The 144,179-nt window shown below is 25.9% G+C and overlaps 3 protein-coding genes across 5 annotated transcripts in view; 1 reads left to right on the forward strand and 2 right to left on the reverse strand.

The window, feature by feature from the left end:
- Window positions 1-33,900: 33,900 nt before the first annotated feature.
- Window positions 33,901-50,475, forward strand: LOC135930941 (uncharacterized). Its single transcript, XM_065467744.1, has 13 exons — window positions 33,901-33,919; window positions 34,783-34,983; window positions 35,204-35,615; window positions 38,507-39,728; window positions 40,277-40,513; window positions 41,216-41,343; window positions 43,677-43,801; window positions 45,762-45,916; window positions 46,042-46,330; window positions 46,768-47,061; window positions 49,165-49,286; window positions 49,822-50,003; window positions 50,290-50,475. Exons 1-13 carry the CDS (start codon window positions 33,901-33,903, stop codon window positions 50,405-50,407), a joined length of 3,504 nt encoding a protein of 1,167 aa, XP_065323816.1. The 3' UTR covers window positions 50,408-50,475.
- A 4,343-nt stretch (window positions 50,476-54,818) lies between these two features.
- LOC135931195 (uncharacterized) lies at window positions 54,819-111,954 on the reverse strand. Of its 3 annotated transcripts, XR_010572966.1 has the most exons (3): window positions 111,830-111,954; window positions 94,054-94,074; window positions 54,819-54,976 (listed from the first exon to the last, which is right to left on the reverse strand). XR_010572966.1 is itself a non-coding variant. In XM_065468138.1 (2 exons), the coding sequence occupies exon 2, from the start codon at window positions 64,234-64,236 to the stop codon at window positions 63,166-63,168; it is 1,071 nt and encodes a 356-aa protein (XP_065324210.1). In that variant the 5' UTR covers window positions 64,237-64,995; window positions 111,830-111,842; the 3' UTR covers window positions 62,720-63,165. The 3 variants fall into 3 exon arrangements, 1 of the variants encoding a protein (XP_065324210.1); XR_010572967.1 differs by lacking the exon at window positions 94,054-94,074 and having other exon boundaries at window positions 111,830-111,894; XM_065468138.1 differs by lacking the exons at window positions 54,819-54,976; window positions 94,054-94,074 and adding an exon at window positions 62,720-64,995 and having other exon boundaries at window positions 111,830-111,842.
- A 24,964-nt stretch (window positions 111,955-136,918) lies between these two features.
- The window catches only part of LOC135930942 (uncharacterized), a 9,040-nt gene continuing 1,779 nt past the window's right edge, over window positions 136,919-144,179 (reverse strand). Inside the window, exons 2-5 of the mRNA XM_065467745.1 lie at window positions 140,577-141,236; window positions 140,109-140,393; window positions 137,399-137,653; window positions 136,919-137,232 (exon numbers count right to left, since the gene is read on the reverse strand). Of these exons, the coding sequence (XP_065323817.1) occupies window positions 136,919-137,232; window positions 137,399-137,653; window positions 140,109-140,393; window positions 140,577-141,236 (1,514 nt within the window). The remainder of the gene's footprint in view (window positions 137,233-137,398; window positions 137,654-140,108; window positions 140,394-140,576; window positions 141,237-144,179) is intronic.

Raw genomic sequence — 144,179 nt, forward strand, 5'->3', positions numbered from 1 at the left:
TTACATTTAAACATAGGCACAAAACATTTTCGCTAATTAACACCTCATCTTTAACTGGTGTAATAGGTATATTTTCGATATTCCTAATAACCTGATTTAATTACAAGCTTTAAAAGATGAGAGCCATTACTTGTTTTCTTTTACAAAATTTTATTGTAACTAATATATCCACATCTATTGCATATATTACCCATACTTTTTAACTATATAGTTATTATATTTATCTTAAACAATTTTTCTTTGACATGAGGATTTCGTTATTTGGTCTTTGATTTTGTAATTCTTTTAAAATCAATTTTTAAAAATACGCTGTATTTTCTTGAACAATCGATGTAAGATATTTAAATTATATTATTCTCCCCAATACCTGTAAATTAAACACGATATCTAGAATATTCTTCTATATAATTGTAGGCTCCTTCATATTTATTTCTTTTTAGTAATACTTTTAATACATGTTAAATAAAACAACTTTAAAGTGACCTTTTTATAAGATTTTCTTTTATTAAAATTCATTAAATAAGACAAAATACTTTTAAATTTTGGTTCCCTAAATAAATTCTTATGTTAAACACATACATTATTTATATATATTTTTTTAATTGTGATTTATTATTTTGTTATATTTGAAGAGTTTCATTTTCTTTAATTAGACAATAAACATAATGAATTTTTAATTAACTTTATTGTTTTAGATTTCATCTCCCATTAAAGGGTTTTGTAAATTATTTCTTCTAAATAATGGAACCTCTTTATGCTTCTTTTGTATTCCTTAGCCTAAGTTAAGCTTTGGGCTTCCGATAGCACCTTCTACTTCGCCTGAATAATCATAAACTGTAATCCCGACACACAGTCATATTTAAACTCGATTTCACAAATGATTTTGACACAAAAGGACAATATTTTGTCCCTTTATGTTGTAAAAAACTAGAATAAAATTCAATTTACATCACATTCAAAACCGCATAAACATTCGCTATAAAAAATCTCGCTACACCATTAAAGTTTTGTTAAAGTTTGTTCAAGATAAAGTTTCGTTAAAATGTATTTTCTCGAGAGTGTTCGCTGTTCAGTTTTGCAGAAATAAATTTGCGGGTAAAAGGTTCGCGCTAATGTTTTCGCTAAATGTTTCGTGGAAAAAATTCTCGAAATTTTAGCAATATTATCCTTTTCTTTGCTGTACATGACATTCACGATGAAAGTTTCCGTAAAAAGTGTTTCGCGATAAAATTTTTGATATTAGGTTGCTTGTAGTCAAATTTATTTTATCACTTACCTATTTAAAGAAAATAAATTTTCATTAAGCAGAACATAGTTTAGAATTATAAAAGTTTGCTGAAAAAAAAACCTGGTCAAGTAAGTTTTTTTTGAATAATAATTTGAAAATCTCTGGAGTGTCACTATGAATAATTATATTATTCAGAGATTAAGGATAATAAACAGTGCCTAAGGTTTTAAACAAGTCTAATTTTTGATTTTCTTATTTGGAATGCTACCGTCAAAATTTACTCAACCATTTATATAGATATAAATATTAAACATAATCTGTAGTTTCTACCGTGGTTCTAACCATTAGCAACCTATTAAATATATTAAAAAATTTTTAAATTCATACACGAAACTCTTATAATAATTGCTGTTTTAATTTTTTATAATATTTATAGCAAGTGGCGTATCCAGGATTTCCCTATGGGGGGGTGGATTTTTTTTTTGGGGGGGGGGGAGCTTTGCTCTCAAACATTTTTTGGCTCTCCTACCTTCGGCCGGGTCATATCATAGAGCTATTTTTTTAAAATTATTCCTAATTCAATAATAATTATATTAATATTTTAACTTTTACTAATTCGCGCTTATGAATTTTTTAAAGAAGAAATTAAGGTTATATTTAACCCAATTTTTATTTTAAGTTAGGTATATTATAAATAAATTTTTTTAAAAAATATAAAATTGAAATAAAGTTTAGTGTCAATTTTTTTTATAAAATTGGCTTAAAAACTAGTTTCAACTTAAATTCTCATATAATATAAAGAGAATACAAAATTTTTTATTGATACTAATTATAGTGTGTATAAAATATTGACTAGAAAATTTTTTATAGAACAAGTTTTTAAAACTTATTATCAAATACAATATTATACAAAAAATTTATTAAATGCTAAAATTATAGTGCGATTTTTAATTTTCGTGGGAAATTTGCCAATTCATCAAGAATTTTTTTTGTCGTAGGAATTAAATCTCTGTGGATATTTAACAGAGCTAACCCATTTAGCCGAGAAGTAGTATTTTGTAAATAAGTTTTAAACCTTCTCAATTTGAAAAAGGTCCTTTCATTCGTATATGTTGTAATAGGCAAACATGCAAGAATATTAAATACCTTCAATATATTTGGAAATTAAGCCTTCTTATACCGATTGGGCGCATCAATAGCATGCTCAGGTAAAATAATAAACGTAGTAAATATTTATACCACAATTCGAATTCACTGATTAAATTGATTTTAGTATCAATATCATAGGAATAAAATTTTTCTAAATATTAAATTATACCAATAATGGCATCACATCAGAAAACGATTATCAAAGACTTGTTTTTTATCTAAAAACCGTACTTTAATTTACGATAAAAAAGTATCTAAGAATGGAATGAAATTGGATTTTTTATAAGATTTATTTTGATTCAACGTCTATATAAATATTATGAAATATTCAACTACATTCATTCTTCCTGTCCACATTTTCATCCAAATCGAAATTTGGTTTTTGTAACTACATAGTAGTGAACTATAGGAAAATAATTTATTAATGCAACTAGCAGTAAGGATAAACTCTGCTTGATATTGAAAATTTTTGATGGGGCAGGGGTGGTTATCTTAAAATAATATTAAGAAAAACAGTCAAATTTGCTATGGGGGGGGGGGTAAAATTTCCCCCTTTCGGCACCATTGGTTACGCGCCTGTAATATTATTTGTAAAATATTACTGATCATTTATACTTAATATTTAATATTAAAAAAATTCCCAGTCAAAGTACAAAGCCATAATAATTTTAAAAAAATTCTTTCAAGTCCAATGAATATAATAATTTTGGTAGTTGAGAACTGAAATAAAATATTTAAATAATCATAATGTTAAAATTACAATTAAAATCTGATTTTCATAGGCCTAGGTTTTTTGATCAGGCCGAGCCCAGGCCTGCAAAAAATTTTTTAAGCCAATGTATGACTCATAGATAATAATAAAAAAATTCTCGAGCATTCTAGCTCATAATATTTTTGAAAAATTTTCTCCAAGCCCAACCTATATAAATTTTATAAAAAAAATTTACCTAAGCCTGGCCAACCAATAGTAATTTTCAAATTTTTTTAGGCCAACCCATTATTACTGAGAATTAATACTATTTTTGAATAAAAATATATATAAATTAACTTTTACCTGAGTGTCATATAAATATTCTGTGTTAGATATTACACCTATGCCTATATAAATAAATTCCCAAGCCAGGTCCTCGCACTTGAGAAAATTTTCCCAAACTCGCCAAAATAATAATTTTAATAGTTGAGAACTGAAATAAAATATATATAAAAAGTCACAATGCATTTAAAAATACAATCAGAATATGAAAGTTGCATGGGCCTTGGTTTTTGATCAGGCCTGGCCATGTCTTCAAAATAATTTTTAGGCCAATTTCTAACCCATATTTATAATTAAAAAATTTACAGGAATCTAAGACTATTATAATTATGAAGATGTTTCTCAAGCCATGTCCAAGTCCATAATAATGGTGAAAAATATTTCTCCAGGAAAAACCAAAATAATTTATTTTTTCCTTGGATCCAGATGATGTAAGGGGTTTATAAGAATTAAATCGTCTAATATGTACCTATTTCTTTTGACATTTTATATGGAAAATTTTTCAAAATCATCAAATGAAGGGTAATCTGATTTACCTATCATTATACTGGTTAGCTCCTGGTATTTATATGAAATTCATGAATACATATTAAAGTACCATGCTGAAAATATGTTCATCTTAATTTAAATTATAAACAATCCACAACCCTCCAAATGATTTATTACTCAGTTACAAAATATAAAATTAAATTTAAGACATTTATTAAATTACTAAAGAAAAAATAAAAAGATATGTCTTAGTTAACAAATAATAGGAGGTTATCTTCAATCATAATAAAATAAGTAAAACAAGTTATGAATAACATACATTCTACAATCTACAAAATTTTCCTATCTTGTGAGGTGTTATTTAAAAATTTATATTTATTTGGGGTTATTCTAAAATTTTCCATTAATTTTATAAAATATGTTAAAGAAGTATATATTTAGTAATTTTATTAAGACGCGTACGCAGCGCTGGGGGGGGAGGCAAATTCTCCCCCCCCCCCCCCAAGCCAAAAAATGCAGATGCCGGATTATATTTTTCAAAAATATTATTGTTAATATTTGTTAATATTTATTCCTCTCTCATATATATATTTAATTACATTTATTTATCACATTCATCTACTAAGTTATTTTATCAATTAATTACGATTTCAAGTTTTCCTTGGGGCAATTTACCTATTATTTTCAAGTTTTAATAGCGTATTATTTATCTAAATTTCTAGTCAAATAATAATTATCTCTAAAACTCCTTGTCCAACAGGAAAAAAGAAATTGCAAGCCTCTCCAACGAGATTGAGTCTGCGCCATCAAGCAGTAACAGTTTTTATCCGATTATTAATGCTATTACTGAAATATCACAATGGCTTGAAAGAAATATTTCCTCAGAAGCAAGAAAATGACTGGAATACTTATTGCAAATTTTTTTTCTCATTAGAATGTATTATTTAATTATTCAACTATTTTATGAAAAACATGACATTTATTTGACAAATAGCCGATAGCATTTTATTAGAACTCAAGAAAATTAGAGCTAATATTGATGAAGAATTTCATATTTTATATGTTATTGTTGAGTCAAAAGCAGAGCATACTTGTTTAATATTTGTCCCCCTCGACTTGCAGCAGGCAACCTCATCGTCAAAACATTAATATAGGATCAGTAGAAGAGTATTATAAAACAAATGTTCCCTCTCTTAGATACATTTATAACCCAAATAAATAATTGGCTTTTAATTCATCATGCAGCACTTACAAATCCTCAGATATTACTTCCACAAAAGCCTTTCCAACCTTTTCAGATGGTGATAGAAAAAATAAATATTTGTTAGATTTTTATCATGAAGATGTTAAAATATCTTATAATGCGTTATTGGCTGAATAACTATGATTAAAAGAATAACTATGATTGATACAGTCCCAAAAAATGCTATGGATGCTTCGCATTATTTCAAATACATTTTAGATTATATTCCCAATGTATCAAAATGGTTATATATATTTTATCTATCAACTCTTTCCATTAGTGAACTAATGAGAGAACATTCTCTTTTTTAAGAAGAATAACAGAGCCCTGCAGAGGTACCATTTGCAGGGCATAGCCCAGATTTTTTAAAAAAATTTTTTTAGACCCAGACCGGCTTTTTTGAAAATAAAATTTTCAAACCCTGCCCGAATTTTTTAAAAATAAATTATATTTATTTTTGATTTTTAGAGCTAATAATGACGAATTCAAATATTATACAGCTCGGTCCGGATATTTATTTTGAAAAAAATTTTCAGGCCCAGCCCGGGTGTTTTTTTAAAAAATTTCGGGCCCGGCCCGGGTATGTTTAAAAAAATAAAATACGGTCCGGCTAGGTGGCCGGGCCGGCAAGTCTCTGAAAAACATACCTATGAAATACAACTTCTGAAAGTAGATTGAATAATTTGGATCTTTTGAATATTCATAGGCATTTAACGCCAAGCAAGGATAGATAATTGAAAAATTAGCTCTAAACATACAAAATACAATTATTCCTAAGAAAATTTTTGTGTATTAATTTATATTTCCAACATTTTAGTTTTTTATATTTTATATATTTTAAAGGCTCAAAAAATTAAAATTTCAATTTCGGGTCATTTAAGTGATTCATATCGTGGTTATATTCAATTTATATTTTATAATTCACATTTATTTTATAGTTTTTCAATGCCGGTTTATATAAATAATTTTTTTTAAGTCAGATTAATATAAAATTGTGTATTAGAAAAGTTATTAGTCCTAATAAATATATGCTTAGTATTTTTAATTAACAATAATATTTCTTAAAAAATTTTATTACCCCCCCCCCCCCCCTCCCAGACAAAATTTCTGCATACGCGCTTGAAGCGTTATTCATTGGTATTTGTAATTTATAATCTAAAAATTTATTCCTGCTAGATGAGAGTTTTGTGTTACAAAGGTGTGCTTTGTGCCTACCATTATTAAAAGCTCTTAAGGAAGGATCCATTCCATAATCTATTAAATATTTGAACTTCATACAACTATAAATCTTTCAATTAGGTAATTTTTATGCATTAGTAAATATTTGCATTTCTCTTATCTTTTCTGACACCCTAATATAATGTTATCAAATTCTAAATTATACATAAATTTAAGAATTAAAATAGTATTTAAATTAATCTATTATTTCTATTAAATTGGTACTTGATTCATTTAAAGTTCTACTGATCCCTAAATATTCAGGAATGTGTATAATATTAGGTGTGTGTTCAGTATTCAATTTTCTAACTCTAAAATAATTAAAAATTATTTATTAATATTAAAAATTTACTTTTATTCTGAAAGTGCCATCTGGATACCATTGCTTTGATATGTGAAGTGAATGAAATGGTAAGTGTATAAATGTTTAGTTTGTAAGGTGATTACTATTAGACCGATTAAGCTATATTCATTTTCATTGGACAAATATATTTTAAAAGAACACTATTGGCTAATTTGATTGACGTTTTTTGAGGATTATTATAATAGATATATATTGAGGTAATTAAAAAAAATTTATTTTGGTTTAATTTGTTATTCTTGTTGCGATTCTTACTTTCCATCCTTGACGACGCTTACGATTATTAGAAAAGGTGGATAGTCCAGTCTTAAAAATAAAACGCTTTGATGGACGAACGTTTTGACTTTCCTCTAATTCACTTACTTGCTTTTATGTTAATTTTTTTAAAATATCTTAATCTAAAATTTTTGTATAAATCCTTCATATAATCTAAAGTCTTATATTATATATATTTATATTTTTTTTTAAAAAAAAGATTGACTAACTCTAGTAATAACTGTGGGAAAAAATCCTTAATGCAAATCCCTTCCAAGCAGTTTCTGCTACTATTGACGGAATATTCCTCAAATAATTCTATTGGCTTAACTTAAAATTGTCTAAAAAATGAAGGGAAAACTGCTGAAAACTAAAATTTTAAATTTCTGTGATAATTTAAAGGCGTTTATAATTTTAATTTCGAAAAATATTTCTATTTCCTTTTTTTTGTGTTAAAAACAGAATATTCTTGTGAATATTATTTTGTAATTTATGATAAATATCCCATTTATAAAATAACGTTTTTAAAAAAAAAAATATTATTAATATAAACATCATAATATATATAATACTGTCATGGATACATTCATGCCCTAATTTTTATTATAACATTTTTGATATTTTTTTTTAAAAAAAAGAAGCCAATATATTAATTTATATAATAAATCAAACTGAATACCTGTAGAGTCTTAGATATATTATTAATTTACATACTGGGTTGATATTTAATGTTTTCTAAAAATTCGGATTGAACCGATTTAGTTGCATCGGGTCTAATTTTTCAAATCCGGCCCGAAATTTTTTATGAAAAATTAATCTACCCCATCCGATTCCCGAAAAGTCTGACACGAAATAAAAATAAAGCTTATTTGTAGGCCCTGCTCGAATTTATTTAAATATACGGTATTGTGCAGATTTAATTTAAAAACATTTCCATATTTTTTAAATTCGTTTGTAAATAAAATTATTTAACTTATATAATGAAATGAAAATTTAAATATAATATCATAATTAATTATAATTTTTATGGTTTCTTATTTGATTTTGAAATTGAAATATATTATTAATTTTGTAATTTATATTTTCATTTGTAATATAAACCTAAATCTTTAAAATGTCATCGCCTATGGATATCCAAATCGATAAAAGTGATTCAGACAATGATATTAATGAAATGGAAGATACCAGGGAAGAAATTGTTCTTAATAGCTATAATACAAATTTCCCATACCCTATACTTGAAAATTTTTAATAAATATAAAAACCAAAACTGGCTTCAAATTTATTTGTTTAAAATGTAAAAAAAATATTTCCACAAATTAATCCAGTTATAACCTCAAGAAACACCAAAAGGTAAATTGTCATTTTTACATTCTTATAGTAATTATTTTATAAGACTGCCAGTAAAGTTTTGTTCAAGTTGGTTCAAGAGTTTTGCTAAAATTAATTTTCTCGAGAGGGTTCGCTGTTCAGTTTTGCAGAAATTAACTGGCTGTAAAAGGTTGGCGATATTGTCTTCGTTGTATGTTTCGCAGAAAAAATTCTTGAAATTGGTTTTGCAATATTACCTTTGCTCAATTTCTTCGCGATACATGACATTCGTGATAACTACTTCGATAAAATGTGCTTCGCAATAAAGGATTTTTATACTGAGTTAGTTGCCTTAAAATCTTTTTTTTCATTACGTTAAATAGTTTATCATTATAAAAGTCTACTGGATGAAACCTGATTACTTAAGTTTTTTTAATTTAAAAATCTCTGGGGTGCTACTATGCTTCATTATATTATTCAAAGAATATGAATAATAAGCAGTACCTACGGTTTTAAACAAGTCGGATTTTTTATTTTCTTGTTTGAACTACTGTCAAAATTTGCCCACCCATTTATATATATATTAACTCTAACCTGTATTTCCAACCATCTTTTTAAGCATTATATACCTTCTAAAATAAATGCCAAATATTAAAAAATTCACACCCAAAACTCTTATAATGATTGTTGTATTTTTAATTTTTTATCATAATTATTGTATATATCTGAATTTACTATGAATGATACCAATAATATGAATAAAATCTATTACTCTTATTTTATTAATTACTTTTGGTAAAATTGGACCTAAAAACACTAGTGGAATATCTTTATTAAACAAATTTGTAAAAAGTATATAACATACTAAATATTCGTTTGTGATGCTAAACCCAAAATTTATTTTAAATTGAAAAAGAATGATGTAAATATTTATAAATCACAATTCTAGTAAATTAACCATAATAAATACCTTTATAATCTTGAATAAAAGTTATAATGATGATCCCGAATATTTAATATAATATCATAAATTCGAAAGAATGTAAATATTAATGAATCACAATTTTAGCAAATATAACCAATACCCTTATAATCTTGAATAAAAAAGTTATAATGATGATCCCGAATATTTAATATAATATCATATGTTCGAAAGAATGTAAATATTAATGAATCACAATTTTAGCAAATATAACCAATACCCTTATAATCTTGAATAAAAAAGTTATAAAGTGGATCCCATGATTTAATTACATCATATTTATGACAGTTTAAGATTTGAAAATAACAATTAATATATAATTTTATTGTTTCACGGTTTTTTTATTCTATTTTCTTTTTTTATTAATAAATAGATTAATTATAAAATGTATATACTATATAAAATAAATAGAGATAAGGATAAGATCACTTTCAAAGATGTGCGTGGTTTACACAGTTTATCTTTATTACACATCTATATTAATTTTTTTTACCTCCTAGTTCAACATCAGATATTAGTTAATCCTTACACTAATTTTAAAATTTGTAATTTATATCTAAAATGTTTAAAAATAATTTTCATCTTTCCTTTGTTTTTATAATGAGGTTAGGAAATGCCTCTATCATAAATCAAATATTTACAAAAAAAAACATCTAAGCTAATGTATTTTTTTTACATTATATGAAGTGGAAGAGGAAAATATCCTGATTTCTGATACATGATTTTTGATTTGCATTGATAGGAATAATTGGAATATATTCCACAAACATATAAAATGAGAATCCTTCAATAGTAGCAAAATTATAGACTTTTATCATATGTATGATGCACCTGTTAAGTATTTGCAAAAACAAAAATTACTCTAGTGTAGTAAAAAGGATCCCATAAATTTATTTTAATAAAACTCTCAACAGGATTGTATAACCTTCGACTTTCATTTATTACCGACCTCGTGGGTTAAACAATTCGTAATTTATTCTTAATTCTTTAACGAAAATTTTTAATCATATTATCAATGGGAAATTACCACATAAACTTGCGCCAATAATTTTTGGTGCTCGACTAATAGAACTTGAAAAAACTAAAAATCAAGTGCGCCCAATAGCAAATTTTCCACCAATGAACCATTTCAAAAATTATTTGTAATTAACTCAAATCTTCAACAACCTTAAGCTTAGCTCTTTACCAAGTTGGATTTGGAGTAAAAGGAGGGTGTGAAGCCGCAATCCATTGCAGTCGACTAGTTTTATCCTACCTCAAACCTGAAGTTTATATAGCATAAACATATCCAATGCCTTTAATTCAATTAATAAGAATAAAATGATCCATATTTTCTTGGAAACATTCCCTGAGGTATATTTCCTTACTCAGGTTTAATGATATATTATTAATTCTGCAGAAGGTCTCTAACAGGGTGATTTATTAGGACCACTACTTCTTTACTATACCATTAAACTCCTAATAAGTGATATTGCTCTCTCGTGCAATCTCAATCTACACGTTTGGTACCTTGACGATTGTACTATATCGGGGACCATTTTTTCAAACCAGAATGGTTTGGATATAATTAACAAACACTTTGAAGAAATTTATCCTTAAATAAAAAAAAATGCAAAATTTATCCTTCTCCACCTTCAACGACACCATATTAGATAACTTTAGATGGACACCCTTACAAAATTTCAATATATTAAGAGCCCTATTGGGAGGTAGAGGGAGTTTTTAATTTTTTAAATAATCACCTTCAATCATTATTCCCCAAACTATCGATCTTAAAAATTACCCATTCATCAAGCATATTTCATTCGCAAAAATACCCTTTTAATACCACAAATTGAGTATTGTTTAAAAACATCTGGTGCCTCTCTTAGAAATTCTTTAAAAAGAATACGAACTGATAGAGTTATTAAACATCAAACTCAAATCATGGCTTCAGGCAACTCTCTCTTGTAAATTCGGAGGGCTAGGCCTAAGATCGGCATTAAGTATAGTCCTTCTTTCCTTCATCTCATCAACCTTATCAGTAAAAAATATGACCTCGCAAATTATTACCATCGATAGAGATAATTTATTAGATGAAGCCTTACGTTGTTGGAATATTAATGTTTTACCAAACACAGCCCCGCCAGATTTAACTAAACAAAAAGATTGGGATAAAGGATTGGTATCTCGTTCTTTAGCTTACCTCAACTTGAACCATGATCATCAATATAAATCCTTCCTAAGAACACTTAATTTTAACAACGTTGGCCATGAATGGTTGTACTCATATCCCAGCATTTTAAATAACCAACTAATAGATAACGACTCGTTTCGTTATGCAATCAATTTACGCCTGGGCGTACCTTTCCCAAACCAATATACTTGCATTTGCAATCAATCGGGAGACGCATATGGGAAACACGCTGTCCACTTTATATAAAAAACAGGAGACGTGATAAAATAAATTCAATAATAGCTTTTCAGCCGACCTATTGTACAAGTTGTTGGTCCAGCCCAAAATACCCCCCTCCCACCCAGTTTTCTCTGCAAATATAACAAGAAAATGATCAGCAATCTCAATTTTCTTCTTGAAAATGTGGAAAGTAAATATTTTAGATATTATTTTCAGTTATAATGCAAATTAAAAAATGTGAGGTGATTTTCATGATATTATTATATTAAAACAAACTTAACAGTTAATTTTGCTATAAGCCATTCTTTAAACGAACCCACCCTGCCCCCCTTTCTTTTTGGAAGAACAACAGCGCTGCTTTTGATTATTCAGAGGGTTGTGATAGTCCAGCAATTCTGACCAAGCTCGACCTGAACTAAACATATATGCGTTTGTTGTTATGAAAGAAAGATATTCAAAGCACATTTTGTTATCAATACTTCAGTGTTGTAAACATTACCTGAAAATGATGTCGTTATTTTTTGATTGCTGTCCGAAAAATAAACCTAGTTTCCTCATATTTTTTATGTTACATTTTTCAAAATAAATATTTCTCTAGATATTATAGTATAAAAATTTATAAGGTAGAATAGTGTGATTTAAAATATAGTTTTTAATATATATTTAATATAATTTTTATAATAATTATATTTACAATATATTTTCTATTTTATTTTATTTTAAAAAATACCCAGCCTTTGTTATACTTAAGACTAACTCAATCGGTGCCTAGGATCCATGTGTGGTGTTATATTTAATATAAAAAAATATATAAAATTTTATTTACCATTTAAAAATTTCAGTTAATTTATGGCATCTTTATAAAATTATTCATCCTCAAGGTCTTTGTAAAAATATTAATTTTTTCATTTCTAATCAATTTAGTCAAATATAATTTTTCCAAAAATTGTTATCAATTAATTAGCTCAGCGTCGTCTAATTCATATTCAAATTTATAGTATAATACAAAAACAATATGTCAAAAAATATTTTATTTTTCACTGATAATTGAATACATAATATATTTAATGTTTTAAATTTTCAATAATTTCTATTATATTTTTATTGGGGTTAACATTTTTTGATATAAAAATTTAATTTTTCAAAATGATGATTTAATAATTTGAATTTCAGATACAATATTTATTGTATTATAGAAATATAAAAATAAGTGTTAAGAAGAGCTTCTTGTTAAATATACAAAGCACTAGAATAATAAATATCACATATTAAAAAATTAGTTTAGGTAGATTTACATTAAAATGTTTCTTAAACATAAATATCTTCAATGGAAGATTTTTTTTCTAATGTAATAAATCATCCTTATTATTTAATTAGCTTGTTTAAACCTTTAAATATTTTTATATTTCCCTTATAAATACTTTAAGAAAATTATACTTAATCATAATTGATAACACTATAAAATTATAATTTGTTATTACTGAGGCTTGCTTCCTTTTCTTCTTCTTATCTTCAGAAATGACAAATGAAAAATTGATTAAGCTAAGTCAATAAAAGATAATGAAATTTTATATTTAATTCGACCTTTGAAATAAATTTGGAGGTAAAATGTTATAATTATCCTTATCAAAAAGGATGAGTTCATAAAATAAACCGTAATTGATAAATAAATTCATAAAATTTTAACCGAGTTTAGTTTGGTCATAATATATTGGAGAAGGAGAATTTGAAGGGCTTTCAATTTTGCTAAACAAATTAGAATTGAAGAAATCTTATTAATCGACGATAAGAAGAGATAACAGAAAAGAAGTAAAGTGGAATAGGGTTAGTTCTTATAGTGTTTTTTTAGTTATCAAAGCTAAGAAGCTGATGCCTTGAGAGTTGCTGAGATTATAGCTATTATGAAATTAACATTATGCCTAAACTTCTCGAAAGGGGGGTAATGAAGAGAATGATAAACCAAAAAAGGAGGTCTGGAGTATATCATAGCTTAGTTAAAGATTGATAGAAAATCTTAAATATTTGTTAATTAATATGTATATAAAAAGTGAATAATTTCAAATCATCCAAGGTTAATACTTCATTTAAGAACTGAGTTTAAACAAAGTGATGCCCAAAATTCATCGGTGAGAGAATGGAAAAGAATAAAAATTAATGGGGAAAGCTTTTAAATGTTGATGTTAAACGAAATTACCTCTTCAAGAAACATATTTTTTTTAAGAATATATGCTTGCTATCGTATGAATTTACTTAAAAAATAAAGGGTTTAAACGTTTAGTAATAACGACTACAAGATGATTTTTGCAAAATCAAAAAATTTGATGAAAGAAAGGTCTGAATATACGGTTTAATATATTTTAGGTGTATTTCTTTCAATTTATTTTAGTCTCTAACTTTTGGATGCAATGGAAATTCGATTAGTTAATATTTTTTATTTTAGAGTTTAACAAAGTTTGAAATAAATTGATTTAAAATGAAATTATACATCTTTTTTAGTATCTTAAAAATAAGAAATGTACTAATTGTATAATTTTTATATTAATCAAAACTATTATAACATATTTTTAAACCATGTATTTATAATCATAAGTTATATATCAAGAATTATTCCATTTTTAATTAATTTAAAATAGAAAATATATGCGATTACTATTTAACGATCTAAGAAAATGGAGATTTTTATCCTGTGATTTATTTTCCGCTTATCATCTCTTATAGCTATTGTTCTGTGCATCCTCAAGAAGTAATAATTTAGATCTAATTTAAATAATAAATAAAATATTGGTCATGGAATAGCATAAATCCTGTGGAATATACATTTATATATCTTTCAGAAATACTGAGTAATATATGATAAGATTTTAACACCATTTGAACTGATGAGATTTTTTGTGTTACATTTCCTAGAAATAAATTGTCTATTCATAATTTTTTTTCTATCTCTTTTAGCTTTCACCTTATCTGATGGTAAGCTCCTTCAATATCTCTCTTCATTTTATGTTATTCATACTATCTCGTCTAACCTTCATATTGGCTCTAACATTATGGCCCCATTAAAGTTTTAGGCTTCTTCTTTTACGTTTACCCATCACTTCCAAACTCTCAATTTTATTTCCTATGTAGTTCATAGGTCTTCTCATTGTATTCTCATACCATCTAAGTCTGTTTACCATTATCTTAGTCTTAATGGGCACTACCTTTAAGCTTCCTAGTATTCTTGTACTTCGCACCTTATCCTTTTTTTTTTACTCCAGCAATCGTCCTCAGCTTTCTCATTTCAGTTTGTAGAATTCTCTCGTCTGATTCTTTGGTTGGCCATGTTTCCGAACTATATAGAATAGTTGGTTGTACTATGGAACTGTAAATTTTTCCCTTTAATTTGTGTGGGATTCTTTTATCAAAGAGCATTACAGATAAAGATCTCCCCTTTAAACACCCTTGATTAATTTTACTCTTTATCTCCTACTCTATTGTGCCGTTTGTTTGTATAGCGGAGCCCAAATATTTGCAGCTTTCAATTGCCGTCTCATTCATTTATATCAACTCTGTTTTATCTCCCCCTATCACCATATACTCCGTCTTTTCTCTAGTCCCTGCTTTCTAGGATATTTATCCAGCCCACTAATCTTCATTTCATCCTTGGATTCCGCAAGTATCACAATATCATTTGTAAATATTATATTCCACGGGACTGTTTGTGGTATAGACTTAGCTAATACATCATTACTGTTATGAAAAGAAGTGGGCTGAGAGCCGACTTTTGATGAACTCCCTCGGCTTTTGTGAAGCCTATTGAAGTACCAGTTGTGCTACAGAACATTGTTGTATGATACATATTATGTATTATTCTAATATATTTTTTTGAAACTTTTTTGTGGCGTAGCGCCCACCAGATAAGTTATCTTGGGATTCTATTGAGGGCCTTTTCGATCGAGAAAGACCATGTATAGCTTTTTGTTCTTTTCCCTGTATTTTTCACTTATTTGCCTAATTGCGTGGATAGTATCAATTGTTAATATTCCAGGCATTAAGTCAAACTGAGTCTCTCCTATTTCGATTATAACCATAGACAATGCATAAGAATAAAAATTATAATGGAGAGCTTTTAAATGTTCGTACTAAACGGAATACTCTCTTAAATTAAATCCAAATTTTATAAAGGATATATATACGTGCTATTGTATGAATTTATCCAAAAATATATTACTTGAAATGAATCTACAAGATCTTTGCAAGAAGAAGAAAGAAAGGCCTTAATTTACTGTTTAATATATTTTCGGGGTATTTCGTTAGATTTATTTCAATCTGTAACTTTTAAATTCAATTCAATTAAATATTTTTTTGTTTTTGAGTTTAACAAAGTTTGTAATAAATTGATTTAATTAAAGGAAATAAAATTACATATTTTTTTAATATCTTAAAAATAAGAAATATATTAATTGAATAATTTATATATTAATCAAAACTATCATAACATTGTCATCGCTGTGCGTATTTTGTAAATAATTATATATATATATTTATAAAGGCCAATCAAAAGTTTAACATTCTGTGATTGGTAGAAAAGAAAGAAAATTTTATTATTAAAAAATTCAACGCCAATTATTTTTTTTACAAAATTATTATTAATTTTTGAAAATTACTTTGGTAAATTTATATTTTTAAAATTATACTTTTTGAAAAGATTCTTTTTTTTATGTGAAAATTTTTTCCATTCTCTTATGAAAAAACGTTTTATGGATTATTAATTTCTTTTACATTTTAAAAAATTTTATCTTTGAAATAAAAACTTTTAAAATTGATTATTCTGGTTATAAATATTATATTATTCTATTTTTTGAAGAAAATAAAATATTTAAAATCCAATTAAAGTGTCAATTTTAAAGTATCCATAATCAGTAAAGAATTGAGTTAACTATATTTCAGAGGAAGTTCTAGGTCTTTGTTAGTAAGTATGAGTTTTTTTTTAAACATAATCTTAGACCATATATTTACAATCTTAAGTTATATTTTAAAAATTATTCTGTTCTTCTCTAGTTTAAAATATAAAAACTATGCGATCTCTTAATATTTATTCATCTAAGAAAATAGGGATTTTTATCCTGAGATTAATTTTCCGCTTACCATCTCATATAGCTGTTCACATGCTGTGTATCCTCAAGAAGTAATAATTTAAATCAATTTTATAAATTGGCAGAGTAAAACGCGTGTGGAATAAAATCCTTATCCATATCTTTTATAAATACTGAGCCATATATGATAAAATTTTTAAACATTTGAAATTTTTATATTTTTTTACGAAATACATTGTTTATTTATAATTTACAAAAATTTTAAATTAGACCATCTGATAGTTTAAATGTCATAGTTCTTTTATGCACTAGAATCAAATCATAAAATGTTAAACGAATATTAATTAAAATCAACCCACCAAAGATGGGAAAAAACAAAAGCTGAAAGTTACTCTAGGGAAAGGAAGAATTAATTTTACAGAATGGTGAATAATCTCTTAATAACCCTCTAAGGAGGTAATTAATTTTTTTTAGTATTATCAATGTTGTTTTTAGTGAAAAATTGCCTAGTTCGTTTATTCATCTTATTAAGTTAAATTCCGAGTTTATAAATATAATATATATAATAGTTATTTACTTAGATCCTTTACTATCATTACTAAGATTTGAAATATAAATTAAATTAAAAGTGAGAAAAATTGTGACTATAAAAATAGAAACTAAAATAACAAAAGGTCATCATCTCAAAATTCTTCATAAATTCGACCTTAAAAGGTTCATTAATGCATCGAAATCATTTCACATTTTTTTTCTAAAAAGGAGAAATATATAATCATATTTGAGTGGTCACTAAGGAGATCTCATCAATGTTTAAGACATTGTAAATAATTGCCTAGGTTATTGGTTACATAATACTAGCCAATGAGTTTTACGATTTTATAATTGCCTGATTTAATAATTCGAATTTTATATGTTTAAATAACTTAAAAAATTTTAAATTATTATATTTTTTTTCTATTGTAATAAAAATTTGCTTTCCTCAGTTGGGATAGTTATTAATTCCTAAATATAGCTTACATAAAATATTTACTCAAAACATTTTTATGCTATAATTGTGAACAAATGTAACTAAACTTTATCAAAAAATTATTCTTACATTTATTTTGTCATTTCATGTTTTATAAGATATGTATGTAATATTTTGAAATATAAATATTATTTAATGTTTCTGTTTTTTTAAATTATTTAAATAAACTATTTAAAATATTTAATAACTATATTTATTTGACTGGCAAAGATTTTGATAGGGTTGATAAATTTTTTCTGACAAACTTTATAGAAGTTCTTTAGGTCTATAGAAAGAAAGAAAGAAAGAAAGAAAGAAAGAAAGAAAGAAAGAAAGAAAGAAAGAAAGAAAGAAAGAAAGAAAGAAAGAAAGAAAGAAAGAAAGAAAGAAAGAATGTAGGCCTTTAAATAGACAAAGAACAAACTGAGATATTAAGTCAAAATTTACAAAATTGTTTTGTGCTAATTAATATTTAAAATTATACGGGATAAAGTCATATGATTCTTTTAATTTTACAGTAGGGGTAGGTGGGGGCTGGGGGTTTTTACGCGCCATCCTACCAAAACTTAGAGAAGTGGACTAATAATTTTAAATAAAATTATTTTTGATTATATATATGATATAAAAAAAATATTGCGATTGATGTGAATTTTACAATTTTGTTGAGTGACTTAAAACACTTACTATTACCATAGTATGTTAATTAGTATATTTGAAAGCAAGAAGATAAAAAATGATTTCCATCTTTAATTATCTTAAGTAAATTATATAAATATAAACTTTAAAATATCTAATATTGTTGATTTATTTCCTTTTTTTTATAAATATTTATTATTATATAACATATATAAAACTTGAAAAAGCGTGGGCCGGTAGAGATATTGTATAAATTATACATTATATTAAATCTTTATTTATATTTTATTAATTAATTTCACTTTTATAAAAATATATGTTTCTTTATCATATTTTAAAATTAAATATTAATGATCTTTAAATTGCATGTCAATAGTCTTTATATACAATTCTAAAGTCTATATGAGTATAAGGTAAAGTATGTTAAAATTAAAATAAATTTTAAAGTTAATAAAAATAAAACAAAATTTTAAAATTTTGAATATAATTTATATTAAAAGTTTATAAATTGCATTTAAGTTCGTCGTCAATTGATGTAAAATTATTTCCTAATTCAACTAAATATAATAAATAAATTAATACTTCCAATATTATAATAAATATATATAAGTTTTAATAAAAATCGATAATATTTTTATTAATTATTGTGCCTATATTCTATTTTATTTGAGATGAGGAAATTTACTACTCAATCTGTTAGAAATGGCAACCGATATTAAATAAATGATTTTTAAATTAATTTATATAACAATAAAATAAAGACTATTAAGATCAGGTTGTTGCGATAATCAAAGATTGATAACAGTTTGTGCATTTTTTGAAGCAGTTTATATATATATATTATATAATGGTTTGTATAAAGAAGATATTTTATTTTACTATCTTTTTTGATATTCATCCCTAAATTAAATATAGATATATATTAAATATATGTATATATAAATAAGATTTTTATGATTATTTTTTCAGAAATAATTAATTAATATTATATTGTTAATTACTAATATCTTTAAGGCCATTTACAGGAATATAATTAGAGTATTATTAGTTTAATAAAAAATAATAGACAACAGATATAATGATTATTTATTTAACAAAATTTTAAGGGGTATTAAAAAAATTTTTTAGATCCGGCCTGGGTATATTTAAAAAAATTAAAATACGGCCTGATCCATTGTAACCGGATGGCACGGGGCAGGCTTAGGCCTGAGTCTGATTGGGCCAGCTCTCTGATTTTGCCATAAATGTTTTCTAAAATAGAAAGTATGGGGAAGGTAATAATGGAGGTTTAAAATATTTGGCTCAGTCGGAATATTTTTAAAAATTCTTTTTAGGGCCGGCCCGGTAATTTTTTTCAAAAAGATACTTCCTTAATCATACAAAAATAAAAAAACATTTTAAATCTTAAATAGAATGAAAATTATTATGGATGTGATAATATTTTTATATGAAATCAATTTCTTAAATATAGGGTTAACTATACCAGGATAATAATTTGTGCATACAATGTATAACATCTATTACACCATAATATAAACAAATTTCTGATTCTCTTCAAATATATATTTAAAAAATATTTATGTAATCCCAAATCCAAAAAAGGACAAATTTCTGGTACCTCTCAGCAAATTAAGAGGAAATTTCCGACTTATCCTTCATTTTTTGACGAGGAATTTGATTGTATGTACATTATATTTGATTAATTTTAAAAGAAATATATTTAATTTTATTTTTATTTATCTTTTTTTTTGACAATAGTGAAGATATATACTGATATATGCTTCAATTTATAATTTTATCATCATAAATATTTTCAATAAAAAAAATTGCGCATATTTTGGAATTAATATCTTTAATTCCTTCCATACCCAATAAAGTATAAATGATATTACCTACACATTTCAAATCTTTTTATGAAAATAATTTATAAAAATGAGATTTTTAAGAATATTTTTACCTATTAAAATAATAAAAATGTTGGTGAGCTTTTAAAACATTAAATCCAAAGTCAAAACAAAAAAATATTTTGGACATATTTCAAGAAAAAAAAGATTTATGAGTTACAAGGTTTTATGAACAAAATATTAAAAATTTAATAATTATTTAATGTAAATTAAAAAAAATTTATATTACAAATTGTAATGACAAATTATAATGCAAAAATTTATAATAGGTTATATATAATATTTTACCCGCATATTTACATACTTCATCTAATAAAAAATAATATTTTAGATTTCTGAAAATTGAGTGAATCGTAAACGGTATACAACATTGTTTTCAGAATGAGGTTATAAAATAAATAAAATATTTATTAGTATTTTTCAATTAGAAACAGATCTGGTAAGTGAATTGGTGACGACTTAATGTGATTCATTATCACACTATATTCATTATTTTATAATCAAATTATAAAGAAAAAAACAAAAAATTATTTCAAAAGTAAAATAATAAAGAAATTCTTTCAATGAAGAATATTTCCATATTTTTTTGAAACCTTTTTTTTTCATTATGTGGCTTGATTTGAATTTAAAAAATATATATAAATATCATTTAGTTCCAAAAGGAAATTATTTTTTTTAAAAACAATTAATACTCGGAACAATCTTATGTTAGTCTTTTTGAAAAACTAAATATGGAATCGACAATTTAATACTTTAAAATAACCCAATTTAATTTTTAATTAATTGTAAAAAAACAAAAAAAAAGTTTGTAATTTCAATTATGTCTAATCCAATGACATATATAATACCTAGACTGACGATTCATTCATTAAAAGTGTACATCAATGCAAATCTGGGGACGCCATCTTGGTTACAGTAATTATTATTAAAATTTTAAACGAGAGCCTAATTTATTCCTATATATGATGCAAACTTTATTAAAAAATTTTCTTATCATCGAGGTAATAAGGAAGCAAATTAAATTTAATAATAGTTCATAGCATGAGAATAATTATCATATGGGTTATAAAATAGCGGGTTCAGCGATTTGCATTCAACGACCTGCGTCTACATGAGCGGGAGGGGTAGGAACAGTTTGCATCCTATTTTTTTGAGGGGGTAGGCTACTTTAATAGGGGTAGGATAAATTTTTTTGGGGGTTATCTATTAAATTTTGAGATGAAATAGGACAAAATTTATTGCTGTAAAAATTAATAGTTTTATTATATAAATATTATATAACAATTATCGACCAAATCTATATATTGCAAACAATCATACACATTGTTTTCCAAATAAAACTTTCTGCTATCCTTTTTAATTTAAAAGGTTTAGATATATCAGCAAGCTCATAATGCCATAATAATTACTTCATTATAAATAATGGAGGTTTTAATTGAATTTATTATCTAAAAAATAATATCTTTATATTCACAAAATATCGATAGTTGGTAGTAGAGATAGATTAATTTAAGTTATCCTTATAAATTCTCTGAAAAGAGTATTAATATAATTATAAAGGCAAAAATAATAATAAAGAGACACAGCCGCCGAAGTAGGTGGGAAATTTTAAGGGGGGTAGGCAAAGATTTTTGAAGAGGGTTTGCATCCAGTGAAAATCCTGTCATGTAGACGCTGTCAACGACGCTTAAAAAATGCATTTGAATGAATGAATCGTCTGTCTAGGTATTATTCCAATATATAAAAATGGGTTACCATTTGGGGAAAATGGTGAATATAAATAAGAGAAGAAATAGCTGTATAAAAAGAGATGTTTTTATAAGGATTGATTGGGTAAATAGAGAAGGATCCAGAAGTTTTGATCACAAATTAGTTAGGTAAAAATTAATATGTCATTGGTCTAACCTTATTATTTATTTCCTTTAAGGTATTCATAATATAAATGACTAAATAACATTGTAATAAATATTTATTTGAGATAATAAATATTACGATTTTTTAAGGTTATAAATGTATTTCCATTTTTATTTAATCAAGTTCCTTTGCTTTTTCTAAGGCCTTGCGTACCCTTTAAATCGGCTGGTGATTTGCATTTGATACAAGCATGAGGCTATGCGATGTCACAACCTAGAATGTGCTCCATGCAGTAAAGGTTTATAAAAATTCTATAAAATCTTCTGATTTGGTAGCATAACTAATGGGAATCCTAGCAGCGTAAAACTTTCGAGAGATATCAATATAGCCTTCTAAAGTTGGTGGCTTATTGATTAAAAAATACAATTCAGTTTTATCTATGTTAAGCGTAAGGAAGCTTGGGAATTGGTTTCCAAGTATTTTAAACCGTAGTGCATGTTGAGGGCTCACAGGTGATCCCATAATATAAATACTACAGATTAAGGTCTAGGTTAAATTTTGTTTAATTCAGTAAATGAGATGATGGATTAGAAGAGGTCCTAATAGATCCTCATGTTGTATACCTTCTCGGGACAGAATCTGAAAATGTCCATATGTCAAAGGCGTTCGGAAAACCATATGAGAATATAATAAATTTAGAGTAACAGGGGAAAGTGTCAAAGAAGAATTTTAAAAATGAGGTATAAAAATGAAGGCTATTGAAGGCGTTTTTTAAATCTAATTTACATATTACAGAGTCTGCTGGCGGGTTTACTTTGTATATTCTTAAAGCATTAATTGCAATTATGTCAAAGGCGTTCGGAAAACCATATGAGAATATAATAAATTTAGAGTAACAGGGGAAAGTGTCAAAGAAGAATTTTAAAAATGAGGTATAAAAATGAAGGCTATTGAAGGCGTTTTTTAAATCTAATTTACATATTACAGAGTCTGCTGACGGGTTTAATTTGTATATTATTAAAGTATTAATTGCAATTTCACATCGCCCTTAATCCCGAAACCTAGTTGATAAGAGCTCAAAATATTGATAGCTCATGTTTTAAAGGTTCGAATATGATTTTGGCTATTATCTGAGGAGTCTACTGCAATGGAACGGATACTACCAGCTGGTTTAAATAAAGCGATTACACGTGCTCCAAAAAGGATTTGGTGAGTTTGTATGTCCTTATTAAATATGTTAATAAAGAGTTGTTAAAACTTTGATGACAGAACTAATTGAAAGATTTTTTGAATTAATTAAATATTGAAAATAGGAGGGTTTAAAAGCATCAAGACCATAAGCCATATTTTTGTCGAAAGAATTGATGTTGATTATTTCCTCGCTGGTGAAAATTATAATCTGGTAAATTGGGATTATGGGTAGATTATCTCTGAAAGTCTCGGAATGCAGTGGCTTTAATATAATATATGAATTTTTAAAATTATATAAACGGAGATGATATGTATATCATCCCCGTAAGAAACTATATTTATTTTTGAATGTTCATTTTTTAAATTAATAAATATTTAATCGAAAATGAAGTTGTAAATATATTAAACATACACTTTGATTTTATTTATTATTTTAATACTACTTACATCATACATATCAATGACCTTCATGGACATGCATATTTTAATAAGGTCTGGCCCAGGTCGGCAATAATATATTATGGGGCCCAGATCCGGTTAAAATATAATATAAAGAAAATCCAAAGCCCCAAACCCCACAATAAGTTTTAAAAATTTTGCCCAAGCCCATTACCAACAATTTAATTTATTGAATTCAACGGAAATAAATAATATTTTAGTGTATTTAGGCAATCAATAAATTTATATTAAAACATTATAGATTTTTCATTTCAAACATTTCTGAGGGTATTTTAAGTTTTAAACCCAATCACATAAACTTTTATAAATAGGATATAATCGTATAGTAAAATGTCCGTTATTATTTAAATAATATAAGCCAGATATTACAAACAACAATTCACAATTTTATCATCAACAATTTAAAATTCCATCAAACAACCATTTATTTCAGTAAAGTATTTTAGTGAAATAGAGAGAGAAGTGAATACCGGGGATAGTGTTATCCTGGGGCTGTTAAAATTATTTCAAAACTATACTTTGATATTTATAGATAAACCATAAAGTCATTTTAATATGATAAAATAATTTTATGATGTTTCGCAGAAATATATGCATGAAAATTTATAATACAAATTTAAATTATAACTCCACAAAAAATTAATTTTGCACTTTTTACATTTTTAAATAAAATTATTTATAAATGTTGCTCTGCTCTGAGATGTGTCGTCTAAATGATATAGAATGGTGTCATTTTTTCAGATAAATAATATTTACAATATTTATGTTAATTTAATTCTGAAATCAACTATATAAATATATAGACCTGGTCAGAATTTTGGAGGGCAGGGATTTATTTTTGCTAAATAAATAATCTAACTATATTTATAAGAAAACCCGAAGTCACATATTTTCTTAGGGTCATGAATGATAATATGAAGATGGTTGGCTTGTTTTTATATGTTAAATGACAGATCTCGTGTTACATTATTCATAAAAAATTGATTATTAATTTTTTATTAATATAAAAATTTTTTTAAAAATAAAAATTTAAAAATAATCTAAATCATTTGGGGTGTACATTTTAAGCTATTTGTAGTGGGTATCCACACTTTATTTTTAGATTTTATTAATTTTTATATTAACATCCTAATCCTAAATAAAACAACGAAAATATATTCTGAATGTTAAAAATAATAGGTTCATATATATCTCAAGAATACAATACAAATACTTTTTAATTAATATTCTTTTATTTAATTATTACTACGGATAATAGTTTTGATTAATAAGCGCAAAACTATAACTTTAGCAAGTGTAAATTTTTTTAGCTAAATTGTAAATGAAAATGTAGATAAAAAATATTGTGCATGTAAAGGGAAAACATTTTTTAAATAATATAAAAATATTAACATCTTAAAAATAAGTACCAGAATAATTTGTGCATTGAATGTTTACTCTTTATTTCGCCAAAATAAAGATAAAGTTCTGATTATCCTCAATCAAATTTAAGGAAGATATATGAGTAATTCCGTATCAAATAAAATATAAATTTTCTGATTTATTTCTCATCAAGTTAAGAAAATTTCTGAATCATTCATTATTATTTAACGGGTCATTAGTTATTTATTCCATTTTAAATAAATTTATATGGATAATATTAAAACTTATTGGAGAACTGAAGTGTGGAATTACATTTTTGGTATCATAATTTAATTCAATAGAAAAATTGGACATATTTTTTTATTATTATTTTTATTTCCCTCCATATTCAATAAAGTATAAATGATTACCTTCATATGTATCTCCTTTAAATAAAAATTAATTTATATAAATTAAATATATAAAATGATAAAATACATGTAAAAATTAATAATAGTCATGTATTATTTTAAATCATTGCCAATAGGAAATTATATATATATATTTATAAAATAAATATTAGTTTATGCCTTCTCCATACATTAAGAATGATTATTATATAAAAATTAGGTCCTTTTATAGGAAAAATAAAAAGCTAAATAAAAAATAAAATAAAAATTGGCGCAAAAAGAAGTCATTAAGTTGTGTTAGTTTTATACTATATAATTAAGGACGAAACTAACCCGTTGGAGATTTTAGGACTATAATTTATTAAAATACATGATGGCAATTAAGTATAGAAAAATTTTATTAAATTTAAAAATATAACGACTTATATATATTTAATTTTTACGTTATATAATATTACTTTAAAATATAGATTTGAATGTTATATATAATTAAATGAAATATCGCGATATATTTTATAAAAGTTCATTCGAATATTATAATTTAAATATAATTATTATGTTAATTTATTTCAATTCATTTTAATTTATTTCAATTCATTTTAATTTATTTTTTAATTAATAATAAAATATTATTTTATAACATCTATAACATAATTTAACCCTAGAATTTAGAAGTATCTCATGGTGATTACCTTATAATTTATAAATATTTAAAAAAAGTAAATTAAAAAAACACATGTTTAATTTTTGTGATTAATAAAGTAAAATATATTTTAAAAAATAGGATATAAAAAATCAATCATTACTATATTTTTTACAAAATCTATCATCCTCAGTAAATTCATAAATAATTTTAAAAAATTATAAAATGTAACAAATTGATAATTTTTTTGAAAACTAACCAGTTAAAATGGTATCGAAAACATTAAAAATAATGTTAATTTTTAATTATAAATAGACTAATATAAGATAAAAACCAGGAAAAAAAAATTCCCAAGATACATATCTCGAGAAAAAAAAATGCCGTGTGGATATATTCCAAAATTAGTTTATATAAAAAAATATTTTATTTTAAAAGAACCACCTACAATCACAGTGTTAAATAAAATATATATAAAATAAATATTTAATAATAATCATCAAATGAATTAGTATCTAATATTAAAAGCAATAGTTCTTATTAAACCAGCTAGGTTTCTCTCCATCACGGTATCCATACACAAATTTATTTAGTCGAATTGATATTTTTATAAATTTGAGTATATACTGGGTGTCCATCTACCAAAAAACACTCCATCGTTCTAATTTTTATTCTGATTTCGGGAAAAAATAGCAGGAAAACTACGATTGTTTAATTTATGTAAATAGGTAAAAGCAGAAAGTTTATGAGTAGAAATTTAACGAGATATTATACCTTAAAAAGGTAATTTAAAATTTCACTGAAGATAAAAATAATAACAGAAAAAACGGCAAGAAAAATAAAAAGAAATTATCAAATATTATAAAGCTAATGGGAAATATTCCCAGTGAAAATAAATCGTTTTCCTTGAAAATCCGCGTGTAATTTATCTTATGTTTACATCCCTATTGGATGCCACCTTGTATTTTCTTAATTAATACTTTAATTAATTATTGTATATTAGATTAGAAAAATGGTTGTTCCATCCTTCACATAGATTGTTAGTAGATTTTCATTTAAGGTTCCCGGTGGAAATCAAAGGTTAATTTGACAATCTCTAGGACTGATAATAGCTTCTTGATTGACATAATTTTTATTAAAATAGTCGAGAATATTTATTGTTAGAACAAACAGTTCTTAAAAATGTCATTGCATTGGCCATATTTGAAACAAAGGCTAAGCTTTCCATCATGGCACAAAAGAGTCTTAGTGTTTTATTTATAGTTTATTACTTTTCAGGCTTAGCTCCTAAATTTTTTTCCCTCTGAATATATGATTCTTCTAATTAATAATGATAGAATGTAATAATAATTAAAATGATAGTTTTAATAACTCATAGCTTACCTTATATAATGGATCGCTGAATGATTCTCTTTAGCAGTGGCGTAGCTACAGGGGTGGTTTTCGGGTTTGGACCCCTCCCAGAGCTAAATCTTTTATTCAGATTATACGTTCAAAAGACTTAAAAGTGACTTTATATTAAATAAATGCCATTAATATTTATATTTTTCTAGTTTTGATGTTTGTGAAAGGATATTATATTACTATTGAAATTATTCTGGATAGTATTATTATAAAGTCATTGAGAATAATCTACTAAATTATAATAACATATTATTGATACATTTAAAAAATGTATTTATTATATATTATAGAAGATATGGTTATAATTTGTATGATTAACCCGGCCGAAGGCCGGGGGAAAGGGCCGAAGGCCCGTTAATGGGGGTCTGGGAGGCGAAGCCCCCCAGGCTTTTATATGTATGGACCCCCTCTAAGAAAAATTCCTAACTACGCCACTGCTCTTTAATAATAATTATTACAAATATTTTTTCATACATATCTTGCATTATTTTTATAGTAGATAGTAAACAGCTGTGACCAAAATAGCATTTATTCGAATGACATATAATTGAAGGAAATTTTTTTGGAGGCTGAGCAAAGTTTCCATCCATATACCATGATTAGGCATCTGATATATTTTAATAATTCAACCTTTGACAAACATCGTCATCCTTTCTTCAGCAAATAGATTATTATCAAAAAATAAATATCTATTTGAATTTTCTCTAACCACAATTTGCTTAATCATCTATAATATAAATATTTATAATTGTGAGGTAACGAAATCATATTTTGGATAAATAATTTTGAGCATTTTATATGAATCAATATATCACATTTATAACACTTCTAAGTTGTATTTATCTTGCACCATTTAAAACGGAACTTGACGATTGTCTTTAATTGGCATATGACTTTTCTTTACCTCTGCATTGAGTATTGACCCTCTTGATTGGCTATAACAATGTTTTTCAGGTTCATTTCCAATCATAGATCGCACTATAATTTTTTCGAATAGAAGGGGTTACTGCCAGAAGAAGTATGTATTCTTCAAGTGGGTGGAATATACAAATTGAGAAAGTAATAGAACTAAATCTAATTAAAATTCCTCCATTTTATGTTTTGATTGTATAAAGTTATCATGTTTGGTCGATTGATTTTAATACATACCATATATCAAAACTCTAACTTTGACTTTATTAAGAAAATATTATTATAATTTTTAACCACTGCTACCATAGGATTATAATGGCTCAAAGAAATCCTTTTAACATGGTTTTATAAGATCCTCTAGAATTTTATTGATTTTTGATTCAATGGAAATTTTTGATTTGATTTATAACAGATTGTTCCTCTACAACAAATCTTTTCTCCTAGCCACTTGAATAAACTTGCATAAGTAAAATAATTATATAAGAATAGTGCATGTTCTTGAATTCTAGAAAAAACACCTGTTAATTATCTCAGGATTCTTTTACCATCAGAACTAGTTTCATAGTTAACCTTTCCAGTATAAATATCAAAAGCAAATGAAATATCAGCAAGATGCAGATAAAACCAAAACATTTAAATTTTACTGACTTTCCTCAATTCCACATATAAAATTTCAGTGCTATTATTATTTGAAGGAAGCGATATTAGATTCTAAGGTAAAATTATATCATTATAAGAAGATAAAGCAGAGTCCGTATATGATTGTAGATGTTGTAGATATTATGTCTCTTATTGTTAAATATGTTAATATACGAGGTTCAAAATTTGTGTCTTGTGTTTGTGTATACAAGAAATCAGATATTATCTTAGAATATGAACCAAAACTTATCATGAAATACATCTAATATTATAATACATAAAAATAGACATATTTTAGATGTGTATAATATAAAAATTTTATATGAGTTCAGTTAAATTCTAAAAATGAAATATAATATTGTGTATTAGGTCTATAAAATATGGTACATTATAGTTAGCGGGAATAAAAATATTTATTTATAATTTTTATTTCCTTAATAGAGGTGTTTATAGTACTAATAATTCTACTAAAAAATTAAATTTATAATTAAAAAATTTATTTTGTATAATTTAGATATGATATAAATGTTTTTAAAAAAACTTCTTTTTTCTTTCCTAAACCCCCAAATTTTTTTTCTTACTAGACTTACTGGCCAGTCAGCCCATGTTACTGTTTTACTCTTCGTTTACGTTTGGTTCGTAATTCCTAATTTTCTTTATTATAGCAAGAATTATTTATGGGGGAGGATAATTACAAAATTTTCAGAATTATTTTAGGAATTATTTAATCTTAGGTTTTAGAAATTTATTAGAACTAGCGATCATAATATTGATAATTTCTAGTGTACAAATTCAAATAAAGATTAATGATAATATATTAAATATATAACCGGCGTATGAATCATTATAAAATAAATGTTGCGGAAAAGAACTTTGTAAAAAAATGTAAATTTTTTAGCATAAAATTTGTTATACATGTTAATTATATGTAGAATAATGCGCAAAAAATTTATTAAGAAGTAGCATATTATATATTTTTAATATAAAATTCAATCTTCTTTTGGATTGAGCTAACATTTCAATGATTTCATCAGTGCCTAAAATCGTCTCAAATGTGTTTAAAATTATGCAAGTCTTGGAATATTATTAACCCTACTTAACCTTTTACACTATTTTTTGCATTCAGTTAGTAGGGTCATTAATGCTTTAATATCCTCAGAATAAATCTGTAAAAAAAAATAATTAATTTTTTTGGAATATATTCGGTAGCGTTCAGCAATGATAATATTTGCTGTGCTGCTGATGAATCATATATTTATTTATTGAGATAAATATCTAAGAGGTGGATAAAGAGATTTATTTCATAGAGATCTTCAACTAACTCTATATTAACATTGTACCTATGTACTTGTTTTTGGAAGGCAAGGCATACAAATTTTAGAGCTCAAATTGATTAAACAATGATATATAATTTATGATTTATCATCTACATTTACTCTACTTTTTTTAGACTAATTTCAGTAAGGGAATTTATGATTAACTAATTTAAAACAGGCGTTTATAACTCCTTTGAAACAGCGTCTACATGACAGGATTTTCACTGGATGCAAACCCCCTTCAAAAACCTTTGCCTACCCCCCTAAAAAATTTCCGTCGCTTTATCATTATTTTCACCTATTTATTTATTGATACTCTTTTCAAAGAATTTATAAAGGATAACTTAAATTAATCTATTTCTACTACCAACTATCGATATTTTGTGAATATAAAAAATTTATTTTTTAATAAATTCAATTAAAACCTCCATTATTTACAATGATAATTATTATGATATTATGAGCTTGCTGAAATATCTAAACCTTTTAAATTACATTTAAAAGGATAGTTTATTTGGAAAACAATGTGTATGATTGTTTGCAAAATATAAATTTTGTCGATGAAGGTTTCTTTTCCGTCCCCTTCTCTCCCCTGGGTATGCACCTTGTTGTATATATAATTATGAGAATAAAATAGATTTTTCAATACATAAAAGAAATATGTTAAATATTAATAATTTATTTTAAACTTTTCTTTCTTTACTTTATTTGGGCAAATGAATAGGAAAACTACTCAGTATATTTTAAACCTTATAATTATCATCAAAAACTGATATAATATACTGCGTTTATAAATATCTTATATAGAAAATTGGTATTATTATATAAATCATTATTTTTAATTAACATACGCAATAAAATTTAAATAATTACTTCTACATGATTTATTTCTAACTAAAAATAATTTATTAATGATGTAATAATTTTTAAAAGTATTATTTTTGGTAAAATTAATTTTTAACATTAAAATTATATAAAAATTTCCTATATTTTAAAACTTTCACAAATTTTTAATTAATCGTAATTTCCTATAAAATTTTAAAACTTTCATTAATTTTTAATTAATAAATATTATATTAAGAAAACTATAAAAAAAATTTAGGAAAAGCAAATCAATTTATTAAAATTAATAATTTTTAGCATAAATCTAATAACTACATAAAAATTTATAATTGTTATGTACATAATTGGCATGTCTTTCCTATATATCATAATAAATAATAAGTTTAGTTTCATTTTAAAAAAATGTGATAATCAATGTTTTTATATGTTTATCTAGTATTTTTTCCCTATATTTATTCAGCGAGATATGAAGCGAAAAATCAATACGCTCTATATATTAATTATTTCCTATAAGTTAATTAGACAATTAATGATATTCATAATGATTAGCACTGCGTTACTTTATTATATTATTTTGATCACCAGGCAAAATAATATCAAAAAGTAAATCGTAAAAAAGTTTATTTGATTCCTTATATTTCTTTTATTTATACTCAATATTTTTATATATTTTCTGATATTTTAAATTTAGAAAATTATCAATTATTTTTTCCAGAAACTAATTCAAAATTTTATACAAACAACCTTATATTAGCTTGTCTAGATCTAGTTTTTGGTAGACCAATATATTTTATAAGGTTTTTATTAAAAAAAATTAATAAATATACAAAAGCTATACACTTTTAGCTAGTTTACAAAATAGCGTTTTAAAATAGAAATGGTAAGTCAGTGCAAATAATCTTAAAATATTACTAGCAAAACTCATTTAATATATAAAAATCTGAGTCTACAAGTTTAAATATAAAAAGAGAATAATAATTTTTTACATCTCTCTATATAAATAACTTTATATTAAAAAAAACTTATAAGATATTATATAAAATTACATTTATGAAAATTCAAAATAGGGTAAAAATGAAGTTATTCAAAAAATGTTGGCAATCTTTATAAAAAAATTTAGAAGGGTTCTTATTACATATCTAACAATAATTGTCAAATTTTTATTTATTTTGAACATAATGAGTTATATCAAATATAAGTCAAAACATATTTTTTAAACATTATTCATTAGTATGAAATATGCAATTCTTGATCTGAATAGAATGATTTAAAATCATTATGCTAGTAGAATAACGGTCGAAATCATATAAAAAGCCCCAAAACCAAAAAATAATTGAAGTCCCAATTATGGGGCTTCGTTAGGCATATATCACTTAAAATGTAAGCGATTTTTGGTTGCTTAAATTATCTCATGGAATGACAATAATTACAATTTAGAGCCTTTATGTTTGCCGACAAATTATACATATTTTAGATAATTTGAAAGCATTTGTAAAAAAAAATTTTTTGATTTTTATTTTCTCGTCTATTAGAGGCATAATTATCAAAGGGCGCTATAATATTCTAAGATATAAAATCAGATGAAAAATTATAAGATGTGGAAATCACATTTGTAACATATCAGTGACATACGAATAAATTTGAATATATAAAATTGAGATTTTTTTTTTGAATAGAAAAGCGGAAATATAAAATAGGATATCCTGTTTATCCTTATTAAATTTCTTTAAATAATAATATTAACGAGTATAACCCTGTCAAATTTAAGACCTAAAATCAGAACCCATAACCTACTTTTCAAAATTTTAGTGACCAAAATCACGATTTTTTTTAGAAAAAAGATTTGGACCGGAGGAGCCCTTTTTTGTCCAAATTCCTAACTCCGGATATAACCCTTGTCCATCAAAAAATTTAGGGCAGTTTCGTTTAGTACATTTTTTTTTTGCTCACGAAAAGTGTATCAGCTGACGTATAATGCGGGGTTTTATTTTATATATTTTTTTAGAACGGTTTCCGCAAAACAACACCCACGCTGAACGCAACCATTTCGAATTATCTAACGAGTAAACAAATATTTAACGTTTTTCTATAAGCTATAAATCATCTAGAAACCTCAACTTATACTATCGTTGCGTTAGCGTCCATCATTGGACCTAATTCTTGTATTAATTTTACGTTCACCAGCTAACGGACTGACTTGAACATATTTTTTTTTGCCCTTTTCCTTTGCTTTTTAAAATTAGTCGCTACTATCTTTATAAGACTGAAACGGTTTAAGGACGAACCTGATCAGGTTAGGATCGGACTTTTGACCGCACCGTCGAAATATTATATAATTTTTTTAAAAAAAAACGATCGATAATTTGACAGGAACAGATGGGATTCCCGCATTTATCTTAATCAATTACCTGGATATCAATCCGATACTCGAATCAATTGCTTTCATGAGACAGGTTTGAATATTATTTGTAATGCAAATACCCCCTTTTATATATTTAATTTTAAAACCATTTCTTCATCTTTTTTTAATGATTTTTTAAAATGATTTATTTTCGCATTATAAAGTAATTAAGGAAAATTTGCGAACTATCTAATCTTAGTGGCAATCGATGTGTCAGTTGTCACTCGGTTAATAATTATCATCGGTTCGGATGATTGTATCATTCATTGTATTTTTCTTTATTGTAAGATACATTTTTTTTAAATATTAATTTTAGGTTATATCTAAAATATTTTTTGATATCCCCCTCCCTTTTTCAATAAAATTAGCTGTGAATGTTAAGAAGCATTACTAAAATTAGTGACTAATTTAGCCTAAAAATAACATATCGGCATGGAAATTCATAACTAATTTAAACGAGTTAAGGCAGGGTATTGGGATAACAAAATTGTTTGATGATTTCGAATATTGATTTATAAAAATAGGAAAATTGTATTTACTATACATCTTTCAATTAACAATGAAACTTAATTTTTTAAAAAATATTTTTTAAGTTTATTTTTGATTTTAAAAGTTCATTATTTTGAATAATTTTGGCTGTAAATTCTGTAAATCGTTTTAGAGGGGAAATTGGAAATATGATCATTAAATGGATATTAAATTATTAACCCACTCAATTTAAATAGGCTCTGCCTATGTTTTCTTTAAAGAAAAATTTTTTTAGTCCCGGGTTTAAAATTTATGGCCCCACTTATATACCCGCTTCGGGCTTTGGTCCACACCCGCAAGGCGGATGATTAAAAACATGATAAAATTATGTGGGGGGCTTTTTTTTTGCTAAGACTCTAACAAAAAAAAACACTTTTAATAATAGCGGAGAAAAAAAACTATGAAATTTTGCTCGCATTAACATTGAAAAACCTGCTGAAATAGTGCCTATTTTATTTAAGTTAACTTTCGAGAGCTGTACTCTCATTTTGAAAATCCTTCTCTTCTTCTCCCCAATCATGAAATTTGGTCACATAATAATTAATAAAAAATATATATTTAGGTCTTCCGAACCATGGCCAACCTGCCCCCTATAGACTAACCCAAAGCCAAAGCGAGAGCCATGGGCAATATTTCAACGATCATGGCGGTGTTGGCACAAAAAATAATAGCAACATCGACAGCCATTACAATTACCAACTTCCCAACAAACATACTTATAACAAATGTCCCTTCGCTACCAATGATATGTATAGATCAAACAGTAAAAAATTAATAAATATATGGATGTTAATTAGTAGAACAGCTGGTAGGTTAATTCGCAGTTTTTTTAAAGATTAAAAAAAACAATTGAATTGATTAGGCTCGTTCTCATAAGCGTGAAGCAAAAAAGTCAGTTAACCCTGGCATAAGCGGATTTTTTTTGGCGTACACTTTTGAGGCTGAGTAAATTAATGATTTTATTTTTTTTAAAACTAATATAGTCCTCATGAATCATCAGCCGCCAAACCTACCTCTGCCAAATTTCGCTGAAGCGAAACCAAATAATCACTTCCAAACTAACCTCAGAAACGCATCTCGCTATAACTGTAACAGCGGCGTTAACCGTAATTCTCCCTACGGCCAACGTATTAACGGCGATAACGATAATAATAATCGCTACTACCAAAATCGTCACCAACAATTATCGTCGTCCAATCCCAAGACGAGGATGGAGGCCAGGAAACAGCAGATCCGACAAATATCCAGGTACGCCCGGAGAGGCAATGCGCTACCCAACTCGAAAAGCGCCTTATCTGTTGTCGATTGCGATTCCCTCACCAACAATTTATTGAGCCTAGATCTGAACAGTCGCACCAACAACCGTTACTATCTCGACCACCATCAATTCGAAACGTAAAACTATAGGGAAAATATTTGATTATTATTTATAGGGGAAAAAAAGTAATCAGAAATGCACGATTACCATTTTCATTACCATTACCTATCACAGGCTATATTAAAAATATAATTACTCTTACAAAGTTGTGCTGCGTTATTTGATTGATTTTTCTCTTTACAAATTTTGTTAAAAGCCTATTTTTATATAGTTTTTTTTAAAGTTTTTTTAAAAAATTTAAAATTGAATAAATTAAAAAAAAAACAAATGACAGACACCAATAATAAAATAAAAACCATGAATTTGATTTGATTTTTATCTGGATCGTGGACATTTTTAAAAGAAAATACTTGACAGACAGAAAAAGAAAAGTATCATAAAATTAATAAAAAGTATATAAAATTTTGTTAATTTTTTTTTATTTAAAAATAAAAATGAAAAATAATATTGAATTTAAGCTCTCAATTTTCCTCTTTTGCCCGAAAAGTCGCCATTTTAATAATGGTATTAATCAATATCACTTTACAATTATGTGACAGATCTATTCGTAGTTAGTCACCTCTCAATGCCCCTTTTTTGTAAACTTCCTTTTATACTTTTCATCCAACTTGATGGTTGGATAATAATCATCTATTTATGGCTTAATCATCTAATGATGGAATTTCGAGGCATCAGTAATAAAGAGTTTGGCTTAGATCGTGATCTATTCAGCAAGGAATTGCCAGCAAGAGATTGGGTATAGAAATGATTGGAATAATAATACGACGAAGTAGACTAAGATGGTTTGGGGGCATGTGGAACGTATGACAAAAGATGGCTGGGTAAAGAGATGCACCTTGATGGAAGTAGGAGGATTATGACCTAGAGGAAGGCCCAAGACGACGTGGACAAATGTGATAGCGGGGAGATATGAGAATGAGAAACATGAATGGTTTACTAATATTGATGCTCAGGACCGTCAAAAATGGGAAAAGAAAAATCAGAAGGAAAACAGGCCAACCTGGGTAAACCCGGAAATCGCCATAAAACGGAGAGGAAGAAGAAATCGTGATTTATCCGTTTTTAAAAATCGACCGAACGAGGCGTTTAGCAATACTACATTCAGCCCATTGCCTATATTTTTAAAAATGATTAACTCTTGGAGAATTATAAAGCAAAGTACACTTAATCATTCTAAAAGTTAAGTTGGTTTTTATAGCATTATGCTTGATAAAACAATTTTATTATTTTAAATATAAACAGCATTTTATTTTAATAATTTTACAAAAATGCCTAAATGAAAAAGATATTTAATCATGTAGTTCCAAATATAGATTATAGTTTCTAAAATTAACAATATATAATATATTTACGTTTTATTTTATATTGTATAGTTGAAAAACGATTATAATAACATATATAAAATTATTGTTATATAATTATTAGTTTAGGCTGTGTCCTAAAATCTTAAAAAAAATATAAATAAATAAATTTATAAATTTTGAAGGAAAAAAAATAACAAGCTATTTTTAATGTAAAAATAAAATGGTGTTCTAAATCATATTTCGTAATTTACAAAAAATTTATTTATTTAGATAATTTTTATGAAAAATCTAGTAATATTAAAGCATGTTATTTTTCGTATTTTTTAATCGTTTTATTTTGGATTTGTTTTTTTCGTTTTATTTTGTAAAAAAAAGTAATGGAAGATTTCGGACATGTTTCTAATTTTTATTAATTTGCAAAAATTTAGAAAATTTGAGTTTTTTACCAAGAATTAAAAAAAAAGGATTCATTACAATTTAGAATTATTATTATTATCTAAACCCTCGCATGCCAAGCGTTGACCGTTTATAATATAATCCGCTCATTAAATACTACACTATTGAACTTAAAACCCCCCTACAGTTTTTTTTACTTGAATAAAAAAAAATATTGATTTTATATGACATTTTTCAAAGATAAGATGGTATAAATATAAATCTATATAAAATGTCGTTGGTATCGATTAATAAATACCTACAACGAATCGAATATAGACAAAATAATTGTGTGTACGGCTGGTAATTTCGCTTGTAGATTGCTGAAAAAATTGGGCTTCTGCTTGCCAAATCTAATCGGGCCGTTTTTAAAAATCGACCCAAACCGTACTTTTTAACAACCCTAAATTGGAATTTAAAATCATTATTTTTTTGAATAAATCTTAATGATTTTTTTTGAATAAATGTTCATAATTTTTTTGAATAAATCTTCATGATTTCTTTTGAATAAATCTTCATGATTTGAATAAATCTTCATGATTTTTTTGAATAAATCTTTATGATTTTTTTTGAATAAATCTTCATAATTTTTTTGAATAAATCTTCATGATTTTTTTTGAATAAATCTTCATGATTTTTTTTGAATAAATCTTCGAATATTTTTTTTTTAGATTTTTTTTTATGAATGAAAATTATAAAAGAATATTTTTTTTTCTTACATATTTGGAATTTTTGGTAAAAGTTGAATCAAAATTAAAAAGATATTTTTTTCGTAAAATTTAAAATTTGTGATTTTATAAGATTGTGGAAATAGAGTAAAAATAAATAAATAAAATGTTCCTTATGGAAGATGATAAATAAAAATAATTTTAAATATTTATGAATACGTTTTAATGATAACGGTTTCAAATATTTGCTGATAATATCGAAAAATTTCAAATTATTCCAATAATTCGATCGTTTTTATTCGATTCTAATGTTACCCTTATTCTTAAAATACGAATTGAATAACGAATAATTCGTTTTAGGTATAATCGATTATAGGATAGGCTTTGTAATAATATCGAATCGTTGAAAACTTGGATGATCGGCACAGGCTTAGTTCCGGTTTCAAGCTATAATCATTATGTCATATATTTTTTTAACCATTTTTATTTTTATTTTGTTAGCGAAAGCCTCGTGACTAACAGCACCAACTTTCGGCACTCATCATCCTCTTCCCCTTCTAATGGCGGCTCCTATTTTGCAGCCGCTAATCGTAATGTTGTTCCAAAAACACGCCAGCCTTACATCCCCATTCCTCAGCACCCCAATAATATCCATCATCGGCACCCAAATGACGTTGATAACTACAATTTTCGCAAATCTGGCCATCATTGCCAACCCGAACTAATGTACGACAACGATATTCGAGAGACAATAAATAATCGCACTAGAGATTTCGGCACATTAGGAGCCCACTACAAAGAAGAAGGTTATCGCGATGGCAATATTAAGGAAGAAGAATACATTCGACAGGATGAGAAGGAGGGGCTAAATATCACCTACCTGGAATATCAGCCAGACCGTTTTAACCGGCATAACACTGCCGAATTTTCTCGCGATGGGTATGATTACAATTCCTACAATGGAGATAAGAGGGGTCAGCCAAATAATCCACTCCCTTACGTAATACCTTATTCAAGTATATCTGGGACTGGTGGCGGTTCCTCCGCCACTGTATTAAGTAATTCCGTTGCCTTTGATACAGCGACGGGTGAAAATGTCCCGTCTTCTCGTGACAGATACAATTACCATTCCTACAATGGCGATAAGAGGAGCCAGCCGATTAATTCACCTCCGTTCACTGTACCTTATCCAAGTATTTCCGGGCCTCTTGGCACTTCTACCGTTACCTTATTCGGTAACTGCAATACCCATGATACAGTAACAGACGAAAATGTCGCCTCTTCTTGCGAGAGATACAATGTCAACTCTTACGAGAACAATAAAAAAAGCAAACCTAATAATCATCCTCCTTGCGTGATACCTCATCTTGGTATTTACGGACCACATGGCGGTTCCTTTGCCACAGTATTAAGTAATTCCGCTACCTATGATACCCACACGAGCGAAAATTTGATTTTGGCTCGCACTGTAAACGATGGCAACGAATATCGAGACCTTAGGTCTACTAGCGGCGATTTCTTGACCCGCAGAAGTCAAGACAATCTTCAGAGGTTGGAGGCGAGCTATGTGATCGATGCGCACCGAAGCTCTGATGGCATTCTTGCGACTCCTCGCGATTATTATACCCCTTCTTCGACTAGATTGGGACATGATCCATCTAACCACGGGACTGTCAATGTCTTGATGGGCAAAATAAGCAAGCTCGATATCGATGATCAAAAGGTCTCATTTACAAATTAAAATTAAATTCTGATTTATTTTTTAAATCCTCCAGCTAGGCCTGATCCCTCAAATTTTATATTTTTGACCGTTTTTCAGAATTATCACCTAAATTCTTATATCGTGACAAATAATTATTATTGCTCTTTATATAATTCGATAAATCACTTCATAAACATTTATCAATTTTCTTCACAATATGCATATTTATATTAATAAATATTAGTAGAAATTTTTTTTTTAAAAATATTTTGGGCTGAGCTTGAAAAATTTAGTCTTGGGTTACCAGATATGGGATAAGGTTAATGATACTATATTGAAAAAGTGTTTGTAAAAAAATACCCAAACCATCAATATCTTGTAACATGAGTGGTCATTTTAAAAGAGCTTTGGCTAACATTAGTGGTCATTTTAAAAGAGCTTCGGCTAACCAATTATTTTTAAAATCACGATACTTGTCAATCATCATATTTATCCTACTTCTACACGACTATATCTACCAAAAAAATTATTATCTTTCAAAAATATCAAAACTACCATTTCCATAACAGACTCCGAGACCCGCGAAAGTCTCTCTTTTCCCACCCGGTGCCAATTTTAACAAATCGCCTTCGCTCCCTCCTTCCCCCCTCCCCCATTCTTCTTCTTCCTCTTCCCACCAATCACACCACAATTCGGATGTCAAGAAGAGTATGGGATTCGTCGTTCCGCTGGACCAACATCCCTTTAAAAACGAGAGCACTTCCTGTTCAGTGATCGATACTGAACTAGGGATATCCCGAGACGAGGTTTCATTATTTCGAGAAAAAAAAATTTGTAGGCTGATAAAATAAAGGGGCAACATGGACTCTTATTTTTTTATTTTATGTCTTCATTATTATAATCAGAGACTGCAGAGGTACCGTTTGCGCCGCTCGGACCGGGTATTTTTTTTACAAAAAATTTCTAGGCTCGGAAAAAAATTAAATTCCGGCCTGCACATGTACCCACGGTTCTCAGTAATAATAGTATACCCTAATATTAAGATATATCTCCCACCCTTTAGGGTTAGGGGTACTCTTAGTTCTTCTGAGAGTAGAGACAGCTGTTTTAGTAAATTTTGATGCACCTTCCTCCTTGTTTACCTTGGTTATTGTAATAACCTATACAGGTGGTATACTAATTTTATTCCTATATTCATGTGTTTTGTCTCCATCCCCAATTTATTTACTCTTCTGAAAGAGCTTCACAATTTATGGCATTTTATCCAACTTATACAAAGTTAAGAATTATTTAAGATTTTTTAAATGAACTTGAATTTACATAGGTTCAACTTCTTTTACGATTCTCCGTTTCCTAACGATTTGGATTAAAATTTACTATGTTTTTTTATTTTTCTCAGTTCTTCGCGCTTTAAATTGCGCGCGGGAGAATTATTTTTTTTAAAATTTGATCTAACACCTATGATATTCAAAAAAAATATATTTACCCCTCCCCCTAATCCCTTCCAGGATTTAGATGAATCGATCATTAAACGTAAAGAAATCATAATTTCGAACGTGGTTAAAAGGAGGGCCGAGATGGAAGCATCCAAGGCGAAGAATAATGCCAAAGCCGTTCAAGCAAGAGAGAAAATGATGTATAATATTGTTGTTTTTTAAAAAAAAATACTATTTATCAAAGGACGTTTTTTTAAAATTAGCATTCCTTCAATGCCCCGGAGCAGATTGACTCGACCCGATTCGAATGAAAAAAATATAATATATTCGGAATCGTTAAAATGACCTTTAATTATCTTGCTTAAAATATTGTTTCATTCCCTATTCACCCGCGAAATTTAATATTTTTTCAAGGCTCGGGAGTATCGTTGTCGTGGTTACCTCCTCTAGGTGAACCTACACGTCACGAATCAGCTGGTATACGGACGAGTTTGCTAGAAGTGTGATAATTTTACTCGGACAAATAGACGTGACATTAAAATAAAAATGTCGCATACTTTTTTTTCGCAGAAAACATTCTCTATAACAATCATATGAATATTTATTTTTTTTAAATATCCTTTCCTGAAAATAATTCGCTAAATCGTACACGATCGTTTTCAATCTCGGTTTATCGGAACGTAAGAAATAAGTAAATAAAACTCCATTTTCTCTTATTATGCCTCTTTGCATTTTTTTTTTCTAAAATGGATACTTGCCTTTTCCCGTTTAACTGGTAAACTATTTTTTATGCACAAAATGGTCTTAATCCATCTTTTTCTTAAAATTTTTTTAACCTTCTATTCTTAATATTTTTTCTTTCCCCTCAACAACATAAGGGAATTTATTACAACTATTGTGACAAAAAGTCTAATCTTTTTTATTCAGATATTTATTCTGTAACTTATAATGGGTTTGTTTAAAAATTTTGTTAGAATCTAGTTAGTTACACTTAACCATTAAACTTACCAATCTTAGGAATAATTTGCCCTTTAAGCAGTAGTAAAGCCTTCCGTGATCTTTCTAGTCTTTATTGAAGTGGAATTTTTTTTGACAATTCCCTATATTCTTATAGTAGATTTAGAATCTTTTAATAATCTAGTTTTGCATCCTACCTCACTTAAAACATAAACTTGACAAATACCTCCCCTTCTCCTTAATTTTAGTATCTTACGGTTTATAATCTTGAACGCAGAAATTAAAAATGCCCAGTTGTATGGAGGGAGGCGGTATAATTATCATAATAATATAAGAGAATAATCATAATCTGCTTGGTCGAAAATTGCTGAATTAATCTAGACTTTTTTTTTATCAGAGATGTGCCGATATCACAATTTTTATACTTAAAAATTGGATGACACATGAAAAGCTTATACAAGTTATTTTTGCTTTGAGCGCAAAAATTTACCTCCCTTAAGCTCTTTAGAATTCAAGTGCATTAAAATATTGTTTCCCAAAAAATTTGAATTAATTTCGAACGTTTGACATTAAAAATGTTATAGCCTGCTCAGCATACTAGTTGCACACCGAATGTCTAAATTAATACTTAGATATATTTAATTGTGCAATGTTATAAGGATTAATGATTAAAAATTAGAAATTTTTTTAAAACGCGGAAACATGGACAGAACAGAAACGCAAAAACGCCTTTGTTCTGGGTCCCTGAACTCTGATAATATAATTAAAACTCCTCATTTATACGTTATAACTATTATATATTTTTTATCTCATATTAATGCGAAACGCTCAATTTAAGAAGGCTCTAGTTGGACTAAATTATTCTTTATTATATGTTTTTTAAATGGAAGATATAAAAAAATTAGAAGCAACTCTTAGTTATTGCCAGGTTAATAGATTTAAAATTTCTAACTGTGGTGGTAATCAGTACGACGTTACATAGCAATGCCGACTATTACAGTTGTATCAGGATTTATTGGCAACATTGATAACTCATTGAGAAATTATTCTTTTTATTAAAAAATAAATAATATACATGTTTTGGGCTGCATCGATCCAATATTCACCTCATAACTTGGATAAGCGGTTATCGAATTCCATTTGGGTGATAATTGGATCTGAGGAACAGCAACTAGTTTTAAAAATATATTCATGAATAAGACAAAAATTGTTTAAAACAAATTATAAAAATCTCAGGAAGGGTTGAATTTTTATTTTTAAAACGAGGAGCAGGCTATGCCTAAAAAAATATTTCGAGAATTTGTGATACTGAGTCGATACTTTTCATAGGTCTCGATATTATCCAAAAAATTGTTTATTGAATGCATCTCAGCTTTTTACCCTTGTTCCAAATAATATGAACGCGGCTATAATTGTGAATCATTCACACTCTTAGCGAATAACATCCGTTACCAGATTGATTCTGACGCAGAAACATTCGATTATGAGCAGATTTTGCATGAGGATGCTACAATCATTATATTTTTTTAAAAAATTAATTTTCCTCTCTTCCTCGTGCATTAAAATCGCGTCTCAGGGCCAAACAGATCGAGCTTGAAAAGAAAAGGGAAGAAGTGAAAGAGCGAAAACAAGCTATACTCATAAACTACCTAGAGGGGAAGCGGGCACGAAATAATACCGACGTTCCCCCGCACCTTTCCAGTGAGTCCATTTAATTTAATTATTTATGTTTTTTGGGGGTTTTAAAAAGTTGTTAAAGAATTTCATCTTATAAAGATATTTAGTTTTGTTCCACGAATACCTTTTTTTTAAACCAGACCTCTAATAATGCTTACAAATTGAGTCGTTTCATAAAAACTAGGATACCGGTCGAATGGAATCCGGTCAATTGCCGGATATTTGACCGGCCAAATATGGTCAGATTCAAATAAATGTTTTGTTAGAGACAATTTTATCATTTATTATTTGTATAAAAAAATATACGGAAAATTTAATATAAATTATATTAGGTTTAAAAGTTTATGGAAAAATTTGTCTGAAATTTTTTAGGGTTAGGTAGGTATTCCAAACATGACATATTGGCATACATTTTCGGTAAAATCAAATTTTTAAAATTTTTTAAAAAACGCGCTCAAAAAATGATTTAAATTTGAAAAAAATAACACCCATGCCGGAAAGTATATTGACGCTATAACATATATAATAGTAAATAAAATGAATCTATTTAAATATTATATTATATATTTTTTTAAAATTCTATAATTAATTCTCTATCCAAGCAGAATCTTGTTCTGATTTATTTTAAATATTATCATTTTTCTTCAAAATTTTTTTAAAAAATATATTTACATTAATGACATACAATAATACCTAAACTGACGATACATTCGTAATAATGCATTTTTGAAAGCGTCGCTGAATGCAAATCAGCTGGATCCGCCATTTTGGTAACCGATAATAGTAAAAACTACTATTAAATTGATAACTCGCTTCCTTATCATCTCGACGAATCAGGCAATTCTTTAATAAAAGTTTACGTCAGACATAGGAATAAATTGGCCTCTCGTTTAAAATTTTTACCAATGATATGAGTAATTCTTCTCCACTCCACTCCTAATAAAAATTAAAATAATAACTTACTCCCATCATTCTAAATAAGGCTCTTCCTTTATTGATGCAATAAATATTTGGAAAACACTGATCAATGTTGATTCAAAATATGAAGAAAAAAAAAGAGAGAAATATACAAAAGGGGCAAAATTTCCATTTGAAATAGAATTTTATTATTTTAGGAATACGGCGGAAAATGGGCAAATGTTTCATGAAAGCTAAAATTAATAGTAAAAAAAAATTAAATTTATTAGCTAAACAAAAATTAAAGTAAGTATTACCAAAACTGAAAACTTAGAAGAAGCAGCAAAACAGCTCAAAAAGAAAGGGGAACCCATTATAAAAAAGATATGATTATTTAATGAAATACGAGTCTGACAATGGAACAGAAAAAGAGGATAACGCGCCAAAAGATAGTAACATGATCCTGAATATTAATATCATATCCCATATTTGTATAATATATAAACACATATTATTATTATTTATTCAAGTCGTATGTGATATTACATATTATTGTTAGTAAGTATGATTGATGCGAACGAAAATCTTATATTTAAATATAAAATTTATAAATAAATCGATGCCTTGATGATATACAAATATATTTTTTAAAATAAATTGTTAACCTAATTATCAGAGTTGTTAAAAGATACTTTTTAAATGGATCTAGATACAGATACATCGTCTAAAATAATATCTAGATACAGTATTTTAATCAAAAATCTATCTAGATACAGATAACACATTTTTAAATCTAGATACAGGATCTAGATACTTATATCTAGATCCTTTAACAACTCTGCTAATTATAGATTGATAAACATGCTTTAAATACATATTAGTTAATTAAATCGATATATTTATTCACCAATAACATTTTAGAGTATTTTGACCTTATTTGACCAGCGCGACATTTTTAAATAAATAAACATTTTTTTAAAAAAAAGGCAAACTATTTTGGCTTTTTTTGGTGCAAAATTATAAGGAAAACGAATCAAATTGTGAGCATTATTAAACGTTATAAAAAATTATGCCCCAAAACTAACAGAGACCGTATTGCCATTTAACCAACCTTCCCCAACCCACTCCACGTCGGATTCCAAACTCGTGTCTTCCCTGACCTCATACGGGAACGAAGAATATCGCTTGGCTTTCAAGCCCCAGCTACCGCCACCGCAAAATCAGGCCAAAAATTCAATCAAGGTTGTTAATTTGTATGGCATAGTTCAACCATATTATTCTTATCTCACTTTTATATCAAATTGTAAAATATATCCTAGAAATAGAAAGATATAATATTTTTTAAAAAAATTGAATAAAAAAAAAAGACGACCTCACCACAACTTGCTAGCGGTAGTCATTTCAATAAAGACGCCAAGGACAAGCGGATTTTGGGAAATTCCGCATCTTTCAAAGGTTTCAAATCAGGCCATCGCAAGTGGCTGCCTCAAGAACCTACGGCGGAACTCACGAGGGACGCGGAGGATATAAATAGTGGAAAGGGATTAATCTGTCGGAAAGAGATTGTTTTGGTTAAAAGAAGTTTTAACAGGCGACCTCTATCAGCTGCTAAGTCTCAATACTCTCTTAGGGATATTCAAGAGGAACAGGGAAATGGTATATGCATTTTTTTTGTTCAAATAAACGGTTATATTCCTTATCTATAAAGCTATATAATTCATGGTATTTTTTTTAAAATATGATAATAATAAAAATACATGGTTAATTATTATAGCAATATCTAATATCTTATTTGTTCCTAATTATACAGTTACACCCAAAGTATCCCCATTTTTAAATAACAACATTATCCAAATCGGATTCAATATTTTATGGTTAAGACTTTTCCTACATATCCTCTCTTCTTTTAAATCGGCATTTCAGCCAATTCCCTGAAACACTATCATTTTTTTTGCTTAGTCCTCTAGTAATCTTAAGTCCGATCTTTGACTAAAAAAAACTCGTCTAAGTCATTTTGAAGTTGGCTCAAATCGAACGATTTATCAACATTCACATGATCTGATTTTATTTTTAAAAAATATAACGAAAATAAGAATTTGAAACAGGGATTAATCTTGAATCCCTTCAAGAAAATCCATTCTCTCACACCCATATATGCCCGAGGTACCAGGAGAGTTTTAAAAATTCTAACGTCTCCCTATCCACTACCGCCTCCCAGAAGTCTACCACCAAAATATTCTCGAATAATAATAATATCAACCATAACCGCATTAAAAACGGCGGCTTAAAAATGTCTAAAAGTATCAACGGTAAAAATACGAGTCACACTTGTTCCTCTACTAGCGTTTCTAGTTCTACCAGCGCAATAGCCCAAAGTGCCACCAACGGTTTAGATTATATATAATTTTTTTTAATTTAAAAAAAATAGATCTTATTCAGCATCTCCGAAGGAAAATATTTCATAAAATTGCATTAAAGTTGTATTACCCCAGCCCAAAATCTTTTTTTTTGCTCCAGTTTTGGATGAATAGACCTCTAATATTAAATAAAGAAATAAGAGCAAATATTAAATTTAAGACAGGTTTAAATTACGAGAGAATGAAAAAACAAATTTAAATGACTTCTTCTCAATTCAAATACTACATTTCGATTTTTTGCGAACGTGCGCATTATTTTGTCCATTTCTAACAAAAAATGATATGCCTATCAATTTTTAAGGCCTAGCCCCGGGTCCATTTTTTTCTGCTAATGTCGCCCTATCAAGTTTTTTTTTAAAAAAAAATCCAAAAATGTCTCCCACGGAATAATCGGATATTGATGACGATTTCGGTTATCTTGATTTTCCTTATTAAAGCTATAGGCACAAAAATGTAGGAATAATGGTCATAGGAGCGTCCTACACCCGACTTCATTAATATGCGATCACTCATATTATTTTTAAACTTATTATAAATTTTGATTTAAAATACAATAATCAACACTCATTTTTGATAGAATAACTATATAATAATGAGCAAAATAAATAATACAAATGATTAATTTTATATTTAGATTATTAAAATATGTAGCTCTATTTGAAATTCCATTATTTTGCCAAGATATATTAAAATTGTGTTATATCTTACCTTTGCCTATTTATAAATATGCGGCTATTCTTTGTGGAATTTCAATTAATAAGATTTTGCTCATATTCTTGGGATAATCGATTTCCCAGTTAAAATCTAAATTCTTCGTTTATAGTAATTATTTTATTATCTATAAATGGAACACATCGACCTTTTGCATTCACGCATCATGGAAACTTATCAATTCTTTGTAAGAAATCAGGGTTGAAGGTTTTTGCATATTTTAATATAACCCTACTTCGTTTTTGATTCGTCGTTGGTTCCCCATTGCTCTTTTATCTAATTTACGAATTTCAAATACCCATAATAATTTTTTTTCTCTTATGGTAGGAATATCCTAGTGAATATAATTTTCGGTGATAAGCTGAACTGAAAATTTGTCTAGCAATTCGCAGAAATCTCATTAAATCATATTTTTGTCCTTTTTTAAAGGACATTTTTTTCCCCTAGATTCCTACTTCTTTGAAAAGCTATCTTTAGACCTCTATTTTGAGTAGTCCTATATACCCCGATATTTTTATATTTACTTAATATTATCTCTACTGATAAATCAACTTGTTAATTTTTGCTATATTTTTTCAATTTCTTCTTTTGGTAAATTAATAATGATCTCTTATAAATTTGGATATAAAATTAAACTTAAAATTGTTATATATTGAATAATTTTTTTTTTTTTAAATAAGCATAAGATAATAGTAATTTTTTATGATAAATTAACATGGACCAACATTATGATGATCTTAGCTTAGTGGGCGGAAATCTAGGTTAATTTAGAGTTACTGCAAAAGGCTGTATTGAGCCAATCGATATTTTATTTATTGTTTATTTGGAACAAATGCTGCCACATTTGGTTATAATATATACATTAAAAAATCGTAATTTTTGGAAAGCATTTGTGGACTAGAGCGTTGCTCGCCAATCAATTAGTTCTGCCGGGTTCGAATCCACTAAGGGCCATATATTTTTTCTGAAGCCAACTTGGTGGTTCCGTCCTATAGTGGGGATGGTACATAGTAGAGCGGGGGCGATCGCGTTGTACCATCACTTAATACATAAAAAATGAATTTTATTGCATTTTAAAAAATATTTCGTCGTTGAAATTGTTATTTGTTGACTTGAGAGTATTTAACATTAAACGGATATCTTCCATGCATACTTTTGAAAGACTATAAATTTTCTTATAATTTATGAAATTTATTAATTAACTTTTTATTTAAAGAGGTCAACGGTAGTCAAATAACATTACAAGATCGAGTATTATTTATATTTTTGTTAATATTCCATTTCTTCTGTGCCATTCACAGAAAACATTTCTTTTTATTTAATGAATGTTTCAAATAAAACTTAACAATATATTTATTATAGGTTCTTCCAGGATAAATGCCAAACCTTCCGAGAGATCTAACAGGAATCTCATAATTCAAGCTCTCAGTTATTCGGTTCTAGCTGGCCCAGTTAATACTGACGTTAAAACAAGGGCTATAGAGGTTTTTATAGTTTTATTAGAAAACATAATTTATTTCGCGTTTTAGAGATTAATTTTTATAAGATATATTATATAAATACAACAACTAATGTTATAGAACTAATTAAATTATATTTTTTTAACGGTTGACAAATAATAGATTTCTAAACAACACTCGCTATTAGATTATTTAATCTTATAAAAACAAACATTTTTTTAAAAATCAAAATTATATAATTACAATATAAAACAAATATTACCAAATCTAGTCTTGTTAAACGACACTATTTTTGTCAATTTTTAAAAACAGAACCGGAAATAAACATTTTATTTAAATCTTAAAATAACTAGCACTCTCCCTGATGGATTTTTAAATTATAAAGGAACCGGAAAGAGAAACAAAATTCCATTGTTTCCAGATACTTGATTCTAATAATTTTTATCTGGCCAAAAATAATCGAAGATACATTAAAATCTTCGTAGAACTAGAAAGTTGGGCAGGGTACAACATTACTTATTTCTAAAATTTGATTAATTTTTTTAAAACTGATTTAAAGGCCATGAACCGATCACTGGAACACAAGCAATTCATAATTTTGTTTCGCGATCGTCAAATGCAATACCGGGCTCTTTATCAACGGACCAATCAGCCCGACGGGTTAGAACTCTACAAGATCCACGGCTTGGGGCCTAAGCTTATCGTGGCCGATCAAGATGGAATTATACAATATTTTTATAAGTTTCATTTTTTACTCACTTCTTTTTTTTCTTTCTTTGAGCAAAAAGCATACTCATCTGAGCATAAGATTATGCACTATTAAGAAAAGTTCTATTGTCCAGTCCTAGAAATAAAACGCTTTGACTGACGAACGTTTTGCTTTTCTCTAATTCTATTTACTGTTATGTTAATTTTTTTATAATCTTAAATTAAAATTTTTGTATAAATCATTCATATTATTCCTAAAGTTAAAGCTTATATAATGTATTTATATATATTTTTTTTAAAAAATCTACCTTAACTGTAGATATAACTGTGGGAGCAAATCCTTCATGCAAATCCCATCCAAGCAACTTTCTGCTACTATTGACGGGATAGTACTCAAAGAATTCTATTGGATTAACTTAAAATTGTCTAAAAAATGAAGGGAAAACTTGCTGAAAACTAAAATATTAAATTTCTGTGATAATTTCAAAGCGTTTATAATTTTAATTTCGAAAAATATTTCTATTTCCTTTTTTTTGTGTTAAAAACAGAATATTCTTGTGAATATTATTTTGTAATTTATGATAAATATCCCATTTATAAAATAACATTTTTTTTAAAAAAAATATTATTAATATAAACATTATAATATATATAATACAGTCATGGATGCATTCATGCCCTAATTTTTATTATAACATTTTTGATATTTTTTTTTAAAAAAAAGAAGCCAATATATTAATTTATATAATAAATTAAACTGAATAACTCTAAAGTCTTAGATATATTATTAATTTTCCCATCTGGGTTGATATTTACTCTTTTCTAAAAATTCGGATTGTACCGATACCCTAGTTGCATCGGGCCTAATTTTTCAAACCCGGCCCGAAATTTTTGTATGAAAAATTAATCTGCTTCACCCGATCCCCGAAAAGTCTGACACGAAATAAAAATAAAGCTTATTTGTCGGCCCTGCCCGAATTTATTTAAATATACTATATTGTGCATATTTAATTAAATATCATGTCCATATTCTTTTAATTAGTTTGTGAATAAAATAATTTAACTTGTAAAAATCAGAGTTGTTAAAGGAGCTACTTAACGTACTATCTTTTTTGGTAACTATAGCCAATATCGGCTACTTTATTTTGTAATTATTTAATTTTTAGCCGCTACTTTTAAAAAATATAATGAAGGTAAGTATAAACGTGAAAATTCAAATATAATATCATAATTAATTATAATTATAATTTTTATGATTTATTATTTAATTTTGAAATTGAAATATATTTTCAATTTTGCAATTTATATTTTTATTTGTACTATAAACCTAAATCACTTGTTAATAATTTAAAATGTCATCGCCTATGGATATCCAAATCGTTGAAAGTGATTCAGACAATGATATTAATGAAATGGAAGATACCAGGGAAGAAAATGTTCTTAATAGCTATAATACAAATTTCCCATGGCCTAGGCTTGAAAATTTTTTAAAATAAATATAAAAACCATAACTGGCTTCAAATTTATACCTCAAGAAACACCAAAAGGTAAATTGTCACTTTTAATATCTAATAGTAATTTTTTTATCAATAGTTTTTAGGAAATGGGGAACATCTAAATAATTTTGTTATAGGCGACTCTACATCCAAAAAGACTTACTCAATACAAACAAAATTAATTAATAAACAAATACCAATATTTCTCAGAAATTGGTTGACAAAGTTATTGTTGATTTTATAATTGATACAAGCCAATGTCCTTGGTTGATAATCCATCATTTACCATAATGATTAAGACTATCCCCTTGTATTAAAATTTTATGTCGCCTGACACTAATGAATAAAATAGCAGATAACTTAAAAATGATGAAAGATGCTCTAATAGTAGAGTTATCAGAGATATCATATATATGTACCACGGCAGATAGTTGGACGCATAGCACTAGGTAAAAACTTATAAAATGCAACAAATTACCATAAATATTTATTGATAATTACATTAATTTTTTTATAATCAAAATTTAACTATATTTTAATATTCATAAATGTTGATTTTTATATATTTACTATACAATAACATTAGCAAAAAATAAAATTTGAATTTTTTTTTATAAAAAGTAGCTAATAGTGCGCTACTTCTTTTGACGCTACTTTTAAACTCTGGTAAAAATTGATAAAAATATGTTATTTTAACAATTTTTTGCAATTCAGATAATTTTATTTTCAAATAAATAAGAAAATATAGAAATGTTTACCATCAAATCTGGTTAAAACAGTAGAAAAATTCATTATTTTTTTTTGATTGTAAAAAAAATATTCTACAATGAAAAATAAGCCCGGTCTGGCCCGATTTTATAAATAAATATTAGAGCCGAACCTAAATTATTTTTTAAACCCATTCGGGCCGGCTAAGGCCGAGCTGTGTTTTGCAAATCTCTACGATATCTTCAAAGCGATATTACTACTGTTTTCGGGTATTTTATGATTGTAGAATTTTATACATCATTAATAATTACGTATTTTGAAATTAGTCGATTAATTTTTTGGGTAATAAAATATATATTTTGTGATAATGCACTAAATATTGTCTTGACCATGAGAAATACACTCTAGACATACCTCAGCTGGACTTATAGGGGCATTTTGAGCTATCTCCTATGTGATTTTTTACTTCAAGAGGAAAATATTTTTTTAAGATTAAAACTGAGTTTTCAAATGGCTTAAAGTTCTTATGGATGAACTTAAAATAAATTTTTTTAAATTTACTATTTATAAATTATTTTAAATGCTTAAGCTAATACTCCTACACTGAGAGCTTTATTTCTCGGTATCATAAAAATTGTCGATAAATTTCCAAAAGGTGGCCTAAATTCGAGCTGATAGCTAAGGGTTTGCTATATTACTAAAAAGATGTATAAAAATTGCGTTTCACCTAAAAATTATAAATTAAGTAAAGTTAAATAGATTCTCATGTCTATTATACAAATATTAGTGCTAATAAAAGTGAACTTGTTCAATTATAGGATAGATTATCCCTCGACAAAATGATGGTACCCTTATAAGGTCTATGTGAATTTAAGCAATATTTTAGCTGAAAACCACATAAATGGGGAATTAAAACTTTGCGTTTTATGGATAATCAATGGTTACAATTTTTTCGAGATATATTTAGAAAAATTCTCAAATATAAAAGAAAATCTTTGATGGAAATTAGCCGAGATATCTCGTTATTTGACTATCAGAAATTGTATATAAAAAACTATAAAATTTATATGGATAATTTTTTTTCTTCGTATAATTTAACAGTTGCTCTCAGAGATAAAGGCTTTATTATGTCCGGGATCCTAAGATCTAATTGATTATCGGGATGCGATCTGGTGATGGCAAAGAAATTTTTAATAAAGAAGAGGACCCCTTGATTATAAAGTGAATTTTAATAATAATATTATAATTTGCAAACATTACGTTTAAGCTACCAGGATTTAGTAAAAAATGATTAATAATTTATTCTAGAAATGAGATGTCTAAAAAAAATAAAGAAATTCATTAAAAAAAAAATTAACTGTGAAAATTCAATACAAAAAATTATGAGTAAATATATTGTCTTTACTTAGCAATCGTTTATGATTTTTTAAAAAAAATAATGGTGAAAATTTAGTTTTCTGTATTTTTAAATCTAATGTAAGGAAAAAATTCTATGCATATAGAATATTTTTTATGAATTATTTTTTAATGGAATATTAGATAAAGGTCACATTTAAGCCAACTCTTGCTGGCTTGTAACTAAATACCCTTAAAACATTTGGCTTTTATGATTTAAGAATTTATGTGGTTAAATTATTATTGAATATGTTGTTTTTGTTTCGCCGGCGATAAAAAAATTTTCATACAAAGAGTTGGCCATAAATGTTTTGCTTTAAATTGGTTCAAGATTCGAAAGTGTTCGGTATTCAGTTTCGCAGAATTAAGTTCGCGGTATTGTCTTCGCTGAATGTTTCATGGGAAAATAAAATTGGTTTATAAGTCTTATTTTTGCTCAATTCCTTCGCGATACATGACATTAGTGATAAAAGTTTCGATAAAAAGTGTTTCTAGATAGGTTTTTGATAATGAGTTGGTTGCCTACAAATATTTTTTATCACTTACCTATTTAATAAAAAATACATTTTAATTATGCAAAACATAGTTTAGCATTATAAAATTCTACTCAAAAAAAACTGGTCACGTAAGTTTTTTTAAAAATCTCTGGAGTGTTACTATTATTCATTATGTTATTCAGAGATTAAGGAGCATAAGCAGTACCTAAGGTTTCAAACAAGTCGGATCTTTAATTTTCTTGTTTGGATTAGTACTAACAAAATGATCTCAACCATTTTTATGAAATATTAACTACTAACCTGGATTTTTTACCATCTTTCCTAACCCGTAGCTACCTTCTAAAATAAATTAGAAATATTCAAAATTCATACCTGAGGCTCTTATAATGATTGCTGTATATTTTATTTCTTTATCATAATTATAGTAAATATCCGAATCTTGAATAAAACCTATTACATTCTTATTTTATATATTACTTTTGGTAAAAATATTTACTAATATCAGACCTAAAAACACCATTGGCTTACCTTTATTAAAAAAAACTTTTAAAAAAACATATGATAAATATTCGTTTGTGATGCTGAACCCAAATTTTATTATAAATTGGAAAAAGAATAATGTAAATAATTATAAATCACAATTCTAGTAAATTAACCATAATACCCTTATAATCTCGAATAAAAATGTTATAATGATGATCCCGAATATTTAATATAATATCATAAATTCGAAAGAATGTAAATATTAATGAATCACAATTTTAACAAATATACCTATAAATACCCTTATAATCTAAAAAAATGTTATAATGCGGATCCCATGATTTAATTACATCATGATTATGACAGTTTAAGATTTTAAAATAACAATTAATATAAAATTTTATTGTTTCACGGGTTCTTCATTTATCTAATTTATTTTTTATAATAAATAGAATGATTATAATAAGTCTATACTATATAAAATGAATATGGATAAGTAAAAGATGACTTTCAAAACTATGCCTGGCTTACTCTTTACACATATTTATTGACTCCAGGCAATAATGAAAAGCGAGTATTTTGCAACTTTTCTTTACATACTAGTAAAACATCAGATATTTTTTTTTTTATTTGCTTACAATTTACAATAAAAGATATAGGCTTAATAAAAAATATATATTACTTATTTTTTTAAAAATAAGTAATAAAATAATGTAATATATTAAAAATAGGTTATGTCAAAATGGATTGATATACTACGAGACCTATAAATTTCAATTGAAATTCGTTAAAGTAGTTAAAAACCTTCCTGGAGGATCATCAGAATTTAAGCTCATTTTTATGTCAGAGTGCCTTGAAAAAATTCCTTGCTCTGAGTGCAAAAGCACCGATTGTGTCAGAAACAATGGGGATTAGAGTAACATTAGAAATGTTAATGTATTTATCTTTTTTTCTAATTTCCGCTTTGATTAAGGAATGCAAAAAGATCAACACTATAATTCCAGGATAGCGTTTTTCTTCTCCATGAAATAAGTGTCATTCCGTCAGGCCTGTTATTGTCCTCAAGATTAAGACCTACAGACCCAAATTTGATAGATTATGAGCTGAATGGAGATTTCTAGCAATAATTAAAATTATTGCCTGGTGGCTGGATGATGGACTTTAAAAAAAGGCAGTGAAGTGAATGATGACCTAGATTGTCGACAGGAGCTAAGATGAGGGTGTGATTATATCACAGCTTAAACGAAGGTTTAGAAATTCCTTTATCATAAATCAAAAATTTACAAAAAATACCGTCTAAGCTAATATATTTTTAACATACATGAAGTGGAGGGAGCAAATATTCCTATCGAAAGGAATAATTGGAATAAATTCTACAAACAAATGATAATCCTTCAATAGTAGCAAAATTTTAACCTTTTTCATAAATATACAAGATACACTATTATTATAAAGTATCTGCATCAATTTCAAAAAACGAAAATTACTAAATTTAGTAAAAAGTTCCATAAATTAAATAGACTGAATAATATTTTAACTAAACTCTTAACTATAATCATAATATAATGCAATTTAATATTTGGTGTAATAAATTTTAAAAAAGAATAAATTTGTGTTATATTTTAATAATAATAATAAATTCCAAACTATGAGCCGACCTATTGAACACGTTGTTGGTCCAAACCAAACTAGAATTTGGCAATTTTTCAGACCCAAAAATAAATGATAACTACGATCTCAATTTAAATATTTAAGCATTTTTTTCAATTATAACGCGATTAAAAAAATATAAAGTTATACTCATAATACTATCATTAAAACCAACTTGATAGTTTATTTTGCTCAGGCCAACTTTGAACGACCCCCCCCCCCCCCCAACTTTGCTTTGTGAGAACAAGAGTGCTACATTTGATTTCTAAGAATGTTATGATCTCCCAGTAATACATGGCCATGCTCGATTTACCTGAACTCATGTCAAGACCAGTTTGATTATTTAAACATATATGCGTTGGTTGTGAAAAAAGGTTAGAGAGTAAAACTAGGGCCGAAATTCAGAGTAGATTTCAATATAAAGTTAATTAAGTTGTTTTTAATACTTCAGTGTTGTAAACCTTACCTGAAAAAGATATAGTTATTAATTTCGTCATATTTTTCATGATAAATTTTTCAAAAATAAATAGTGTTGTTTATTACCTTCAAAATAAAAATTGAATTTCAGATAAAAAAAATTTCCCTAGATATTATGTATAAAAATTTATAAAGTAGAGTAATGTGATTGAAAAATATAGTTATTGATATATAAAATTTACTGTATAAAATTATATTATTTATATTTACAAATACATTTTTTATTTTAATTTATTTTAAAAAACATTTTTTATTTTTCAAAATTTTAATCATATAACCAGGAATGTTTAATATTTAACCCTTTGCTATTCTAAAGATTCACTCAATTTCTCGTGCCTATGATCAATGTGTGGTGTTATATTTAATACAAAATTATTCAAAGAATTTTATTTACCATTTAAAAATTTCATTCATGTTCAAATTTATAGTATAATACAAAAACAACATTCAAAATATTTTTTCTTTCATTGATTATAGAATAATAGTATATTTATTGTTTTAAAATTTCTATCATACTTTATTTAGGGTTAACTTTTTTTTCCTTCCTTTTCTTAGCTATAAAAATAAAATTTTTTAAAATGATGATTCAATAATTTGAATTTCAGATACAATAATTATCGTATTATAGAAATATAAAAGTATGCATTAAGAAGCTTATATATAACACTAGGACATTAAATAGCACATACAAAAAATTAGTTTAAGCTAGATTTGTATTTAAAAAATTCTCATGGAAAAAAAATCTTAGATAAGATTTTTTTCTCTAATGTAATATATTCCTTGTTATTTGATAGCTTGCTTAAACCATAAATATTTTTTCATTTTCCTAAATAAATACTTTAAGACAATTATACTTAATTATAAGTGCTAATACTATTAAAATTTTAATTTGTCATTAATTAATATTGTTGTTACGTATGGCTTTTTTCTTCCCATCTTCAGAAATCACAAATAAAAAATTTATTAAACAAAGTGAAAAAAAAATAAAGAAATTTTATATTCTTTCGACTTTTGAAATAAATTTGGAGGTAAATATTATATGCATCCTTTATTTCATGACCTAAGTTCATAAATAAACCGTAATTATTAATTATATTTGTAAAATTTTAACCGGGTTTAGTTAAGTCATAATGAAGAAGGGAATTTGCAGATCTTTAGATTCTGCTAAACAAATTAGAATTAAAGGAACTTCACAAAACGACGATAAAGTCAATGGAAAAGAAGTAAATCGAAATGGAGTTAGTTATTCATACAGAGCTTTTTTAAATTATCAAAATTCAGAACTTTATGACTCGAGAGATGGATTCTAGATATTATAAAATTAACATTATGCCTAAATATTAAACCTCTCAAAAGAGGGGAAATGAAGAGAATTAAAATTAAATCCAAATTTTATAAAGAATATATAGGTGCTATTGGGTGAATTTATTCAAATTTAAATGCTATGAATCTTCAAGATCTTTGTAAAATTAAGTGTTTAATATATTTTCGGCGTATTTCGTTTGATTTATTTCAATCTCTAACTTTTAAATATACAATGGAAATTCAATTAATTAATATTTTATTATTTTTTGAGTTTAAAAAAGTTTGAAATAAATTGATTTAATTAAAGGAAATCAAATTACATATTTTTTTAATATCTTAAAAATAAGATATATAAACAATTCTAATATAATGTTAAACCATATATTTACAATCTTAAGTTACATTTCAAGAATCATTCTGATCTTATCTAGTTTAAAAAACTATGCGATCTCTCACTATTTAATGATCTAAGAAAATGGGAATTTTTATCCTGTGATTTTTCGCTTACCATCTCATAAGGCTGTTCGCATGCTGTGTATCCTCAAGAAGTAATAATTTAAATCAATTTTATAAAATTGGCAGAGTAAAACGCGTGTGGAATAAAACGCTTATCCATATCTTTCAGAAATACTGAGCCATATATGATAAGATTTTTGAACATTTGAATTTTTTTGCGTTACCTCTCTTAGAAATACATTGTTTATTTATAATTTATCTAAATTTTAAAATAGACCATTTGCTAGAGTCGTATAAATGTCATAATTTTAACATGCACCGAATCAAATTATAAAATATTAAACGTATTAATTCAACCCACCAAAGATCGGAAAAAACGCAATATGTCACTCTAAGGGAAAAAGAATTATTGTCACAGAATGGAATGAATTATCTCATAATAAACCCCTATTTGCGTAGATTAATTTTTTAAGAGAATCCGCCATCCTAAATGATTTGGGAATTTTTTTCACTTTAATTTAAAAAACTAATTAGAACCTAGGTGGCCTAAGGATCGGTTAACATAATTAATATGTTGAAATGAAACTACATTTTATATGCATTGAGAATGAATTCAATGAATTGAATAACTATCTAAATAAAATATTTAAGCATAAATTAACCTTTTGTCAAAATGATATTTAAATAAAACATAATTTATCGGTTTATTAAATCAAAAAATTAATTTGAGGTTTTTAATAAAATTATTAGTTTGAAAAAATTATTTGGTGTAGCAATAAATTATATTTCTTATTGAGTGTTTGTTTCAAATTTGAGATTTCACGGTGACATTCAGTTTAAGTTTGAAAGGGAATTAAAAACTAAATTATATTGATCAAGACAAAAAATGGAAAATAAATCAAAATATTAGATCAAAAAATTAATAATCCGAATAAAAATTTTAAAAAGGATGGAGTGGTGGGTAATCTTTAACAAATTTAAAGGGATTTAGCACTCCACTGCCTTCTAAACAAAATTATTTAATCTATATTTAATATGAGTTCGAATAAGAAATAAAATATAATGTGGCCATCTAGCTAAACCTGAGAAGGAATTCAAATATGTTAAGAAAATATAAATCTTGTTTAGCTTATATATAATAATAATAATAATTTAGTTGTTATCAAATAATTAAGATTTTTTAAATATTTAATTAGAGGAGTTGAACCACTTTTTTTATTAAATATTAAATACGATTAACATAATATATGACAAGAATTATTTGATAATTAATAAGAAATTCTATATTGCCACTGGCGCTATAATTTTAGTAATCCGATAAAGGCACATTTTATTTTAAATATTATATTGTATCTAGGCTGAGTTCTATTATTTTTTTTTTACAAATTGAAATACGCTAAACCTATTTTGTATATATCTATAAATAAACAAATTATTATGACTGTGATTTAAATTTTTATAAAAAAATCAAACCCAACCTAAATTTATTTTATTTTTTTGACTGGCCTAGATTTGTAGACTTTAATCACTTATATTTTTATAAAAATCTTTCCATTTAAATAATTTAGGTATTTTTTTGTAATTTAAAAAAAACTTCTTTTACCATTTTTCAAGAAGTAAATTTATATAATTTAAAATTTAATATCGGATAGGGTTTATAATTTATTTTTAAGCGCGACACGGGTTACTAAAATTATACTTTTTAAGGAGTATCAAGAGTTAGATAAAGAAGCTTCTTCAAATTTGGGGCCGAGCCTACTGGTCTTTGACTCTCATAAATAAAAAATTCTTATTCAATATTATTAATAATGAAGAATTTAGACACTTCGTTTAAATGATTTTGAGATCGGGTCGTAGTCATAGTAATTTATTATCAAAATTTATTATTTAACAAAATAACTAAAATTATTGTTAGCAAAATTTTACAAAACTAAAAAAGTTTATATTAATAAAAATTTCAAAATTATTTTAAACATAAAAAATAAAGTATTAATAAAGATTTTCAAAATTATTTTACACAAAAAATAAAGTATATCTAAACTATAAAAAAATCGTCCCTTTTATAGGGAAAATAAAATGCGCAATTATAAATTAAAATTAAATTGGCGCAAAGTGAAAAAAAGAACGTTTTTGTGGAAACGAGTTGTGTTAGTTTTATCGTACATAATTGGGGATAAAACCTACCCCCCCCCCATACTTCCCGAAACTCAAAATATACCTTGGGATGCAGAGTAGTCTCCCGGACCTAACGGTCTAACTCATATTTTCGGATCACCTTACTGAAGACTCCTAAAGTAAGAAATCCAGTAAAGTGAGAGAAAACACAAAAGCCATATGTTTTACTTTCACTGTGTTTAACTTAAAATGAAAGGGACCAAAAAGAGAAACCTTTTTTTAACTTTCATTTTATTGTAAACAAAGGAGGGGTATTAAAAAACTTTATAACTTTAACATAAACAAAAGAGGGGGATTAAAAAAACTATTCATCTTAACCATAATAAAAGAGGGGGATAAAAAAACTTTTTTTTTCATCTTTAACAAATAATATGTAAAAAAAATATTTATTTATGCTTGAATTGGCATAGTAAAAATCAGTATAAAAAGTAATAATGGAAATCCATATATTTTCTCAGAATTTTTTGTTTATTTATTTTCTCTCAATTTGATATTAGTAAATTCAGATGTTTTTGCTATGTAAAATTTTTTTTCTTCTTCAAAATATCAAAACAAAATAATTAAATTTTGTTTTGATTCGGTATTATATTTATAATATTTTTTTATATCCGATTTATTAAAAAAATATAGTTCCCAAATTTTAATATTTTAAATTTTTGAGAAACTTGTTAATATAGAAAAACAATATAACTTTTAGTAAAATAATTTTCATTTTTTCATTATTCGATTTTATTAATCTTAATTTATTTAAATTGATTTTCGAATATCAAAACTCTTATAACTTATATAAGAGTTAGAATACATTAATAGTGAAAATAGATCAATTTTTACATCCGCACCGTCAAAAGTCAATTTCATTAAAAATTATATAAATGTCCACATAAGGCTAAAAAATTAAAGTTATTTTAATGTTTAAAATTTTTAAAAATTAACTACTTGCTTATATAAAGAAATAGTAAAAAAATTTCATTTTCATTCTAATTTATAATACATAGACGGAATTGTGATTTTATTTATAAACTAGATTACAAGCAGAATTTTGTGAGAAGGTCAGCATAGAAATGATAAAGGGAACCTAATAAACTATATATTTATTTTGTATATATTTTTAATGATAAATAAATTACATATTGTATTATAAATAATATATCGCATATTATAAATTATATTAGGAATATAAGAAAAAATTTATAATAATATAACAGGAATTTATTTACTTATAGCATTTAATAGCTTTACTAAGATGTGAAATATAGATTAAATTACAAGTGAGTAAAATTGTGACTATAAAAATAGAAATTAAAACAAGGAAAGATCGTCATCTCAATTAAATCGTTCATAAATTCGACCTTAAAAGAATAATAAAATGCCAGGTAATATTGATTTTTTAGGGTTATCCAAGTTATTTTCAATGACTGTTTATTTATCAATAGTATTAAATTATATTCTCAGTTTCATAAAAAAAAATATATATCATTATATATATTAAAGCTCAAATACCTGCAATAATTGAACCATCTGGACATATTAGACCCTATAGAAAGAGGCCAGAATTACTCTGACCCCATAGAACTGAGGACTCCCATTTGCTTCTATTCTTATAGATCTGTTAGGCCTATCCAATTAAACTCCAAACTCTAGAGCAAAAAGAACAGCTTAAAATTTTTAAATATTTAAAAATTCCTGTTAAAAAGGTGATTGAGATTATTTTATATTAACGTTTTATTTTATCATTTTTTTTTATTTTTATTTTGTTAAAATTTAATATAATTATGTAAATAAAATGTTGTAAAATTTAATAATAATAGGTAAATATAATTTTGTGACATATATAATATTTTGTTAACATTTGTAAATACAATTTTGTGACATATATACAATATTCTGTTAACACTTGTAAAATAAATTTTGTGACATATATACACTTATTTTGTTAACATAAAATACACTTTAATATTTTCTTTTCTTTCACATTTGGTCCTTTAAACCAATGAACACTACTCTAGGTTTCATTTCTTGTTCTTGATTAAGAGTAAGGTGCTGATCTCCTAGTCCTAATGTATTCAATTATAATTGTATATGGATTATCATTTTAAATTTACTGATTCCGATCACCAAATTTGGAGCTTCCTTGATGTATATAATGTGCCATCTTCTTTTTCACAGGAGAAATTTAAACGCATCTCACGCCTACAAACATGACATTTGGCTTATATTAAAATTGCCCTTCTCATCGCCGATTCTGTGATTAGGGGTTATCAGTCATTGAGAATATGAAGCGGAGGTAATTGGATTTTATTATATTGAGAATCTTTGGCGTAGGTAGTAACCCTCGTTGGGATCTTCGGTCCTAGTAGAGATCCGTTTCCCCAGCTCTTTAAAGAAGGCCAGGGCATGAGAGCCGAACAACGTTAGAGTCGTGGCGATTAGTGGTAGGAATGTGTAATTGGCCGGAAGCGATGGCGAATACTTAGCGAGTTTATTCGTCTCGGCGTCTACTAGAGCATCTCTATTTATATTGGAAGGGGCAAGGGGATCGATGCATGAGAAATCCTAGGTTAGGAATTCCTCTCTCTTCCAAGGGATCATGGTAGAGCCATCGGGACGCTTACCATCAGAATTGTAGAGTCCAGTAGGTTCGAGGGTTGATGGGATACCGGCAGATTTTAGGGCCCTGGCAATAGTATCATTGCATTTTGAATGTCTAATGAATCTGCCTCTACAGCGCTTGCAGTGTAAAGAGTGACGGCCTTTGGAGTTGACCGGCGTTTGACAAAGGATGCAGTGATAGGGTATTACCACATCACAATTAAGTCTTAGACCGATGGCGTAACGTAGCTCATCGTTGCTTAGGAGCTGGTCAAGGTTTCGCGATGGAAAAGCTTCGAGAAATTCATACCCGCTGTCTGCGGAAATGGAGAAGAGTAGAGAATGGTCCTCGGGTTGGCTCCTCGATTTAAGGTATGCAACGGAGTTGCCAACTAGAGGCTTATCCCAGTTCTTCTGCAGTGCCGATGAGGGAGGATCGACTAATGAAAGAGATTTCCATAGATCAATTGCCTGGGGAAGTAAAGGGTCAGGATGTTTTGTGAGTGCGTGTATGATGGGCTCGCAGGACAGGCGAGAGGATATGAACGCACTAACAGAGAGTAGGGAAGGCGATCGTATGCCAATGCCGCCGGATTTGGTTGGCAAGGTGGCTTGTAGCCAAGATAGGTCTCCGAATTTGAGATTGAGTATATCCTCTGTGAGATGTTTAATCTCTAGCTCGTGTGCAGCGAGGTTGACTTCGTATTGGAAGATACGTGACGATCGGAGTGTATATAGAATTTTTGGGATTAGGAGGTAGTTCTTTAATAGAAGGAACGCTTGGTGGGCTGGGAGGCGAGATAGTGTACCGCGCATAAGGGATATCTCTAGTAGAGTGTCGGCGAAGAACTTGACAAAGGACTCGTCTTTACCCACTGGAGATCCAAGATGTGTTAAGAAGTTCAATGGTGTATGATTGAACGAAGGATCATAGTTAAGGTCGATGATTCCAAGAGGACAATATTCGCTTTTGTCTTGATTGATTCGCAGTCCCAAACTGCTCTCGCTGGATTTTATTATTTCGACCGCCTTCATAACTTTGCTGGGTGAGCCGCCTAGTATACCATCGTCGATATACCAGTTATGAAGGTTTAGTTTACATTGGTCATTTATGCCTTGTATTAGGCTATTAATGCCCAGACAGAATAAAAAGGAGCCTAGAGGGTCACCTTGTTGTATTCCACTACTAGAAGGAATCAATCTATCTCCAAATTGAAGATGCGATGGACTAGCATAACAATCGAAGACGAATTGCGAGTATTCTGGCTAAAGGGTAAGGATGGGATTAAGAAACGCTGAACGTTTTAGAGAGTTAAAAGCGTTTAAAAAATTTATTTTAATTAGGATATCGTCACTGGGGTCTGTTTGTAGATACATTCTGGTCATGTGTAGGGATACCTCACATCCCCCTTTTACGTTGACTCCTAATTAATTAGGGCACAGGTGATTGGATACTGTGAACAATATTCTGCTCACTACTAGCTTTGCGGTTAATCGGCGCCAAGTGGTCCCAATAGCGATAGGTCGAATATCTTTATTATGTTTATGGAGGGCGATGAGTTTAGCTCCATAAAGGAGTGGAATAATGGCGGGTGGTAAGCCTCCAGCAAGCATACGGTTGATGAGTTGAGTAATTTTTTCCAAAACGTAGCATTGTTGTGTGATGTAAGGTGCGGTTAGATCCTGTAGGAATATTGGGCGAAACCCATCAACCCCCGGTGAAGAATCACGTTTGAAGGAGAGAATAGCATCATTATTTTAAAATTAATTTATTTTGACAATTGATATATTTTTCTTGATATCAATTTTAAACGAACATTTTTCATTTTACATAATTGGTTTGACGATTTATTTATATATTGTTAAAAAAAGATATAAAAAGAAAATTGTTTTTCGTTAAAGGAGATAAGATATAATTTATAATAATAAAAGAAAAAGAAAAATGTGACTTATTTTATTATTAATATTGTAATAATATAAAAAAAAGAATTAATATTAATTCTATGTTAATTTTTCAGTTATGTTTTATCTTATTTTAAAATTACATATTAATAATATATCAATGGTCTATAAAGTCTATTTGGACAATAAATCTTTAAGGTAAAATGTTAAAATAGAATGAAATTATTTAATAAAAATTAAAATAAATGTTTTAAAATTTTGAATATTATTTATATTAAAAGTTTGTAAAACTAGATATATTTAGATTCGTCAACAATTGATATAAAAATTTAACTAAATATATTTTATATTTTTAAATAAAATTAAAATATTATAACAAATATAATTTTTAATAAAAATCTATAACATTTGTATAAATTAAGTTTAATTATTGTGGTTATACACAATTTTATTTGAGAAAAATGAGGGAATTTACTATTCAATATGTGAGAAATTGCCCCTTATATAAATAAATGATTATTAAATTAAAGAATATATGCTCAAAACTTATTATTGATAATCAAAGATGAACAATTGTACTCTACTTTTTCTTGATAAACAGTTTTTATATATATATATAATGGTTTGTCTAAAAATAATATTATATTTTACTATCTCTGTCGATCTTCATTTCTAAATTAAATATAGATATAATATATATATAAACGGATTAAGATTTAAGTAATTATTTTATTCAAAAATATATAATTAATATATTAAATTTATTAATTACTGAAAGAATCAAGCCAATTAACTGGAAAATAATTAATGTATGTTAGTTTAATAAAAAAATTAGATATAATTTCAAATATCCTGAAAATAGGGTTTACTATGCCAGGATATTTTGTGCATTGAATTTATATTATCTGTTACTATTACACCATAATTTAAACAAATTTTCGATTTACATTATATTTTTAAACTCGTATCAAAAAATTACAAATTACACCTCTTATCAAATTAAGAGATATAGCTTATCCTTTATTCTTTGACGAGCTATTTATTGGAGGCACATTATATTTGATTCATTTTATAAAGAAATATATTTATATATAATTTTATTTTTACAATTTTTTTTGTACAATAGTAAATAAATTTATTTATATATCATTCAATTTATATTTTATTAATATTTTGGGATTAATCTCTTTAATTCCCTCCATACCAAATAAAGCATTAATGATATTACCTACACATTCCAAATCTTTTTTATAAAAATAATTTATAGAAATTAAATAATTTTTAAGAATATTTTGAACTATTCAAATAAAGAAAAAGTAAGTTTTAAACATTAAATTTAAATCCTACATTTTTTAAAAAAGAATGTACAAAACAGAAAAATATTTTGGACATAATTTCAAGATAAAATAAAAGGTTTATGTACAAGTAAAGTTTGATCAAATAAACTATTAAATAAAATTTAATAATTATTTAATATAATTAAAGAAATTTTTTAACTCATTATATAATTTTATTTTGATAATATTTATAGTAAAATTTTTTTAAAAAATGATAAAACATTAAAATTAAACAACTATATAATGTAAAAATATATAAAATTGCTAAATAAAATTATATATTAATAGTATCGAAGGCTCTAAAAAGCGCTTAATTTAATAAAGAAAATAAACCTAAAAAACAAGTATAATTGTGTTTAAAAATTTCCAATTGAAGTTTTTGTTTAAGAAATAAGGATTTGCGATTTTCATTTGTTATGCTAAAAATTTGCGTGATAAAGTTTTTAAAAAAATATATGTTGACTGTGACGCAATGGCTTAACCAACACCCCCTGATCCAATATGAAATCCCTTATTTGGGATGCAGCCTGGATATCATCCTTTCTTCATCAATTAATACAAACCCTCTTACTTGTCGGGAAAATAAAAAAATTAATAAATATTCAAAATTAAATAACTTTATATTTCAGTCAATAGTCATTTCAACTAATGGCAATTTTTCACAGTCTACATATATTTTTTAAAAATTTAACACGAAATTTTTTTAGCATACAAACGAAACGAATTCTTCGCAAAAACATCAATTGAAAAATTTTGTAACACAATTATACCTGTTTTTTAGGTACTTCATTAGTAAATTAAGCTTTTTTTAGAGCCTTCGATACTATTAATATATATTTTTATTTAGTAATTTTATATATTTTTACATATTTTTATATAGTTGTTTTAATATTTTAGTTTTTTATCATTTTTTTTTTAAAAATTATACCAATATCAATATTATTAAAGAAATTAATATGAAAAATTGTGTGTATAAATTTATAATAATGTCGTATTTTTTTTTACCCGCTAGTTTACATTTCACTAATAGATAATAAATATTTTAGATTTATTAAAATTGCGAGGTAAGCGGTATCATGTTATAAAATAAATATAATCTTAATTAGTATTTTTCAAAGAAACAAATCTGGTAGATTGGTAAGGGCTTAATGTGATGTAATATTACACTTTCAATATTTTATATAATTTATTTAGAAAAAGAGAAAATGATTTCAAAGGTAAACAACAAAATTCTTTCATTGAAGAATCTTTCTTTATCTGATACCTCTTTTTTTCATTATCTGGCATGATTTGAATTTAGAATATATATATATATAGATATATAGCTATTATTTGGTTCCAAAATTGGAATATATTTTATAAAAGAAAAACTCGGAACAAATATTAGTCTTTTTTGGAATTATATATGTACCCGACACGTCAAAACTTCAAAATCAATTTATTTTTAATTAATTATAAAAAAAAACAGAAAAATTTTGTTATTTTAATTTTGTACAGAAAATCTTATTATTTACCCCCTTTAAAATATTTATAATATAAATGACTAAATAAAATAATATATTTTATTTTGTTAGGTAGATAATGTAATAAATGTTAAGATTTTTTTAAGATTATAATATGTTTTTCCATTTTTATTTATAAAATTTATAATGGAATTTAAATCAAATTTTTTTGCTTTTTCTTTTTTAACATTTAGTATTATTATATGATTTAACCGTTGTTGTTTCATGGTAGAACGTTAGATTTAAGATGTGTTAGTCCTAAAAACAATCGTTCTGCAAAAGAATCTATGGGAATTATTAATAACATCTTAATAAATCGTGCATAATAATTTTTTAACTTACTTAATTTTTAAAGAAAGATAATGTATATGTCTATAATATTTATTAACTGACCCGAATTGATGATGTGATAAATTCGGGCTTCTTCGAACCCTAAAGTCTTTTTTTTCTGTCGATTAAAATAAGGCTCCTCTAAATATATTTCTTTAGCTTTAAATTAAATTCTCCCCAATACTTATCAAAACAGTCACAAGAATTTTGATCTAAATTTCTATTATATTTAACATTCTGAAAATATAATTAATACCTTTGGATTTTAGCATTTAAAACTTATACTCTCTCAAATATTACATTTTTAAGAAATAAAAATTTGTCAAAAAACTTATTTCTATATAATAGATTTTGACTTATAAACTGAATTATCATTTTCATCTTAAATAGAACGAAATACGCATTTGTTAAGGAGAATATCGAACAAATAATAAATCTTTTATTGATACTATTAATTGTGAATTTCCTATAGTATTAAAGGAATCTTGTATTAAAAGATTTAATACTTGCACAATTTACATAGATTTCTCTAGATTTTTCATTATGAGGACACGTTTGTAAACCATATATCTATTGATAATGTTATTCTATCATAACATTAGCCACTGCATTTTATGATGTCTAAGGAATGTCTAAGTAAATATATGTTTGATTTTGATGTATAAATATCTGAATATGTTTCCAATAATTAATAAAATACTAAGAATATTTTATTATTATCCTCATTCATATATGAAAACATATCCAACGCGGCTCTTTTATAGATATATCCAAGTTTCATCTGCGATTATAGGTTAGAGTGCAGCAGATTTTATAGGTTTCACAAATATCATTTGCAGCTCGTAAGACATGGTGAAAATTAGTAGAGCAAATAATAATTTTTTTTAACTTGGATCCAGAAAATAAGTCCTATATAAGGGTTTTATAAGAATTAAATCTGTCTAATATATACGTTTTTTTGCCATTTTATATTATTGTGAAAATTTTTCAAAATAATTTTCATCAAATGAAGGGGAAATATCTGATTTACCCATCATTCTACTGGTTATCTCCTGATATTTATATGAAATTCATGAATACATATTAAAGTACCATGTCTTATAAAAATCAGTGAAATATGTTCATCCTAATTTTAAACAAACCACCACTCCCCCAAATAACAAAAGATTTATTACATAAGCACAAAATATTAAAAAAAGTTAAGACATTATTAAATTACAATAGAAAAAATAAAAAAGATATTCTAAGTTAACAAATAATAGGAGGTTAACTTAAATTATAGTTATTTATAAGTAAAACAAAAATTATATGAATAATATACTTTCAACAATTATGAAGTGATGAGAAAAAATACAAAACAAAATGCATGTAGAAAGGCCAAATCATCAGAAAAGATATGAGAGGTATTCAGTTGAATACATGCATAACATGGAATATCCTATACGATATTCAATATGATAATAAATAGCAAAATTGTAAATATCAGCTATGCTAACCAGGGATGTGAACCCTTCAACAAAAACATGGTCCAGGTCCTAATTCGGGTACAGTAAAAAAATTTAAAAACCGTTTAGGTTCAAGGTTCTAATCCGAATTCAGGGAACATAAAAAAAAGAATCAAAATAAGACTTTTTTCATTCATTTATTATTATACTTCAATATATACACATTCATAATTTACAGATAATTTAAAAATGAAATAATTTATATTTAAAATAGTTTATTCAATCGCACAATCATAATATATCATCCTTGAGGTTTTCAAGTAAATTGGATAACATATATTTCAAAGATGAAAATCCACATTCTAGGCTAACCGAAAATAGAAATACATAAAATATTGTACTTGTGTCGCCGGTATAGCCATGACGATTTTAGACAAGATATATAATTCTGGAAACATTGAAGAATTTTCTTTACAGAATTTTTAAATAATTGTATCCTTATTTATTCTTTAAACTCTGAGAACTTTTCTATTAAAGATGCAATAGACATTTTTTGATCCTCATTTCTATCTGATTCTAATATGATTTTTCTTTATCTAAAAATAAAAGTTTAAGATCATCAATGTTGCTATAATTTTCATTATTATTATTACGATGTGGCCTCCAATATATTGTAAATAATGGTGTTTTGCGTATGCCATAAAACTTTAAGATGGTATAGCCATTTATTTTTGCTCAATACTCGATAAAACCTGATATCGAGGGTCTAGATATATTGAGGGGTATACAACACTATTTTGCAAATATTGTTGTTCTCGAATTTTTATGTTTTATAATATTTCTTATGAAAAGGACTAGTAAATCTTTCTAAATCTAATCGGCATATAAACCATATGATAAAAAATTAAGATAAACATAATTTTTGATTGTAATCTTAATGTTGTTATTTTAAAAGAACTAATACACTAGTAAGGTCCTTTATTTGGCACCAATCATCCTCCAACAAAATGAATTTACATACTCGTATAATAAAATCATTACAGAAATCTTTCAAACTTAATAATTCTTATAGCATAATACAAATTGAGAATAAACATGTTGTGCAATCTAATATTAAAATTGACCTTTTCATCGATTTTAATATTCTTACAATTGTGGGGGTTTTTTAATATTTTGCAACATCCCTTGCTTTATTATTAATAGTTTTAAAGTGATTATTTTTTGGTAATCTTTAATAGTCGATATAATTTACATAATAAAATATAACTACATACACTAAAATAATTTATGATATCAACCTCTAAATAAAATGGAAGTCCAGCAAGAAAATTGTAAGAAAAACGCGAAGATAAGTTAACAAAATTAAAAATGTTTTTTATTATTTTAAAAATTTTTGACACCTATAACCCTTGGACCCTCCTCTTTTAAAAAGTGTTCGGGTTCGGGTAAAGGCATAGAAGCGTTCAGTCTGGGTCTGGGTTAACATCCTTGATGCTAACGGCAAATGAGTTGTATTAAATAAAAATACAAAAATCTGCTTTCATAATAACAATTACATTGATTTACCAAGTTGCAAAACAGATCTATGATTATAAAAGTGAATTCATAATATGGTTTTTTAATTTATTTTATCCATCTTAAAATTAAGGAGAAAATAATTCGTTGTCAAATTTGATGTATCATTCTAGTAATCATATAAATGCAAATACATAAAAATTACCTAATTAAAAAATATATTGTTAAACATGGATTATTATTTTATTATAATGGTTATTATTTAGCGCGAATTTTTGTATCTTACATTCATTAAATTAACATCATTTAAACTAACTTAATTTTTTTATTATTTAATTGTTTTAATAGATTTTTGGTATATATAAAGGATAAAATTATTATAGTTGTTTCAGTTCTATTAAAAAATGTAAAATTTAAAAAAAAACAAACTTTATATATAATTATATAATATTCAAAATAAATTTGATATTTTAAACATTGATACTGTAAAAATCAAAATATTAATCCTATATAATGGCTAGGCTATATTTTTTAATTTTACAGAATTTCATTTATTTGTAATTTTCTAAATTTGAGGCTTACCTTGAGTATACAATGTGAAATATTTATTAAAATAAAATCATAAACATAAATTACAAAATCTTTACCTTCTGATGCGATATCTTGTGAAAATCATCATTAAAATATTAAAAAATAAATATATAATCACATGATAAAATTCAAATTGGCTTAACATTTATGATTTTTTGGAAAAATGTTTTATAAAACAATACTATTGTCTAAATTTGTTGTGACACGGCTTATATATATATTATAGATTCTATACTTACATCATACCTAACATCAAGAACTTGTATATTTTGATAAAGTCGCCCAGGCCGGCAGTTAAAATATTTTTAGGGTCAGGCCTGGCTAAAATTTAATATTAAAAATAATTCCAAAGCCCCCTCCAACCCCCATAATAAGTTTTAAAAATTTTGGCCAAGCCCAATAAAAACAATTTAATTTATTATATTCAACAAATTTATACAATATTTTAGTGTATTTAGATAATCATTATTTTTATTATATATTTATATCAAAATATTATACGTTTTTTATTTTCAAACATTTTTGAGGGCATTTTAAGTTTTTAACCAAGAACATAAACTTTTATAAATAAGATATTATCATATATTAAAATGTCCGTTATTATTTAAATAATAATAAATCAGAAATTTATTTTTAGTTTAAAATATTTAAGTGAAATAGAGAGAAAGGGAGATAGGATATGATTATCCCGCATAAAAATAATTACGAATATACAAATATTTTGAAGTTAAACCATAATGGTATTTTAATATGATAAAATAATTCCAAAAATGTTTCATAGAAATATACATAAAAATTTTTAAATACAAATTTTAATTCTAACCACACAGTAAAATTATTTATAAATGTTTCTCTGAATAGATGTGTCGTTGATATTATTTTTTCGTCAATATTTATGCTAATTTAATATCCTGAAGACAATTTTTATTTATAAATGTGAAGACATGGGGCAGATTTTGAAGGGGTACATATTAGCAATTTTTAAATAGAGATTTATTTTTAATTAATAAAATCCAGCTATATTAATAAGAAAACCATAAGTGTTTAGGGTCACTGGTAATATGAAGATGGTTGGCTTGTATTTTTGTAAACTAAGTGACAGTTTCATTGAAAGTAGGGGATATGTAGTTATATTGTCCATAAAAATTTGTTATAAAAAAATAGATGAACAAGAAAATTCTTTATTAATTTTTTTTATTAATACAAAATTTAACAATCATAAAACATTTAGGGTACGGTAAATTTTAACCTTTATGTCAGGGATCCAAACCGAAACGAATATCGGTTCGGTTCAGGTTCAGGTTTGGATAAAAATAACTGTTTAAGGTTCAGGTTCGGTTCGTAAAAAATTAAAATATTGGTTCGGTTCGAACCTCTAAAAACCGGTTTGAACACTTTTGTATTCAAACCTACATTCGAATTATGTATAGGGAAAATATTTTTTTATTTTATCATTAATTTAAAAAACACATATAGAAAACCTTCATTTTTATTAATTGCACATTATAAAATAACATTATAATAATATATATCAATGATTAATTTAATATGAACAATATTTTCCTTTTTTTAACTTAAATATTTTTATTAAGCGCCGCACAATTAATATATTTTTAAAATTCGTCTCACTCGAATAACATCTATAAGGAAATAGCATAAATTTAATTGTTGAAACATCTTTCCACACTAATTTGGGTGGCCGGCATTGCCAATATGATATCAGGTTTGATGTGTCATTTATAATAATATTTTGGATTTAATTTTTCTCTAAGCATTATAATTTATAAGCTTTAAATATTTAAAAAATGTTGTAAAATGACAATATACTAAAGTTTATAAAAATTATGACCGACACTTATCAATCAAGTGTGATTGATGCTAATTTTAAAATAATTCGAATATAATTGAAATGAAATCTAATAATAACTTGCATATTATTTTATTTAAAATCATGATACTCGAACCGGTTCAGAGGCATTTGGAGTGGTTCAGGTTCGGCTGAAATTTTTTTAGCGGTTTAGGTTCGGTACAGGTTCGATAAAAATACCGGTTTTTAGCGGTTTAACGGTTTGGTTCAGGTTCAGGTTCGGTTTGGATCCTTGCTTTATGTTTACTTTATTTTTAGATTTTATTAATTTTTATATCAAAATCTTAAAAATAACTTAAATACAATCTCAATGTTAAAAATACTATGTTCATCCATTTTCTTTAGATGCATAATATAAAATAATTTTCAAATTTTTATTTAAATTCTTTTTATTAATTATATCATAATTTAATTCAATAGTAAAATTGAACATATTTTGCGATTATAAGATTTGTAAAAAAATTACAAATTTTTTAAGCCTTTAATTTGTTATTCATATTAATTAATGCCCAAAAATTTTATTAAGAAGAAGCATAATACAAATTTTAAATCTAAAATTCAATATTCTTTGGGATTGAGCTAATATTTCAATCTTCTTCGCTATAGTCTAAAATGTGTTTAAAATTATGCAAATTAAATATAGCAATTTTTGTAATATTATTAACCATAGTTTTACACCAAGTTTGCATTCAGCTAGTAATGTCTTCTATATTTTAACATCCTCAGAATAAAAATATGTAAAAAAATAATTAATTTTTTTCTCCCATCAAGATTTAGAATATATTCGGTATGATTCAGCGGTAATAATATTGGCAGATTTGCACTGTGAATCAAATCTTTTATTCTATTTTTTTTAGGTTGATTTCAGTGAGAAAATCTATAATAAACTCTTTCAAAAATTGATTTATTAGGTGGGAATTCTTAATTACTAAGAGTGAATAAAATTATCTTATATTTTTGTTTTGTGAAATGACTGGGATAGAAAGATCCCTATATACATTTTTTAAATAAATATGAAAAATTAAATATTAGTTTTTTGATATATATTATAGCTTTATAGTGAATATGTTTCTATTGTGGAAAATTTTAAAATGATAGATAAATAAATATAAGGTCAATAAAAATTTAAAATCTATATTAATACATAGAATAATTTAGTAGCGTATTTATTTCTGCTGTTAACGTGATAAATATATAAAAGGTAGAAATTATTATTATAAAATATAAATTAATAAGCATAAAACATAATATTTAAAAAAATGTTTTAGCCGTCATTCTCATTTTTTGGCTTTGGGAAAGGAGGGGGGGGGGTATCAGCCACCCCCTCCCCTGCGTATGCGCTTGGGTGTATATATAATTATGAGAATAAAATAAATTTTCAATACATATTAAATATTATTTTAATTATTATTTTAATAGAAATATATTATAATTTTTATTTTAAACTTTTCTTATTTACTTTATTTGAGCAAATGAATAGGGAAAGACTACTCAGTATATCTTACAACTTATAATTTTATCATCAAAAACTGACATAATATAATGCGTTTATAAATATGTTCAATAGAAAATTACTCTTATTTTTTAAATCATTATTTTTAAAATTCTTGAGTTATAAAATATAAATAATTACCCATACAAACTACTAAAAATAAATAATTATAGTTGAAATATTTTTTATAAGTGTTATTTTTGGTTAGCTTTTAAACATTCTAGTTTTACCAAAATTTTTTTATAATATTTTAAATATCTAAATTTTTAATTAATCGAGTATTGATTTAGAAAACTATAAAAAATTTATAGGAACAAGATATTAAAATTAAGAATTTTCAGCAAAAATATAATAAATAAAAATGACAAAATCTATGTAAAAATTTATAATCGTTATGTACTTGTTGGGCAGTAAACAACTATACATCATAATAATATTGGTTATAATTACGATATTGAAAAATGAAATAATTAATCTTTTTATGTGCGTATCTACAATTTCTTTCAAATTTTGGTTATAAAAATAATATAATTTTCTCTAAAGCTATATTTATTCTACAAGAAATGATGCAAAAACTCAATAAGCACTATATATTCATATTAACTATCAGTTAATTAGAGACAATTAATGGTATTCATAATGATTAGCACTACATTATTTTTATGTTATTTCTTTAATCACCATAAAAAATAATATCAAAAAGTAAAAGAGGTTTTATTTGATCCATTATTCCATATATTTCTTTAACATTTTATTTTTGTTTATTTTCTACCAAGATTAGAATTTATTAAATTAAATTTTCAAGAATATTTCATATAGATAAAATATCATTTATGAAAATGCAAAATGGGGTAAAAACAAAGATATTCAAACAATGGTAATCTTTATGAAAAAATTTACAAAGGTAGTAATCAAATAGAGATTAAAATTCTTTCTAAAAGGTTCAATAAATATTCCAAAAGCTCAATTTCTTTTTACAAAAAATGAGAATGCGCAAAAAAACATATAAGCATTGCATATTATAAAGAAGCTCATATGTAGTGGGGGAATGTTTAAGATTGGATATAAGTATGTTGTCAAAGGTTTTAGTTAGATATTTTAAAGGTGGAATTTTAGATTATGATTAGTCAAGGAGTTATTTTAGATTCAACAGGTGTATTTAGATTATTATCATGTTATCAAGAAAATACATTTTTTTTAGTTTTATTTAGAGGTATGTGTTTTTAATTGGTTTAAATAAAAAGTTAGCCATAACGGTGGCCATAAATATATCCATCATCATGATAGATTTTGTTAAGAACGATTTTTTTTACAAAAAATATATATAATTTATATGCATTAAAAATTATAATTTCTTGATTAAAACTTACATTTATTTTTATACCATTTAAAAAATCTGATTTATATCTCAAATATCATAAAAAGATATACATGATAAATTAAGGTATCTATAATTGTAATAGAAAATTCTTAACCTAATCCTCTTAGTAATTTGATCAAATGTATTATATTATACCGCTTTTCATTGTACTTGCTATTTTGTCATTAATTATAAATATTCAAGTAAATTCGAGATTAATTTATTTTATAAATAAATTTACCAAATTTATAATATTGCGATTCTAAAAATATAAAAATCATATGATATATTTAAGAATATGCTATCTTATGCTTATATTTAAAAAAAATTGCTTATTATATTATAAAGGACGATCGCAAAATAATCACTTGATAAAAAAAATTTATACAGCTAAAAAATTTCTTTACAATTAATCTCACATATATTTGGATTTAGAGCAATAAAGTGTAGCATTAGTTATTAAAAGTTTATTTTTTAATATTTGCCAGTGAGGCAGAGGATTAATAAAAAAACTCAAACATATTAATTCTATCTTTCATAAAGCAAATTAGTTAGACCTTCCTTAATATTATTGAAAATAAAATATGTCAAAATTGTCGAAATGAAGAAAATAGTTTTAAGATTTCAAGTTTCATAACAGAATGTAAACAGACAAGAGGAAAAAAATTGTCGGATAAAAAAAATGCAGAAATGTTAAAAGGGTACGATAAGATTGTGAAAACTTGATAAATCAATTAATCAATAATGAAAAGACGAAAAGGGCGATATAAATCTTAATTGATAAACATATTGAAAAAAAATTAGCCACATATAAAAAGCAACTCTTAATAATTAAGAAAAATTGAAATAACTAATATAGCTCAAACAGGGTTTAATTAACAACCAAAATTATTCCCTCATTCCGTCCAAACTTAAATTTGACATTTAAAATTTTTTTGCATTGCCTCTTATTTTTTTAAAGTGAATTTTGATTTCTTTTAAAAATGAGCCTAGTTATTATTAATAACCGAGATGGAACACTAGAAGAATAGGATTAAAGTATATATTTATTTAAATTTTTGACCCCCAGCATCATATTCTCAAAGTAAAAAGATCTGCCTTAAACCCATGTAGGGTTAACAATTACCATTATTCTAAATGATTGAAATGGGAAACCATAATTAACATAAGCAACTCGCGTCAGGAAATGTTTGACATAGAAAACTATACTTACCACCATCAACTCATGAATATCAATTTTAGCAATTATGAATATAAAATAAATAATCATCCAACATATTCAAAATCAGAATTATGACTCGGTATCATAGGCCACATAAAGATATATTTTATGACCGGAAATTTCATAAAATATTCGCCTAAAATCTATATATATATATACAATAATAATACAATAAAAAAAAATAGTAAATGCAAGATGAAAAAATAATTTAAAACTAGTCCTAAATTCTAATTATATTTTATTTATCAATATTAAAATTCTTATTCAATCAGAATATCTTCCAACTTATCGTCGTCAAATTTAAGTGAGAGTAAGTTCGGTTTGGATCACAGTGAGTTAAACCAGTTCGGATTAACTGCTCAATTTAGAAAACATCAAACTACGATCAGAGTTCAGAGTTTGTTTTTATAAGCTCCGGTCAAAAGTGCTGTTAGTAAATATAATATATATAGTGAATTCCATATCAAATCAACCAAAAAAAGTCGATTCTCAACCCGACCCTCTTCAATTTTTCTTAAATTTTGCATAATGGTAGTATAAACTATAACTAAGAAAAAAATGAAATTTTACCTCCCAACAAGGTTTACTCGCTAAGATATGGGCGTTTAAAGCGCGGAAAAATAGTACATTTTTGACAAAATGTGCCTCATTTATTTTCAAATATCTCGAGAAATAATTAAGTTAGAAAAATAATTTAAATTTTATTATGTAGCTTAATAATAGTTCTTTAATATGACATAAAAATAAATATGATATAAATTTGATGAATGTCCAAAACCGGATGTATAAAACCGGAAATGGCCATAGAAAAAAAAAGGTATTTTTTTTCGAAATTTTTTTCCGTAGATAGATATAACACTGCTTTATATTTGTGCCAAATTCTAGCCTGGGATGAAAAAGGGTCTAGGAGTTATGACTCTTTATATGGCTTAAATTGATCAAAAATATCTTCATTTAATGAATACTTATGAAATAATGTTTTTTTTAAAATTATGTCTAAATGATAGGCCCTAACTTTTTTTTATTTTTAATTGTTAACATGTTGTGACTGAAAATTACTTGACAAAATAATTCTAAACCAATTTATAACTTTATTTTTCTGAAATGCATAATTACATATAATATAATAATTCATAATTATGTTTACAATATATCATATATTAAATTATCTAAAGAATTGGTATAAATTTTGACTTTAATTTTATTTTCATCAAGGGGAATATAAGCATGGTATTTTTGTGTTCCCGGAATTCTTTTTGCTCTCAAAAATCTGCATTATTTGTTGCAAAGTCGAATAAATCCATTGGTGTCAAAATATGGTTTTGATATGGCAGTTGCAAACTAGCTCGAGCTGCTAGCCGTTTTGTAATACCTCCTAAACTGTCGCACGGACTTATTCCATGAGCTGTAGCAAAAAAATGCCACTTGGCCTTTATACCAAAATCACATTCATGATTATAGAGATTTATGAAATTTTTTTTATTTTTATATTGGATTACGGCCCCAATCAGAAAAATAATAAATTTTGGTCAATGTATCAAATCTTTCTTTTAAAAATAAGATCATTTTAGTTTGAAATAAATAAAAGGCACAGGCATTGTGCTTTAAGCAATCTGATATCACCACTAAACTTATATGTTTTATAGTGTTGTCCTGACGATAATAAATGATAAAAGGGTGAATAGTGGACTGATTATTTGTCCAATGAAATCCCTGTGCATGGTCTTGCACTAAAAATGCATAATTTTCCGAAAAGTCAGCAATAACTAAGTATTCGCCAACATTTAAATTAGATTTTAAATTGTTTTGAAATAATGATTGTTGTGATGCTATAAATGAATGTGGAATCAAATTGTCTAATTTCTCAATTAAATAATCTAGGAATTTATAAGCTGATTTTGTCAGCGTTTCGAGCGTAGTTCTATCAACTACCAACCATTGTTTAAATGATATATAATCTATTGAATTCGTATCAAATAATATAATAAGTCTTTCTTTTATTTGGGATGATCCAGGACAAAATTTACATTTATTGAAGTAAGATCCAGGCTGGGCAGGATTGCAAAGACTTTGTGCAATACAATGTTTATAATCGTTTATTGGAGGATAATTATAATGATCATTATTGTTTGTAAGCTGTTTTAATTTTCCCCCTATTAAAATAAGCTTAAAATTTTGGTGTAGTGTGCAGATACACATGGTATGTGTACCTGGACCACCTGCTAAAACACAGTTTTTGGGTCGTAAGAATGCAAATCTATTCACTCACAATATGTTAACAATTAAAAATAAAAAAAAGTTAGGGCCTATCATTTAGACATAATTTTTAAAAAAACATTATTTCATAAGTATTCATTAAATGAAGATATTTTTGATCAATTTAAGCCATATAAAGAGTCATAACTCCTAGACCCTTTTTTATCCCAGGCTAGGATTTGGCACAAATATAAAGCAGTGTTATATCTATCTATAGAAAAAAAATTTCGAAAAATAAAATACCTTTTTTTTTCTATGGCCATTTCCGGTTTTATACATCCGGTTTTGGACATTCATTAAATTTATATCATATTTATTTTTATGTCATATTAAAGAACTATTATTAAGCTACATAATAAAATTTAAATTATTTTTCTAACTTAATTATTTCTCGAGATATTTGAAAATAAATGAGGCACTTTTTGTCAAAAATGTACCATTTTTCGGCGCTTTAAACGCCCATATCTTAGCGGGTAAGCCTTTTTGGGAGGTAAAATTTCATTTTTTTCTTAGTTATAGTATATACCACCAGTATGCAAAATTTAAAAAAAATTGAAAGGGGTCGGGTTGAAACCTTGGTTGATTTGATATGGAATTCACCATATACTCTTCAAAAAATATATTAAGACAACAATATAATATTTTAGAATTAGAAAATAAGATTTATTAGTATTTACCAATTGTTTTGAAGCCTTTATAATAAGCTATATTATTATTTATAAATATTGAAATGGGTATATTTATTATATAGTAAATTAAGATTATGTTATTAGTAAATTTCAAAAATTTGATAAATGATATCCACCTTGATTGTTATTTTTGATATATATATTATAATTAGAATAGTTAAACATATATATAAAGTAGCTCGGAACAAAGAATTGATTCCATTATAATATATATTAGAAAACAAGTGAACCCAGTGGCGTAGCTAGGAATTTTCCTTAGAGGGGGTCTATACATATAAAAGGTGGGGGCTTCGCCCCGACCCAACGGGCCTTCGGCCCTTTCCGACCTTCGGCCGGGTTTATCTTACAACCATATTTTCGATAATATATAATAAATATATTTTTTAAATGCATCAATAATATGTTATTATAAATTAGTAGATTATTCTCAATGACTTTATAATAATACTATCCAGAATAATTTCAATAGTAAATAATATCCTTCCTCAAACATCAAAACCAGAAAAATATAATTCATATAAAATCACTTTTAAGTCTTTTGAGCGTATAATCTCAAAAAAATTTTGCTCTGGGAGGGGTCCAAACCCGAAAACCACCCCTGTAGCTACGCCACTGAGTGAACCTATTACATTTTTACCAACAGGTACGCATTACACTGCATTCACATTTAGGATCAAAAAGCTATACGAAGTATACAAAATATTTCATTTAATTTTTATGTACTTCGCCGCTTATTCGTGCATACTGTGAATGCAGTATTAGTGTTCATATAAAGTTGCAAAAGGTAATAAAATTTACATTATCCAACGCCACTTATTATTTTCCTATTTCTTGTTATTTAAATCATCTTTTAACATAATGATTAACATGAAGTTATATTTCTTTCTTTCTATTTTTCTTCTGTGAATATAGCTTAAAGAAAGAAATAATTAAAATTCAGTACTAGAAAAAAAATGAAGAATGCGTTTTTAGTTTGACAGGGTGCTAAAGGGTTTTTTTTTTATTATTAGATAATTTAATTATACAAATAATTATATGTAAGACACATAAAATAATCATAAGTATTTGTTAAATATTAAGACAAAATAATCTCATAGATAATAAGTTAGAGTGAGTGACCAGTCATACAGATGACAGCCATCTACCCAGGTCTCTAATATTATAATTAAATTTATATTTCTTAAAATTAATTTCATTTGTCTAGACTATGTTATTGTATACTGTCACAAAAAAAAAATTCTAAATTTTATGTTCCAAAAAATATATTTAATATGAAATAAAAAATTGATTTATTTCTTTATTATAAATTTTTTTAAAGTCTTTAAATATATATTTTTTTAAACTATATGTTATCACATACGATATTTTTATTACTAGGTAAACTATTAACCTTAACATTTATTTTATGAATATAACCTTTTTTTAAGGAGTATTTCTCAACCAGACATGTTATAGAATGTAAATTCAAATAGGTTATTAAGAATGTGTTTTCTCGATTTACACATTTTTTGACCAATTTAACAAATTAGGAATAATTATATAATATTAAAATATATTATAATATACCTGAATTTACGATATCTCCTTCTTTTAGGTAGTCATCTTAAATAAAAAGTTCTAATTAGAATTAAATTTTTAAAACATTGTAGTAGAGATTCATGGATAATATTATTATGTCCTTTAATTACGCCCTCGAAGGAAAATGATAAATAAAGATAATTAGTAAGATATTTTTCTATTTTATATTATATTTTCGTATTTTTTAAAATTAGTTTAGTTTTCCTAATTTATTAATCATTTATATAAAATTAAAACCAACGTTTTTAATCGCTCAATTAATTAAAGTGCGATTAAATTTTTCTTTTTCTTTTTATATTCCATATTTTCTATTTTTTTAGTATTGCACAACGTTTGCTTATTTAATTCGCGCAAATTTAAACATTCATTTATATTATAGTAATAATTCGCGCCTCTCTTTCGCAATTATATTCATTCACTTTGTTTCAAATTTTATTTTATTTTAATCTTACAAATCATTTTTCGAGTTATTTTAATAACGAACCCTCACATATTTAGATTCATTCGCGTTCCCAGTTCACCCTTTAATTTTATCTACCAATAACATGATTTTATTTCCCTTGTTTAATGTGCCTCACATTTGATTAATTTTGTTATTTTACTACGAAATCTAGTTGATGGGAACTAAAATTAACAAGGGGCTCTGTATTCTTTAAATAAATATTTTCCAAAAAAAATATTTTAAAGAGGACATGACAGAAATGCGTGCATTTCCCCCACCCCCATCTTGTTTTGTTATCGCAAATCAACACCAAAAAATCGAACATAATAGTATGGGCCAAAATATTGGTTAAATTTTTATGGCAAATTAATGATAATCGATAAGATATGAAAGTCTTTCAATATGTTTATTAAGGTGGCCATGACTAGCATTTTCTCCTACAATTTATGGTGTATTCTGCAAGAATTGCTTAATTTTAATTAAAAGAACATAGCGTAAGCCATTCAAAATATCAATCTAAGATAGGTTTGGTATTGAAAAATCAAGGATTGATACATTATAGGTTCAAATAGTTTTTCTATTGATTAAGCAAAGGGTAGGTCCAAAATTAAATTTTTTTAATCCTATTACGAGGGTATGACATTTTAATTTGTTCGTGCTTTAAAGAAGACATTAAAATTGAAGGAAAATATTTTCGCAACAGTTAAGGGAATTAGAATTTAATGATACTTTGGGAAGCAATTATGATAAGAAGACGAAGACAATCTGCATTAAAATGTGCGAAATAGATTGGTAATTTTTGTATATTATTAAATTCCTCAAAAAATTAAGTGTGGGTGGTTAGTAGGATGAATTACTATATTTGTTTAAATATATAAAGTTTTTAAAGTATTAATTTTGAAAAAATTTTTGATTTAAGATGTTATAGTGCAGGATTAATTTATTTTATACATCATTTATCAACAATTTAATAGAGCATTTTTAATTTTTGTGAGAATTTTTTAAAAGTAATTTTAAATAATTTATTTTATAATTTATAAAATTTTATTGGTTTATACTAATATATTTGAGTTTTCGGATAAATATAACAAAACTTTTAATAAAATATATTGTATCTGTCAATTATGAAACATTATAAATTATGTAACTTATTTTAATATCTGAATAATAAAAAGCCCAAAATGCACATATTAATCCAAATAAAAAATTACCTAAATATTTAGGATTATCCGCTATTTATATAAATAATAAAATATTAAGAAAACGTTATAAAACTATATAGTTCTTGATGAAATAAAAACAGCATTTGTTTTTCTTTGATTTATAAAATTTATTAAATAAATGTTTGACATATAAGACCCTAGTAACGGGAGCGCGAGCTAGCTCCTTCTGAGAAGGTAGGAGCGGGAGACTAGCTACTTTTAAAAGGAGCGTTAACAACTCTGATTAAAAATATAAGATTTTTATCTATGAATCAAAAATCATATAAATATTTTCCCTTTTCACCAAATATTTAATAGGTTCTAAAGGTAAATTCTGCAATTGGTTTTTTTTAATAAAATACCAGTTTTTTACTATCTATTTGAAGATAGTTTCAATAAATATAAAAGTTGAGATTTAACACGAATCGAAAGAACTTGCTGCGTTAAGAGTAAAATAATAATTATATCAGACTATTATCTATTATATAACTGGATTCTGTAGATAAATATTTTCGCAAAAAGTCTGATAAAGAGGACATGGCAGAAATAGATACACTTCCGCCACCCCTTTTTTGCTAATGCAATTAATCGTATAACACCAAACAAATAGAAGATAATGGTATTAGCCAAATTAAATCGAATAATGATAATCGGTCAGAAATGTATCTGATGCTGTATTGTTTTTATATTAATTTCAATAATAGATATAGCATAGGCCCTTTAAAGTAAGTTGTGCCTCTAAAGGAAATTATAGTTAATATCATTTAAGTTTTTAAGTTTAGTAATTGAAAAATCAAAGGTTGGTACATTATATTGGGTTAAAATTTTCTAGTAATTATAAGCAAGGGCATGGGTTTAAGAAGGTAGTTCTTTAATTATATAGGTTAATCAGGAAAGATGGAATCTTTATTTGTTGGTGTTTTAAATAAAACATTTATAATTGTATATAAGAAAAATATTTTCACAACAGTTGAGGAAATTAGAATTTTACAATACTTTGGAAAATTATGATGATTAGAAGGCAGCGGTCTGCTTTTAAGTATGTGGAATAGATGGGCGGTTTCTGGTTATATATAAATTCCTCAAAAAATGGATTGCTGGATGGTTAGTTATTTATTGTTTGTATATATTATATTTTTTAAAGTATCAATGAATAATATTTTAGAGTTAAGATAAGATTAATTTTTTTATACATCATTGTCACCGATTTAATATTGACCTTATATAATTTTTATAAGATATTTGTAGGATAAAATTATTTTTAAATATTTTATAATTTCTAAAATTTTATTAAGTTTATATTAATATTTATTTTTCGGATAAATATAACAAAAATTTCTAATAAAAATTGGGTGTGCCAATTCGAATTGTTATAAATTATGCCACTTATTTAATCATCGTAATCATAAAAATCCCGAAATGCACATATTAATTCGAATATAAAATTACTTTGAGCCTTTTTCACTATTTATATAAAAATAAAAAAATATTAAGAAAACATTATAAAACCATATCATCCTTGATAAAATAAAAAGAGCATTTTGTTTTTTAATGGTTATAATATGTGTAAATAAATGTTTGACATATAGGGCTCAATTTAATATAATCATAGCATTTCCCTGAGATCTTACAACCTTTTAAGTTATAAAAATGAGTTCCTTTTGTGATCATTACGAATATAAAATTACTTAATGTGGCAGCCATATTCTCTATTTATAAAAAATAGAAAAATATCAATAAAACATTATAAAACTATATCGTCCTTGATAAATTAAAACAGCATTTTGTTTTTTTAAGGTTTTTATATGTAGTAAATAAATGTTTGACTTATAGGGCTCAATTTAATATAATCATAACATTTCCCTGAGATCTTAGGATTTAAGTTATAAAAATGAGTTCCTTTTGTGATCATTGCAAGATGACAATTATATGTATTATGTATATGAATATGAAATAGGATAAAATTATTTTTAAATATTTTATTTTATAATTTTCTAAAATTTTATAGGTTATACTAATATTTAAATATTCGCATAAATATAACAAAAATATTTAATAAAAGAATTTAAAATGCTATAAATTGCCACTTATTTATGTAAATGTATTATAAAAAGTATGAAATGTAGATAATAATTTAAATTACTTAAATTCATTATCTTTTTCCCTATTTATTTAAAAATAATTATTCAAAAGGTTATAAAACTATATACTTCGTGATTGAATAAAAACATTTATTTTTATTTGATATTTATAAAATTTAATAAATAAATGCTTGACTATACGGCTCAACTTAAAAAGGTAATCATATCATTTCCCTGACGTTAGAGTTTTCTCAACAAATTATTATATTTTGTGGAAATAAAAGAAAAATTGCTGGAAACATTCCTCAAAAGTTACCTAGAAAAAAACGTCTGGAAGTGGCCTTATGAATATTAAACATGATAATTATTATAATACTTACTCAGATCTTTTAAATGTGTGATATCTAGTAAAATTCAAAAATATATGTAACTTATTATATTATATTTATAAAATTAAATCTTATTGAAAAAGATCTAAGGCCGTGTCTTGAGTCGATTAATTTTGATACTTAATTGCTTTTAGGTCAAGAATAAAATGTTTTGAACAACACCCTATTTTTGGTTTGTTAATATTTTCAGCTTTTTTAAAAAAATATTATCTTTGGCTATTTAGCAATAAGTCGACCTAGGACATGGTCTAAATGCTAATCACTAATTTACAAAATATTTATTGTCAATTAAAAATATTAGGAAAATCTATGGTGGTTATCTAAAATTTCTAGCTAGAATTATATAAACCAATAATTTTATTACTTTTTACTCCCACATATTCTTCTATAATTTATTTTTATAAAAGTACATATAATTTATAGCTTATTAAGAATCCCAATATAATTTAGTCAAGAAAAAAGAAATTATGATAGTTATTGTTCTTATAAAAGATTAATAAATATTTTTTTTCTTACCATATATATCTTTTAAAATTAATATCAAAAAAATAAATATAATAATTATAATAAAAAATTATTTTCAAAGGATATTTTCTTCTAATAATTAAGTATTGTTTTTTAATCCGGTCATAATCAAAATTTAATCAAATTCCTTTTTAAATGAATGTTAAAATTTTAACAAAATAAACACATTTCATTATGTGTCTCACATATTGACCAATTTCAAATTTTAATTAATAACGATAAATTTTTCAATTTTATATCTATGGGATAAGGGGGAAAATGAATGGTATTTTGCATTTATACAATTATAGATAAAAAATAAATAAATTATAAATTTTTATGTAACCCAATAACTTATTTAATAGCTATTAATAATTATGTATGTGTGCATTTACTAAATTAACCCTTATGGCTAAGCATCAGGGTAAAGAGGCAATAATAAATTTATTATTATAATAAACAATTTATTTGCAAATCTGAAAAATATTTATTTTTAATCATTAATTAGTATTATTAATAATATTAGTACAAGGTCAAAACGATAAGCATAGATATAATAATCTTGTTTTCTAGCTGTTCCTCTTTCAAATATGACTTCGTCGACCTATCCATAACTGATCTGAGCTAAGCGTATCCCATTCATTTATGGTGTTATTATTAATAGAAAAATGAGAAAATACTTTATTATATAGATTCTACTTCTGACATAGGTAGTTTACTCTTAATCTTCGGACCTAGCAGAGATCTAGTGCTCCCACTATTTAAAAAAGTCTAGGAACTGTTTAACTTTTATTTTGATGTTGTCGCATCATTCAGTGGATTTTATAAAATAACTTGCAAAATTATTTCTTTATTCATGTTTCTGCTCTATGGGTTGTTTTAAATTATAAAGCCATATTCGAAGATACTTAAAAATTATAATTATATCCACCTTATAAACTTAGCTTATATCTTATATAAATATTATAAATGAAGAGTATTTTTAATTATGTATTTAAATCAGATTAGCTTTAGAGAGATAGCTTTTCAAAGTGAATAAATTGAAAAGAGCAGTGATAATAATATTGATTGATATCAATGATGCCTGCAAATAGTAAAAAAAAACTCTAAAAAGTATAATTATCCTCATTATATTTATACATCTAAACAAAATATCTAGTAGATTTTTTAAAACTTTTAAGAATTTTTCTAAGAGTTGAAAGCAAAATTGATAATTTTCTTACCTTTTTTTAAAATATTTGAACAGTGCGAAATTCGCGATTTTTAAAAAAGCAAAAAACATAAGAATTTTATATAAAAAAATAGCAACAAATTTTAAAACTTAAAACGCTTATTTTATATAAATAAAAAAATTAAATATTTTTTAAAACGATTTATTTTATCTCATATGATATGTTATGTACTATCATAATATTTATCAAAATATAAAATTACTTGATTCGTTAGTTATAGCTTCTGTTTTTATAATTAAAAAGGAAAATCTTTTATAATATAGAAATGGTATTTATAGCATATCAAAAATATATTTTAATCCTTAAGCTAGCGAATATCGTGATATTGAAATGGCGGAGTTAGGCAACAATTTTAGCTCATAGAAGAAGGTAGGATAAAAAAAATTATGTGAATATTACATAACAAATAACCACAGCATGGGTTCCAGAAAAGAAAACTGCTATTGCGCGATGAAAGTTATAAGAAATTTTTACAATCGATGGGAAAATAGAGGAAATATTGGAAATTTAAAGTGTGGAGGTGTTATGATTTGTTGTATAATATAATTATTATGTGTAATGCAATCTTATTTAACATGTAACATATACATCTTGATAATTATTTTCTATGTAATTTATTTTTGGTGTATAATAATAACTTGCTAAAGTTAATTATATAATTTACTGGCCTAGCATAAAATTATTTTATAGAGGATTAATATTTTTTTGCCTTTTTTTTAAAATTGAACAATATTATAATTTTAGAAAAAAATGAAGGTGGATTAGATTATGTATGTTAAAAAATTTTTTTAAAAATATTATAGAAAGAGTTTAAAGTATTAAAAAATTATTTTAATCTTTTTCAATCTTTATATGAAAAATAATAACAAATTTTTAAACCTAAAACACTAATTTTATTTAAATCCAAAAAGAAATTTATTGTATGATACAACTTACAATGTATTTAAAGTGGTGTTTTCAATTACATTTACGTTTAATATTACTTTATGACAATTTCACTTAGGGCGAAAAGAAGATATATTTAGATTGTAATAAAATATTAAAGGTTGTTAATTGCATAAAGTGATTGGAAACAATTGATTTACGAGATATATAAAGAATGATTATTTTTGATATATAACAGATAAATTTATTCATTTTGATTCATTCTTGATAAATACGTTAAATAAAGACGACATTTTTTCTTATATTTAAATTACTCAAATTGAACGTTTCCCCTTGTTCAATAAAATATACATTATTAAAATGATTTTTATATCTCATATACTATTAAAATATAAAAATTACTTTTTATAGTCATTTTCGGTGCTTATTTAATATAGAAAGCAATTATAATAATATTAGGATATATAAATAGTATTTATAGCATAAACAATCTTTAATATTTAAATCGTTGAGCGATTTATATATTTTTTAAAAAAATTATGTATAATATTAATTATTTGTTTTTTGGGGGTAAATTAATTCCCCTCATTATATTTAATAAATACATCAGACCAATCGCCTTGCAATCAGTCTTTTGAAAACTTAACACCAAAATCATTTTCACCTATCTTGCAATTCTGGTATTTATTACTATAACTTGCACGCGCAAGATTTTAGAATATAAAATTATTATGAAGCAAAGATCAAGCCGCTATATGCATTCCCAGGATATGCATCTTATTAAAATTGATTCTCTATCTCCAATAAACAACTTCATATACATTTCAATGTCGAATTTATCAATAAGTGTTTAAAAGGGCTGTCATTGAGTTCAGGGGAGATATATATAATAGCACAACCTATTTGGGTTGATTTAAAATTTGAAAGAGTATCAACAATCTTATTGTTTTGGGAAATTTTTTTAACCATAAATATAAAAAAAATATATATAGTCTAGGTGGCTTAAGAATTGATAGTAATAACTATTTTGTTAAAATGAAAATTTAAATCATGATACTTTCTGATTTTTAATTTTTTATCTCTTTGGTTAAAGGAGAACTGGGAGACAGAAATGAAATGGATAAGTGCTTGAGTTCAAGTAGATTTGGATATTAGCAAAATAAAATATTAAATTATTTGTTTGGTAATAATTATGAAAACCACTCTTTAGAATAAAAACAAACCAGATGATATCTATCTTTATGATAAAACAACCGGAAAGTTTAGAATAAGATATAAAGGGTTTAATTTATCTTTTATCTCAAAATAAATTTAACTCTTTAATACTTCATTTTATAATTTTTAAAACAGGGTAAGACAAATACGTTATTATTGAGGTTCAATATGGTAAAGACAATTTTCAAATTTATATATATAGCAATTGTTATTTTTATAGTTACTATTTTTTGAGATCAATCATTAAGATTTAAAAAAAAAACTTTACTAAATATTTTAAAATATTATAATTTATGCCAAAATTTTATCAAAAGGATCTAAAAAATTTTAATCTATTAAGCCAAAAATTTTATCAAGTTGATATATTCTTTAAAATATAATGGGATTAAGATAAAAAATGTCTAAACCGCCTTATTTAGACAGCAGCTTGGTAAATGAGCAATTTACGAGTTTAATTAATTTTTTTTCAAAAATAAATATAAATAATTATTAATATTTATTTTAATTTCCTCTTATTGAATGGACTTGATATTATATTAAATATATAATTTTAAATTAAGGAATAATTGTCTTCTGTAATCATCAAGTCGAATTTCGTGATTTTGAATCTGGTTTAAATCCATATAAGGAATAACAAATATATTGTTCATGGCCAGATTCTTGAATTGTATCAAATAAACATATTAAAAGTGGCAAATTAGATTGCAGTTCCGGTCATTAGGATAATGGAAGGAAAAATTATTATTTCTTAGATTGGGATATATTATATTTTTAAACAATTGTTTATTATCACCTCTGAGAGCTTTTCATGTATTTAGGGTGTTCAACTTAACTTACCATAAAATAAATCGTAAGCGATGGAATGTTTTGGGTTAATTTTTCAGACCCTTTTTTAAATTAAATTTTATTTAAATATTATTTCGACGTACGAGTAAAATATCGTGCTAATGGAATGGTGGAGTAGAGGAAACAATTTTAACTCATAGAGAAAAGTAGGAGGAAAATTTTGTAAATATTGCTTAACAAATAACCTCAATGGATTCCAGAAAAGAAATTTGCTATAGAAGAATAGCGATGAGCACAAAGTTTTAATTAACTTTTGCTATCTACGTAACAATAGATGAAGTATTGTCATTTAAAGTGTGAAGGTATTATGATTTGGAATAATAAAATTATGTTGTGCAGTTTCATTTATCATGGGATATATATTAAATAATTATTTTATAAGTAATTTTATTTTTGGTGTATAATTATAACTTGCTAAAGCTAATTATATGATTTTATGGCGTATATATCAATTTATTTTAAAGAGTATTAATATATTTTTGCTAAAGCTAATTATATGATTTTATGGCGTATATATTAATTTATTTTAAAGAGTATTAATATATTTTTTCAATTTAATGCTTTTTTCAATTTGAACTATATTATTTTTCGAAAAAAATGGAGTGGAATATATTTATCTATTTATATAATATATTTCACTTTAAAATGCAATTAGATATAGTTTAACGTGTATTAATTTTTAAAATTTTTAATCTTTTCATAAAGAAAATAATAGCAAATTTTATAAACTAAAACGCAAATTTTAATTAAATCCAAAAATAAATTAAACAATTTTTAAATGATTTATCTCATATGATATGTACATTATGTCAAAATATAAAAATTACTTGGTTTGGTAGTTAATTTCGCAACTTATTTAATAAATAAAGTATTTAATAATATTAGGTTATAGATTAAGTATTTATAGCTTAAACAATTTAAATAAATATTTAAATCTTTGAGCAATTATAATAGGAATATATATTTTATATATAATTATCTCTAATTATATTCGATTTAATTGTTTATATGATAACATTAATAATATATTATGAAAGTCATGTTCGACGGATAAAGGAATAATAAAATATTATCATAATATTTATTAATTTATATAATAATTATTTTTTATTTATAATTAATATTTATTAATTTTCTAGCCTCTTAAAAAATTTATTTCGTAATTAAAATCTAAAATTACAAATGGCATTATAACCCCAGATCTATTATATACAGAATATTTATTTGTTTAAGGTAAAGAGATTAGGTAGCATTGTTAACAAGAGTATCCTAGCGATAAAACAACTTTTATTTAAATCACATAATAAAATTTTAAATAAATATATTTTTCATTGATATAATATATTTCAAAAATTATATATTAAAACAGAAAAAATAAACTATTAATTGAGCTCCTCATTCTCTGATTAATTATCTTCATTTATTTGTATCATAATAATTTTAAAGTATTAAATAAAATTTTATGCATTAAAAATTAATGTATTGCAGTTTTAGACTTCAATTTTAATTTTTACTCTATTGAATACATCTAATTTAATAATTAAGCATAATAATTTTAGAATAAAAATATTGTCAATTCATTTTACACAATTTGCGAAATATTTGAAAAGTTATCAAAATTTCATAGTTTCTAAATTTTCTAAATTTCTTGGAAGTTATTAAATCCAAATATTAAAACATAACACACAGTTTCTTTCTAAATTCCAAAATTATTTAAATATATATAAGTCGTTATAAATATCATAAAAAAAATTACTTGTTGTGGCAATTATTTTTGCTTATTTTTATAAATTTTATAATATAAACAAATATTTCGTTTATTAAGTGATTATAAAAATTTACTGATCAGAATATAATCTAACTATAATAATTGTTTCAAACTTAGGGGAGACCTATGCTATTTCGGATATGGGGAAAATCCTGACAGCCTTGGTATTTAAAAGGCTATCTTGAGATTATAATTAATTAAAATAGGCTTATATATAAAAAAAATTATGAAAAAAATCATAATTCAGCTTCGTAAACTTTTAATGCAAAAAAACCTCTTTTTTATTAATTATATATTTAAAAAAATATAATAAATTTTTAATTTTAACATTAATTTATTTAGATTCCACAAATTAATGACACTGTGAACAACTTTGAAACTTTAAGAAATATAAAATAATATTCAAGCGATTTTAAACAAGGATTTATTTGATACTTAGAGCATTTATGTACATATTAACTCCTTTGATATGCCGGATGAAGTAATTGTCGGACATTATAAATATTTACATCATTCAAATTTTTCCTATAATTTTTTTTTAAGATGCGAATATTTTTAACGAAAAATAATCATAATAAAAAATTTTAAAAAAAGCGCGAAGACATATTATGTAAAATAACCATATTAAAAATTTAATTATTAAAAAATTACAATTTGTCGATTTTAAAATAATTTTATAAGCATTATTTATAAATTTTAAGATTGTGTCCGAGAATACCCCCGACTTGGGACAAATCCGGACAAGATGATTCTCGTTAAATTCATTCAGAGAAAGAAATTACTTGAGGCAATAATTTTTTTAATAGCACTCTAAATCAAAAATGTCCGATATAGCCTCCCCCCCCCCCGTTCTCCCCTATATATAAAGATATAAAATATTTAAAATCGTGATCGAAGATGACGTAAATCAAAATTAATATAGAATAAATAATAAACATATAATTTATTTTTAAATGGAGATTTTTCAAAAGTAAACTATAAAATTATTTTTTGAAAAACTGAAGGTAGAATATAATTATGTATAGTTTTATATTTATTGTGTTAAAATAAATTATTTACGATTTTTAAAAGGCTTGAATATTATTAAAGAAATTGGATAAAGGCCTGTGGACAATCTACGATTTCAAAAAAAATTTAAATATTTAGTAAAACTCACTTGATATATTATGTTCAAATATATTATTTTTTAAAATATAAATTACTTGTTCTACGAATTTTCGGCGCTATAAATATAATTAAAAAAGTGAGGTATGTATAAATAATAATATTTGAAAAGATAATCCTTAAGAGAATATAATAAAATATTAGTTATTAGAATATGAAATTTTTATAATAATAATGAATCAATTGTCTATACAAAGGCAATATTAAATAAATGTGAAAATCTCATGTTTGACTATAACGTAATGTCAAATAAGTAAATATCAAATAATATATAACATTTATTAATTAATAACATAAGATATATATAACAAAATTAATTAGTTCTTAATCTATATCAATTCCCGTTACGTTTTAATTTATATATTAATATTTCATAATGTTTCATTTGTCTCTTAAAACACTAGGTCCATTTGTAACTAAAATTCAATTACAAATGGTGCCAAAACATCAGAATATCACTTTCCAGGTGAAAATATATTATCATAATTATTTATCTAAGGCAATTTCTCTACATAAGCAATTATTAAATATAAATAATATTTTCCATCTTTTCATTCAGAAATTTATTTATAATATGATTTATTACTTATAAGAAAATTAATTGGGTAATAATTTATTCTCCAATAGCAAGAACTTACAAATATATACGTGAAAATAACGGTAAAAAGCAAAGGACATATAATGATATGTGTGTAAAAAGAATAGGAGATACCTTAAAGTTAAAAATTATTTTGTAGGTGTCAATAATAGAAAGAAAAGATTTATTGATTACAACAAATATTACAAAAATCCTTTTTTCTAAATTATCAAGTAATTAGTGATTTTTAAAAATACAAATTCAATTTTAGATACCAAATAAATATATTTTTATGATGTTCTACGAACTTAAACAATTTTATGATAAGATTTAACAAAATGTAAGAGGTGGGAAAAATTCATTCATTTTTATACCTTATTTAGGAACACGTGAAATCAACATCAATGTTATCCTATCTCGTGCTTATTAGTAAAAATTATCAAAGTTAAATAATAGAAGGGAAATGAAGATTAGTTTTATGCAAATTTAAATAATTGTAAATATAATTATTTTGTCTCAAAAAATATTTATAAAACACATGTTTAGAATTATAGAATATTCTAGCAATTTCCAATATACAATTTTTTTTTAAATTTAAAAAAATTTATTATTATGATATATACGTGCAGTCCTTCCTGTAAGATTAAAAAAAAATTTTAAAAACAATTATAACTTAGTGGATGATATATGAAAATAAAATTTAATGGAATTGAATAAATGTCTAAATAAAAATTTATAAGCAAAAATAATAAAACATAATTGTTGGTAATTTTAATAATTTTAGTTTTGAAATAATTTTTTTGGTGGAATAAATAATTCATATTAAATGTGTGTTTTAAATTTGAGGTTTCAGTAAGAGGTAGGTACTATCAAACATTTGCAGGTGCCTGAATTCTATGGTCTTATAGCTATTATAAATGTGTGCATCAATCCTTATTTGTCAAACTATACCTCCACAAATATCTTAAAATTTTTATTCTATCAGAAGATTAAAAATCTTTTATCTTAATATAAAAAAATCCTTTACACAAAGGTTAAATGACAAATCTTTTCGTGCAATTAATTAACATATAAGTACTAAAAAGTAATAGTTTCTGTCAACTTTGAGATAAAAATATGTCATTAAATAATCGATAATTTAAATATGCAACCCAAAGTCTGATAGGTTAAACTTTTGCCTCCATTTGACCTTGCCATATAATTAACATATCGCATCTTCATAATAGAATCTTATTAATTAATATATTCTCCCAGGAAAAGTTGAGAATGGCAATTCTTTTATTAATATGCAACCCACACTTATTAAGATATATGCTATTTATTTGCAAGATATAACTATTGCATATATAATGAAACACATTTACTTATATCCCTCACATTACTCTACAACAAAACAAACGTCTGATACTACATCATTTATTTAACCAATAGGGCCAAATTAATTTCCCAAAATAAACTTATTTCAGACCAATCGTCATAGAAGCTGTCTTCTGAAAACTATCAGAAAAATTATCTCCACCCAACTTGATTTCTCTAACTAGCATGCAATTAGGTATTGGCCTAAAGAATTATTAAAAGCCATGGATCATCTTATATACATCTCCATGATACATATATTATTAAAATCAACTACAATGTCTTCAAATCTCATAGACATTTTCTTATCGAATTTATCAGATTTAAACTATACAAGTAAAAATTAAAATCCATTTAATAAACTATGAAATATACATTTTTATAAATGGGTTGTTGAGTTACGAAGAGATATATAGTAGCCTTAACCTATTTGCGTAGATTTAAAATTTTTAAAAGAATCCACCATCCTATTGATTTGGGAAGTTTTTTTTAACCTTAATTTAAAAAAACTAATTATAGCCTAGGTGGAATAAGGACCCATTATTAGAAATATTTAATGTTTTGATATAAACTACATATATGCATTGAGATTGAATTCAAATCTTTAAAGAAAATATAAAACATATTTAGCTTCTAGAAAATGATAATATTTTAGTGTTATCAAATAATTAAGATCTTTAAATATTTACTTGGAGCAACTTGACCTATTTTTTTTATTACATTAAATACGATTAGTGTAATATATAACAAGAATAATAATTTATAATTATTTGTTAATTAATAAGAAAGGCTATATAGCCACTAGATCTATAATTTTATCTATCCGATAATAAATACAGATTCTAATTTATTTTTAAATTTTATCTAAGCTGAGTTCTAATAATTATTTTTTAAATAGCAATATAATTATGTAACTTTTAAACTGTACTCAATAAATTTCGAAACTCAAATTATTCCGACTATTTTGAAGTATTTTTTTCGTAATTATAAAAAAATCTTTACGATTTTTCAAGTATTAAATTTATAAAATATTTTGGTTTTAAAATTTATTTTTAGGACAAGCTAGGGTTTATAAAATTATAATTTTCAAGGAGTTTTGATGTAAAACCTCTGATTTTATTAATAATACTTAAACTTTTAAATGTAAAAAAAATAATATATAATCATACATGTATTAAAGAAAGAAAGAAAGAAAGAAAGAAAGAAAGAAAGAAAGAAAGAAAGAAAGAAAGAAAGAAAGAAAGAAAGAAAGAAAGAAAGAAAGAAAGAAAGAAAGAAAGAAAGAGAAAGAGTAGAGAATCGTTATAAAAAGTATTGATGGAAGTTCATTCATATTCTTAGGATTATTTATTTTATATTTTATTCTCTCAGTTCTATATTAGTAAATTCAGATGAATTTTATTGCTTCGTATAATTTTTCTTTCCTTCTTCAAAATATCGCAACAAAAAATATTAAATGTTATTTTGAATTAGGTATTATTATATATATTTAAATCTTTTTACCAAATTTGAATAATTTGAATTTTCCAAAAATTTGTTAATATAATATAAAGGAGATAAACTATATAATGTTGTATAATAATAAGGCAAATAATTTCCATTCATGTAATATTTCTTTGTATTTATCTTATTTCTGTAAATTGATTTTCGAATATCAACCTGTAACTTTCATAAGAGTTAACATGCATTCTTATTTGAGATGGTTACAATTTTTGCATCCGCTCCTTCAAAACTCAATTTTATTAAAAATGATATAAATATTCACACAGGATTACGTTTCCATATGTTCAAAAAATTTAATTCATTTTATTGTTTAAAATTTTTAAAAATTGACTACTCTTGCTTATATAAAGACATTTAAAAAAAAATTATTTTCTTTCCAATTAATAATACAATAAACAGAATAATTTAATATTTATATATATGATATTGAGATTTTATTTATTATCTAGATTTTATGGATCTTATAGACAAGTTTACAAAATATTAAGCAGATTTTTGTGAGAATCTCAGCATGGAAATGCAAATGATAAAGCCAACTTAATTAACGATATATTAATTTTGAATATATTATTAATTTAATTACATATTATATTTATAAAATTATATCACATATTATGAATTATACGAATATAAGAAAAAATTTAGAATAATATAGCAAATATGATTACTAAGCTATGGTAATAAAATATCAATATTATAAAAGTAATTAGAAACTTATTAATTTTTTAATATCATTAAAAAGAAGAATTTGAAATTATTATTTAAAAAAAAGAGTAATAAATAGCCAAAGGCCTAAATAAGTTAACTTAAAAATTTTCATTAAAATTTTTAGAGGGAAAACCTACTTAATAGTGTTTACCACCATCCCATCCTCCTAGCAAAATATTATGCACGCTTATGATATTAAGTTGATGTAATATAAATTATTTTTAACAAATATTTAATAGTTTATAAAATATTGTATTTTTTTTTCCCTGAGCTAATATTTTATTTTATTTTTGCAAATACATATGAAACTTATGTGAGAGGCTAAACTTTAGATTTGTTTTATCGAGTTTAAAATAATTTTTTATACCTGCTAATAATAATTTTAGTGAACACTGATTCATTTAAAATTATATAATAATATCTAATTCGTTATAAACCTAAATCACTATGAATGGCTGTCGGAATCCGTCATATGACATGTTTTAATGTTATATCTGATCTAGTGTTGTAAAAACTTTTAAAAAATAACCCGATATTTTATCTTATAAAATATTATACAAGCCTAAATTTTTCATATAAATGGTACAAAGGTTTGGACATCTATTAGCAAAATCTTGATGCTTATGCAATAATTTTTTGTCTAAATAATTGAGTTCGCCGTTTTTAAAAATCGATTCAAATCGATAAATTTAACAATACTAAACGAATCCGTTTTATATATAGTTTGATAATTTTTATATATTGTTAAAATTTTATCGCTATCAATTTTACGCAAATCTCTCTAAATAAAAAAAATCTGCTCCTGATCGTATATATATACCCCCTCGATTACATCGGGCATATAGATCTCTAATAATTATAGGTAAAAATTAGACCTTAATTTAATATTATAAATGATAATTATCCAAATAATTTAAATTTTATAAAAATGTATAAATATAAAATTATTTGTAATAATCAATAATTTACTTACCATGTAATACATAAATCAAGGATAATAAAACTAATATCAGAATTTCTTTCATATTTCTTATAATTTATTTTAAGTTAATTTTTTTTATTAAATGTATAATATTAATAATTAAAATGAATCCAAATTTATTGAGTTATTTTTCTCAGAATTTAAAATTATATTATAATGCGCTTTTTAGGCCCGATATCTTATTTATAATATTTATTTATTCAATGATTCATTATTTTTTTAAAGTTGCAAAAAAATTTAATTTATATGTTGATTTAAACTATTTTTACTATTTAGGCTACTTTTTATATTAGAGATATAAAATACCTAGCCGGGTAACGTGAAACTTTTTATTTGGACCGAGTAGGGAGTAAAGAATACTGGGCTGGGTTATTGATGGATAGAAATAAAAATACATAAAGTATAGTGTTTTTATAAAACCCTTATCCAGTATCTATAGTTATTTGGTATTCAACTATATAGTATATTTTGGGTTAGGCCTTCTGTTTTGGGCAACTTTTGTAAAAATCATAATATACTGGGCCAAGAAAAAGCTAAAATCTGGCTTGGCGGGTTAATTTTTGTAATTTGAAAACTTCTAGTTTATATTTAAATGTAAGTTGCCCAAATTATAAAAAAAATTTAATAGACACGGTGGGCATAATAGAACTGGGCCGGTTTAAAATAATTTATATTCACCATAAAATTGGCATATAGAAATAATCTTTGATGAAGTTATATTTTTAAAAAGGATCATGTTCAATTTTATCTATCTACAAACATATTTGCTTAAAATTTTGGGTTAATAAAATATTCAAATGCTCATTTTTTTTATTAAACACCGATTTCTATACACACTATCTACAAATTTATTTAGAAGTGGGAGCTCCGTATTCAACAAATATTGATAAAAAAAATTTGTTTAGGCCTATTTTATATATAAGCTACCTAATAAACTTAATTCAGTGATTATAGCCTATCTAGAATAATTCCTAAAGACTTAAACTAACTGACTACCCTGTATCTAATGATTAGGCTATATAATTAGTTTAATTATATAAATCATATAAAAAATTCATCGTTAAAGGCAAAACACCCTCCATATATAATTTTTAATTATCTTTGATTATTTTTTTTATTATATTCTGATGACTCGATATTACAATTTAAATTTTTTTTATATATCAGTTTTATTTTTATTTTTTTAAAATTCTTATCAAAATTACAGATTCAATTTCCAAGAAATTTGCAAATATTTACACAAGATGAGCTTTTTCGTTTATTTCTTTTGATAAAAAAAAATTATAAACATTTTTATTTGGCCTTCATTCAAATAAATAAATTTTATTATTTTGCATAAAATGAAAAAGTTTTTATCTTTAAGATATTCCTATCTTTTCTCATTTGCGGCACTAAGGGGAGGGGAAAGGGCGCAAGTGCTCGAACTTTGAAAATTTTTTATACTATGTTAGCTATAAAGAAAGGTCATCATTTTAAATCGTAATTTTTAAGAAAATTGATTTTTAGAATAACGAAACATTAGGAACGGGTTAAAAAGATTTCTTTTTATCCTAAATAAATTTAATTAAAACTATGTAAAAAAATAATATTATCATTTGTAAAAAATATTGTAACTTTCTTTAAATTTTAATTTGCTTTAAATAATATGAAGCAGTTATATTACCCAATGGTTTGAAAATGTATCATATAAATAATTTCGGATACATTTTATTTTTCTAAACCGTTTTAAAGTGAACCTAAAAAATGTGAGCAGCAAATAAATGGTAAACGGCTCTTTATATTGTTTTCCAACTCATTGATCAATATAATTTAGGACTTACCCTATTTAGATTTCTAATTTATTTACATTTAACTTGGGGTAGATATTTTAAATTTTATTTTTCAACGACCCGATCTAGATCAGTTCAAATATATGATCCTGCTAGAGATCACATATAACATATACGTCTCATATAATTCAAGATTAAAATTAAATACTATAAATAATAATTTATACCCAAAAATTTTAAATTTTATATCAGTAGCAACATGGAAACTGTGAGAAATATATGATATTTCTGTTACGTATAAATTGATTTTAGTTAAATTATTTGACCTCTTTATTGGCATTAGTTTCCTTCAACAACCTTTAAAAATTTTATATCTTGATATATATACTTAGTCCAGAAGCAATATATTATCTGAGAGATCAAAGTTTTAATTTTTATATATGTTTTGAAGGTAGAACAATCATTTATAATAATTAAAATTCTTAATTTAACATATTCCAATTATAAGGAATATTTATGTCCTATTTTTAAATTTAATTTTGTTTAAGAAATTTTACTTACAGACACAAACCATATAATTAATTCTTGATATATATGCATTCTAATATTCAGTTTTCAAAGTATATTATCACCTCTTCACAGATGGTTAGCCAAAATTTCCCAATGGGGTGGGGGGTTAAAAACTTTTTGGGGACTTTGCTTCATGGGGGGGGGGATAAAAAACATTTTGGAGAGGATTTAATTTCTGGTTCTTCGTTCTCTAAAAACGGTTTGAGCACTTTTGTATATAAACCTAAATTCAATTTATATATTTTATTTGTTGTAATATTTTGTCTCACGGGGGTTTTTTTATGTCATGCTCAAGATTTTCTGCGTGATTTTTTCTCAAAATTTTGGGTGAATAAAATCTTCAGAAGCTCATTTTAATATTTTTATTAATCACTGATTTCTATACACACTATCTATTATATTTTTATTTAGAAGATGAAGCTCCGCATTCAAAACATGTTGATCAAAGCCAGGCCTATACTCTTATATCTAAGTGACCGGATAAACTAAATTCGGATATTATAGATCATCTAGAATATTTGCTAGAGACACTTAAACTAACTCTATACCCCTGTACTCAACGGCAAGTAGTAAAATATAATTTGTAAAGAGAAAGTTTTATGTTTTGAGTTGGTTTTCTGTCTAAAGATGTGCCCATCAAAACCCTAATAATTTTAATGTTTATATTTCTCATGCTAGTTCTTAAGTTATAACCATTTCGAGTAACGTTTCTAATGCCGAAAATGCTGATATTAAATTTCGAAAGAGTAGATGAGTCTTTAGCGTTTAATAAATTAATCATAATACCAGGCACTTCTACCTCAATGAGTGTAAGGGAGAGGAGTTAATAGAATTGAAATGAGAAGAAAAAGGCCCGATTAAGATCTTAGCTAAGAAGAGTAGGAATTATAAGCTACTTTTGTTGCTTCTCGATTTCCTATCAATTAAAAATATAATGGGAATGGGTGAGAAAAAAAATTTTTTTTTGATGTAGAAATTAAAATTTTTTAGTTATTTTTTTTCGTTTTATATAATAAATTACTTGCCATACACAGGGATCGTTTATAAATAGTAAAAAGCTGTACATCTACTTCCTAAAATAGATCCTACAGTATATAAGTTTGAAAGCCCCTATTATTTTAATTTTGTAGTCTAATGATTGATCAGTTTAATTATATAAATCATGAATAAAATTTGTCGTAAAAGAGTTAAAAATCTCGTCATGTATAATTTTTATTTATCTTTAAATATTTTTTTTATATAACTTTTATTACAAAAAAATGCTGATTTAACTCTATATTACAATTTAAAATATACTTATATATTATATCAGATTTAAATAAAAAAAAAATTTTTTTTATTCAAAATAAAAAATAATTTCCAAGAAATTGGCTATTGTAATATTTACACAAGATGAAAACTTTCCTTAATTTTTTTTCTTATAAAAAAATTGTAAACAATTTTAATTTAATTATTTTGTATAAAATGAAAATGATTTTCATTTTTTTTTATTATTTTTATCTTTACGCAGTGACGTGACCATTGGAGTGGGTGAAGTAAGCGTAGGGTTTCGATTCCAAGATTATTTTTTAAATATTTTTTATACCATGACTAAAAATGACATTCTGAAATTTTTTTAAAAAAAAATTTAGCGCTACCTGAAATTGTAAAGGATAATTACAAGAAAATTGATCTGGATAACGAAATACTAACTTTTGCCACTGTAACAAACAGAGGGTTTTTAAAAAAAATTTTTTATCCTAAATAAATTTTAAAATGAAACTATATAGAAAAGAGAAATTTATTCACATAATATTGTAACTTTCTTTTAATTTCAATTTGCTTAAAATATGGGAAGCAGTTATATAACCCCAATGTTTGAAAATATATCGTATAGTTAATTTGGGATGTATTTTAATTTAGTAAATTTTAAAGTAGGGCCAAAAAAATGTAAGCAACTAAATGACTAATCATAATATTTTCCAACTTAATAATTAATATAATTTAAAATTTAACCGATATGGATTTGTAATTTATTCACATATTTATAAACTTGTCCCAGATTTTTAAAATTTTTTACTATTCAAAGAACCATTCTTGGCCAGATCAAATTATATGAACTAGTGCAGATCGCATTTAACATATAGGTCCCCTTAAATCATAATTAATACTATAATAATAATTTAACCCAAATGGTTTAAATTTTATATCATTAGCAACAAGAGAAAAAAGTCGTAAATATCATTTTAATCTAAAAAAATTAACCCCTATCTCCCATCCCCTTCCCAAATACAATATATCATTATAAGTAAGAATTTGGAAAAATTAGTAAAGGTTAATAACTTTAAATGAAAGACTATAATTCAAAATTTATTATTAAAAAAAATTATTTTAATTATAAAAAGAGTGAAAACCCAAAATTAGTTTTATAAAAATTAAATATAGCCAAAGGCCTTTAATAAAAGGACCTAAAGATCTCAAAAAAAATTTATGGAGAAAAATTAATTGAATTTTGCCATCCCGCTTCCCTTAGCAAAATCCTGGATATGCCTATGGCATATAATATTATATAAATTAATAATTTAAAATCTCTTATCATCAATTTGACAAATTATTAAGCTCAAGATTAATATGAAATAAAATTAGAAGATTTATGTCTTATTTATGTATAATATAATAATAAAAATGGATATCAATTTTTTAAAATTTAAAAATAATTATATAATACACTCTTTTGGCTCGTTACTTTATTTATAATAATTTATATTATTGCTTTATTTACTCAATGATTAGTTGTTTTTTCTAAATTTTTATATTTTTATTTAAGCTACCATCGGGGTAAATATGAATAAAATCAAATTCATTTCTTATATATTTAATTTTATGCTATTTAATTTATAAAAAATCTAATATTATCATTAAAAATGGATATCAATTTATTAATTCTTTTTTATATTTAAAATATATCATATTTTGTTCGATACTTATAACTAAAAGAATATAGGTATTCATTGTTTGATGATGAGAAAATAAAATATTTTAAATTGAAAGCCACTGTTAGATATATCTGATAGGTATAAGTTGATTTTTAGTTAAACTATTTGACCTCTTTATTGGGATAGTTTATTTGCTAAAGTGAAAAAAATATTTATAAAATTTTTGTATCTTGAAGCAATATATTATGAGATACCAAATTTCATATTTTTTTGAGGTAAAACAATTATTTCATTTATAATAATCAAAATTCTTAATCAATATATTCCTATTTATCTCTTATTCTTAAATATTAATTTTATGTAAGTTTAAGACACAAACCATATAATTAAGTCTTAATATATATGATTCTAATATTCAATTTTCAAGTGTATTATAAGCTCTTCATAGATACATAGCCAAGATATCCCAATAAAAGGGGGGTTAGAAAACTTTTGGGGACTTCGCCAAAATCTGTTTTGCCAGGACTTTGGCTGGCTCTTTCCTATAAGAAATTTTTATATATTAATACTTATATTAGCTAGTATAATAGCTATTCAGTATAGAGAAAAAAATTACAAGATTTTGGCCAATCTAAAAATTAGAAAGTTTCTTAAGGTTACTGTAAATTTTATCAATCATTATAACCCTGCAAGTATATTAATTTAATCAGTTTGGTAGACAGTATAAAAAAGAAGAAAAAATTGCCATAATATATATCGTGCTAAAATGGAAAATATAAAGAACTATATATATAGCGTGCTCTAATATTTAGAGTCTCACTATTAGCTCACATTAGGACCTCTAAGAAAAGTGAGTTATAAACAAAACTCAAACCATGATGTCACGCTTTAAGGGTAAGTGAACCATGCTTAAAAACACTAACTCTGAAACTTATACAAAATTTTTATTTTAATAGTATATTTAATTGTATTTTATTTGGTAGTTTATTTAAAGCAGGGATCCTAACCAAAACGAATATCGTTGGTTTAGGTTCAAGTTCGTATAAAAATAACGATTCATATAATAAGAAATAAAAATATAGATTCAATTCGAATCTCTAAAAACGGTTGTAACACTTTTATATATAAACCTACATTTGATTTATATATTTTATTAGTTGTAATATATTGTAAAATTGATAAGCTCTAGACGGTGGTTTCTTTTTATGTCATGCTCAAGATTTTCTGCGTGGTTCCCTTTTATAGTTGTCAATCAGTTACATTTTGATGTGTCATTTATTAAACTATATGTAAATAATTTATATTTTAGATTTGATTTTTCTATGCATTATTGGTCAACTTTTTACTAAACAGCCAAGAATACAAATGATTAAATTTAATTTAAATAAAACAAAAATATGATAAAAAAATTAACATTGCCATCAAATAAATTAAAATTGGGGGTTTTAGTTCAAAATATTTTTATTCCAAACTCAAAAGCAATTAAGTATGACCTTAAAAATATTTTTAAAATTTTGTAAAATGGTATTAAGCTAATGTTTGTAAAAACTAAATTATAATATTATTCACTATACTAATAATAATTTTCACATAATTTTATATACGTAAAATCATGAAGCTCGAACTGGTTCTCAGGATTTTATCGGTTAGGTTAGATTCTAATAGAAAATTATTTAACGGTTGAGTTTCGTTCCAGGTTCGATGAAAAATAGCGGTTATATTTAATAGCGGCATAAAAACGTAGTCATATAGACTAGCGCATTAAAAAGATAGGAAAGTATAAAGATCCATATGAATTGATAAGATAGGAAAACGATCACTTATAGGTTACGGCAATTATATCTTAGATTTCCTTTATTTATATAAATGATAGGTTTTTTTTAAAAAAATATTTAGAGATATTTAATTTTAAGCTAATTATTTTTTCAAATGTCTAATTATAGTAAATTAAATTTTTCATTTCCATTTAATGAGTTTAATTATAGGGAAATATTTATATGCTTAATTCCACATCATATTAACATTAGATTCAACCCCACCCACTCAGATTATACTAAAATACATTTTAGATAAAATGCACTCCTTTTAATTTTATATATCTTTAGATATAATTGAGCTAAAAACATTGTTTAAATTTTTTTATATAGCCTAATGGTAGTGTGTTATAATTATATAAGTCAAAATATCTTTCATATCAACTAACGGCATTCACAGTCTAGAAACCTTTTTTTTTAAATTTTATTCGGGAAAATTTTTAATATAACATACGAAAACCGCGAATCTATATTTCTTAACCCTTTAATACTCTAGTGGGATATATGAAACCCCAAGCATGCTAGAAATGATATTACATAAAAACGGTTAAATACTATGATATGGATTCATCAATAGCTTTTATATTTGGTTGAGGTAGTTTTTAAGATATAAGCATTTTGTGACTAATTGGGGTTTATGAGACCCCGCTAAAATAAATTTGTAATTTTTTAAGTTTTTTAAAATATGAAAAATAAATATATGTTTAGAACACATTAATGTTTTATGTAATAAATGTTTTGCATGTCAAATTTATTTAACATATATGTTTATATTTTTTTATGTTTAAATGTATTAGTGTAATTTATTTTTATATTGAAGAAAAGATCCATATTAATTATCATGATTATACGATGGATAAGTTATTTTTTTAATTTTATATTTGAAATTTAAAAAAAGTTTTATTTATCTATGAGCAATTATAATATGAATACATATTTTGAAAAAAAATTATCTATAATAATAATCGTTATAAGCTATAATAAATAAAACTGAAAATCTTATATTCTACTATAACATAAAGCCAAATTAGTATATATTAAATAATAAACTTAGAAAATTTATTAATAAATTACATAAAATATTAATAAAAATTAATTAATTTTTAAAATATTTTTATATTAATATTTAACTTATATATAATATATTATTATTTTGAATTGAATTACCCCTATTCATTGGTTTCGCTATAATAAATATTTAAATAAATAAAAAATTATCTTTCAATAATCATGATATAGGATTGGCAGTTTTTAATGCTGCTTTGATTCTCAAGTAAAAAATAAATTCCAAATATTATCTTCCAAATAGGTGCGATAAATATTATTATTGAATTATCCCTATCCATTGGATTCGTCACTATAATAAATATTTAAATAATTATCTTTCAATAATCATCATATATTGACAGTTTTTTATGCTGCTTTGATTCTCAAGTAAATTATAAATTGCAATTATTATCTTTCCAATAGGCGCGATTATTTTATTGCATCAAATAACTTATTTAAAAAAATCTCAATTAAGATCGAAACATTAATTATTTTTACTCTTCAATTTAAACACGAGCAAACCAAGTTTGTTAACACAACAATACTATAGCTTTCTATGCAAATTTAATGATTGCATATGAATTAAGGACAGCGTTGCATTGATGCAACTTACAAATACGGTCTTTTTATTTTTATCATATTTGAACAATGTATAATATTATTTTACAATTTTTGGTTTAGGAGAAAGAAAGGATGTGTATATAATATATATATTGTTTAAAATTATATATCTTAATATAAATAAATTCACTCTATATTAAGATTAGATAATTTGATTGATCCTTAAAATTATATGCATTGACTACTTATAATCTTTTGTTGATGAAGATTGGGGTGATCTTATTTATATCGTCAAATGGCTATCAGATTAGATTTAGAGAAATAGCTATGACATTTGAATAAAAATTGGAAAGGAAAATTATGATAATATTAAAAAATTTCAATGATATGGAAGAAAACTTTCAAAAAATATAATTTCCCTCTTTAAATTCAAATAACGCATTCAGTAGATTTTTGAAAATCAAATATAAAACACACAATGATGTCTAAATAAATTAAAGGATAATCTACCCTAAATAATTTAAGAGATTTATGATATATGCGTCCAGTGCATGATTAAAATTTATTAGAATTGGTAGGAAAATAAATATACTTGATACAAACTTATTATATTGGAAATATTTTACATTTCAATCGAATAAGATATATAGCCATGCCTAATAATTTCTTTCATATTTGCGATTGATAATTTGATCATATTAATCATAAAAATTGAGGATGAGATAAATTTTCCAAAAAAATAAATAGAAATGATTCTCAATATGCAAAATATTAATTTTTTAATTGAAAATGATAATCTCAATAAAATATAAATTATAATATAATGTTGTTAATTATTATTCAATATAATAATTTAACAAGATAACTCACCAGTCATATTTAGAGAAAAAAAAATTAAGTTAGGTAATGATTTTTTATACAAATATTAAAACATTAAATTAAAACATTTACTTTTGCTATTATGGATGTGATTCCGGTTTTGTGTGAAAGTAGGGGTTTATTTATTTTTTGCTAAAAATTGAGTAAATTGATAATAATATGTCGAAATTGCCACCTAAATGATTATTTTGAAGTTCTGCCTTACCACATCCTCAGTGGAGTTAACTTAGAATCTTAAAATATCAATTTTTATTTTTTATTATAAATTATATTTATTAAATAAATCAAATTTAGTATAACTGTAAAAAAAATGTAATATTTAAATTCATCATTCGATCATGTCATAAAATCTGAATTACAATAAACTGATAATAAGCTTCAAAAAAATAAAAGTCATTTTTACATCTATTTTTCTTAAAGCATTGAAATCGACTAGATATTTTTCTATAAAGATTATCATGAATGAACAGGTCTAAAATGGTAGCTTTAAAGAAGTATTGATGAATATATGTTTTGATCTGTTTATTCTAGAATTTAATTATAATAAAATATCAATTTGTTTCATATTTATATTATAATTTTATAATAATTATAATTATGTTTTAGTACCTTTGCTATTTTTATTCTCTGGATTTTAAATAAATGAGAATGGATTACGATTAAATTAAAAAATATTATTAATTAGTTAATCAAGATTAATTATTTATTTGTTCTATGATAAATAATATACATTTGGGTTAAGGTCTGATCGTATTTGTTATTATATTATTGGGTGATTTTTTCAATCTTATTTTGAAAGTGGCTATAAGCGAAATTTAATTGAGCAAGACCAAAAATTGAAAATAAACCAAAATAATATACACGAAATTATTAATAATGGGATCTAGCATTACATTGCCTCCTAAACAAAATTATCTAATCTGTATTTAATATAATTCCGAATTAGAATATAAAATAAATAATATCGAGATCCAGCTAAAGGTCTACATTTTTTATCCATTGAGAATTAATTCAAATCTTTAAAGAAAATATAAATCATGTTTAGCTTATAGATTATAATTAATAATATTGTAGTTATCAAATAAAGATGTTTTAAGTATTTACTTGGAAGAGCTGAACCTATTTTTTTTATTAAATATTAAATACGATTAGTAGAATATATAACAACAAAAATAGATTAGAATTTGATATATAAAAGAAATGATAAATATAGAGCTAAGATTTTAATAATCCGATAAAGAGAGATTCTAATTTAAATCTTATAATGAATCTAGGCTGGGTTTTATTATTTTTTTTCCCGAATTGAAATATAATAAACTAATTTTGTTTCATCTTATAAACTAACGAATATCCTATATGAGCTTATAATTTATAAGGTTGAAAGCCCCAATTTTTATATTTTATAATCTAATGATTTAGTAATCAGAGACCTGCAGAGGTAATATTTGTATGGCCCGGCCCGCATATTTTTTTTAAAATTATTTTCGGCCCAGCCTGGCGGGTTATTTTACCCGGCCCGGCTTTTTAATTTTTATTAATTTTTTGATTTTTATCACTAATAATAGTGATTTCACATATTTGGTTTTAAAATATATGGCCCGGCCCGGATATTCTTTTTTAAAATTTTCAGGCCCGTTCCGCGCGTATAAAATACGGCCCGGCCCGTGCACAAGTCGCGTCTTAGGGCCGGGCCTGCCATCTCTGCTAATAATACAATTAGTTTGATTATAAATCATAAATAAACTTTTTAGCAAAAGAGGCAAAACATCCGCCATGTATAATTTTTATTTACCTATCATTTATTTATTTTTTTAAAAAAAATATTAACTGATGATTTGACTTGATATTACAATTTAAAATATTGTTATTTTTTATATCCAATTTATTTGTAAAAAAAAGATTTTTTTTTTATCAAAATAGATTAAATTTTCAAGAAATTCGCTAGTTAATATTTGCGTAAGATAGCAACTTTTGTTATTTTTTTTTCTTTAAAAAAAGATATAAACATTTTTATTTGAGCTTAAATAAATTTAATTATTTTTTATAAAATGAAAATAATTATCATATTTTTTATTATTCTTATCTCTTCGCTGTAGCGTCATAATAGGTAAGGGAGGCGCAGGGGCTTGAGCTCCAGAAAATTTTGAAATTATTTTTTATACGATATCAGCTTAAAAAAAGGCTCATTTTAAAAATAATTTTTTGAGCTACCTGAGATTGTAAAGGCTTGTGATGCCATTTTAATCGTAATTTTAAGAAAATTGATTTTTAGAATATCGGCACACTAGGAACTTTTACAAGTTTAACAAACACAGGGTTTAAAATATTTCTTTTTATATTAAATAAATTTATTTTAAACTATAAAAACAAACATAATAAATAAATTATTATTCACATTTATGAGTAATATTGTAACTTTCCTTTAATTATAGTTTGCTTAAAATATATGAAGCAGTTATATAACCCCAATGTTTAAACATATATCATATAAATTTTTCGGATGTATTATTATTGACCCATTATATTGTTTTCCGACTCATTAATTAATATAATCTAAAATTTGATATGGATTTCTAGTTTATTTACATTTTATAAACTTGGCCCAGATTTTTAAAAATTTTATTATTCAACGACCCGATTTTGGTCGTCTAATAAAAGAACCTGTCCAGATCGGTATATAATATATCAGATCTATAGAAATAAAACTATAATTTAATACTATTAATAATAATTAAACAGTTTAAATTTTTGTGTCACAACAAGGAAAAAATTGCTCGTAAATAATCATTAAGCTAGTAAAAAATTTCCAACTTACACACTCCCATCCCGTTTTACCTCAAATATAATATATCATTCATTATAAGGTAGAAATTGAAACGAATAATTTGTTAAAGTTATTAACTTATTAAAAAAAAGGACCATGATTTAAAATTATCAGAGAAAAAGGTGAAAACATAAAATTATTTTTATAAAAATAAAGATATAATATACCCAAAGGTTTTTAATATCTCTAATAAAATTTATAAGGATTAAATACCAACCTTATTCTCCTCACCTCCTTAGCAAAATCCTGGATATGCTTATGATGTATTATATATAATAAATTAATAGTAAAATCAAAAACTTTTCTTACCATCAATTTGATAAATAGTTAGGCTCAGGGTGAATATGAATATGAATAAAATTAAAAGATTCATGTCTTATTTTAATTTTAAGCTAATTATTATGATCAAATGGGTAATATATTTTAATTAAAATGTATATCAAATTTTTAAGTCTTTTTCTAAATTTCAAAATTAAATTTTTTTTGAGCTCGCTTTATTTTATAATATTATAATAAGTTTAGTTGGCTTTTTTAATATAATTTTTTTTATTATAGCTATATTCACCATCGAGGTAAATATAAATAATATCATAAAATTCATTTCTTAGATATTAAATTTTATAATACTTATTTTATCAAATGTCTAATATTATAAATTAAAATTGATATTAAATTATTAAATATTTTTAAAATTCTAAATATATTATATTGTGATCTATATTTATAATATTACTAGCATGTGAAATTTCTACTTGATGGATGAATCAGAAAACTACCTTTATTTTGATGTTATTAGATTCTTTAATTTCTTAACAACATATTAGGTCCTTCAATATGAACAAATATTTGTTACATAATGACCATTATCAAATATAGGAGAAAATTCTAATTCCCCATCTTTCTTGAAGGGCATTAAATGTAATAGAAACTAAAATGACTAAGTGCGACGAAAGCATCGCGTACTATTCAGAGGTGTTTTTATGTTTATATTTAGAATATAGTCATTTATTGTTTTATGATTAGAAAATAAGATACTTGAAATTAAAAGCAACTTGTGAGAAATATATGATATTTCTGATAGGCATAAATTGATTTTTGTTAAACATGGACATCTTTATTGGGATTAATTTATTTTCCAAAAGTGATAAAAAATTACCGCCTTTTACTTATAACATAATCATTCAGCCTTTAAAATTCTAATGATGAATAGTCATAAATCTTAAAATTTTATAAAAACTCGATATTTAACTATTCAAAGTTCAACTTTTTTCAATGTGTAAAATTTTTTTAAAAAATAAAATTACGACTAAATTTATTAATAATTATTTTAATGTAATATCAAATTAAATTGTTAAGAGTTCTTAGTGTTTATAAAATAACATGCAAGTTGATGAGATAAAATAAGCTCACAGGATTTTAAAATTATTCATAATATTAAAATAACGATTTATAAGTTATTAATTTGACAAAAAAAACTTTTCCTTTATAAAATGTAATTGTGATGATCGCACTTAATCCAACTTTTTAAAATTTTAATTGTTGAAAATCCCACAAACACACTATTAGAATAATGGCAGGTCTATGGCTGGACCTAATAAATTTAAACAATAATAAGTCTTCTAATTAATCTCAGATTTAAAATTATAGTCATTTAGAATATTTTTTTTATTATCCATTATTTATATACTTTTGCCAAAATTTGTATAATTTTTTCATGCCCTCCCCACTCTCGTTGTCAACAAGATCTGAGGAATAGTGTGACAATTTAGCGCTCAATTTTTTGAATAGTCTTTTATTTGATGGATGCCTATATAAAGCTTTTATGCTAAAAAGAACAAATATAGGCCTGTTCCTCCATCCAACAAAATAAAGTGTAAAATATTTTATAGTAAATAAATAATCGATATCAATTAATCGTAGAGTATGTAGGAATTTTGGTACAACTATAATTTTGACAGGTGGAATATTGTGGAGAAGATAAGTTTAAGTAATGGAAGTTTATTTAGATATTGAATTGTCTATATTAATTTGTTTAAATCGTGATAACTTCAGAACTACCTCCTAGCGATTATTCCATATGGTAAACTTTCAAGATTTGATTAAAGGATATTCATTGTGAAAGGAAATAAAAAATTAAAATTTTTGTTTAGCATATTTAGCAATTGTCTACGATTTTTTTAAAAAAAAGATAGGTGAACAAATTCTAAGCGTATAGAATATTTTATAAAAATTATTTATTAATGGCATATTATATAAATGTCACATTTAAGTTAACTCTTGTTAATTTATTAGACAATAAGTAACGAATTATTTAAGAATTTATGTGGGTAAATCATTATGAATATGTTGTTTTTCATTTGATTAATGCATCACAATATATTCATTGTTTTACCGTAAATGCTCTGCATACATTCGCGATAAAAAATCTCCCTACAATGGGTTCGCCGTTAAAGTTTAGCTAAAATTGGTTTAAGATAAAAGTTTCGCTAAAATCTATTTGCTCGAGAGTGTTCGCTGAGTTTTGCAGAAATAAATTTGCTGTAAAAGGTTCGCGAAATTGTCTTCACTGAATATTTCGTGGTAAAAATTCTAGCGAGTAATGACATTTCTTTATAAAGGTTTCGATAAAATTTGTTTCGCAATAAATGTTTTAAATACTGGGTTGGTTGCTTATCCACTTAAAATTTCTATTATGCAAAACATAGGTCACGTAAATTCTAAACAACAAAGCTAGGGGTCTAGTCTAGACGATATTCCAATAGAAAGCTTTAAAGCACTAGGAGATGATGGAATACATCTCCTCACAAATCTGTACAATAAAATACTTGGAAATGAAGAAGTTCTCCAAAAATGGAGACAGAGCTATCTAGTTCCTATCTTCAAGAATAACGGGGATCCTCACAATTATTAAATTACAGGGGCATAAAACGAATGTCACACTGTCTAAAACTATATGAAATGATAATAGAAAAAAGATTAAGAGACATAATCGAAATAGGAGAGACTCAGTTTGGCTTTATTCCTGAAAGATCAACAACTGATGCTATCCTCGCAATTAGGCAAATGAGTGAAAATGAATAGAACAAAAAGCTACATATGGTCTTTCTCGATCTAGAAAAGGCCATCATATTGAATCCCAAGAAAACTTATCTGGTGGGAGCTACGCCACAAAAAGGTTCCGAAAAATATATAAGATTAATACAGGATATGTATATAGACCATACAACATTGGTCCGTAGCACAATAGGTACTACAGCAGGCTTCACAATAGCCGAAAGAGTTCATCAAAGGTCGGCTCTCAGTCCACTTCTCTTCATTAAAGTAATAGATGATTAGCACAGTCTATACCTCAAACTGTCCTGTGGAATATGAAATTTGCAGATGATATTGTGATACTTGCCGAATCTAAGGATGAAATGAAAGAAAGATTAGTGAGTTAGATAAATATCATAGAAACGCACTGATTAAAAGTAAATAGAGAAAAGACGGAGTATATGGTGATAGGAGGAGATGAAATAGAGAGTTTTGATATAAATGAATGGCAGATATCGGCAATTGAAAGCTGCAAATATTTGGGCTCCACTATACAAACAAACGGCACAATAGAAAAGGAGATAAAGAGTAAGATTAATTAAGGGTAGTTAAAGTGGAGATCTTTATCTGGAGTGCTATTTGACAAAAAAATCCCACACAAATTAAAGGGAAAAATTTACAGTTCCATAGTACAACCAACTATTCTGTATAGTTCGGAAACATGGCCAATCAAAAAATCAGACGTGAGAAGCCTACAAACTATGGAGATGAGAATGCTGAGGATGATTGCTGAGGTAACATGAAAAGATAAAGTGCACAGTACAAGAATACCAAGTAGTTTAAAGGTAGTACCCATTAAGACTAAGTTAATGGTAAACAGACTTAGGAGGTATGGGCACACAATGAGAAGGCTTATGAACTACAAAGGAAATAAAGTTGAGAGTTTGGAAATGATTGGCAAATGTAAAAGAGGAAGGCCAAAACTTCAATGGGACCATAAAGGTTAGAGCCAACATGAAGAAATATAATTTAGATAAAATATGTATGAATAACATAAAGTGGAGAGAGATGTTGAAGGAGCTTACCACCAGAAAAGATGAAAGCTAAAGAGAAAAAAAATAAAATAAAATGGCTACAAATGCATTGAAACCATAAATTCGTCAATTCTTAAAGTGTAAACAATTCTATTATTTTCAAATATTTCATATCTTCGTCACTTATTTCTTTTCTATTTGTTTCGTCTTAGATTCATTATTATTTTTTCTTAACTTTGCACCCCTATAATTTATCCCCCACCTTCGTGCAATGGTGAGCGATAAGCAATGCTGATAAACGGGAACTCTGGTGTTAATGATAGGGAATATTTTTTTCTTACTCCTTTATTTGATGATGGTTAAATCAGAAATTTCCCATTTATTTTTATTATTTTATGATGTATCCATCATGAAATAAAGGGAATATTCGGATTTAGACATCATCAAATTTAGGATAAAATTCTGCTGATTCCCCATCATTCTTGATGGGCCTTCCGCAATTTATGGGAAAGCGAATGAATATAAAATCGAAATTCAAAGATTGGATTAATTATATAGTGCTTTAGCAATTTGGGAAAATAATATATGTTATATTAAGCATAAAAATAAATATATTTTTGAATTTATTAAATTGCATACCAATTTTGAAACTTTTTGTTGATCTTTCTAATCTATAATTATTTTTAAAAAAATATAATAAATCAAATAAAATTTCCCATAATAATTATTTTTTCTGTGAATATTAAAATTGGAAATTCAATTAAATTGCCAAAAATGTATTTCTGAAATTTTCAAAACTTTTTTTATTAGGGTTTCTTAAAGTTTTAAACTTTTGAAACAGATTTTAGACGCGATCTAACTAAAAATATTGTATTTTTTTTATTAGCATTATTATAAAATGATAACATAATGTTAAAAAGGATAGTATTAAAACGTGATTCTAAATTTATTTTAATAAAATTTATTTTAAAATCTGTCATTCAAAATTCTCATTCTCTAAGATAATTAAAATATATTTATTAAAATTAAATATAGAAGCCCCCCTCCTTCCAATTCCTTTGATATCATCTCATTAGTTCATATTTTTCTTGTTAAAAATTTCTGAAATTGCTCTTCTAAAGTAAATATATTATATATCAAAAATATAAATAATCTTATCATCAAATCTTTTACCTCTATTTGAAATTTCTTCTTTATAGAGCTATATTGGGATAAAGGCCTAAATACCATTTAATTTAATATTGGATGCCAATATTTATCACCAAAATTAAAATAGGGAACTAGTCATAGAGTTATTATAATTAAATAGGAAATTTTTTTAAATAAATATGAACTAAATATTCTTTTTTACTTAAATCTAATATCTAACAAACGAATGTGTAATAATATTACATTTGAATGTGTGGCTAGAGGAAAACTGATCAAATATAACATTATCGTGTTGGAAAAAAATTCTTATGTATTCTCAAGCTTTGATCCAAATTTTCAATTGTAAATCGGTAGTTTTCCTATTTTATTTTAAAAGAGAAAGAAAAAAAGTAAATATAATTATCGTTTTATTAGAGATTCTTAGATATAAATTTTATATATTATATAAGAAAAAAAGATGAAGAAAACCTTTTCGGATTTGTATTTGATAGATTTCTTACGAAAAACTTGGCTAAGATTCATTCCATCCACAAATTTTTGCAATGTATAATTAAAATATTTGAAGGCATATTCAGAGAACAACGATTTGGCTGCTGAGAAACTTACTAATACATTATATTTGCCAATGCTATTTTTTTTTCTACTAGATCAAGTTGAACATTTCTTACACCATAAATTGAATCGTTTTACATTTTACACCACGTGCTGTAGGTTTGAATGCTTATTTTGTAGTATTTAATGGCTCGATCTGTTTTTGTAAAGCGGCTAGGTCAATACATAGATTGCACATAGATTTCGGCATCCATTTAAAAAATCTCGCAATTTATTCTAGGAAAAATATTGAGTTAGCTGTTTTTCAAAAATCAGCTCAAATCGAACCCTTCACTAATAACGCTAAATATAAAATTCAATCCTATTTACGTTATTTTTTAAATATAAATTAGACTTTAAATAAAAAATCAATTATTATATAATATTTGATTTACTCATATTCATTGAATTGGTGACTATATTATTTTAATAAAATAAAATAAATTATCTTTCAATAATTATCATATAGGATTGCGAGTTAATGAAGTTGCTTTGTATCTCAAATAAATAATAAATTCAAAGTATTATCTTTCAAATTATGTGCCAATTCTTTCAATGCATTCATTAACATATTTAAAAAATTACAATTAAGTTTTATTTTAAACAAGTCTGTAGCAAACCAAGTTTGTTTAGCATTATATTACTACAGCATTCTAAACAAATTTTATGATTGTAAATGAATTAAGGACGAGCGTTTGTATTGATGCAACACACAAATAAGGTTTTTTTATTTTTATTACATCAGAACAATGTTTAAAATAATTTTACACTTTTGATAAGATAAAGAAAAGATGTATATAAATATTCGTTTAAAATTATAAATTTTAATATAAAATAATTTGTCTTGAGATATAAATTTATTTATTTAATCATTTTTTTTAAATAATAAATTATAATTTTAAATCATTACTATATATTCATAAATTTTTAAATTTAATAAAAAAAATCTTTTTTTAAAACCAGTTAATATTGTTTTGAATATATTAAGATGTCTAAATTTGTAAAATTTATGAATTTTTACATTCATAATTTGCTTGATAACAAACATAGATCTCGCTGTATTTTATTAAATATTTATTTTGTTGTTGCCGCATCATTTATGTATCTTTTAAAATTACAATCCATTTATTCTCTTGTCATTGCTCTATATTAAGAGTAGAATAATACTATAAATCCAAATTTGATTTTAAAATTATATGCATGAACCTACCTAAAACCTGACTTGTCTATTTGTTGAAATTTTGTGATTGGGGGGATCTTATTTATATCTTCAAATGACCATTAGATTAGATTTAGAGAGATAGCTTTCCCATATGTATAAAAATTGGAAAGGCGAATGATAACAATATTGAATGATATCAATGATGCCTGCAAAAAAAATTTTTTAAAAGTAAATTTCACTCTTTAAATTAATACTATTTAATCATATATTCAGTAGATTTTTTGAGAATAAAAGACTTAAACAAAGATATTCAAGAGATTTAAAATGCATGTATCACAGATTAATTTTTCTACTCTAATGGAAAGCGATTATAATTTAATAGAATTGGAAATAATATACTTCGAACAAACATGTGTAAAATATATTTTACATTTCAATCTATATTTCATACCTAAACTAATAATTTCTTTTATATTTGTGATTGGTAATTTGATAATTTTAATTATTACATATGAAAGATTGAGGATGAGATTGATAAATTCTCAAAATATATGTTGAATATTAGTAATGCAGAAACCAAATGATTCTATATCTTCACAGACTCCACAGTTGCCTACTACTCCTATAAAAAAGGAGGATCATGATCGCCCTCAATCGAGATAGTGTTAATATGTAACATATTAATTTTATAATTGTTTATATTTATAATATTATTGGAATATGATAATTTACATAAAAAAATTAATAATACTATTCAAAATAATAATTTAAACAAGATAACTCAATGCTCATCATTTGGAAAAAAAATTAAAATTAGTAATGATTTTTTTATGTAATTAAAACATTAATCTCAAATATTTCTTTTGATATTATATTGATTTTGATGTTGCATTAATACAACAGATTATTTTTTGTGACAGGAGTTAACGCAGAATCTTAAAATACAATTTATTTTAAAAATATATGCATTATTTTTTTTTAATTATAAATTATATTTATTAAATAAATAAAATCGAGTGTTGTCTAATAGTGCGCACAAATTGAACATTTCAACGCTGCGTTTCAAAACGCAAATAATGCATTTTAATTGCATTCGTTTAAATTGAGTACTTTGCGTTTTGTATTTTAAAATATTGATATGCGTTTTAAAACGCTGCGTTGAAACGTTCAATTTGTATGCGCTATAACTTTAAAGAAAAATGTCATAAAATTTGAATTACAATAATCTGTTAATTATTTTAGAATAAATATGGTCATCTATATATCTATATACATAATCGTTGGTAATTGATCATATATATTTTATTAAAGAATTAAAATCGACTAGACATTTACCTAAAAAGATAATCATATCATGAATGAACAGGTAAATTGGTGGCTTGAAACGAAATGTCGATGAATATATCTTTTGATCTGTTTCTTCCAATATTTAAATATTTGTTTCATAATTTTTTTTTATAATTTCCGAATTGTTATTTATAATTATGTATATATACCTTTAGTTCCTTTGCTATTTTTATTCTCTGGATTATAAATTAATGTGAAAGGATTACGATTAAATAAAAAAAATATTATTATTAATTAGTTAAAGATTAATTATTTCTTTGTTCTATGATAAATAATATTTAACATATTACTATATGTTCGTATTTGTTGTTATATTTTTGGGTGACTTTAAGTCAATGGCATAGTTACGGGGGAGAGGGGTGAGGGGGAGGGTCGGTTTACGACCACTTCCCCCTCTTAGAGCAAATTTTTTTAGATTAAACGTTCAAAAGACTCAAAAGTGACTTTATATCAAATAAATACCATGAATATTATATATTTTTCTGGTTTTAATGTTTGTATTCTGGATAGTATTATTATAAAGTCGTTGAGAATAATCTACTAAATTATAATAATATATTATTGATGCATTAAGAGCTCAAATCGAGCCCTTTAACAACACTAATTAAAATGATTAATAATTCTAGGGCTTTTATACTATAAGAAAAATATGATTTTTAAGATAAACCCGGCCGAATGGGGAAAAAGACCGAAAGTGTGTTAAAGGGGGTATATGGGCAAATACGCCCCAGACTTTTATATGTATGGACTCCCTTTAAGGAAAATTCCTAACTATGCCACTGCTAGTTTAAGTAAGAAAGTGGCTAATAGCAAAATTAAATTGAGCAAGACACAAAATGAAAAATAAAAGAAAAATAATAGACACGAAATAATTAATCCAAACAAAAATTTGCTAAAGCGGGAGGGGCAGGGTTAATCATTAAAAAATTTAAGGGGATCTAGCACTACACTGCCTCCTAAACAAAATTACTATAATCTGTATTTACTATAAGTCCGAATTAGAAAAAAATAAACAAGATATCTATCAAGCTAAGCCTCTACATTTTATATTTATTGAGAATGAATTCAAATTTTAAAGAAAATATTAATCATGGTAAGATATTTTAAATATTTACTTGGAGGAGCTAAACCTATCTTTTTTTTGATTAAATAATTAAATACGATTAGTATAAAATTTAACAAGAATGATATATTCGAATTATTTAATAATTAAATTTTGAGCCTTAATTTTAGTTATCCGATAAAGACAGATCCTAAATTAAATAGTATATTGTATCTAGGCTGTCTGGACTCAATTGATTTCAAACCTCAAATTATTCTGTCTGAGATTTAAATTTATTTTTGACTTGTCTAGATTCATGGAATTAACACATTCATATTATTTTAAATACTTTTATTTTATATAATTTTTAGAGGTATTTTCTCTTGTAATTTGAAAAGATCTTATTTCGATTTTTCAAGGATATAATTTAAAATTTTATATGGGATAGGGTTAATAATTTATTTTTAAGCTCAGCTCTAAAATTAAAGAGAGTTAATAAAAGCCTCTCATTTAGTGTTGTTAAACGGCTCGATTTGAGCCGATTTTTTAAAACGGCTAACTCAATATTATAGCCAGAAAAATATTGCCTAAGCCTCGAGATTTCGTTAATATATGTCTAGACTTTTGTCCCTTCTATGAGCAAAATCTTCATGTTTGCGGGGTATTTTTCTGGATGAAATTTTGAGTTAGCCGTTTTTAAAAATTGGCTCAAAACGAGCCGTTTAACAACACTACTCTCATTTCGGACCGCGCCTGTATAATAAATAGAGTGTTCTTATTCATCCTGGATTAGGCATATAGTCAGAAACAATATAAAAAGTATCGATGGAAGTTAATTCATTTTCTTAAAATTTTCAGTTTACTTTTATTCTCTCTCAATTTGATATTGGAAATTCAGATAAATTTTATTGCTTTTTATGATTATTTTTTTCTTCTCCAAAATGTCCAAACACAAAAATATTAAATTCTATTTTGATCCGGTATAATATAATTATAATATTTTTTTAATATCCGATTTATTAAAAAAAAAAATATTCATTCCAATATTTGAATATTTTTAATTTTTTCCCGAAATTCGTTAATATAATATACAGGAGATAAAACAATATAATTTTGTATAATTTTTATAAAAATAATTTTCATTTTTTTAATATTCCTTTTTATATATATCTTAATTTCTAGAAATTGATTTTAGAATATCAGAACACCTGTGTAACTTTTATAAGAGTTAGCGTGTGTTCATATTGGAGATAGATGAGATTTTTACATCCACTGTGTCAAAAGTCACATTTATTAAAAATGATAAATGTCCACATTAGGTTAAAGTTCCGATATGTTATAACAATAAATTAAAGTTATTTTAATGTAAAATTTCATTTAAATTGACTACTCTTGCTTATATAAAGACTTAGTAAAAATATTTCATTTTCAATCCAATTTATAATAAAATAGACGAAATAATTTAATTTATATATATATATCTATGTTGATAAACTAAATATTGAAATATTTTTAGAAATGATTTGTTTTGTCTGATATATAATATTAATATTATAATATTTATTAAAATATAAAATTATTTGGTTTTATAATTATTTTCGATTCTTATTTAATAAATAAGATAGCTTGGATAATGAAATAATTTTTAAAAGACTTTTCTTAATTCAAAAAAAAATTTCTATATTTGGTAAGACTACTTTCTCACTTGATATATAATGTCCTTTTATATTATTTTTCAAAATATAAAATAACTAATCTAGGGATTTTAGGTTCTATGAAAATAATTAAAAGTTTGGCATATATAATAATATTTAAAAAGGCTATATATAGCATAAGTGAATTTTTTAAATCGTTAAGAGATTGTAATAAAAAAATTCTTTATCAAAATATTAAATTTCTATATTAAATAATGTATCAATTGTCTATAAAAAAACCCAATCATTTAAAAACACTGAAAATCTCATGTTCGACGATATCGTAAAGCCAAATACTTTCATATTAAATAATAAACATATAACATTCATTAATTAATTCCATAAGATATTAATAAAAATTAATTAGTTCTTAATCTAAATCTATTGCCGTAGCGTTTTTATTTATATATCAACATATAATACTGTTCCATTGTCTCTTTAAACACTAATGTTCCATGTGTAACTAGAATTTTATCTTTATAAATGTTGCCAAAACCCTCAGATATATCGCTTTCCAAGTGAAAATATATCATCATGTTTATTTATCTAAAACAATTGCGTTATAAAAGTAATTATTAAATAAATATATAATATTTTCCATATTTTCATTCAGCAATTTATTTTTTAATATGAGATTTATTACTTCTAAAAATTATTTTTGATTGGGATATATTTTAATAATTTATTCTCCGAGAGATAGCGCAGAGAAGTTGCAAATATATATGTGAAAATAATGGTGGTGAAAAGCAAAGGACTGAATAAATGGAAACGACAAATAATCTATATTAGATATAATGATTAGAAATGAAAATATGTGCATGAAATGAATAGGATAATTAAAATGCATAAAAGTATAAAATTATTTGTATCAGATACTAATGAAAGATATAAATGAAAGATTTATAAATGTATTGGTCTCAAAAGATATTAGATTTATCCTTTAAATTTCTTAATAATCAAGTAGTTAGGAATTCGTAAAAAATGCAAATTCAATCTTAGAAACCAAATAAATATATTTTTTTTATTAGTATATTGGGACTTAACTATTCTGAATAGAATGTTATACAAGAACTGAACAATTTTATGATTGATAGGAAAAATTTATAGGAATAAATTACATAGAGAGTTACAAGCCCCAAATGAAATGCAAAAACTTTGTTTAAGTTATAGATTAATATCCTGCAGGACCTTTCGGTGGTCCGCCTTTATCTCGAGAAATATCAATGTTATATTTCTTTCTCATTATTGTTTTTTTTTTATTGAATATAAAAATTATAAAATTAATTTAAAGAATACGAAGATTTTAACAAAAAGTAAGAGGTTGGAAAATTTGTTATTCATTTTCATATCTTATTATGTGACTTATAACATCAATAAATGATGTTATCCCTATCTCATGTTTGAATATATAAACTAATGTTAAATAATAGAATGGAAATAAAGATTAGGTTTATACAAGTTTAGATAAACATAAAATATCTATATTTAATAATTTTAACTCAAAAAAATCTATAAAAAAAACTTAAAATATAAAACGCAAATTTATCTAAAATCCAAAAAGAAATTAAACAATTTTAAAATGATTTGTTTTATCTCATTTGATAAATATTATAATATTTATCAAACTATATAATTTATTATTTACTGTTTATTTAATTTTATGAAGCAATTATAATAATATTAGGAAAAAGAAATAGTATTTATAGCTTAAACAATCAAAATTAATATAAATCCTCAAACAATTATAATTAGAAATATATATACAAAATTATCTATAATAATAATAGATTTAATTGTTTATACGATGATATATTAATATAATCTATTAAGTATCATAATCTACGATGACGTAAGTCATATAGATAAATTATTAACATAATGCTTATTAATTTATATATAAAATTTTTTTATTAATTTTATTTATCTTACGTGTTTTAAATTAACTAACATTTTATAATCTTCTATTTGACTCTTAAAACACTTAAGATGTCGTAACTCCACAACCATAGATCTTTCACATACAAAGATTAAAATTATTTACATAGATGAAGCATTGTTAAAGAGAGCATTCTAGAGACAAAATAACGTTTATTTCACTTTTACTGTGCAGCAATAAACATCTGATGATACTCCATTATTTATTTGCCCCAATATTATTTGAGGCCTAATTATTCCCGCACTAAACCTATGAAAGATATCAAAACATATCGCCCCCATGGGAGCAATCTTTTGAAAATCTAAACACCAAAATATTCTCTATCCAACTTACAATTGATCTTTAACTTCTACGCGCTAGATTATGGAATTACAACTAATGTTCCGATCTCAGCTACAACTTTCTCTTTCAGCCTTTTTTATTATCTCCTATCAATAATGTATTATCCACTTCAATAGATCATGACCTATCTGAGACCCTTAACTTTTTTTAAAGTTCTTAATGTAATTTCTATTTAATATTGTTGAACATGGATTATTATTTTATTATAATGGTTATTATATAGCGCAAATTTTTATATGTTACATTCATTTAACACCATTTATATTAACTTAACTTAATAGTTTCATTTAACTTAACTTGATAGTTTCATTTAACTTAACTTAATAGTTTCATTTAATTATTTAATAGTTTCGCTTATATATATAAAGGATAAAATTATTATAGTTTTTTTTAGTCATAAATTGTAGTTAAACATTTTAAAATATATTTATTAAATAAAAAATTTGTCTTATCTTCCTTACTCCCTGCCTACTATAACAAAAATATAGATATATTTTATATAAATTCTAATACATTCTTAATTAGGATTTTTTCGAAACCTCCATATTGTTCATATTTTGTATTAAATCTTTTAAATTTGAAACCGCCTTTTATAAATGAAAAATTTATTACATAAGAAAATACAAAAATAATGATATTTAAGGGAATAAAAGGATATCCAATACTAAGTATTTCAAAAGATTTGTAATGTATGCATTGCAGAATTTATTTTTCTATTCTGATATACCCTATTATTATTTATTTGAATTGGCAGAGAAATGTAATATTGGGAAAAAAGTTATGATAATGGAAATATTATACATTTCAATCCATTAAGGTATAAAGCCATACCTAAAGTACTTTCTTTCATAATTGTGATAGATAATTTTGATCATTTTCATCATTTCATAATCAAGGTTGAGGATGATATATATTGCATTGTGCATATGAGAATATCCATTTTCCACAATTTCAGAATATTTTCGGAAATTTTTTATTTAAAAATAAAAAGAAACTAAAAAAGAATAATTCTTACAAATCCGAATAACATGACTCATTGTGAATCTTACAATCCCCCAAAAAATCAATGCGCTAAGGTAAACAAACCGGATTATTGCGCGTGATAAAAATACATATAATGAATTTACAAAAAAAAAAAAAAAATATCCCAATACAATAATAATAAAAAAAACGCCAATTAGGACAATATAGATAAAATTCTAACAAAAATGTATAGAAATACTGCAGGAACCAAATGATTCTCAAAATACAACATATCAAATTTATAATTTATTATTTTTTTTTTATATTATTGGAATATGATAATTCGAATAAAAAAAAATTAACATATATTTTTGTTAATTATTATTCATAATAATAATTTTTAAACAAGAAATTTCACCGTGCATAGTATATTTACAATAATCGTTTTTTTCTATACAAATTAGTTAAAACATTAAATTTAAAAAAAAATTGCTTATGGCCACAATGATATATATAATACCTAGACTGAAGATTCATTCATTAGAAGTGTACATCAATGCAAATCAGCTGGAGACGCCATCTTGGTTACACTAATCATTATTAAAATTTTAAACGAGATCCTAATTTATTCCTATTTCCTGTGCGAACTTTATTAAAGAATTACCGGATCATCGAGACGGTAAGGAAGCAAGTTATCAATTTAATAGTAGTTTTTAACATGAAAATAATTTACTATACGTGTTACCAAAATGGCAGGTCCAGCTGATTTGCTTTTAACGACGCTTAAAAATGCATTTTAATGAATGAATGGTCAGTCTAGGTATAATATACGTCATTGCTTTTGGCATAATATTGTTTTTGAGGTTGCATCAACATTTAATTTTTTTGTGACAGTATTTTTAATAAATATTAGATTAATTGAGAATAATACGTAGAAATTGCGTTAAATGATTTATTTTGACATTCTGCCCTAAAAGCACCACCGACAGTGTAACGGGGGATCTAAAAATATCAATTTGTTTTTTTTAAATTATAATCAAGTAAATGTAGTTAACAAAAAATGGTCATATTATAATACCCTTTGATCATTCATGTTAATAAAATCTGAATTAGTATAATCTGATAATAGGCTTAAAAAAAATATGGTCATCTTTAACATATATAATTCATGGTAATTGAACCATTTATGTTTTTTATATCAAAACATAATAATCGACACTAAACATTTTTCTAAAAAAGATATGCATGATTGAACAGATCTAAAATGATGGCTTTGAACATATCGATGGATAAATCTTTTGCTCTGTTTATTCTAATGTTTAATTATTTAATTATTTTATTAATATATTAATTTTTTTTTCATATTTAATGTTACATAATTCTAATTTTTATAATTATGTATATGTACGTTTAGTTCTTTTTTTCATTTTTTTTTCTTCTCTAGATTACAAACATATGTGTAAGGTAGTGTTGTTAAATTACCTAATTTCAGTCAACTATAAAACGGCATAGGCATATTTTTATCCAAAAATATCCGATTCAATTTTCAAGATGTGACTCAACTTAGAAACTTAATTCAATTTTTTAAGCTAAAATCTTAACTTAGCATCAATAGATAATTTAACACTAGTGAAAGGATTAAAAACCGGGCCGTATATTTTAAACCCGAATATTTTAAATTGCCATTATTATCTATAGAAATTCATTTATACTTTATTAAATTTAACAAATATAGTAATAAAAAACGGTTTCAATTATCGCACAGTATAGAAATGAAAGATATATAATTAGTATAATTAGTAAACGATTACGAAAAAAAAATCATAAATACAAAAGGACAATATTGAGGCATAGATCATAAAATAATGTAAAATTCAAAATATATTAATAAAAGCGAAAGCGAAAGCAGTAAAAATTATTCAAAACCTCCTTCATCTAATCATCAGGAGAGATCGAATTAATAGAACAAACATATTTAGCCTTAAGAATGGCTATTGCGATCCTCTGCCTTAAGTAAAAAGCTTCGCGAGGCTCCCCAGAATTTTTTCTGATTAGGTGGCCAACGTCTTTAAAAATGTTTTTAGCCAAATCCCCATAAGTAGTTAAGGTGGAGCATATGATGGGTATGAATATGTAATTTGAGGAATCAGCGCTGCATTTGCTGATCTTAAAATTTTGAGCTCTGTTCAGAGAGAGCGTCCTTGTTAAAATTAGAGGGGGAGTTTGTGTCCAGACAAGAGAAATCCCATATTAAAAACTTTCCTTGAGACCATGGGATACGTGTGACCCCATTAGGACGTACTATCGGAATAAAAGCCAGAAGGCTCCATTGAGGTAGGAAAACCAGCTGACCTAAGTGCAAGAGATATAATTTGATTGCACTTCAAGTGTCGAGTTTTCCGACCGAGATTACGATTGCAATGTAAAGGATACAGCGCCATATTGTTATCATCAGTATGACATTTGCTGCATTTATAAGGTAATGAAAAGGGAATGTTGAGCCTGATACATAAAGCACAGCTGAGCTCATGGTTGTCTAATTCTAGTTTGAGATTGATAGATGGAATAACATCTAAGAATTCATAACCTCGATCTTTGATAAGTTCAATAAATGTGGATCTAGCCTACAGAGATCGGAGATAGGATTGAGGTTGTGACGGATTTTGCCCATTCTATCTTAGCTGTATTCAAAAAAGGATCGTAAACCAACAGATGTTGGTCAATTAATATACGTGCCTGTGGGTGGCTGGCAATGAAGGCACATATTGAGATCGACAATGGGGATCTTATACCAAGGCCGCCATGTTTGGAAGGAAGTGTGGCTTGATGCCAAGCTATGTCTGTAAATTTGATATTTAAGCAGTCGCTAAGGATGACTTTAATCTAGGCTCGGCCTGAAATATTTTTTAAATCCGGGCCGGGGTGAAATTGCACCTCTATTGATTTCTGACAATAATATCCATATGAGATAATAATAGCGTTATTTTTTTAGAATATTACCCACATATTATGGTTCCTTCAGAGATGTTACCATATTTTTAAAGTAGCGCCTTACAGCTATCGTTACTTGTCAAAAAAGTAGCTATAGAGGTAGCTACTTTTATTTAAAAGTATATTTAGCTATTTTTTAGTCTACTTTTATTTTGTTCATAATGTTATTATATATAAAAACAAAATTTTTATAATTATTTAAATAGAGTTATTTACTGATTATAATAAAATTTTGATGTAAAAAGTCTAAAATTAGTGTAAAATAAAATTAACTATTTATGGTTAATATTTATTTTTTATTTATTTTGTTGCATTTTTAATAATAAAATAATTTCTATACTATCATCCCCAAGTCTAGAAAGCGACGATCAGAAATTATAAGTTTTTACCTTAATAAATAATCTCTAAACACTAGCACTTGTGATCATGGCATTATTTAATTTTATATTACATATTTCTAATGTAAGAAAAATCATCAAAAATATTCATTTGAGTATTTATAGATTTAAAAAACTCCTACAGGGGATTTTCTATTATATTATTATCCTTTATTTCAAAAAATTTACAAGTGTAAGTCGTTTTTGTGGTTGCAAGTTCAACTAGAGCGTCTCTGTTAGGTATGAAACTATTCAGCTATACCACGAGACTATCACGTTGATCCTTAGCATCATCGGAATTGATATATGGCTAGTTTAGTTTAAAATTGGGATGAATCTTCTTTTTTAAGTCTTAGGGTCTAGCCTATGGCCTGTGATTCTCAAATAAGCTCTAAGAACAATAATATCAGATTAATTTATGAATTTAAATAAGTTTTTACCTTGTGTTATGTGTCCAGCTATCTGCAGTGGTATAAATATATAGAATATCTCTGATAATTCTGCTATTAATCTTCCATCACTTCAAAGTTATATGCTATATTAATCATTAGGGTCTACGACACAAAATTGTTGTTACCAGGGGATAGAGTTTTAATCATCATAAGTAAATGACGGATAATCAACTAATGACATTGCTGAATTGTATCAATTATAAAATCGACAATGACTTTAACAGCCAGTTTCTTAGAAATATTGGTATGTGCAATATTTTTAATAATTTAGTTTGAAATTGAATTGATCTTTTTGGATGTAGTACCCTCCTATACCAAAATTATTAAGTTGTTTTTCTATCTCCATAAAACTGTTGGCATGAACATTCTTAAAAAATAAAAATACTATTAGAATTTTCAAAAATGACAATTACCTTTAGATATTTTTTGTTGTAAAGTTATTAAATTTATTTAAGGATATATTTTTTTTCTACATTCTATAGACAAATAAATTTGTAGTAATCTTTTTTTTTACATTAATATATGAAAATATTTCTCAAATTTTAGATATCGAAAATTCAAGAAAATTTTTTCTTTCAAGGGGTACCTACCAACTTCATTAATATATTTATATTATGATTGTCTCATTTTAATATATAATTTATACCAGATGATATAGAACAAATAATACAAATTAGATAATATAAATTTTCTAATTTCAAAAATTTAAATAATTAATCGTAAAAAATTAATTATTTATGATATTGTAATTATTTAAATTTTCACGTTTATAACTTTCAAAAATATTAGCGCGCTAATTAGCTATCGCTACCAAAAAAAGAAAATGGCGCGTTATAATAGCTCGCTCCGCCACTTTAACAACCCTGGGTGTCGCGTCATAAAATTATTCCCCTATTATTTTTTTTTGCGTTTTAATGTTTTCGTAATTAATTTTCGAAATTATTAATTTGAAAAATTGATTATAATTTACCTAGTGTAATTAATATTGACTTTAATCATGGCTTACTATTTTTGTTGTTTATTTAAATCATATTTTAACGGAGAATATATCTATTATGTCAATATAATTATTCGGTTTTTTTCGATAAACCCTCTTAGTAGGAAAAAGATTGATTTGTGATTTAAACGTGCGTAACCCCTCCCCCCGCGGTTGTTGTGCGACACCCCTTAGAAACGGAAGTCGTTTCCCAATGTACCCATTAGGGTTAAAGGTTCAACCCTCAAAGATTATTTTTGGACTCCTGATTGAAGACCACTAAAGATGGCGTCTCCAAATCCCGATTGCATCTAGGATCATGATAACTTTTTAATCTTCAAGTAATTATTTTTTTTAGAAAAGAGAATATTTTATGAACGAGGGTTTGATTATTTTTTTTAACATATTCCGCAATCCGAATTCACTCACTTCCAGTTTCAATATAACCCAACTTGTTTATAAATCTCAATTAAATTCATAATAAAAAAAAGAAGAAAATATCCACCCGGCTAGTTTTAAGAAAAATTGGGCCAGGTCGGGTATTAAAATTTTTTTTTTAAATGTATTCTAAATTTATTCAATTTTATGTTGAATTTTTTATGCAAAATTAAAAATATGCGATTCTATTTATTAGAAAGTAGACGCCATATAACGTATATCGTATTTTGAGTAATTACAAAAAATTATTTTTCTATAATTTAAATAAATTCGGGCCGGTTTGAGCCAGCAAAATTTTTTAAAAATAATTTCGAGTTCGGGCCGGACCGGGTTTAAAAAATTAGGCTGATGCAGAATCACTTTAAAAAAAATTTTTATCTTTAGCATTTTCTTAAGCCTTGAACTACCCCCAAAAAATATATATTATAAAATATAAAGGGAAACTCAATTTTAAATAATTTGTAAAATGCGGCTTCCAAAAATAAAAACATTTTAATTAGGTGACCAAATTCCAAAAATAAAACTTTATAAATAGTGTATAATGGTATATATAAATTTATAATTTTGCCTTTGTTAAAAACGCGAAAAAAAAATTAAATTAAATACATCTTTACAATACCTACCCTTGATTAACGATAATAATAATTATATATATAATTTTTTAAATAAATTTATTGATTTTGTTAGACCGAACATTTTAAGGGGTTAATTTTTTTTTATTATTATTTACAAAAAAAATTATCAGTGATATTATTTTCATTTTCACAATATAAGATTTTAAAAAATGGGCAGAATAAAAAATCTAAAAGATTTGAAAGAGTATGAAAGGGGATTTGAGATTCTCATACGAAACGGGTCTATTCTCAATTGCACGCTATTCAAAAACTTGAAGGATACGACAATGTACGTTATACAAGCGTTCGAATATTTATCCGTCATCATTTTCGTGCTGGGCATAATTGGCAATTCCTTGGGGCTGTATTTCGCCATGAAAGATAAAATCGTTTACATCAGGGTCTATTTAACGCGCGTTTTCCACGCCGTAAATCTGGTCAACTATATTTTCATGCTGATTTACCCCGTCGTGGACATTAACGCCGAATTTCATTTGGCCCCTTTTAGGAATCGAATACCGTGGAACAACAGTCTGGTTCATTACCACTTCACTTTAGCCAAAACGTTCGTCAATTTTTCTTTCGGCGTTTACATCATTTTCGCTATCTCCCAAATGATCGCTATCATTTACCCCTATTCTTACAAATATTACTTCACTCGTACGCGAACCAAAATAATGCTAGCGGTGTGTTTTTTGTATTACCTAGCGTGGTACATACCCTCTAGTTGGTGGTTCGAAGTTTCGAAAGTCGAAAATATATGCGGATTTAATCCAAAATATGTCGTTTACGCTCGGATATTCGCGCCCTACAAATCGGGGGCCGAAAAAACGGGGTGGATTATTTTCGGGTTTTTTAGGGAAACCTTCACGCGATTCTTACCCGTATCCGTAATCGTTCTACTCAATTATTTATCCATCAAGCGGAAAAAGGAAATATTCAAATGGAGATCGAAGAATAATGCGAATACGCAAGACGCCAAATCAGTCCTCCCAGAAAAAGAAACCGTTGGACCTTCCGATTTCGGGAGAAACGGAGCTACGAGCGGGATAAACGCCGCGGAGTCGGAAAACGAATTTTCGCTCGGCCTTTTTGAGGTCGGACAATCTAAAATCGATAATAATAATAATAATATTTCGGCGATTATGCCGTCGGATATCGTAACCGATAAAAAATTTAACAATCTTGATCAGGAATCAAAATCCGTTGTTCCGCGAGTTACGAACGCGAACAATCTTACGGCCAATTCTAAAACAGGCCTTAAACTCAATAAGAGCCAACAACGTAAAAGAACGGAAAGGGATCTGGAATACAAGATAAGCATTCGAATGATGGCCATACTGATGATGGAATTCTTAGTCTTCCTGTTCCCCGTTTCCATATACATAATCTCGGTTGATTTCTTCGATTACCTGCTGACTACGGGGGAATCGGACGTAATTTTTGCCGGATGTACCTTGTTGGAGTATTCTTACATATCCTTAAATTTTTACCTCAACATCATATTCAATCCTACTTATCGAGAGGATGTATGCAGATCATTAAAAAAATCCAGTTTGGTCAAATTTATCAGAAAACGTGGGAAAAATTCGGTGGATATCGTGAAATCATAATTAAATTATTTTTTGGATTTATAAATGAATAATATAAATAAAATTTATATGTTCATATCATATATTCTGTTTTATTAGCAATAATTTTATATATATATCTCAAAAAGAAAATTACATAATCTTCAAGATCTTAAATCAATAAATCAGACCCTAAAAAAAAAAGGTGTGAATCAATATATAAAAATCAATTTATTTTTCCTAATAAATTTGATTTTTGGGAATTCGATCGACATTTTTCCGATAACTTTGTATTCTTATTATAATTTTTTTTATGAAAATGATTTTTCTAACAGAAAGGTTCTATCTCGTTTGCAACCAATTTTTTTTTAAATAGGTTTTTTCTGCATAATAATAAGTATAATATTAATACGATGATGATAGGAAATTTAATATTGTATTATTTTTGCAAAGCATTTTGTTTAAATTTCATAATAAAATTGTGTTTAATTTTTCTGTGTAATTTTATTTGAATAATTTTCATAAGAAATTTGTTGCAAAAAATAATATTGTATGATTTTTTGGAAATCCTTTGCCTCAGAGTAAGTGATCTGCATCGGGTCTAATTTTTTCAAGTCGAAACTCGTTCGGGCCGGTTTGGGCCAAGTACGGGCCGGGTTTACTTTTGCCGATCTCTTCCCCAAAGTATACTCTTTCGCCCCGTTAGTTAGAAATAGAACAAATAGTTCTAAAATTTTCTGATAGCTTGTAACTTGTAACATATAAATAATTCTTAAAAAAAATTATTATTGTTCTTAGATGGTGATGATTGATGATTCACTGGAATATCTTCTTGTTTTCAGCTTCCAAATTTTAATAAGCAAGTGGGAAAAAAAAACATAATCCTGTCACCTGTTCGAAAGGTTCCGCGTTCTGGTCGCTTTTCCTTTTAAGACGCGGAAAAATAAAATGAATATTTTCCTTAAAAAAATCTACGCCCATTCCCCCCCCCCCCCTCCGCCAGAAAGATTAATTTCCGTGATAATTTCCAAAGTTTTAATTACGCATTTAAAATTAAATGCCATGATATACAATGGTTGGAACGCTTGTAAAATTATTTATTATTATAGACTCCTGTGAGCCTTAAAAATTTATAATAATAAGTTTATATTTTTTTAAAAAAATATATTTAATATATGAAAAAGTAATAGTTTGAGGTTCTTGCAATAGGTTTTAAAGCCTGCTTCCCAGCCCTACATCCGCTAAAAAGAATTTAAACATTGGCGGGTTTAGCGGACGGTTTAATAATATATCTTTAAAACAATAGGCGGATTCTATTTCATATTTTTTAAAGGGTAAAATTGAGCGGTTCTTGTTTTTTTTTATCATTAAAGTAAAAACCATTATTTTTAAATTTCATTATATTGTACATTTTCATAAGTTTGTATTAAAAAATACATTTAAAAATAAAGTAAATTAAATGGCACAAATCAATAATTGATAAATTTTTTCAAACATTTGGCGGGAACCCGAACCAAAGATTATATAATTTTAAAAAACTTTTGGCGGGAAGGTTTAAACAAATTTTTTAAATAGCCGACGGAATGAATAATTTTAAAAATAAAAACCGTAGGCGGACGTGCAAACGGTTTAATTTTTTTTTAAACAATAGGCGGTAGGCGTTGGCGGTAAAAACTCTAATCCAAGTTTATGCTCCATCTATAAACACTTTATTTATTTAATAATGTATTAATATTCGCATTTATATTTTTTTTTTCAAGTTTTAAATTATATTTATATTTAATTATATAAATTGATTTGCTTAGAAATGAATTTCCACTAAAATCTAAACGATAAATAATATTTAAAAGGTTTATTCAAATTTAAACTTAGAATAATTTTTATTTTGCATTCTGTATTAATTATCTTACATAAAGAGGAGTATTCTGTATTTGAAGTATATGTTTATTTTAAGCAAATAATTTTTGATTTTTAATTTATCATCTTAAATTTGCTTCATTCCCACTCTCAAGTGTTTTTTTACTCATGGTTCAAACTATATTTTCTTTAATTCCTAAACCCACAAGTATTTTAAGAGTTTTCACTTCCATATATCGTTATTTTATTTTATTTTTTTCTTCACACCATATACCCTCTTAACCTATTTCAAATCTTTTCTTAAACTTCTTCCATGTCCTAATATTTTATGTGAATCCATACTATATATATTTTTATTATTATTCCTTGTTAGCTACTCTTTTATTCCTTTTTACTACTTCCGGAAAAAGTAATATATACTATGTATGGTGTTCATAATTGATTAAATTAATTAACTAAATAGCTCGTCAAAGAAGGCGACTGATGAAAGAAAAATTTTTTTAAATATTATTTAATGATTTGGGATGCATCAGAAATTTACTCTTTATAAGACATAATTTAGAATAAATCTTTCCACTATTTTAATAAAATATATAAAATGGAGTATATATTTAGTATACTCTTTGACATATATAACACCTAGACTTACGATTCATTCATTCATTAAAATGCATTTTTTAAGCGTCGGTTAAATGCAAATCAGCTGGAGCCGCCATTTTGTAATTCACGTGTTAAAAACTCTACTATTAAATTGATAACTTGCTTCCCTTATTATCTCGATGATCCGGCAATTCTTTAATAAAGTTTGCATCAGATATCGGAAAAGCTCTCGTTTAAAAATTTGTAATAATGATTTGTGTAACCAAGATGGCGTCTCCAGCTGATTTGCATCGATGTACACTTTTAATGAATGAATCCTCAAGTCTAGGTATTATACGTGTCATTGAGTATTAACAATGAAAACAAATATTTGGGGTTAATATTTTGTAAATCTAAATGTAATAATTTCACAATAGAAAAATTTTTCGACTTTCAATAATTTTTATATACATTTATATTTTGTAATTTGTGGATCTAAAAAAAAAACTTAATTTTTCTAGTTAAGAGTTTTGTAGAAGAAATAGTAAATTTTAAGATAAAATTAATTTCTAGCCCTAAGATTGGATGAAAATATTTTCTATTGCGCATGTTTTTAAACAATTTTTTTTTTTTTTTGTATTTTTAATTTTTGGAATGTAATTACGCCAGGTTATGAAATTAATTACTGAAAATTATTATATAATTTTAGATTTATAAATATGTCCCAAAATATTTGTCCGTTGTCGAAATAATCTAAGATTTTGGGATATCAATTCTCATCAAAATATAAATTTTTTGTTTCAAACCTATATCAGTGATTTGCATCGGGGTCAAGTCCGGACCGAACCCAAAATTTTTTTAAATAAGTATAGCCGACCCGGCCCGAACTCGAAATTTTATATCCGGCCCGGTCTAGTTCGAACCCAATATTTTGTTAAAATAATAAATCCGGCCCCGGCCTACTTTTGCAGATCTCTAAAAAGTTAAATTCCTGATTCAAACCTCTAAAAAAATAAGGTAAATTCAATTGATGCTCCCATCATCGAATGAAAGAGAAATGAATGATTGACGGGTCCTTTTCGCGGGTCAGATGTTAGTGTAATAATATAAACATTTTAAACTTTGATAGATAAACCAAGTTAGTCGCTTGTTTTTTTTCATTATTATTTTTTTTTCTATCTAAAATCAAAAACATAGAATAAATATTTTTTTTTAAAAAAAAGCAAATATGTTCTCATTATATTATTTTTTTATTGACATTCAACTCTGACGGTGTAGTGACCCGTGTCATCAATATTAGGAAACTCGAGGTAAAAATTTGCGTTGCAAGAACCTCCACAATTATCGGATAGACACTTGGCATCCGGAAATTTAAAGCAGGGGCTGACGCTGCAAGGGTCGTAGAAACAAAATGTAGATTTTTCGGAAACTGGGCCGCCATATTGTACGTTATCGAGATCTCTCCGTCTGGCAACGGATGAAGGAGGATTATTGACAACATTTTCTGAGAAAGCGGGGCAATCGCACGTATAGCCATCGGGACAGTAAGGCTCCGAAAATCCATCTGTATTAAATAGGTGTAAATATTTAAGAGGGGGGCGAGGTTAATATAAATGATTTATCGTAATCGCACTCCGCCTCCCCTTTCTCACCCACTACTTCCCCAGTTTATGTTGACATTGGGCGGTTATGAGATAAAATATTTTTATAAAAAAAAGGAAAAAAAAAACCGAAAGTTTTCCTGATTTTAAACTCTCCCATGGGTTCAGAGCAGTTGACCACATTACCCCAGAACCAGTACTTGACTCCACATATCCCGCACGCGTTTGGGTAGCACTCCGCGTTAGGGTAATTTAAGCACCCCAAAGCTGCCTCTTTTTGAGTGGCGGGGTCGTTAGGCGATGCGCAGGCATCGTACCAGCCCGGGCTGCTGGAACAATCTAGTACTTCATCTACGTTGGCACAACCGTGGAATAGCTTGTGATCTAAAAATAAATAATTAAATATATCCCCTTAATCTTAATATTTATTTATTATTTTAACTTCCACATCACCTCCCCCCCCCCTCCCTTCTCTCCTTCATAGTTAAAAGAGTCTATTTTTTTTTTAAATTTTGCTTTTGTTTTTAAAAAAAGAGTTAATTTCGTTCATTAATATGTCTAGTAGGTTTAGCGTCCATTTTTAAATTTATATCTTTAAATAAAAAGAGCTGCTATTAAAAGTGTTCAGTTCGGGTTTCAAGGTAAAAAAAATAAGATTATAGCAGATCGGCTCGGGTTCAGTTCGGGAGAATTGTTTTTGGTTTCGGGTTCGGTTCGGGAGAATTGTTTTTGGTTTCGGGTTCGGGTTCGGTTCGGGAGAATTGTTTTTGGTTTCGGGTTCGGTTCGGCAGTATTGTTTTTGGTTTCGGGTTCGGTTCGGCAGTATTGTTTTTGGTTTCGGGTTCGGTTCGGGAGAATTGTTTTTGGTTTCGGGTTCGGTTCGGTTCGGGAGAATTGTTTTTGGTTTCAGGTTCGGTTCGGGAGAATTGTTATTGGTTTCGGGTTCGGTTCGGGAGAATTGTTTTTGGTTTCGGGTTCGGTTCGGGAGAATTGTTTTTGGTTTCGGGTTCGGTTCGGGAGAATTGTTTTTGGTTTCGGGTTCGGTTCGGGAGAATTGTTTTTGGTTTCGGGTTCGGTTCGGGAGAATTGTTTTTGGTTTCGGGTTCGGTTCGGCAGTATTGTTTTTGGTTTCGGGTTCGGTTCGGCAGTATTGTTTTTGGTTTCGGGTTCGGTTCGGGAGAATTGTTTTTGGTTTCGGGTTCGGTTCGGTTCGGGAGAATTGTTTTTGGTTTCAGGTTCGGTTCGGGAGAATTGTTTATTGGTTTCGGGTTCGGTTCGGGAGAATTGTTTTTGGTTTCGGGTTCGGTTCGGGAGAATTGTTTTTGGTTTCGGGTTCGGTTCGGGAGAATTGTTTTTGGTTTCGGGTTCGGTTCGGGAGAATTGTTTTTGGTTTCGGGTTCGGTTCGGGAGAATTGTTTTTGGTTTCGGGTTCGGTTCGGGAGAATTGTTTTTGGTTTCGGGTTCGGTTCGGGAGAATTGTTTTTGGTTTCGGGTTCGGTTCGGGAGAATTGTTTTTGGTTTCGGGTTCGGTTCGGGAGAATTGTTTTTGGTTTCGGGTTCGGTTCGGGAGAATTGTTTTTGGTTTCGGGTTCGGTTCGGGAGAATTGTTTTTGGTTTCGGGTTCGGTTCGGGAGAATTGTTTTTGGTTTCGGGTTCGGTTCGGGAGAATTGTTTTTGGTTTCGGGTTCGGTTCGGGAGAATTGTTTTTGGTTTCGGGTTCGGTTCGGGAGAATTGTTTTTGGTTTCGGGTTCGGTTCGGGAGAATTGTTTTTGGTTTCGGGTTCGGTTCGGGAGAATTGTTTTTGGTTTCGGGTTCGGTTCGGGAGAATTGTTTTTGGTTTCGGGTTCGGTTCGGGAGAATTGTTTTTGGTTTCGGGTTCGGTTCGGCAGAATTGTTTTTGGTTTCGGGTTCGCTCGGGTTTAGGAATTATAAGAAAAATTTTTTTTATATATTTAAGTAACGAAAAAAATAAGACAAAATTTGGTAAAATTAAAATTATCATTTCATATTTATAAGGCAAAATGTATTTTAAACAAATACAAAGCATAGTGTCATGTATTCAATTTTTGAGAAAATTTTATTTAGAAATGTTAGCATGATATTATTGCAAGAGATGTTGCCTCAGTTTCTAATTTTGGAGCTGAAAGAATGAATTTCAAATGTGAAAAAGATCTTTATTAAATATATTTATAATGTAAAATATGATAGATTAAATTTGGGTTGCAAGGAACAGCAAAATAAAATTTGTTAGATAAAAATATATAAATCAGAATGCCGCAGCTTAGCAGAGTCCCTAAAATGCAAAAATTTCTTCATTTTAGTCCAATCTTTTAAAATGGTTCCAATAATGTATCGTTCCGATACTTTTCTCTGCAACTGTTGGTACTTTTTTGTTGTATTAATTTCTACTAAAATCATCTTGTTCTATAAATTCACCCAAACTATTATCATCAGATTAAATGTGAGTTGATATGGATTTTAACCTGTACTCTATTGGCATAAATCTCTTGATCATCTTTACGTAGTAAACTGCTAATTTAAAGGATTTATACAGTTATAAAATCTAACAGTTACATTTTTTTTTTAAAGTAACGTTAATATTTTAATTTTAAATTTTTATTTATTTAAATCCAATCTGGCAAATTATTAAAAAGATTTCTATAAATCTTACCTAATTTCTTATGATGCATAAAAAAAAATTTTTTTTTTTACTTATCAATGTTCCCTTTTTGGATCATATTTAACTTTATTAAAGAAAAAATAATACGAAGTAAAAGGTAAAGTACTATAGTAAAATAATGTAAAGGATAAATAATATTGTTAAATTAACATTTGAACCATGAAGTCCGACGGGTTTAACGAACGGTGCTCTTATGACCACCGCGTTGGACTTGATTAGGAGACCCGTGCAGTCTTCTATCAGAGTATCCCGTATCCACCACAGCTGTTTGCATTCTTCGCAAATATTCGCGTAACATTCGGCGTGTGGGTAATTTTCGCAGGTCTTAGGGGCGGATAAGCAAGGATCGACTTGGCAAAATTTTATAACGCGACTCCTATTCAATCTGAGAGTTAGGGGGAAATCGGATGGTTCCTCGAAACAACCGAAATATAGTTTGGCATCTTGTATATATTATGTTTAAAAAATCCCAAAAAATCTTTCATTTAGGGTTGAGTTTATTGTTAAAACCGGTTTAATGAGTTTAATAAATTAGAATCAAACTCTAAATTACTTTAACATGACCAAATAAAGTTATTAATTCGATTTTTGAATATATATATATTTTTTTTAAACAATTCTACTACCTGATATGACTTCTTGTGAGGAAGATATCGAAGGATTCGCTACTTCCAGCGAAAGATTAATGTTGAAAAATGGTTTTCTCTTTAACTGGGGTCTATTGAAGTAAACTTGATAAGGTTGCTTATCTTGGTAGACTTCATTTACCCTGCCATCGAGTTCTCTAGCGAATTTGGTTTGCGCATTGGAAGTCTTCTTGATGTAAGGTAGGTAAAATGATCTGTCCTTGCTCTTATGAAGTGTCTCTTGCTTGGTTGGATTTTTAGAATTGGCAGCTCTCTTGATACTGTATAAAAAGCTAGAAGGTTTGACGGTCACTACATCGTAAGAGGTTCGGCCTTTAATTTTAGTCGTATAGTAGGCGGGGGATTTTGTTCGGGCGGGAAATGTTGCACGCCTAGATTGATCCCTCCTCTGCTTCTTTGGGTGGGTTTCACATTCAACGGTTGTGTCCCCTATCCACCATATTCCGTTACACGCCACGCAAACGTTTCTGAAACATTTCGCTTGGGGGTATTTCTCACACACGAGATCCTCGCAGGGGTCACTCGTGCAAGACGCGATGAGGATGCGAGGTACGAGTGTTGGGTCGTTGTTACCGTAACAACCGTAATACATCTTGTTAATGACGTCATTGATATTAGCTTGAGAATCCACCTGGTTCACTTATATATATATTTCAAAACAAATCGATTCATAACTTATCAATTACGTAAGAGCTTAAAAGTCGAATTTGGAAAGCCTGACGAATGTGAGCATAGGAAAAAATAAATAAATAATATCCTGACATTTTAAATTCTTTAAATTTTTTTTGCAATTTTTACTAATATATGTGTTAGCTACAATGCGTTTCTAATACCGTTAATGTGTTACTTTTCTTAACTTTATTCATGTTTGGAATACCTTACCTATGAATTATAGACAATTTTGCTGTTAACCCTTGGACTCATTGATAATTTATATATATATATAAAAATTTAGTATTGTTTAAACGGCTCGTTTTGAACCGATTTTGAAAAAACGGACTAACTCAATATTTCATCCAGAATAATATTACGCAAGGTCCTGAAGATTTTTGCTTGTAGAAGGAACTAAGGTTTGGACATCTATTAGCCGAATCTCGATGGCTTAGGCCGCATTCATAGTGGATCCGATCCGACCACGATTTAACAGCTGATCGATTTTTTAAAATCGGTCTATGAGAATCAATTTTTCTTTTATTAAAAACCAAATATTTCTTAAGTTACTATCCATGTGTAGAATTTTAAAGACAAAATTAATATTGTTACAAAAAAAAAACTGATCTCATAAACAGATTTTTAAAAAATCGAAAACAGCTGTTAAACCGTGTTCAGATCGGATCCACTATCAATGCGGCCTTAGGGCAATATTTTTCTGGCTAAAATATCGGGTTAGCCGGTTTTTTAAAAAATCGAAAACAGCTGTTAAACCGTGTTCGGATCGGATCCACTATGAATGCGGCCTTAGGGCAATATTTTTCTGGCTAAAATATCGAGTTAGCCGGTTTTTAAAAAATCGACAGCTGTTAAACCGTGTTCAGATCGGATCCACTATGAATGCGGCCTTAGGGCAATATTTTTCTGGCTAAAATATCGAGTTAGCCGGTTTTTAAAAAATCGAAAACAGCTGTTAAACCGTGTTCAGATCGGATCCACTATGAATGCGGCCTTAGGGCAATATTTTTCTGGCTAAAATATCGAGTTAGCCGGTTTTTAAAAAATCGAAAACAGCTGTTAAACCGTGTTCAGATCGGATCCACTATGAATGCGGCCTTAGGGCAATATTTTTATGGCTAAAATATCGAGTTAGTCGGTTTTTAAAAAATCGAAAACAGCTGTTAAACCGTGTTCGGATCGGATCCACTATGAATGCGGCCTCAGGGCAATATTTTTCTGGCTAAAATATCAAGAGTTAGTCGGTTTTTAAAAAATCGAAAACAGCTGTTAAACCGTGTTCGGATCGGATCCACTATGAATGCGGCCTCAGGGCAATATTTTTATGGCTAAAATATCGAGTTAGCCGGTTTTAAAAAATCGGTCCAACACGAGCCCTTTAACAACACTATAAAAATATATGAAAAAATTTTATTATAAACTATATTAAGGCCGCATTCATAGTGGATCCGATCCGAACAGCTGTTTCGATTTTTTAAAAATCTGTTTATGAGATCAGTTTTTTTTTGTAATAACATTAATTTTATCTTTAATTCTAATGTTCGTAGCAAAATTGTCTAAAAATTAATGGGGTAGGTATTCCAAACATGACGGGCATACATTTCCGGCTAAAATAAGGTTTTTTAAAAAAAAAAAAATTTTTTTTAAAAAAAGCGCCAAAAAAATGATTTTTTAAAAGTTGAACATAAATATATCTTCGGTCTAGAAATTGGAGTGCTCCACGTGATCCATTTGCGCAAATGTTTAAAAATGAGAAAATTAAAGTTTAAAATTTGTTTTTTTTTTAAAAATCTAATTTTTGATTTTTTTATATATATTTAATTGGAAAATAAGTTATTATTACTGTAACTACTTACATTTTGGCTAAAAAATAACTGTAACTAGTTATATTTTTAAAATTGTAACTAGTAACTGTAATTAGTTATAATTTTAGAAATGTAACTGCTAAAAGTAAGGAAAAATGTAACTAGTAACTGTAACTAGTTATGTTTCCAAAGTAACTTTTAACATCACTAGTTATTATCCACTTCTAACTCCAAATTTTTTTTTCAAAATGTCGAGTGTAAGCACTCCGACTCCAGACCCGACGATATATGATTCGTTTTTCCACGCCATTAACTCAAGAAAGCTAGGATTTTATTTGAATTAATTGTTACGTTATTAAAAAATGAGGGTATTATTTATTTTCATTTTTTTTTTACTGTACCAAAAAAATTTTAAAGAAAGGGGGGGGGGGCATGAAAATTAATAAAGTTTTTTTTTATCACCTCGAGGAAAATGGAAATCTAGACCGCTAATCACCAACGATCAGGAAACTAAAATGGAAAGGGGGGGAGATAGAACTGGAAATTATTAATTTAATCGGTTTAACTTTGATTCGATCGCCATTTAACAGCTGATAGTTTTTAAAAAAAAATCTGTTTTAGAGAATTATGAGAATCATTATTTCTTTAGGTTATTATTATGAATTGAATTTAAAGATAAAATTGATCTCACGAACAGATGATTTTAAAAAATCGAATCAGCTGTTAAAACGGATCGCAATCGCGCCGTTAGGAAATTAAGGTAACTATGAGGACCATGATTTAAAGACCCGATTCTTTCAAATATATTTATAGTCCGCCTCCCCCTTTCCCACCCACCTTCAAAAACGGCGAATTATCGAATTCTTCTTTCATAAATGAGCATGGCGTAACGGTATTTGGAATACAAAATCTTTTCGGGGATTCTCAAAATCTCTCGATTTTTATCTAATCATCTTCTTGAGAACGATTAATTTATACAGAAAATGCGGAGAGTTATTCACTCGTGCTCTGAATATCTGACAATTATTGCTCAATTTTGTAAAGCACACAAAAAATTGATTTAGAGAAAATTGTCTAATACTTCATAGGTCAAGTATCCTACAGATGT

This window comes from Gordionus sp. m RMFG-2023, chromosome 1 (assembly GCF_954871325.1).
Source record: "Gordionus sp. m RMFG-2023 chromosome 1, tfGorSpeb1-WG-v2, whole genome shotgun sequence".
Taxonomy (NCBI): Eukaryota; Metazoa; Nematomorpha; class Gordioida; order Chordodea; family Parachordodidae; genus Gordionus; species Gordionus sp. m RMFG-2023.

Bases quoted from the DNA above. Each gene is read 5' to 3' on its own strand.
- LOC135931195 (XM_065468138.1), bottom strand. From the start codon at position 64,236: ATGAAGGCGGTCGAAATAATAAAATCCAGCGAGAGCAGTTTGGGACTG.
- LOC135930941 (XM_065467744.1), top strand. The intron at 45,917-46,041 runs GTTGTTAATTTG...TAAAAAAAAAAG, and splicing joins AGGCCAAAAATTCAATCAAG to ACGACCTCACCACAACTTGC. The intron at 50,004-50,289 runs GTTTCATTTTTT...CCTTAACTGTAG, and splicing joins ATTATACAATATTTTTATAA to ATATAACTGTGGGAGCAAAT.